At 39.0% G+C, this 144179-nt stretch overlaps 6 protein-coding genes across 7 annotated transcripts; 2 read left to right on the plus strand and 4 right to left on the minus strand.

The window, feature by feature from the left end:
* Positions 1-5852: 5852 nt before the first annotated feature.
* Positions 5853-17014, minus strand: LOC135783558 (uncharacterized). Its single transcript, XM_065294316.2, has 2 exons — positions 16877-17014; positions 5853-13004 (listed from the first exon to the last, which is right to left on the minus strand). The coding sequence occupies exon 2, from the start codon at positions 12256-12258 to the stop codon at positions 10357-10359; it is 1902 nt and encodes a 633-aa protein (XP_065150388.2). The 5' UTR covers positions 12259-13004; positions 16877-17014; the 3' UTR covers positions 5853-10356.
* On the minus strand, positions 12999-16870 carry LOC135783556 (uncharacterized). The gene has a single exon (XM_065294315.2). The coding sequence runs from the start codon at positions 16842-16844 to the stop codon at positions 14475-14477; it is 2370 nt and encodes a 789-aa protein (XP_065150387.1). The 5' UTR covers positions 16845-16870; the 3' UTR covers positions 12999-14474.
* A 282-nt stretch (positions 17015-17296) lies between the features above and the next one.
* Positions 17297-18371, minus strand: LOC141279831 (uncharacterized). The gene is made up of 2 exons (XM_073811894.1): positions 17535-18371; positions 17297-17431 (listed from the first exon to the last, which is right to left on the minus strand). Exons 1-2 carry the CDS (start codon positions 18369-18371, stop codon positions 17423-17425), a joined length of 846 nt encoding a protein of 281 aa, XP_073667995.1. The 3' UTR covers positions 17297-17422.
* Positions 18372-28376: 10005 nt separating this feature from the next.
* LOC135783561 (uncharacterized) lies at positions 28377-40337 on the plus strand. Of its 2 annotated transcripts, XM_065294319.2 has the most exons (11): positions 28377-28606; positions 28963-28989; positions 32652-33483; positions 33714-33785; positions 34988-35062; positions 35155-35238; positions 35354-35428; positions 35521-35604; positions 39432-39512; positions 39658-39735; positions 39968-40337. In XM_065294319.2, the coding sequence occupies exons 1-11, from the start codon at positions 28520-28522 to the stop codon at positions 40201-40203; spliced, it is 1731 nt and encodes a 576-aa protein (XP_065150391.1). In that variant the 5' UTR covers positions 28377-28519; the 3' UTR covers positions 40204-40337. The 2 variants fall into 2 exon arrangements, with proteins under 2 accessions (XP_065150391.1, XP_065150392.1); XM_065294320.1 differs by lacking the exons at positions 28377-28606; positions 28963-28989 and adding an exon at positions 29662-30076.
* A 4148-nt stretch (positions 40338-44485) lies between these two features.
* Positions 44486-59117, minus strand: LOC135783559 (uncharacterized). The gene is made up of 3 exons (XM_065294317.2): positions 58977-59117; positions 57021-57785; positions 44486-52801 (listed from the first exon to the last, which is right to left on the minus strand). Exons 1-3 carry the CDS (start codon positions 59008-59010, stop codon positions 47580-47582), a joined length of 6021 nt encoding a protein of 2006 aa, XP_065150389.1. The 5' UTR covers positions 59011-59117; the 3' UTR covers positions 44486-47579.
* A 4740-nt stretch (positions 59118-63857) lies between these two features.
* On the plus strand, positions 63858-86174 carry f13a1b (coagulation factor XIII, A1 polypeptide b). Its single transcript, XM_065294318.1, has 15 exons — positions 63858-64011; positions 67330-67534; positions 68251-68439; positions 69937-70185; positions 70375-70493; positions 73113-73220; positions 73516-73693; positions 73802-73940; positions 75994-76097; positions 76180-76268; positions 76351-76504; positions 80124-80399; positions 81701-81861; positions 82087-82223; positions 85501-86174. The coding sequence occupies exons 2-15, from the start codon at positions 67354-67356 to the stop codon at positions 85640-85642; spliced, it is 2226 nt and encodes a 741-aa protein (XP_065150390.1). The 5' UTR covers positions 63858-64011; positions 67330-67353; the 3' UTR covers positions 85643-86174.
* The last annotated feature ends 58005 nt before the right edge of the window (positions 86175-144179 follow it).

Below are 144179 nucleotides of genomic sequence, written 5' to 3' on the forward strand. Positions count from 1 at the left end.
ATGTTGAATTAATTTGCCTTTTATTCAAAGTGTATGAGCATACTTATAATGGAAAATGGCAGCGTCCTGCTCGGCTGTGGCCACACTGGCTCCCAATAGTATCGGACATTTAATAGGAAATAAGCCACTCAGACAAGTGAGTTCAGCAGCTTACATGCAGCATAGCAGAGCTAAACTAATATATGATCATTATCATCATTTTATGTTAGAATTACGTAAAGTAAGCAAGTCAAGAATTGTAGACACAATCACTCGGAACACTCTGAATAGCCTTCAACTGCTACGACAGCCAGACCCAGTGGCCTATGAAACAGCGGAGTCTCACATAGGCACCAGCCACTCCCGGAGACCACGGAGGCCGTGTGATAAGAAACTGAGGTGTGGCAGCCGGGGAGGATTCACAGCTAAGCCAAAGGCTAACCCACGTAGAACCCTGCTTCATCCCTTCTGCTTGCTAATGTCCGCTCTTTGGAGAAAAAATTTGACTATCTAAAGCTGGATCTTTCTACTAAACGGGAGATGAAAGAATGTTGTGTTACAATTCTGACGGAAACATGGCTAAACCCTTCTGTTTTGAATGATGCCATGAAAATCATGGGGGTGGTGGTGTGTGGATTTACACAAACAACTGCTGGTGAAATAGTGCCACAGTGGTCTCAAGTCATTGTTCTCTGTATGTAAAGTTTTGTCTATTAAATGCAGACCTTTTACCTGCCTAGGAAATTTAAAACTACCATTATCACAGCAGTGTATATCCCATCTAGTGCAAATACCAAGGAGACCCTAAATGTTCTCTACCATTCCATCAGTGATCTGCAAAACTGCAGAGGGTGTTTTTTATTTTAGCAGGGGACTTTAACAAGGCAACATGGGGACAGTTCTCCCTCATTTCCATCAGTATGTGCTTATTAGGAAAAAACATTCATGAAGCAGCCTGAGGGCGCCATGTCAGCATTGCAGGATGGCTTTGACCATACTGACTGGGATATGTTCAAGGGGGCTGCAACTGTTAATTAACATATTAATGTCGATGAATATGCTGCGTCTGTGTCTGAAAATTGTCAGAAGTGCACGGAGGATGTAGGTGTAACTAAGAATATAATTTTTCGAGCAACTCTTAAGCCCTGGATGACTGGTGAGGTACTTGCAATGCTATAGACACAAAATGCTGTATTTAAATCTGGTGATATGGCCGTGCTCAGAACAGCAAGAGCCAACTTGAATAAGGCCACTGGGGCAGCAAAACATGCCTATGGCCAGAAAATACAGGGGTTCTTCTCTGATCCTACAAATCCCAAGCGCATGTGGCAGGGCATAAAGTGTGTTACAGACTACAAAGCTGCTCCACTACCCTGCGAGGACAATATATATTTTCTTAATGAACTTAACACATATTTTGGATGGTTTGAAGCACTGAATAACACTCAACGATTATTGTTTGGTTGCACTTACACCTATAATGATGAAGTGCTTTAAGAAGCTGGTGAAGGACCACATAATTTCAAGACTCCCTCCTAAGTTTGATCCTTTCCAGTTTGCTTACCAACCCAACCGCTCCACAGAGGACACTGTATCCTCTGTAATCCACCTGAGCCTGGCCCATCTAGAGGAGAAGAACACTCACGTGTGAGTGTTATTTGTGGATTTTAATTTGGCAATTCAATATGATTATCCCCCAGTATTTGGTAAGCAAACTGGGATCTTTGGTACCCCCTTGTGTAACTGGCTACTGGACTTTTTAACAGACATACCTTAGTTTGTGAGCGTTGGATATCGCACCTCCAGTACCATCTTTCTGAGCACTGGCTCCCGTCAGGGCTGCGTCCTGAGTCCAATACTATTCACCATGATGATCCATGACTGCCGTGCCATGTTCAGTACAAACCATGTTGTAAAGTAACGCTGTCTGACTCGTGCTCAAAACCTTGCAAAAGACCCCCCATACCCTCATTATTGACTGTTTACACTGTTGCCCTCTGGAAAAAGGCTTTGCAGCATTCGGTGTAGATGTTCGGTGTAGAACATTAATGTTCGGTGTAGAACATTAAGGTTCTGTAATAGCTTTTTTCACAAGCTATTAGACTTCTTACCTTAAAAATAACCTTATAACCATTTTATTTAACTTAATCTTTTTGTAGTGAGTATAGATGTGAACATTGAAAAAATGCTACTATGTGCAACTACTATGTGCATTATTTTAATATTTATGTGATGGTGTCATTCTTTTTTTGGTTATATTCTGTTAAATGAACACTGCTACAGTTTTTTTATTATATCTATATTTTTATACTGATTTTGTGGTATGGTGTTTAGTTTAGTGCAGTATTTATGAGCCAGTGGAACGGAATTTCGTATGTGCACTCTTTAAAGGGGTGTCATTATTCTCCAAGACCTGCACTGACATTTGTTCTTTTTTCAGTTGCTTAAAAACATAATAATGGCAAAAGTCTCATAACACTGTGTTCAGCGCAAATTGGGCTACAATATTATACGAGAAACATGCACGTACATTAGAGATGTCCCAATCCAATCACGTGATCGGAAATCAGGCCCGATCACGTGGTTTCAGACTCGATCGGAATCTGACGTTACCTCCCAATCAGGACTCGGATACATGTTGTCACGGGGTGAAGAATGACTCGACACGTAAATGCTGTGAACACAAAGCCCCGGAAGGTTGGATTTATTTACATAAAGTGACAACAGAAAAGTGAGACGATCCGGTGAGTGCAGGCTGGTGCTCAAAGTGTCCTTCAATGCTGAATTCCAGTGAAAGTGGGTGTCCAAACGTGCTTCCAAACCGTGAGGCTGTCGGTCACTCGCTGCTTTCTGGGGGAATAAAGAGAACACAGTTAGTCTAGTATTTGTGTATGGCTCAAGACCAGAGTCTCCCTGTCTACTCAGCTCATGCGGCTTAAATGCACCGTGGATGATTACAAGCAGCTGTGACCGATCAGCCGGTGATGAGGATCTGCAGGTGTTTTGCATTTGTTACCAGGGCGACGCTGATTCCTCCAAGGACGCTCGTCACAATGTGTTTAAATTGGGCCAGGGCCATCCAGGGCTAAGTCCCGGCACATAATAATGACGTGTTTTAATTTATAGGCTTCACACTCGTGCGACGCATCGATCATTTTTGTCACCATGTGCTCAGTTAATCTACATCGGTACGCAGCTCCGTGTCTCACTCAGAACCTCAAGAACGCACATTCACGCCGCTCCTGATTTTGCCAAGTTGTTGATGTCCTCATGGCAACATTATGTTGACCCTGGGAGAACATTTCAATCAACCAATCAGATTTCAGAAATAAGTTTACAGTTTGTTTTAAGTTTAAGCTTACAACAAGGATTAGCTGTTTCTAGACCTTTGTTTTTCACTTATCATGTCCCTCTGATTTTAGGGTTTGGTTATGGTTAGGGTTGGGGTTTGGGGTGGGTTTAGGTTTTATTAAAAAAAATGTTGTCCTCATGGGTCAACACAATATGTTGCCCTGAGGACATTAACCACGTGGCAAAATCAGTTAGAGCGCACATTCACGCAGGATCATGACATTACACATTCATTGTAGAGATGAGAGATGGAGAGAGAGGTAAAAATGGTGCCCACATCGAAAAAACTTGATAGAAGTATAGAAACAAAGTATTGAAGTATGTATAGCCAAGTCACTTATCTCATTACAATATGTTAACTGGATAACTGGATACAACTTATTGTATTGTGGTAAATACTCACCACTCTGAATTATATTTTTATATTTTGTCTAGATCTGCTGCCAAGAATGTTTGGAGTTGGGGTTGCATCTAAAAATCAATAAATATTATTCTTTCTTATGATGTAATATACAGTCAAATATTTTATATACAAGTATATTTTATGTATTTATGTACACATATATATACTCACATTAGATACATATATTATGTATATATACACATTACTGGTATACACATTCTTTTCCTTTAAAAAAAAAAGAAATTAATACTTATTCAGCAAGAATGCATAACATTGATCAAAAGTGACAGTGAAGACATTTATACTGCAAAAGCTTTCGATTTCAGATAAATTGTGTTTTAATACTATTGGATACATCTATACTGATGGTGTCTAACTCAGTCACTGACTGTAGTGCATGACTATAGCTTTCAGCCAGGAGAAGATGTCATCAGGTGGAGTCCAACTTTCACGGGGTGTTTCGACCCTAAACCACAACACCCTCCAGTTGGCAGGTCTGCAGTGGTGGCCAGTCACTGCCCATCTCCTCCTGGCCCCCAGCTCAACTCCTCCCTCCTACTCCAGAGCCATCAAGATGCACTCTCTGCTGCCTCACCAACCTACGGACAGCTGCCTTCCTCTCCCTTCCTGCTATACCCAGAGCTGTGAGCCTCTTCCACACAGACTGTGCCAGGGAACCCCTACACCCGACCTCAATCAGAAATAGCCAAGTCTGCCACCCTTTGGCCCTGCACTGCTCAACAAGGTTCTGATACTTGGTGGCTTTCCGCTCATAGGCCTCCTCGCACTGTCTTCCCATGGGACCATCAGTTCAATCATAATTATCTTCCTTGCCTCTTCAGACCATAAGACCATGTCTGGCATCAGCAGTGTTTGCACAACCTGGGGGAAGACTAGTCCCCTTCCCAGGTCCACCCTCATCTCCCAGGATTGTGCTTTTTGGTCTTCTTGGGGGCTGGTGGTTTCTCCCCTTCTCTGATTAACTTAATGGTTCTCCCGGCATTGTACTGGGCTGGCGCTTTTTCTGTCTCTCCCGCTCCAAGATGTCAGCCAGTGCACTAAGAACCTTGTCATGGCGCCACCTGCATCTTTCTTGGCTAAGAGCTGTCTTGCATCCTACCAGTATGTGCGCCATTGTTCCCCTCCCTTTGGATAACCTACACAAGAGGTCCTCCCTCATTCCCCATCTGTGGAGGTTTGTTGGTGATGGAAGAGTGTCGTACACTGAACGGAGCAGGAAAGAAATGCGAAAGGGCTCCAGTCTCCAGATCTCAGGCCACGTGATCTTCGGCAGGTCTCACTTTGTCCAGGCACCTTGTGCTCCAAGTTCGACGGCCCTAGACTTGCGTCTTTCTTCCTCCAGGTGTCGGACATCGGCTTGGATCATGTCCCTCCTCTGCCTTGGGTCTGCTTTTCCTCACTGCTGGAAGTGGGTGGATCAGAGTCCTTGCCCCCTACGCATGGGTTCCCGATGATGTCCTTCAGCTTCAATGCACTTTCAGCTTGCGTCACTGAGTGCGTTTACATGCACAGTCTTACGCCGATTATGCTTAATATACTGATAACACGTGGGGTCATGTAAACGCGTAAAACTGTTTTCTTTAATCGGGGAAAGCCCATAAATGTTGTAAGCAAAAACCGATCGGCACAGGTAGTTTTTACGCCATTTTCGCATGGCATGTTAACACCTTAACCGGCTTTCTCACGGTTTTTTCCATGTGCGGATGTCTCCGCGTATGAAAGATAAACGTCACATGTAAACGCAGTTGACTCCATAGTTTATTGATTTGCATGTAAACGCATGAAAACAGTTTTCTATAATAAGCAGATTTTTGATAGTTATCTGCTTATTCTGTGCATTTAAACATACTCATTGATGTGTCAGCTGCCCATTTGCGTCCTGATCTTGTAGTGAGTCTTGGTACATCATCACAACCCAGCACTTTGCCACCTTGAACTCTTCAACCACTGATGATATTCAAATATAAAAAAGTTATTTTAAATTGTTAAAATATTTTAGAGTTGTAATGTTCGTGCTGTATTTTGGATCAAATAAATGAAGGCTTGTTGAACAGAACACAATTCTTTATAAAATGTGTGTGGTGTGTGTGTGTGTGTGTGTGTGTGTGTGTGTGTGTTTGTTTGGCTATCTTTGTGAGGACCAGCGTGAGTTTTTAACCTTTGGAGTGAGGACCTTTTTACAAAGTGAGGACATTTAGGCCGGTCCTCACTATGTTTTCACTGTAATGGCCTCCAATGGCTGTAATATAGGCTTTTCTCTAAGTTTTAAAGAGGTCCTCAGATTGATGGAAAAATGAGAGGGACCGATATTTTTTTTTACCTTGGATACACACACGGTTTGCTCTCTATCGCCCCCTATGAATTTACAACATATTGCGCCTATAAATAGTCCTTGCGATAGCTCTAAAAAGACAGCTTTTAGGGAATTTCTTCAAATTTGTCATAAATGTTTAGGGTGCAAATTATTTGAGGAGCAGAGTTCAAAGGTGAAGGTCACTGTGACTTCACAAATCAAAATGTTGGCCATAATTGAACTTGTGAATTCAATATCTCACGAATGCCTGAATTTCTTTAAGTCTGACACAAATGTTAAAGCTGATTAGATCTCTATATATTGATATCAAAAACAGAGGAAGGGGGTTTCATTACATCTGGATACATGTCTAGTGATATTTTGAAGTTTGTTGAACAATTTTTGGCTATATCTCAGGTCAAAGGTCAACTTCCATGTGACATCTCAATGTCTTACCAAAACCCTACATATTTTATGCATTTTTATAACCCTCTGCAAGAATAACCATATATATTATTTAAATTATATTTTATGAGTGTATTTATTAAAGTCCAGTTACCTGTGTTACTACAGTAATGATTTATTAAAAATGTAAAACCATGGTGAATTTAGGTATTGCACTTTTTTATCAAGGATTGCATGATCAGTATCTGAAATTTAAATGGACCTTAAAATATTACATTTATTACGTTATGTTACTGTATTTACACAATATGTGTAAAAATTGCACAATTCACAAACAGTACAGGTTAAAGACTACTGTACAAGTACTGTAATGACAAACACACAATAGAGAAGCATTTCTGTGAAATTATCTCTTAACAGTTAGTCTTCATGTCGATGTACAGTCAATATTAAAGTACAGACAATATTAAATAAACCGACAGTTTCGAATTCACTATGCAAAAAAGTTAACTAAACTCAGAGCATCTGCCAAAATGGTCTGATGGCATCGACAGTGTAAAATAAGAAGCACTTACATTTGAAGATACAGCGAATCACACGTCAATCATCGACGGATTTTCTTCAGTCTGTGCTGTTACAGTATTTATGGAGTGCGCGCGTTTGTCTGACGACGAACAGGTCGCGCGCTTATACTGCCGGGGCTTTCATCAATAGTACACGTGTGAAGTTTGCTTTTAGTAAATAGATGTAGTAGTAGATTCATATCCATGATATCCAACACTCTTTGTGTTCTCCGTGTTTTTATATGACTGAAAAAAACCGCAACAGACGGTTCAGTTTGCGCAGCGTACTGAACAATTCATTCAAACTGAATCGCGATCCAGTTCAAAACATTGTTCAATACATTCGTGATGAAGAATCGACTCAAATGACTCATTTATTTGCAATACACTAAGGAATCGACTCAAATGAGTAATTAATGAGCAAATGGCCAAGAAACAATAATGAATTAAAATACAGTAACGCAGTAAAAGTACAAATTGTCCATTAAATTTACTCCAGTAAGAGTTAAAGTGAACCCTGAAAAAACGGCTAAAATTAGCATAAGCTGGTGAGCTGGTTTTAGCTCTTTGAGTTGAAACAAAAAACAAAACATGGTTACTGTAGTAAAACCATGGTAACAACAAAATAAGTTTTGACAACCATGGATTTCAAAAACCATAGTTAAACTTACTACACTTTTACCACAATAAATCCATGGTTAATTTACGTAGGCCTAATGGTTAGCTGGTTTTGCTAATGAACCATCTGGTTTACCTGTGTTTTGGTCATTTTTTAAGCTGTTAAGCTGTACAGCTGGTTAAGCTGTACAGCTGGTCAGGTTGGAAGACCCCACCAGCTTGACCAGCTTTGCCAGGCTGGATGGGCCAACTTAAACCAGCTACTGACACCTTAAACCAGCTAAAACCAGCTACCAGCTTATGCTAGTTTTAGCTGTTTTTTAGTAGGGCATTTTAAATGTACTAATAGTAAATATTTTCCGAAATCTCACTCAAATACATGTAACGAAGTTAATGTTCCGTTCCTACTCACCTCTGGTTGCATGTATACTTATTACTTAAACGCAGCTTTATGTATTAAGACATATATAGTACAGTTACAGTGGGTTAATGACTTTATATCCATATTTGTGTTGTTTCTACTACTGTGGCACACGCTGACAGTCGTGTAGTCTCTCTTGACTAAACAATGTTGTATTAGATGACTTCAAACTGAACTGTAGGTTAAATAAATCACAACCTTCATCTAAACATTTGACAGAATGACAGTATAGCCTATTTAATGTCTAAATATAAGGCATCACGTGTGAAGGACATGGGCAATTCAGCAAATTCAGATAGGAAACAAAAAGGATGTGGAAATAAACTTTAAGTCTGCCTGGTTTTTGTTATTGTAATTAAAGTTTATATTAATTATTTCATTGAGTCTCCAGTCTTCTTCCTCCAAGCAATTGTTTCTCAGTTTTATGGTTGATACACTTTAGCTCTGATTTGAGTAATTTTGTGGTTATTTATTTTGCTTGTTATCAGAAATAATCTGTACTTTAGATGGACTTCTGTTCTATGCAGACGTTTACTGGAAGTTAATGCTGCGTTCCAGGCAGGTTTTTAAACCCGTGAGTTACGACTTCAAAACCACGACTCACGACCCTATGCGTTCCAGGCAGACTGTAACTCGTGTTTTTACAACCTTCTACCGGTGAAAGTGCACTGGAACGGCAGTCAAACCCGTGACTTCCCACCCGTGAACTCGTACTAGATCGATGTACTCCCAGTTCAGAGTCGTGAGTCATGGTTTTGAAGTCGTGAGTTACGGGTTACAGGTTGCCTGGAACGCAGCATTAGTTTGGGCCACAAAATCCGTTTGTTTGTGTTATTGCAGCTGAAAGGTCTATAAGCGACGCTTCAGGTGTGCTTACATTGTGCATGTATTGATAAACGTCTGTAAACAGTGTGAGAGGTAAACACGTCCGTATCTGTGTCATGCATGCTCATTACACATAACACTGCACAAGTAAGTTACTGTTATCTTTGTTATAAACCCTGCTTTTTACCATAGGTTAAGAAGCATTTCACACTTGTAATTTAGAAGCGGGGTTTTCCCTAAAATTAACCCAGGGTAAAATGCTCAGGAGCAGGGTTAGAATGTTATGAGCCCAATTAAACACAGCTGAAGCAGCTAATCAAGGTGTTCAGGGTTGCTTGATAATTACATGACCTAGGGTTTAGGAATGCACAGTGTGAAACGTGAAACAGATATGTCAGGATTCAGTTAACCCGGGGTTTAGAATAACCTGAGGTTAACTATTTCCTTTTAATTTGCTGTGTCATTAATATATTGTTCTAGACAGATCTGACCAGCCCCAAACTTCACATGGTGGTTTTGCAACATCCCCTGGTGTCATACAAAGATGTACAAAGTCTCTAAAATAAGGAGTTTTCTAGTTTTTATGCAGGAATACGGCCTTTATATGCATCTGTGTCTAATATAGCCACAGAGATGCTCTTAAATGAACAATGTCAAGTCAAATGAGGGTTAGGCTCGTGGTCTGGTGCTACTATGATACCAAATTTCAACTTTATGTGATCTTTGACCCTTACATGTAGTCACCTTCATAAATATTGGAACAGAAGCACATTTTGTGTTACATAGTTAATAGTGCACTGTCGTGGAATTTTAGCCGCATCAAATAATACTCACTAAGAGTCAAAGTCAAGGATCACACAGACACACTGTCGACAGAATTTTCTTTGTCTGAATTTTATATATTCTGCAGAATAGGCTCTCACCCCCGTGGTGCAAGAAGTTTAAAAACCTAAGAGCCCCGATCACAAGGCTGAACACACATTTATAGTAGATGCTGAAACACGTATAATCATCAGTTACCACGTCATTTAGAGAAACAACCTTCAATTTGTCACTGATTAAGACATAAACAGTTAAACATGAATTTAATGACATCATAAAACATAAGTCTTGTTCTCAGTAAACTTTACCGTTTACTGGGTTTCTAGCTTAATGATTCATTCGTTATCTTATCATATAGGACTGCACCTAATGTTTAAGTCCTTGGACATTTGTACTTGCTGAAAAGACAGAAAGAGCATAATTCTGTACGTAAGCAGAAAAACATGATTCTTATGTAAAGCACATTCAATGAGCTTTGGTAATTAAAAAATGAAAAATAGGATGAAAAATAAAGCATAATAATATAAAAAGAAAACATAATAAAATCCTCCACTACACTCCTCCCTTTTTATGATTTATTCATAACTCCAGTTACTGTCTTCATTACGTAGCTCTGGTTTTTACCTTTTCCCTACGTAAGTCATTTTTCATGGAATTACTCATAAATTGCCGGTTCGTCATCATCATCATCTTCCTCATCATCACTCAATCTGTTGTTTAAAGCCACTATTTCTATAAGCGCGGTGTCAATCCTTGCCAGTGTGTGAGAAAAATCTCCTACTGACCTAACGGTGTTATTTACGGTTCCCCCTACACACTTAATCAGACATGGGACCAACATTAAGATTAGAAGTATTCCTACACCAACAGGCAATACAGTAGAAACTAGCCATTGCCACATGTCGTTTAATCCCGAATACCATTCTGTAAAGGGGTCACTCATGTATCCAGGTGTCTTTACTGCGCTCTTCATGTGTTCAATGATGTTAGATATGTTCTGGCTCACATCTGGCAAGCTAAAACAACAAGAAGTTTTCAATAATTTGCAGACACCTCCTTTCTCCGCAGTTAACATATCCAAAGCCAATCTATTCTGTAACACCATCTCTCTAATTGCCTTTAATTCTTTATTCACCAATGCCAATGCATCCTGAGTTTCATTTGCTAAACGTAGCACTTCCCAAGCCAGACCATTAATTTTCATAAGTGCAGCACCCGTTCCTCCACTTGGAAACAGTGCCCACCCAAACGTTGCAGGCTTGGAAGTCCATGGACTCCATAATTTTGCTCCCTGGTATGTATAAGGCATCCCTTCACCAAGCTCTCGTTTCTGTCTGCGGTGTTCCATCGGACTTGTCTCATCCTCGACATAAATCGTTGTTCCTACATCAAGAATGGCTGGATAACAACAACCTCTCCAATCTGCGGGCAAAACATGATACGCTACTGATCCACACACCCATACTGTGGCAGCTGTTGTCGTGTGTAGTGTGGTTACGTCAACAGGGCATGCTATCTCCCTGTCACCCTGCCAACACACGCTTTCTGTGTCATCAAACTCGACCTCGGTATTACAATGGGAATGACCCACATTTACGGTGCTATCGTTCTGCTCAAGTCTACACACACATACCTCCCCCCTCCGGGGCTTTACTAACCACCCCTTGGTGCTTCCTTCTGCTCTGTATTGTGTAGGATGTATGCACGTAGCGTTGGAACCTGTAACTTCCTCACTTACTTGGATATTTATAAGGTCTGTCATATCGCATGGAATTTCACCTTCCAGGGCCTTTGTAAGCTGTTTTGTCAAGGGGGTTACTTGCCATACTCTGCTCATTTGTAGACACCACCAACATTGCTTGGTCACATTCAGCGTCTGTCGTTGCAACAATGCTAACATGCATGCTTTGTTCCCTTCGCAAGCCACCTCTGCTTTATGAATATCTTCAGGCTTCCTTCCTGCTCTTACTCGGTCAGAGAACCACTTTCTCTCTTCCTCCTGCTCATTGTCCTCTATAACTGAAGTTAAAAGATTAGGCAATGGTTCTATAATTTGGATCTCAAAAGGTTCAGTAAAAATGTCTTTCCCAGTTATTTCCCAAGCACAATAAAATGTCCCTTTCCAATCTATAGCTGCATTCCAGTATTTGTTCCACCCCCCTTTAATAGTCAACTTCAGTTTTGTTCTTCCCTCTTCAACTATGTCATAAGCATTAACAAATGGACCAAACATTTTATGTGGATATAACGGTTCCCTGCCATCCCAGCTTTTTACATGTTCGTATTCACTACCTTCCTGGTAGTCTTCGTTACCCGTGATGACATGTGTATAGTCTCTACATGGTGCTATGCAAAAATACATTCGTTTTCCCCACTTAGGGATACCTTCAGGATTGTATTCTGGCCCCGCAGCTGATATTGGGTCGCATACGACGTCTATGAAAGAATTATTACCCTTAAGCATTGTGTATACAGGATGTTGTGCAGTTGCGAAAGCAAAAATGCACATGCATAACATTAAAATGAACCTCATTGTCGGAAAAGGAAAACAGTTCATATCTTTGAAGAGAATTTGAGCACAGTTAGTGTTGGGGTCGTGAGCCCTTGATGACTTTCGATTGAGCACAGTTAGAGTTGGGGTCGTGAGCCCTGAGCACAGTTAGAGTTGGGGTCGTGAGCCCTGAGCACAGTTAGAGTTGGGGTCGTGAGCCCTTGTTGATCAATTTGCTGTGTAGGTTCGGGTTTGGTATGACCACACGGTGCAATCGTTCCAAGCTATCCTGCTTTCTTGTTCGAATGAAATTAGCTTAGTGTCTAAGTTGATTTTTGGTCTCAGAGCCGGTGTTGTTATTACATGTATCAAACTGCATACGTCGTGCACCTCCAAGAAATTAAAGATGTCGTGTGTGTCGGTGAATACCAAACCCAGAATACTCGGGTCGTCCTCCAATACTTTGTGAGCTGTCGCAGTTTTCTCGTGACGTTCTCCGTACAGCCCTGCAGGTCGTAGGGCTCTGGTGTTCCCTCTAATACGAAAACGCGGTCCGTAGCAGTCGACTAGTCGTCCTCCCTTTGGTTCGCACTTGAGAATCCAAGACCAACCCTCCGGCAATGGGCAACGTGCACCCAGGTGGCACGCTCCGCGACCTTCACGGCAGTGTGAGTTGTCAGCAAGACCTGATACGGACCTTCCCACCGTCTGGCCTTCCAGGATTTCCTCCTCAGGTTTTTCACCAACACGAAATCGCCTGGTTTGATGTTATGCAACGGTCCCTCAGCGGGCCGTGGTAGGGCTGCTTTGACCTGTTTTGAGATATTTTGAAAAATGGAAGACATAGAAATACAATATTCCAACATAACATTTTCATTTTGAAGGGTATCACCTGTCGCCCTGTGTGGCTCCCACCCCATGTGTGGTGGTCTTCCAAAAAGTATTTCAAATGGGGACAATTTTGTTCGGTCTCTAACTCTCATTCTCATGTACATCAGTACTAGTGGTAAGCACTGAACCCAATTTAGTTTCGTCTCTTCACACATTTTGCTCAATTTTGCCTTGATCGTGCCATTTTCTTTTTCCACTGCACCTCCACTTTGAGGGTGGTAGGCACAGTGATTGGTCAAATTGATTTGCAAGAATTTCCCCACATCTTTCACTACCTGAGCAGTGAAGTGTGCTCCATTGTCACTGGAAATTTTGTTTGGGATTCCCCATCTGGGAATAATGTCTTTCAACAGCATTTTTGTCCTTCTGCTGGGGTCAATTCAATGTAATCCATCATTACATGAGTGAATGGCCCCTCAGGAATGGGATGCCCCACAGGTGCAGTTTTTACCCCTCTTGCAACATTATTACCCAAACATATATGACAATTTTCACAATGTCTCTGTGCTACAGGGGAAAAACCCTTTGTGAACCAATTTTGTGCCATGGCTGTCAGCATTCCTCCTTTGGACACGTGGTCTAAGCCATGTGTTAACCTAGCAAAATGGGAATAAAAGTGTTTAGGTAAACAAGGTTTTTGATTTGGACCCATCCAAATCCCTTCAGGAGTTTTAGTAGCTCCACACGATTTCCATAGAGCTATTTCTGTTGGGAGAGAAAATGTTTGCATGCTTATTAGAGACTCCTGTGGTGTTTCAGCTTCCTGTTGCTGGGAAATCTGTGTAAGAGAAAAGTCTATGTTAGTAGAAATGAGTGAGGCTTCTTTTGCAGCCGCGTCTGCGCGTGCATTGCCTCTGGATACCACGTCCTGTTCCTTGGTGTGTGCCTTGCATTTGCACACAGCGATCTGAGAAGGGAGTAAAATTGCTTCTAAAAGAGCGGCAACCTCATCCCCATTGCGGATAAGCTTGCCATCCGCCCTTAAAAAGTTCCTGTGTTTCCACAGTGCCCCAAAATCTTGGCAGACCCCAAAAGCGTAGGCAGAGTCTGTGTAGATTGTCACAGACTGGTTAGTAGCTAAAATACAAGCTTGTGTTAGTGCATGCAATTCAGCCACCTGCGCAGATTTATGAGGAGGCAAGCTTCCGGATTTCACTACTTCAAAGTCAGACACAACTGCCCACCCCATCCTATTTATGCCTCTGTCATCTCTGGAAGAGGAACCATCCACATTATATGTGAGGGTGCATTTAGGTATGGGTGTGTCAGCAAGGTCAGGCCTTGGTGTACATACTTCCCGTAGGGCAGACAAACAACAATGTGGTGTACCTTCACCAGGTGTAGGTAACAATGTCGCCGGGTTTAGCACTGTACATCTTTCAACTGTGACATTAGACATCTGTAACAATGCACAGGAATAACGCAGCCATCTTGCTGCAGACAAGTGAGATGTGCGCTGTCCAAACAGTATATGAGACACAGAGTGAGGAAACCAACAGACGCAGCTGTGCGTATCCCACAAACTCACTGCTGGCTTGTACAGCTTTTTCCGCAGCTGCCACTGCCCTGAGACATCCTGGTAGGCCCCTGGCCACCGCATCAAGGCGTCCTGAAAAATATGCAACTGGTCTCAACTTGTCACCATGTTCTTGTAACAAAACAGAGGTCATACAGCCATTCCTTTCATCCACTGTTTGAATAAAAGGCTTTTTTTTTTTTTTTTGATCTGGCAACCCCAAAGTGGGTGCCTGCTGTAATGTCTGTTTTAGTTCCACAAATGCCCTTTCAGCCTTCTCTGTCCATTCTACCTTCTCTGATGGTGCCAAAGGTTTCTCATAAATCATATCATGCAATGGTTGTTGCATCTCAGAATAGTTAGCAATAAAAGTCCTGCAATAAGATGTCATACCCAAAAATGACATCACCTGTTTCTTTGTAATGGGTTTTGGTATATTAGCTATTGCCTCTATTCTCTTTGGAGAGAGAGACTTACCCATTGGTGTAATTTCGTGTCCTAAAAAGGTTACTTTCTGGACAGAGCACTGTACTTTTTTGGGGTTGACCTTGTGGCCCTCCTCAGCTAGATGAGTGAGCAGCCGTATGGTGTTGTCTGTGCACGACTGTCGGGTCGGTGCTGCCACCAAGAGGTCATCCACGTACTGCAATAAAGCAACATCATCATCCAACACAAGTGTCTGTAATGAACAATGCAATGCCGAGTTATAAATTGTGGGGCTCTCGGCGTACCCCTGACACAATCTTGTAAAAGTATAATTCTTTCCTTCAAATGTAAAGGCAAACCAAAACTGGCTATCAGGATGGACAGGAACACTGAAAAATGCATTTGAAATGTCTACTACAGAAAACCACTGGCTGTCAGCTGGTATCTGTGAGAGAATTGTGTAAGGGTTGGGCACGTTAGGTGCCCTTACCTGTACCGCGGCATTTACTGCTTGGAGATCTTGAACAAACCTCCACTCTGTGGGCTGACCTGCATCTCTGACCTTTTGCACAGGAAATATGGGTGTTCTCACAGGTGAGTTTGGGCAGGGAACAATTATCCCTTTCTCCAACAAGGCCTCAAATACTGGCCTTATCCCCTCAAGCGCCTCCCTTTTCAGAGGGTATTGAGGTTTACATGGTCTGTAATCACTTTTTGGGGTGATAATTACTGGTTCACACCCTTTAATCAAACCCACATCGTACTTATCTTTTGCCCACAGGTGGTCAGGTACATTGTCAAAAACCTCTTGTGGTAAATCAATGCTAGCACACGTCATGCGCGCTGGCAAACTGTTTTGTGGATTTGAGTCTACAGAGACAGCTTCCTGAATTACAACTCTCTCTCTCTCAGCAATGAAAAAAGAAACACAACTTCTCCTGTGTGCCCTTATCTGCTCTGAGAACTGCACGTTATCTGACAACATTTCCCAATCAACAGCCTCGCTGCAGGCTTTTGCAAATTCACCTGCTTTTTCCCATGGCTGACTGGTATTCTTTGCAATAGAAACATGGGGTACCGAATTTTCAACATCAAAAATTTGTCCTTGCTTTTCTGTCAATTTTACGAGTGCCACACACCATGAGTCATTCCAGCATATGTGGGTTATTGTCAAGCCCTCGGTTTTTATAGAGAACCATTTTTCTTCCCACTCTCGCTCTGTTGTCTCAACAACATGAGCTGTACAATGCATGTTATCAGCTGGAATGACCTCGCTGGTCTGTGGCAGTCTTATCTTTCCTTCAGCAAACAATTCTTCACTTCGAAAGGCCCATTCATACACATGTAACAGAGACAAACATATAGACAACATTCTGGGATCCCAACAAGAAATACTCAGGCCTTGGTTGTTACATAAGATGCTAGCATTCATTTTACACATCAAATCCCTCCCCATGAGGTTTACCGGACACGCGTCAGATAATAGGAACATATGCATGAACTCATTACCGTCATGCATACAACAGAGTGGAGCAGTAAATTCTTCCCTCACTATATGCCCCGAAGCACTCATAGATGAGTTAAACTGCCCACTCAAGGTGACAAATGGGAATTCATCTTTGCGTATGACAGAGTTAGTCGCACCAGAGTCCACCATAAACAACATAGCCTGTCCCTCAACCAGTATTTCTTCGAGAGGCAGTTTAGTGTATGCCTCTCGTTCAACATTAAGCAAAGCAAGTTCTTCATTGCATAGAGCGTTTCTTTCCCTTTCACACACATCAGAAAAAACAGAATTAGCAAGCAGATAATATGGCATTTGAACCGCAGAAAAAACAAGATTGGACTTACCCGCCTCCGTACGATGCTCCCCTTCCCCCTCCTGGCTTCAGTCCCCCTTTTCCTTACACGCCGGCAAGTTGCCCGCGCCCGCTTGGGATTCCTCTGTCCCTTGAGTTTTCAAGAAATGGTAACATTGGGGTTTTAAATGTCCTTTCTTCCCGCAATACCAGCAAACTTTTTCTTTTAGGTCTTCTGGCCACTGTTTCCCTTTTTTCTTCTCCCGTTCTCTCTGCTGCCCGTTGTCTCGAAAACGCTGTCCTTGTGAAAAGAAATTGCGCTGGTTGTGTTGTGGCTGTGCCCATTCTCCTATCTTGGCAAAAGCTGAAGATAACTGTTGGTCCGCCTTCCTCTGCTTTTTTCGTTTGTCTTCATCTAGTAAGCGTTCGGCGTGCAGAGAATGTGTGACAACCTCGCCCAGTTTTCCCGACTCCCACCCGATACAGGTTTGTTTTACCTTTGCTGAAATGTCTGGTTGAAGTCCTCCAAGGAACATCTGTTTGAGATAGGATTCCCATGATGTTACCTCTCCCGAGTTGATGTTTACTCCCTCTGGTTTCAACATTCCTGAGCATTGTTCAAACACGGTGGTTAAACGATTTAGATATTCTTCAACTGGTTCATCGGGTTTTTGTTTCGTTTGAGTCAGTCTCTGAGTGTTCACTGTTACCGGGTAGATGTCCTTGAGGGCCTTTGCAATTTGTTCCACAGCATTTCGATAAGGCAGGTTGTTTCCGTGATCCCAGTCAGGATGTGTGGGTGCGCTGTCTTCGGGCCATTTTCCCGTCATTTTCGTTCCCAGCCGGAAACCGTGTCTCTTTTCCAGGATTTTTCTCACTTCCTGGATTCTGGGTGAATAAGTTCGACAAAACTGAGTTAATTCTTCGGCCATTACTGTTCCTCCTACCTCAACAGGGGAAAAGTGTCCTCCCATCTCCTGTATTTCCTGCCATCCATAGGGCCTGTAGACCAGCATCGGTTGCCCTTCCGGCCCTGCGACTTGAACCATGGGTAATTGAAGGTCGTTTTTATCTTTGCTTCTGAGACTTCTTCCCGGTTCGTTTTTCATCTTAGGCTTGGCCCCTTTTTCTATCTTTATCGTAGGTCCCCCTTCATCCTCTTCTACCGTGGTGTCGAGGTCGATGATCTCTGATTCTGCTCCATGTGGCTGTTCTTGCATCGGCGGTGGCGGGGGTGCAGAAGGTGGTGCTTGTCGTGCTGGCTGTTGTATCTGTGCGGCTTGTTGAGCTGGTTGTTGTATCTGTGCGATTTGTTGAGCAGGTGGTGGTGGAGGGCGACGTTGTGGAGGGGGTTGGAGGTCATCGTCCAGAAGCGGTACCCTTGTGAATTGGAAATGTACCCCAGGTGCATAGGGAGGAGGGGAAAAAAAGAAAGTTAGGTTCATCATGTAATGAATCTGATGTAGGAAAAACATTTGCTTAATGTTTAGCTCTGACTTAGTCTGAGTCAGTTCGTCCTTGGTTCTTATCTTACTCTGTGCTCTCATTTCTCTGCCATCCGCAATGATCTTTTCCCTTAATAAAGTGAGTGCTTTTACACTCAGTGTTCCTTTAGGAGGAAAATCATACCTTTTCTCCCAGATTTTACGCTTTCCAACGCCCCCGTGCCCTTTGATTTGATCACTCGAGCATACACGCCATTTTCCAGATCCATTGACTTTGTACTCCCTTTCGAATTACCCTGACCCATGGTCACGAACGAAATAACGCTTACCGTATTATCTATTCAGATGCCACCACAACGGTTCTTTTCCAGATTCCGTCAGCTTTGACTTCAGAAATGGTTGAGACTCTCCCTTCCCTTAGGCCTGGGGTACGGAGCCCGAGACCTCTTGTCTCAGGGGTGATCAGTCAGTCTCTCCCAAACCTGGAGTCTACAGCTGTGGAATCCGCATCCTCGTCGCCATTATTGTCGTGGAATTTTAGCCGCATCAAATAATACTCACTAAGAGTCAAAGTCAAGGATCACACAGACACACTGTCGACAGAATTTTCTTTGTCTGAATTTTATATATTCTGCAGAATAGGCTCTCACCCCCGTGGTGCAAGAAGTTTAAAAACCTAAGAGCCCCGATCACAAGGCTGAACACACATTTATAGTAGATGCTGAAACACGTATAATCATCAGTTACCACGTCATTTAGAGAAACAACCTTCAATTTGTCACTGATTAAGACATAAACAGTTAAACATGAATTTAATGACATCATAAAACATAAGTCTTGTTCTCAGTAAACTTTACCGTTTACTGGGTTTCTAGCTTAATGATTCATTCGTTATCTTATCATATAGGACTGCACCTAATGTTTAAGTCCTTGGACATTTGTACTTGCTGAAAAGACAGAAAGAGCATAATTCTGTACGTAAGCAGAAAAACATGATTCTTATGTAAAGCACATTCAATGAGCTTTGGTAATTAAAAAATGAAAAATAGGATGAAAAATAAAGCATAATAATATAAAAAGAAAACATAATAAAATCCTCCACTACAGCACACTCTCAGCTTTACTCAGAGGGCATCTGATTGTCTGATCCAGATTGTCTAAATAGTTTAGGACCCTGCTAAAAAAAACAGCATACCAGCAAGACCAGCATATGTTGTGTTTTGGTGTTTATTTGCTAGTGCAGTGGTTCTTAACGTTATTCCTGGAGGCCCACTGCCCTGCACATTTTATGTCTCCCTTATTTAACACACCTGATTCAAATCATCAGCTCATTAGAAGAGATCTCCATGAACTGAACTGAGTCTGTCAGACAAAAGAGACATACAAAATGTGCAGGGCAGTGAGTGGGCCTCCAGGAATAACATTAAGAACCACTGTGCTAGTGAACACCAGCTAAACCAGCAAAGACCCGCATAATTCCCATGCTGGTCCATGCTGGTTTGATGCTTTTTTTCAGCAGGGGAATAACAGCCATTTAATGTAACTGCCCCTTTTAGATATATATCAAAACACAACAAATCCATCAGAGAGATGGCAGGAACCTTAAGAGTGAACAGATCAACATTCTAACTAAAAAACACAATGATGAGCTTAGCAACATAAAAATCCTGTACACCTATATAGGATAACAGTGGTGGATGATCTTATTTTACTCTCACATTTTAAACTGCCTAAACCATTCATCCAAACTGGATGTGTGCACTTTAAGCCTATATTTACTATATGACTTTAACTGGAATAAATTTTGGTAAACAGCTTAAATAACACAAAACCTGCTTCTGTTTCAATAGTTATGGAGGGGACTGTACATTTTCCATGTATACTTTATTATTTTTCATATAATTTATTCTATTGTCATCACTAGTGTTATGCTGTCTATTTTGGAGGTTGATGGAGTTTTACTGAAGTCAGATGTTGTATAACCTGGCCACACAGACTTGGTCACTTGGAGGGAGACAGCTATTTGGTTAAAGGCAGGGTATCTGATTTGATCCAGAAACACTTTTGGTTATGCTGATTAAAAGTTTCCTCACATCCTGATAGCAATCAATATGTTAAGTTGTTTGAATGTATCTGTTGAAATTTATGTCATCTGTGAAAGGCGTAGGACCAAAAATTTTTAAACCAATCATAGATCTCGGTTTGAACGGACGTTGCCTTTTTTTGTCCCTCATCCGTAAGCATAATTTGAATGTCACGACGCAGCTTGTTCACGCAGACACCATACATCATCGGTGCGTTCACGTGCGCTCATCTCCTGTCTGTAAACAGAGGGATAATGATAAACTTTTCTGCTGAATTGACAACCTGCACAGGAGCCACAAAACGAAAGACATCTTTTATAACAACAACAGCAAAAACCGCCTGGATCAGCAAAGAGCAAAAACACAAATGAACATCGGCAACTTTACTGCTTTACCACGAGATGCAAACAGCTGCAGGAGGCAAAGGGTCTAAAAGTTTATTTTGCTAAGGTAGGTACGCGATATGTTTGTATTGAGATGGATTCAGATATTCTACTTTGATGAAACATTGTGTTGCTTATGAAATTTGTGTTCGTTTACGGATTAGCATAACGATATAGTTATGTTACTACGTCTACACAGCCGAAAGTGTGCTTTAACTAATTCTGATGTAAAACAGTTGTTTATGTTGGTTATTTTGGTAATGTTATTCACTTTGTACTGCAAAGTTTTCTCACTGGTGAACGAGACATGAGATGTGACCGTCTGATCTGTGCATGTTCATGTGTTTTGAAAGAGGTGTGACTTTGAATGGCGATTTGAATGGAGAGTGGCATCGTGATTTCATTGCTATTCGGCTACCGTTAGCATTTTTTTTTAATTAGATACCCTATCTTATAGTGCTGATAGCACAATGCTATCTTCCAGTCACTCACACAGTATGTCCTGTGGTCGACTGCACAAACTGTTTAGACTAGTCATACAAGTTAGTAATCTATTTTCTTCAAAACTGTTTATAACTGTTTTAAAGCAACATTATGTAGTTTCCATGTAAAAATGACTTACAGCTCCCCCATGTGGTTGAAAAGCACAACAGTGCCTGGTATCAGACACTCTTCTGCAGGCAGGGGGAGGGGCGGGGCTGTGTTTCCTACCCTCCACCGCCACTTTCAGAGTGTGCTTGTAGCAGCTAGGAGGCTGCTCAGGTTGCAGCAACAGTACAATTTGTCCAGTTAAAAGTTGTTTTATCACTGAAATAATTTTAGAGACATTATTTAAAGGTAAAAAAACTACATAGTGTTGCTTTAAGTCAGTTACGTTTGAATACGTACATACAAAATGTACTGATTAGCCCTAGTTGATCAGACTAGTTCTTAAGACACAGTACATAGTGGCAAAACTAAGGTTGAATGCCCTGTGTTATAAACAGTGACATGTTTGATTAGTCTTGCATATTTGGTTAACTCCAAAATGGAATCAGTATTGTCGCTTAACTACAGCTGCTTGACTTCTCAGCGTAAGGATCATTATGAAATTAATATTATTCATTAATATTTGGAATTTAAAAGTGGGTTTACCCCATGCCATCTAATAAAGTGGGTATATTCTGTATACCTTGCACTACACAACTGTTTGTAGCCACACATTAAAGTAAATGTACATCCATATAACTTCAGCTCACAAACTAATAACTCTGTACCTCTGTGAGCCAGTTAATTACATTACATACAGTGTAGACATACTAATTTAATAGAAGTTTAGTTTAGTCTTAATTTTCTCATATAATTCCAATTTAAAGAATTGTTTAATCAATGCATCATTTACATACTGGATTATAATCACTAAATTTTTGCATATAATGCTTAATGGTACTGCTTTTGTAAATTTACTTTAATAAAAGTTTTAATGCAGGCCTTTAACAAAATGAATACAGTGTTAAAATATCATATATTCTTATTAATGCTGAAAAAGTCAAGATTCTTCCATGTGAAACGAGAGTTACGTATGTAACTACGGTTCTATGAATCCCGGATGACCGCCAGAGGCGGTGCTTAAGCACTGAATGATCCATCTCGCGCATGCGCAGGTCGAGTGTTTATACCAACAAAGTCACCCGTGACCCCTGATGCCTACGGAGAGTCTATAACTTCCGGTGACATCAGAGGATCTGTTCCTACAGAATCTTCTCGCGAGTACACAGTGATTCTGAGTGACAGAACGCTCTGGCGGTCATCCGGGATTCATAGAACCGTAGTTACATACGTAACTCTCGTTCTATTTCATCCCTACTGACCGCCAGAGGCGGTGCTTAAGCACTGGATGACATATACCAAAAAAGTCACGAGGAATTTAGCACATACCTTATTGAGAGGAGAGCACAGAGTCCGGCAACAGGACCACCTCCAGTGGATGGGGGGTGGCGACATTCACCCGGTAGAACCTGGAGAAGGTACTTGGGGATGCCCATGATGCCGCCTCACAGATGCGCTCCAGGGGCACGCCGCGCAGGGCCGCCCATGAAGTTGAGACCGCCCTGGTAGAGTGGCACCTCACCCCGGATGGCAGGGGGTGACCACCTCGTTTATATGCCTGGGTGATTACATCCACCACCCAATGAGACAACCGCTGTTTGGAGAGAGCACAGCCCCTTCTAGGACCACCATAGCAGAGGAAGAGCTGGTCTGACTGCCTTATACTCGCAGTCGCGACCACGTAGGTTTTGAGAGCCCGTACGGGACACAGCCGCTGTAATCTATCCTCCCCTTCTGGGGGAGTAAATTGCGCCAGGTGGATAGGTTGGTTAAGGTTGGATGAAGACAAAACCTTCGGAAGAAAAGCTGTATTCGGCCACAGGGTAACCCCTGAGCCATCGGAGTTCCACCGCAAACATGAGTTACTCACAGAGAGCGCATGAAGTTCCCCAACACGCTTCGCTGACGTGATAGCAAGGAGAAAGGCAGTCTTAATAGAGACCCACTTCAGCTCTGTCTGAGCCAGGGGTTCAAAGGGAGGTGAGCATAGAGAATCGAGCACCAGGTGCAGATCCCAGGCTGGGGCGCGCTGTGCTCGTGGGGGGCGTAACCGCCATGCACCCTTCAGAAAAAGAGACACCAATCTGTGACACCCCACAGTGTCGTTGTCCACCCGAGCATGTCGAGAGGAAATAGCTGCCACATATACCCTCAAGGTAGCCGGGGACCGGCCGCCATCCAAGAGTGACTGGAGGAACTCTAGAATCTTTGGAACTGAACAGTGCACAGGGTCCACATCCCTGTCTGAGCACCATGTAGTAAACAGCTGCCACCTGTTCTCATACTGCGCCCGGGTAGAAGGCGCCCTTGCATTCAATATGGTATTGCAGACGCCATCTGAACACTCAGTCAGCAGCGGGTCGGGCCCTGCAGTGACCAGACCCACAGCTGCAGGCGATGAGGATCGGGATGCCAGATTCGGCCCTGTAACTGAGACAGGAGATCCCTCCTGTCTGGGAGGCGCCACGGTGAACCTTTGCAGAGACTGTACAACAGTGGAAACCATGTTCTTCCCGGCCAGAAGGGGGCTACCAACAGTAGCCTGTGACCCTGCTGGAGGACTCTCTGCAGTGTTGGAAGAATCAGAGGGATTGGTGGAAAAGCATAGAGGAGACCCTCTGGCCAATCGTGTGCGAGAGCATCCTGGCCCAGAGGGCTGCTCTTCTCCGTCCAGGAGAACCAGAGGGGGCAATGGGTCGATTCCTCTGAGGCAAAGAGATCCACCCCTGCCCTGCCGAAGATGTCCCAGATGCTGAGGACCACATCCGGATGAAGCCGCCACTCTCCCGGCGGAGGCTTGCAACGGGAGAGTAAGTCTGCCGCCTGATTCTGCTCCCCAGGCAAATACATCGCCCTCAGGCTGGCCAGGTGTGGCCCTGCCCACAGCAGGAGGTCCTGGGACGCCTGCAGCAGCGGTGCAGACCTGGTGCCTCCTTGGTGGTTTATGTGAGACACAGTTGAGACATTGTCTGATCGCACAAGCACATGCCGGCCTCCCAGGAAGGGAAGAAAGGCCTGCAATGCCCTGTGCACAGCCCGCAGTTCCAGAACATTGATGTGCTTTGAGCGCTCCCGGACAGACCACAGCCCCTGAGTTGTTCGATTCTGCCACACAGCACCCCACCCCGAGAGAGAAGCATCTGTTGTGAGGATTTCCCGACGAGATGCAATGGAACCCAAGGGCATGCCCTGCAGGAGAAATGACCTTACTCTCCATGGGGCCAGAGCAAGAAGGCAACGACGTGACACCTTGAGTTTCCTGTGTCGGTGCCACTGGACATCTAGATGAAAGCCGTGCAACCACCTCTGGAGGGGACGCAGCGACAGCAGTCCTAGAGGAATCACGGTAGCGGCAGCCGTCAGCTTCCCTAGGAGGCGCAAAAACTCCACATAGCGTAACTGCCTGCCCTCCCGAAACAGGAGGAGGAGGTGGAGGATGTCGTCCACCCGCTGTGGTGATGGGCGAGCCTTCATGGTGATTGCATCTAGAGTCATACCGAGAAAAAGCGTGCCCTGCGATGGAACCAGGCAACTCTTTGTAAAATTCACCCGGAGGCCCAGGCGGGCCACATGGGAGAGAAGACACGACGTGTCCAGTGCCACTTGAGACTGGGATGGCGCACAGATGAGCCAGTCGTCCAGATATGGGAGAATCTTCATGCCCCGCGACTGCAAGTGCGAAAGGGCTGCGGTCACACACCTGGTGAACACCCGAGGGGAGAGGGAGAGACCGAATGGGAGCACTCGGAACTGGAAATGGCGCCCTTGAAAGGCAAACCGCAGAAACTGCCGATGGTGTGGAGCTATAGGGATGTGGAAGTAGGCATCCTTCAGGTCTACTGACGTAAACCACTCTCCTTTGGCAATTGTACGTAGAACCTCTGCAGTGGTCAGCATGTGGAACCTCAGAACCTTCAGGAACCTGTTGAGACCCCTCAGGTCGAGGATAGGACGGAGTCCGCCATCTTTCTTTGCTACCAGAAAGTAAGTTGAGTAGAACCCCCCGGGGTGCAATAGGGGATCTACTGGCTCAATGGCACCCTTGTCCAGGAGGGCGGACAACTCCTGGGTGAGGGCTTGGGCTTTTGCCGGGTCGTTTATGATGGTCATCTTGACCCGGCCATGGGCTGGGGGCCGGCGTCGGAACTGAAGTTTGTACCCGTGGGTTAAGGTTGAGAGCACCCATGGGTCCCTGGTGGAGGCAGCCCAATAGCTGAGCTGCTGCTGGGAAAAACAGCCGACGGCCGACCCCCGGGCTTCAGCGCCGGGGTCCCCGGCCTCTAAAGGTTCCAGAGGCACGACGGGTCGGAAAGGACTGAGGTTGTCCTGAGGGCAGCCGGTCAGGCACCCGAAAGGTCGGTGCCTGCTGCTGAGCAGGCTGTGGACGTGGGCGCAGAGACCTTAGGTAGCCCCTGGGGTGAGCCTGTGGACGAGAGCTGCGCTGTGGGACAGCTGGAGGACCTCTAGGCCTGCTAGGAGGCGGAACGCTTCTCTGAAGCCCGGACAGCTGCTGTCGAGTCCGTCCGGCTTGGACCGTGCGCTCAAGCGCTTCCAGAGCTGCGGAACCAAACAGCTCCCCTGGTTCCACCGGAACACTGCGGAGGGTTCTCCTACAGGCCTCAGTGAGAGGAGATTGTGCCAACCATACCTGGCGGCGAGCCTGCACAAGAGTAGACATCAACCGCCCCAATTCCCTAGACATCAATGCGAATGCTTGTAGTGAAGCATCGCTAAAGCTGTGGACAGAGGCATCCAACTCAGTCTCCTGCAGGGAAGTTGACAAAGCGAGCATCAGGTGGGACATGGAGTTACCGATGCGTCCCATGCGAGCCGCTGCATCATAGGCCTTACAGAGCAGGTCATCTGTAATCCGGCACTGGGGGCGAGGGCACCTAGCATCCGGCCTCAAAGCCTCATCAGGTGAGATGATAAGAGCCGCTATTGTCGGCTCAACTGCTGGCATGCGGTCCAATCCGAACTTCTGTGCGTCCTGCATGGCTGCCAGGGTCCGGCCATCGGACGTTGCATGAGAGAGGGCCTTAGAATCCCTCCAACATGCCTGCAACTCCCTCAAATACTCCTCCGATGGGGGCGCAGTAAAGCTGACGGAGGCTGGGACACGCCTGAAAAAAGCACTGGCCGGAGCCGGCTGAGTTTGCGGGACGTCCAACTGGAGACGAGCAAGAGCCATACGAATGATGGCTCCCATAGAGCAGTCCTCAACACCACCAGTAGAGCTATGGGTTGAAGACCGGGAGCCGGCCGCAGAAGGTTGGGAGGCTCCCATCTGTGGAAGTACCTCTGGCTCATATTCATTAAACTGGCCAGCTGAAGCTGCCATGGAAAGCACATCGTCCTCCGACTCCAAGGAGGCTGCCGAAGGGACAAAATCATCTGGCGGCTCTGCTCCAGTCCCAGACTGGAAAGCCAGGAAGAGGGACTTCATAGTATTGAGCTCCGCTGTTAGTTGGTCCACTTTAGAGGCAAGCCGGGGTCCCTTGGCCTTTTTTGCAGGAGTGGGGCCTGCGGCCTCAGCAGCCTGACGTTTAGACTGCCCAGTCTGATCTGGAACCAGTCGCTGGGCTGGGGTCAAATGTCCAATCGACGAAGTAAAGCCCGACAGTTGCTCCACCTCAGCCAGTCTAGCTGCCCTCACTGCCCGAGGCATGATACCACAGTTCATGCAGGGGTCGTCAGAAAGACCCTCCTTTAAATGTTCAAAGCCAAGACATGAGGGACATAAATCATGGCCATCCTCAAGCTGCAGAGGAGCCATACAGGCCGAGCAGGAGTGGTTGCCAACCATGCTGGCAACTGAGAAAAAAAGGTAGCCTCGGCGGAAACGCTGCCACCAATTAGTCACAGGGGCACACCTATGCTGGGAGCGGGAGCGAAAACACTGCCTTCACCAGCTAAGGGTAAACTATCCCAACGAAAAAATAGACACAGAATGCAGTACAGATGCCGGGAGAGGGAGCGAAAGCACAACCTTCACCAACAAATGTAGCAAAAAAGAAAAAAGATTAGCTTCAGCGGGAACACTGCCACCAATCTAGTCCCTGAGGCACAAATATGCTGGGAACGGGAGCGAAAGCACTGCCTCCACCAGCTTAGGGCAACGAAAAAATAAGACACTAAACGCAGTACCGGTGCCGGGAGCGAAAGCACAACCGTCACCGCAAACGTTGTGAAGCCAGTTAAGGGTAAGCGCTATTAACAAAAACCGGCACAACCGAGTTGGCACGAATACACAAAGCGCAGTTAAGCGCCGAAACGATTAACAAAAAACTGGCACAACCGAGTTGTTGCAAAATACACAAAGCGCAGTTAAGCGCCGAACGATTAACAAAAAACTGGCACAACCGAGTTGGCACGAATACACAAGCGCAGTTAAGCGCCGAACGTTTAAACGAAAAACCGACACAACCGAGTTGGTACTAAATACACAAAGCGCAGTTAAGGCGCAAAAAGACGTTTAACAAAATAAACCGGCACAACCGAGTTGGCACGAAGTAACTACACGAGCGCAGCTGAACAATCAACCAAAAACGCGTCCGTGTTACAACAATAAATCGCAGATGAATCAATAATATAAAGGTAACTGTTAACGTTAGATTACAAATGTCGGGAGAGGGAGCGAAAACACAGCCGTCACCAACAAATGCACCAAACGAGCAGTTATGTAAAAAGTTTGTAACTCACCTGTCGGTGGATTCCGTTGCGGCCTTTGGAGGGCGAGCAACTCGCTGCTCCGACAATACAATGCCACAAGGCCACCAGCAACGAATGAAACACAATATCCTAGTCTTTTGCTAGCGCGGAAAAAACAACCTGCGAAGCGAGAAGATGAAAAGGAACAGATCCTCTGATGTCACCGGAAGTTATAGACTCTCCGTAGGCATCAGGGGTCACGGGTGACTTTGTTGGTATAAACACTCGACCTGCGCATGCGCGAGATGGATCATTCAGTGCTTAAGCACCGCCTCTGGCGGTCAGTAGCGATTAAATAGAACACTGTGACTATATTGTTATACAAAGTAAACGCCCATCCCCCAATGCCCCAGACCAGTGCTACACTGCACGTGTTTGCGTCGCCCAACCCCCACTCCCCAGACCAGCGCTACACTGCTACACTGTTTCCCCATCCCCCATTTCACTTCACTGCTCATCAGCGTTTGTTTATAACTCATGGTTGATGGAGCGATTTCAGAGAAGATTGGAGAGACTTAGACAGCATCACAATAAATGCGCAAGCCGTTATGAACAAACTTTTCTTCGTCAGGTAAGTGTTCCTAACATTATTATTTTTCTTCATATTTATTTAAATGCATGTTTTTGTTTTAATTGTCTTAATTGTCCAGAAAGCATAATGCATATCAATTCACAGACTAACATTACACTGTGTCGTTTTTGTAAAACATAATGTTTTAACCCTTGTTTAATGTTTTAAAATTGAATCAAAACTTAAGACCATAGATTGTAACATCAGTACAGCCTGTAGGCCTCACTTTAAGAGTCATGTGATCAAAGATTAAGATAAATTAGGATGCATTCATTTGGTTGTATTTGTGCAGTCTGTACATTTTGATATGTTAAATATGTGTTATGCTGATATACATTTTCAATCTTGGTGTCCAGGAAACAATGGGAGAGCGTTCAACACAGGTATGTGCTTTTTCAAAATCTTTTAAAAAGTTGCATTTGTCATTTAATTTAAGGAGGAAATGTGTATTTCGTAATGTTACATTACAGCGTTCCGTGGCCGTTCGCGTGTCACGTTTTAAAACACGTGCTAAACGCGGATCAAAGCGCTTCTTTCTTCCAAAGCGCGCTCCCGTGGCGTGTTTCTTAGCAACCACGAGCTGCGCTCGGCGAGGATAACGTAATGCTTGATCGGATTTAAATCGCTCCTCTGTACCTCGCGTCAAATTGCGTTATTTGTTTCGATGAATCTGGTTGTGACTTTAAAGTGTTTGCACAGGGAGCTGTCAGTCACTCAAAAGTACGAGAAGGAGTTGCGGGGGTCGCTCATGTCACTGCTTCCAATGATGACACCATATATATATATATATATATATATATATAATTGTTATTTATATGCATACATATAAATGCATACATATAAATGAAGAGTTTGGTTCCAAAACGCAATAAACGCAATTTTTGAAAAAAAATTAGTTACTGCCAGAACCAGTATTATATCAGGTCAGTATTAAAAAGTAAATTCTTAATTTTACGCAAAATCCAATATCCGCCGTGTTATTCTGTCATCTTTTTTCCCAAACGCAATAAACGCCACTCCTCCTTTTTTACAGAATGCCATAAATCCACTCCACAGATTACAGCGCACCATTCACGCAATGTAAACAAACAATGGCGGCTCGCTGAGTACACGGAGTCCTAGTTTTCCTCATCTACTTTGTACTTCATGATCAACAAACAAACAAAAACAAAATAATACTTTAATAGCATTGATAAACCTGTGATGGAAACGTAAGTCATCAACATCTAATAATTCACGCAAGAGGCACTTTGGGAGACGATCGCTTGTTTGCCCGGACCGACAGCATCAAGTTTCTGTCATGATAACACATTGACCCCAGGGGATCTTATGAAAAACTTTCCATAATTTTACTCAAAGTCAACGAAAATCGAGCAGGACCAAAACATTTTACAGCTGATCGCTGTGAAAAACGTTAAGCGAAGACGTCAAGTATAACCGCAGCAATGACAGTGTTCTTAATATCACAAAGTAAGTGTTTTGATTAATGACATTAATGTTTATTTTTTAAATCAGTGTGTACAACTAGTCAACTAAATGAATATAACATGGCGAAGATGAATGCACATTTATATAGGCGATTGATTCAATAGATTTATAGCATTTTGAATAAAAACTTGTCATGGATTTATTGCATTTTGTGGAAAAAATAATCCGTTTTTATAATAAGTCTTTGAAAATCAAGTTATGGATTTGAATTTTTTATGTTTTTATAACCTAAAGATGCTATGTGAAAGTTTGTAACAGAAAATAGTGGTTTTCATCTTGACACTTTCAATTGGTCAAAATGGATTTATTGCGTTTTGGAACCAAACTCTTCAAAAATATAGATAATTTTTATTTATATGCATACATATAAATGCATACATATAAAAACATATATATATTTTCATATAATTTCATGTCCACCTAGCTTTCATTAGTGTCCAGAGTTTAGTGGAAGCACACGGAATGATTGAAAGTGTCACACATTTTCAAACAGTTGCTTTGAACTAAAAACAAACACCTCTGGGTTGAAAGTTCAAATTATCAAACGCTTTTGGTGGTCAGACTTGACGTATTTATTGTTGTATTTAGTAAAAACATACAACAACCATGCGGCGAGGGGTGGATATTGGATGAGATGCATTGTAAAAGTCCCGTGTGGCGGAAACAGATTTTATGCCTCAATTTTGACACACGTGCCCGCAATGTCAGCATTGCTATTTATAGAGACTGTGGTTCAGTCTAATTGTGTTTTTAGGTATGTTCCACATATTAAACATCAAGTATCTGGACACTTCCATTGGCTCTATGCTATAGCACAGGGTTTTTTTAACAGTGGCGGCTGATGACTTCTCTTCTGAGGTGCGTAATTCATAATGTGTTCGCAGTGTCGTGTGTTGCTCGTCATGTCAAAATATTTGTTTGTGTGAACCATGTGCATCATGCCTCTTTTTAAAATACGTGCCTGGTGCACACGCATCGAATGATAAAAGAGACGCTCATGTTCACAAAATACTCGTACGACACCAACTTAACCCTAACTTTGATTACACATAAGATTAAGCGAGTATCTGGCAAATGTGAGCGTCTCTCTTATCATAAACCCCTTTGAAGCATCTGCAGCAGGCTCATATTCTGACATGACGTGATGCACAGTTTACATGACGTGCCGAACACATATTTTTAAAATGATGAACCACACACATAACAGGTTACATACATGTTGTGACGAGCTTTATATCATTTGGCCTCGAAAAATAAGTCACCAGCCACCACTGGTTTTCAGACTTTTTTGCAGCTGAACACCTTTGACCTAAATTATTTACTTGAGAATTTCCCTGTGATTTTCCAGTAAATATTTTAATATCTCATTTGCACGTTTTAAAAACATTAATTTTTCTTCCGTATTTAAGTTTATTCAGCCCTTTTTTACACAGACATTACAGAAAATGCATCCTGGTTTTGTCTGGAATAGTTTGATCTTCATTCACACTGTCAATGACTTCTCGGAATCTGTGCTTGCATTCACACAGATACAGCAAAGATCCCGTAAAGACACATGACGTTTTTAAAGGAACACGCCCACATTTTGGGAATTTAGCTTATTCACCGTATCCCCCAGAGTTAAATAAGTCCATACATATTTTTTTCATCTCCGTGCATGCTGTAACTCTGTCTGACGCATGCCCCTGCTAGCTAAGTTTAGCACAAAGACTGGAATTGAATGGCTCCAGCTAGCATACTGCTCCAAATAAGTGACAAAATAACGCCAACATTTTCCTATTTATGTGTTTTGACTATACAAATCACACAGGTATATGTGTGATGTGAAATAACAAGGTCATATAAGCCATCTTTTAACAGTATACATACTGGGAACTATATTCTCAGAAGGTGAAGCACTGCTTCTTGGGCGAAGTGATGTCTGTCGCATGAATTCTCGGTTTTATGATGTACTGTAGTATTGCATAATGGTTACATGACATTCAAATTATACAAATCTTAGTAAGTTTTTCGTAACACTTTACAATAAGGTTGTATTAGTAAACATTAGTAAATGCAGTAACTAACATCAACAAACAATGAACAATATAGTTTTTCAAGATGTATTAAGTCTTGTTAATGTTAATTATTCATGTTAGTTCATGGTGCATTAATTAATGTTAAAAGTTATAACGCTTGATTTTATAAATGCATTAACAAATGCTGAAATTAACATGAACAAAGATTAATATATGCTGTAGAAATATTGTTCATTGTTAGTTCATGCTATCTAATGCATTAACTAATTGTTAAGAAATATATTCTTATTATAAAGTGTTGCCAGTTTTTTTCCTCTTTTTTTAAACGTACTTTAAATTCATTTTACGATTAAATTGTAAGCATTTGCTATTAACTCATGAACCCTGCGATTTCAATTTGACATTCTGATCATAAGGATTATACCATTAAAAGTTCTTTATGTATTAATGTGAAAGATTTTAAATGATTTAATAGATATAACTAGGAGCCAACTCTCTGCTTTTTTTCTGATAATAATAATAATACTTTTAATTTGTAGCTGGATGCTATTTCTGAGGAGAAAAACTGGAGAAACAGTGGTTCTGTCACAGCTCACCAAACCATACAGGAAAAAAGATGGAATAAAGATGATGACATCCCCCTCACAAAAAATGTGATTGCTTTAAGAGACCATCTCAGGATGGTAGAAGATGAAGCAAGAAAGGAATTGACAGAACAAATGGATTTAGATGCATACAAAACATTAAACGAGTCCGTTCTAGCACAGGTCATTATCTTCAACAAGCGGCGTGAAGGGGAAGCATCACGCCTTACTCTTGACGTTTACATGAAAGCAAGCACAAGTGCCATAAACGAGGACATTTATAAAACCTTGTCACCATTGGAAAAGCAGCTCAGCAAGTTATTAACTCGCATAGAAATCAGAGGAAAACGAGGAAAGAAAGTTCCAGTTTTCTTGACAAAGAGAATGAAGGCATCAATTGATTTGTTGGTTCAAAAGCGAGTGGAAGCTGGTGTACCTGCTGAAAATCCCTATCTCTTTGCAAGACCCGGTGTGATGACAAACATACGCGGATGTGACTGTCTGCGGAAATATGCAAAAAAAAGCAAAGCAGAAAACCCTGAACTCTTGAGGTCAACTAAATTAAGAAAACAAGTTGCCACACTCTGCCAACTCTTGGACCTTAGTGAACAAGAACTGGAGCAAGTTGCAAGGTTCATGGGACATGATATCAGAGTTCACGGTGACTTTTATAGGCAAACGGACAAAACATTTCAAATTGCCAAAATAAGTAAGCTTCTGTTTGCAATGGAGCAAGGCACTCAGACTTTAAGGGGGAAGAACCTTAATACACTTGCACTGGCCTGTGGTACGTTTGCAGTTTTATCTCCAATGCATTTTTATTGTGTAGCCACACATCTTTTAACTGCCTGTGGTTTACCCACTAGGGTAATTTTTAAGAGCTAATCATTGACTTTATTGGACAACTGATAGCAGATTTATCATTTACTGTATACTACCAATGTAATTATTTTAATTTAGAAGTAGTCCATGTAAAAGTATATTTCTATAAAATTTTAATGTTGTTATCTGTTTCAGGTGAAGGTCCCACACTGAATTCTGTGGGTGTCTCACCGAGAACAAAGAAAAAGAGAGTAAAGCTGGCTGAGGGTAAGTTTTTAAATTTCAAATTTTTTGGCACTAACACTAGGGGACCATACGTGCCATTTTCCCGGGAAGTGTCTTGGCCAGGATTTCGGGTGCATCTTCTGGAAGTATAATTTGTCGACCGCATACGTCATCGAGAACACATCCTGGGAAAATGGCACATATGGTCACCCTAACTAAGACCGTGTCCTAACTACATGCGAAGCGATATGATTCCAGCGACAGGCAGTTTGTCTGTCCATACTGAATAGGACTAAAGGGCTCGTTATAGTCGTGCGTAGGTCCTATGGCATAGCCGCGACGGCGTAGGTTCCGCGTCGGTTTTCATTTATACTTTTGCATCGTCATGCAAACACACGCACAGACCGCTGGTAGGCAGTAACCATGCGTGTCACCACAGCAGCAGCGCAAACGTCAAAGAAGGAGAAGCTTAGCAAGTTAACCCACAAACGAAGAAGAAACAGCAACTTGTTGTGTATAATTTGAGAATTCCAGCAATGATGGAAGTAAATAAACAGCGACTTTTGATGCAGTTTGAGTTAAATCACTCCTTAACTTGGCTCATCTTATTTTCACCATCACAAACGGAAATACCTATGACGCAGTTTTTTTACCTGACAAGAGGGGTTCTGGTGGACCAATCACAGCGCTTGTGGTCCGCGTAGATCTGACGCGCTGTTAAAATTTTTGTGAGGTGCGTGTCAGGCTACGCAGAGCTACACTCGTAGAATCTACGCACGACCATAAATCGGGCTTAAACAGGGGCGTGCCACATCATAACAGTTTGCTCTGTTTGTGCGCTGCCCTATCACACTGCAGCTGAAGAGCATGCACACATACACAGACACATTCCTACGCTTCTTGGTGCTTTCCCCTGTGCAACTTTAGGGATTTGTTATTTATTTCTGCTTTTGAATCAAACCTCTACAAACATGAAAGAGGAGAGACATAATATTCATAATGCGCATAGCTTTCATCAAATAAGATCTCTGAGCTGTCAGCCATGACATGTCAGACCGTTTCTAAAATAGAGTAATTGTGGTGTCACGTTGTGGTTGGTTAGGACAAAACTCTGATTATCATGGAAAACATACCTTTTATCGGATGTCGCCGTGGTGCATGTAGTTAGGACATGGTGTTAGAAGCACCTGAAACGTAATTATCTCAGTAAAGAGTTTATAGGCAAAGGACTTTTTGTTTTTTAGATGGAGGTTCTGATCTCTCCTCCGCTGAAAAGACACGTCAATCATGCCGTGAAGCTGATGGTTCAGATGTAGATGGTAAGTAATGTTTGAATCTTGAAGACATGTACCACGAGAGTTAACAATACCTAATGTTTTTACTAATAGCTTCTCATGCGTTTCTGCTACAGATGATTGTTCAGGAGCAAACCTGAAGAAAAAACCCACACCAAATAAGAAAAGACGACGACAGACCAAGAGTGAGAAAACAAAGTGTAAGTTGTTTTTTATGACATGATTCAAATCTCTGTTTTGTGTCAAGCTCAGTTAATAAAACACCTGATCCTGTTATAACGTATGAAGCTCACAGTTACACTTTTTGTTTTTTAGATGGAGGTTCTGATCTCTCCTCCGCTGAAAAGACACGTCAATCATGCCGTGAAGCTGATGGTTCAGATGTAGATGGTAAGTAATGTTTGAATCTTGAAGACATGTACCACGAGAGTTAACAATACCTAATGTTTTTACTAATAGCTTCTCATGCGTTTCTGCTACAGATGATTGTTCAGGAGCAAACCTGAAGAAAAAACCCACACCAAATAAGAACAGACGGCGACAGACCAAGAGTGGGGAAGCAAAGGGTAAGTTGATTATTTTTTAAGTAAACACAATACAACAGACATTTTAAATCTGTAACAAACTGCTCAGAGACACGAAGGGTTGAGCATCCAAAATGCAGTTTAATATCAGGGCAATCCACAAACATAAGTCCAAGTAAACAGGCAGAAGGTCATACACGGGTAAACAATCCAATAATCAGGGCAACAAGGCAGACAGGGGTATAACACATTGAGATATGTGACCAGCAGAAAAGCGTTATGTTATGGAGTGACCTTTCTCTTTACTAAAAAGCATAAATGAATGAAGCCAAAGATCTTTATAATGAACTGGTCTCCAGTGTGACCGCAGCTTAAATCTTTGTATTTCTGCTTTGCATAAGTTCTTCAAATACAGTTGCAAGAATAATACATTTTAGTTGTTGTGGATCAATTGATGTTAGCAGGTAAATTTATATGTGTCACATTGAGCGTGCTTTCCTTTCCAGAACGTGAAAAAAATATATAAATCACATAATAAATAGTATTTATATACAATATAAAAAGAGTATCCCACATTAAAAGAACATTAGGGTTTAGGGATGTTTGATTGAAAGTTTGTTAATTTTTTTTCATGGTAAATTATTTGTTTAGAATAATCGATAGATTAGTCGTTATAAAAATAGTCGTTAGTGGCATCCCTAGATCATGTAGATGGTTTCAGCAGTAACAACATAAACAAACGGCTTTTGTGGAACACATGTAACTTCTGGTAAACCCTGCTAAGAATAAATAACAACAAAGTCCTTTTTAAAGTAGTTTATTTATATAACAAGCAAATTAAACAACACGTAGATTACCTAGGAAACCAAAACATTTGTTATTTTCGACAAGGTATTTGTTCAATGGTTCAATTTAGCAACTAATCAGACCATTAAACAAACAGAGACTGAAAGTAAAAGACATTCACAAAACGTGCTCTAATAAACATGTCAAACATGTCTAATAAACTACAAAATTAACAATTACCGTGAACTTCATTGCACTGGCTTTGCTGAGACAGGATGCATATCTTCTGACCTTCAAAAACAATTTACATCACAATAACATAAACATACTTGTTACCGTACCAAGGTACGTTTGAGCCCAAAGTACAGTTCGTTTTGCTAGTGTGATTGCTTCGAATTGTACCAGAGTGTGGTACGCTTAAGCGTAAGGTGGTGCACTTTGCAGAGGTTGTCTCGGGTAGGGTTTACTTTGATTCGGGGGTGAGGCACTCGCTTCTGAATGCCAAGCTTCGTGTCATGGTAAGGGGCTGTTTACATCTGGTATTAAGATGCGTTTTGGTGGACGAGAGAGACACATCAAGTTCACACCTGGTATTTTAATTGATCTCTTCTGTCCACATTCGACCGCTTCTGTCCTGATTGCTTTGAGGGGATGGTCTGTGGAGACTGTGGGCGAGTCCCTCTGCTTTCGTTTAAACGCGAGTAAGAGAAATGACAGGTTTAAATTGATGTGAACTAATATTATGTTAGAGTCTGCCGCTTATATTATTAGTAAACATGCTGCACAGTGTTTTGTACATGTAGAGCTTTCTCTGATATTTCAGAAAAATTTATGAAATAAGCTCACACAACTTTCACATGTTGGGAATTTAAAACAAATGAAAGAGGCGGACAGCAGCCACTTCATTTTCATCAATGAAAGCCTTAAGATAGCGTTGTATATTGTGTGTTCGCTCTAGAAGTCAGATCCTATGTAAAAACATTGTGCTCAATACATTACACATTAGATCAATAGGCGGAGAGTCAAAAGTCTTTTGTGGCTGCTCAAGCACATTTAACCACATGAGCATCTACACCACAAAGCAATCAGGTCGAATGTGTTTTCAACAACTTAATGTGGTCAAAAGTTGACGAGGTTAAAAAGTTTTAGACCTCATTTACACTTGTCTATAGCGTTGTTCACTTGTGATCTGAACAGGCAAAATGCATCTTAATACCAGGGGTAAACAGCCTCAATAACAATTGGACATGTGCAGCACAAATGCATACAGTTGCGCGTCATCGCATCCTAAATGACCCCAGGTAACAGAGGTGTGTTTGACATCATGCACGCTGCACGGACCGATAGTGAGTGATTGGAGAGCAGACTGCTCACACACATAATTATATACACATTTATTATACACAGTTATTTACCATCTATGTATTAAACTCGCATATTTTTTTACTCAGACTGCAGGCACAACGTCCACTTCTTTAGTGTCAACACTGTGGTACATGATTTCTGTAAACACAAATGTAGATAAACTTTATATTTAAAAAAATAAGGTTAAGGTACACACAGAAAAAGACTTTATTGCAGAGGCATCTGGAATCCATGAAGTGAAGTAAAATGTTTTTTAAAGGGATAGTTCGGCCAAAAACGATATTAAACCCATTATTTACTCACCCCCAAGCTGTCCGAGTTGCATATGTCCATCGTTTTTCAGACAAACACATTTTCGGATATTTTAAAAAATATTTTATATCTTTCTGTTGATTAAATGTAATGTTACGGGGTCCAGCAATAGTCCACGACCTTCAAGTCCAAAAAAGTGCGTCCATCCTTCACAAATTAAATCCAAACGGCTCCAGGATGATAAACAAAGGTCTTCTGAGGGTAATCCGTGCGGTGTTGTTGTAGAAATATCCATATTTAAAATGGTATTAACGTTATAAACTACCTTCTGGTAGCGCCGCCATCTTAGAGTGATGCGCATTCAGGATGAGAGCTTACGCAGCATACAGCGGTTTCTCTGCTGCTGCTGTCCCCCCGCCCTCCGAATTTGTCATACGTCACTAAGAAAAGTGCGTACACTACGCTAATACTCTCTCCTGAGTCTAAGATGGCGGCGCTACCAGAAGGTAGTTTATAACGTTAATACCATTTTAAATATGGATATTTCTACAACAACACCGCACGGATTACCCACAGAAGACCTTTGTTTATCATCCTGGAGCCGTTTGGATTTAATTTGTGAAGGATGGACGCACTTTTTTTGGACTTGAAGGTCGTGGACTATTGCTGGACCCCGTAACATTACATTTAATCAACAGAAAGATCTAAAATATTTTCTAAAATATCCGAAAATGTGTTTGTCTGAAAACGATGGACATATGCAACTCGGACAGCTTGGGGGTGAGTAAATCATGGGTTTAATATCGTTTTTGGCCGAACTATCCCTTTAAATGCCACAATCTTGTACCTGATCTAAAGAGATACTTTAAACAACAAGCATGTCTTGAAAGGCAGGTTTTCATGAGTTAAATATACAAAACAATATATAAAATTTGTTAGCTGTTAACCCACACATACTGATTTGTGGTTTTGATCAAAGATCATCTCATCTTGGCCCTTTTTTCGCAGACTGAGAATTTATCTACACACATTCACAGTTATTTATTTTAAATGGCAACTATAACAATTCGAACACTTCTAGTATAAAGACAAAAATCAATTACATAAAACAATTATGAAATGGGATGAAATTGAACTTTACCTTGCTGTAAAAACGTTTCAAAAGAAACCGACGGTCGTGTGGGTAGCTGTTTGATTTCGCATCATACAGGTCCTCTGGTGGGTGGGTGCTTAGTTATTGGTAAGTCCTTTTCCATAGGTGGATTTTACACTGTTGATGTAAACCGACTCTTACAATTTCCATGTAGATTGCAAAAAATGTTATAATTCCAGCAGAGACCGTACAGTATTCAACCACCCTTAAACTATATACTGTCTAAACGTTTGTGGCTCAACAAATCTTGTAATGCATGACCGTACAAAACTCCTGTTACAGGCACAGGTTTATGTGTGACTTTGTTTTTTAGATGGAGGTGCTGATCTCTCCTTCCTTGAAAAGCGACTTAAGTCATGCCGTGAAGATGGTAGTTCGGAATCAGATGTAGATGGTTAGTAATGTTTTAATCTTGTTTGTAGTAGTGTGATAGTGTTTCATGAAGGCTTGATGTCACATTTTACTGTTTACACTTTAGTACACAGGGTTAACAATACCTAATGTATTTACTAAGAGCTTCTCATGCGTTTCTGCTACAGATGATTGTTCAGGAGCAAACCTGCTGAAAAAACCCACACCAAATAAAAACATAGGACGACAGACCAAAAGTGCCAAAGGTATGGCCTGTGAGCAAGCAGTTGCAGTTTAAAAAAAAACTTTATTTAATTGATACTTTTAGTTGTTCATGTAACTTAGCAACACTAAAGATTGTGGGTTTGATTACCAGGGAATGCAAATAATGTATATGTTAAATGCAGTGCAAGTTACTTTGGATAAAAGCTTTTGCCAAAAGTATAAATGTAAATGGTTTATGATTTAATGTTACAAAATCTACATTGCCATTTGTAGTGTCGGCCAAGGTAAATGTGAAGAGACCATGGAGTGAGGCAGAGAGGAGTGCAGTACACAAACACTTGGCCAAGTTTATAGCCGAGCGCAGAGTTCCTGGAAAACTGCCATGCATGAAGTGCATAGAGGAAGAAGAAGCCCTAAATGAACGATCTTGGAAGGATGTGAAGAATTTTGTGTACAACACAATTGTAACTCTAAATCGGAGATCTGCTTCAAGAAAACTAAAATTTTAAAGGCAAAATGTGGTGTTCATCTCAATCTCTCTTTCTCTGTTTCTCACTTTTCCTTTTTTTTTGGTTTTAACATTTTGTTGTAACGTTTACTGTTTTCTGAAATTGTTAAAATAAATGTTCATCTGGTTACTGCAGATGGTACCTCTCTTGCAGCTTTTTGGGAATTGCGGGATGGTGGGTATATATATTGCTAAATTTGGTTCCTTTAGTATAATTAATAATTGCACAGGAAACTCTTTGCATTTTAGTACTGTAGTCAGATTATAATAACAACAATATTTAGTTTTTTAAAAACCCCAGTTTGTGGCTTGCATGATGAAACATTAAATGGCAAAGATGGTTGAAAGCTAAATCAATGTAGTTCAAACAATACATTGACAAATTAACTCAATAGCGCCCCCATGAAAATGTCCTCGCTCTGCTGGTAAAAAACTTTTTCTTTCCCTTTGTTTTATTAAGAATCTGAGGTGATAACTAGGCTCATGGGCACCCCTAGTGTTAGAATATAACATTTGTTTATCTCAAATTAAAGCAGAAATGGTGGTCCTCATACTGCAGGTTAATTTACCCGGTCCTCATTTTGGTAGTTGTACAGGAGTGTGTGTGTGTGTGTGTGTGTGTGTGTGTGTGTGTGTGTGTGTGTGTGTGTGTGTGTGTGTGTGTGTGTGTGTGTGTGTGTGTGTGTGTGTGTGTGTGTGTGTGTGTGTGTATATATTTACTCCTTACTCAGAAGCATAAACCACGTTTCTGAAAAAACATCACCTTGGCAGGGGTTTTCAAAAATGTTCGGCTTCAGTGACGTGATACCGGGTTTCTGTTTGGACGAACGGTCGAACCGCGCAAAAAAAATCACGGTTATGGAAAAATACCTCAAACCAATCCTGTAATCTTGACTTTGTTCAACTGCCATTCTGGTACAGGCCCAGGTCTCCTTATAATATATTCTTAATTTTTAAGTCTACCAAAACAAAATGTTGGGTGTCAGGAACTTGGGAAATAAAAATAATCATGCAGTCATGCACTAACTCATGCAGTCGCATTAAAACAATGGATTTAAAACCATTCAGCATAATTAGAATTTGCAATATGAATAGAACAAGTAAGCTTACACACAACACCATCACCTGATCTGACCAAGAGGGAATTAAAGAGAAATAGGCAAATTTGGGTGCAGTAATTGTAGTAAATTTAGGGTACTAAGAATTGTGAAGAGGTTTTATCATCCATTAGACACCGCCCCATGTAAATGCAAAAAAAATGCATATATGTTTAATGAAATAGTAGTCTGTAATTTGACATTTAACTGGTGGGATGCTAGTAAAATGATGTTAGGACAGCTGTACATGATCATTAACTTAAAAGTCTATAGTGCAGATAATAACCAGAAAATCTAAACTAATAATGAATGATGAATGGACAAATCAAAAAGGAGTAATGGACTGAGACACTCTTCCTGACATATTATTATCTCTGAATTAAAGTGTTTATTCTCTAAATTGTGTCAATGTGGTCTGGGAAAACTTTTATGTCATAAAAGAAAATATATGAATTATTTTAAAAGAACTAGAAAGAGACCCCCTGCTGACAGTTTAAATTTGACTATAGGGACTGTTTTTCAACAATTTATATGAGTGCTCTTTTTGCATAATGGTGATGTGTAGGAATATCAGACTCATTTGGGGCTCAGATTATATTTAAGCATTGCTTTCTCTGTGTGGGGACCATAAACATGCCTGTTTTTATACAATGGAAAGGGTTTCCTTTTCAAAAGAAGCCTTCAGGCCACCTATTTCAAAGATGATAATTTACCTGTCAGAATCACAGTGAAAGCTCAGCGGGATGCCACTCTGTGGCACTAATGGAAAATCTCATGTTTATGTTACACAGAATCTACAGATAAGCCTTAATCAGTGTTACATTTAAATAATAGAATGTTTTTATATCTTGTCTATTCACCTTATTTTTCACGACAACAAGGGCGGCGCCATTTCGCTCATTTTGTCAACGTTCTTCCGGCCGCATAGACGATGAGCAGCTGAGGCAGTGACTGAAGGCGACGTGTTAAGCTTAAAAAGCTCACTCGAGCGCCTTTATGTTTCTTTCTTACCAATTTTAAGCCAACTGAGGAACACCCTTATCCCAAATAATGGTTCGACTACGATGTTCCGGTAACTTTAAACCACGCCTGGTGTTGAAAAGGTGGCCAGTTTCAGGTAAGCTATCTTAGCTAACTTTGTGCTCGTTCGCCTAAAGTTAGATTTGTGATGTCCGTTCTACAAATACACTTAAGATCAGTAATGTTAGTTTATAAAATGCAACTATTTGAATGGTTTTAATTGTCCACCTATATTTTTATATTTACGATAGTACAACGAGATATTATAGTACATTGCATTCTTACAGTAGACCACGTGATTCCTACAAGTTACTGAGATTTCAGATGCTAGAATGTCAGTTCATTTCTCATTCAGATATTGATAATGACATATTAAACAACTTATTATTTAACACTGTAGTTAAAGGTTGTGTGTATAATGTTTTTGTCTCTTTTTAATGCATCTCTCTTACACACTGTTCTGTTTAAGTATGGGTGCCATTTATATATTAATTCTAATGATGCAAGTTTCTTTTAAATACTAACATAAAAATATTTATGGTTATATTGTTTTCACAGATGCATTGATGTTTAGTGATGCAGTGGACAACTGTGAGGATGATACAATCAACATGTTCCTAAACTGTGATGCAGAAACACAATGGGAGCATCTATCCGTCTCTGACCACAACTACACTTTAAAATCACAACTCAACCTGAAGCATACATCTGATATGGGAAAACAATGGTGCGGTTTCCCGGACAGGGCTTATCCTGGTCCCAGGCTAAAATGCATATTTGAGCTACAATAATTTAAAAACACCTTTTACTGACATACCTCAACATATATTAGTGCCATTGTTTTGTCACAAGATGCGCACCATTTTTGTTTTTTTGTAGGATTTGTTTGTAAAAACTAAAATGTCCTAATATAATTAAGGCCTAGTCCTGTAAACCCTGTCCGAGAAACTGCTTCAATGCTTCTGCTTCATGTGTTGAGCTGGCACAAATGTACATATCTCTGCTGAGAAACAACCATCTTTGGTTCAGCTTTACACAGGGTTGATATTGCATCCATTACACAGTCGCCAAGCACTTTACCAGTACATACACCAACAGCTTCCAGATATACGCTTGGGATCAGCTCTTGATGACTCCGATAAAGCTGTGTCTTAATTTATTGCAGGGTGGTCTTGCTTTACCGGTTGTAAAGTTACATTAAACCTTCATATGTGATCAGATGTCATGCAGTGATATTTAACATTTACAGTGTGATCAGATGTTGTGCATTTATATTAAACATTTACAATGTGATCAGATGTTGTGCATTTATATTAAATCTTTACAATGTGATCAGATGTTGTGCATTTATATTAAATCTTTACAATGTGATCATGTTGTGCATTTATATTAAATCTTTACAATGTGATCATGTTGTGCATTTATATTAAATCTTTACAATGTGATCAGCTGTTACCTGTCATGCAGTTATATTAAACATTTACTATGTGATCAGATGTATCCTGCCATGCAGTTATATAAACCTTTACAGTGTGATCAGTTATTATCTGTAAGGAATTTCTTAAACCATATGTGAGCTTTAGAGATTCCACTTAAAAGGATTTTAGTCTCATGATTTGAAGGAATAAGTGTTGGCAAGTTTGCAAATGAATTCTATCATGGTACCACATAAAAACGAAATAGTTATTGGACTGGCTAAGGTGCACATTTGCTATAAAAAAGACGAAATCACTGTGTAAATATTGGTAGACATACTTTTAATAATTTTCAATGCTGCTCCATCAACTCCTGACAGGACGAGGTAATTAAATATGCCAGGTTACTTGCCGCGGCCGCTTCATATCGTCTAACCACGAGACGATTGATGGGACAATATAAGACTATCCAATCGTCGTATGAAGTTTTAACCGTGCTCCTAATGTAAAACATTTACAGCAGTAGCGATATTTGTCATTTCACTAAAGTTATAGTGAACTACAAACAATCTTCTAACCACCAAACTAACCACCGAATGCACTGTGCCATATTAGCAGCGGAAGTCGGTTGACAAAATGCGGAAGAGCGAAGAATTAAAAAGGGGCGTGGCGGAATAAGGTGAATATCAAAACACACTATTTTTAAATTTCTTGGATTTATATTTCAGTTTATTTTATACATCTGATTCATATGAACACTGTGTCACAGATTAAAACGAAGGCAATGAGAACCTTTTTCCTCATATTTGATGATCAATAACTAAATTGTCTCAGAAGAAAAGAACTCCATGAAAAGAAAATTTATCAAGCAACTAAGCAAACAGCTTATACAAGGGCACCACCATGTGGTAAGTGTCTGCATTACACCACAATTTATACATTTTCTGTAGGGGTAGTAAAATTTATTTATCCATGTAGGGAAAGTATTTTTGCAGCACACACATTTAAAAAAATTAACACTCTTCCTTTATATATACACATATATACTCTTCTGGGCCTTGGAGAAGTTGCCATACCAACATATCACACAAAATGTCATAACTCTCAATAAAAGACCTATAAAACTCTAAGGGGTGGTTTCCTGGATTGGGATTATTTTAAACCAGGACTAGGCCTTAGTTTAATTAGGAAATATAACTAATTTTAACAAACATGCCTTACTAAAAACATTACTTGTGTGCATTTTGAGGCAAAACAAAGAGCACTGATGTAAGTGCAAATTGTTTTCAGTTTGGACATGTCTTTTATTTATTTTAGTCTAGGACTAGTCTAATCCCTGTCCGGGAAACCACCACTAAGAGTAGCCTGCTATTGACCTTAAAAGACAGTTATTTCTTTAAGATGATGATTGATGATTTTTATTTAAGTGTAATGCACTCATAGGTGCCCAGCCCACATGGGCTTATATTACACTATCCAGTCATTGGGAAAGATGACCATCAAGGAATAAAAAGAAAACAAACAATATAATACACCACAACATCCTGGCATAATCACAACTAAATCACCTCATCCCAGGATACAAAGTCTTTTGTCTTAATGTCCATGCCTTCTCAACAAAGGTTGCCATAATAAAAATTTCATTTTCAAATAACCAAGACATAGTTTCACCTTCAGGCATCCAAATCAAATCCGGGTTTTTCTGTTGCATCCTGGTATACAAATCTTCTCTTAAATTACTATACAGTGGACAATAAAACATAAAATGAAATTCATCCTATACCGAACATAAATCACATACAGAACATAACCTGTCCTCCTCTGGGACTCCTTTAAAGCGCCCCACTTCCACCTCTAGGGCAGCACTCCAGCTCTAAGCTGAGCACATAAGTACCTCTGTCTTCTTTTCAAATTAATTTGACATAAGATTCAGTAAAGAAATTTTCCTTAAACTGCACATAACAACTTAATTTAGGCTTCAGTAACATCTCTAATTTCCACTGTTCTTTATAAGTCTCAAATAATGATTGAAAGAAATACGTTCTATGTTGGAGCTGCTTGCTTACTTGGTCAGTCCATACGTCCAACTTAAGTTTACTATCTATTTGTTACCAATTGTATCTGTTCTCCATTAATTAATATAGGGTGTATATCGTTTGATCTTTCTCTCTAAAATAAATTACCATCTCTTTAGTTTTTTAAATATTAATTTAAAATATTTTTTAAATATTAAGCAAACATCTAGTACAAGGGCACCACCGTGTGGCAAGTGTCTGCATTACACCACAATTCATAAATTTTCTGTAACCATTAAAGTTACTGTAATGAATGTCATGACACCATTAATCAACTTGTTTTAAATAAAAATCCTTTTGTAACGTATAGATTTTGCATGTATAGATTTTTTTTTCTTTTTTGTTAACTCGTAATATAAAATATTGTTTACAAGATGAGCCGTAACAAAATACATTATAAGTAATATTGAAAAGTGGCCCATCTATACTCTTAAAAAATATATACAAAACTGTCACTGGGACAGTGCCTTTAAAAAAGTTCATAAAATGCACCATTTAGGCACTCTCTTTAAGTTGTACACTGTAAAAAACTTCTTTGCTGCCTTAAAATTTTTTGTTAAATCAACTCAGATTTACAAGTAATGTCAACAGAGATGAGTTAGCACAACTTATAAAATATAGTTGAGAAAAGTCAACTTGATTATAACAACTCACCTGTAGTTTGAACAACTCATCTCTAGTCAAGATTAATAATAGTAAGTTGAAATAACTTGTAAATCCGAGTTAATTCAACAAAAATTTTTAAGGCATTTCGAAAGGGAACTGCCCCTACCCTTGTCCCTTTCTGAGTAAAATGGGCCCCCACAAAAAAATCCACTTTACTTATGCATTAAATAAAGTTTAATTTATGTAAATTAAACATTATATTTAATAAAAGATACTAGACACATAAAATGACTCACACATAAAGTTATGACCATGAGTATTATCTATGATCTATTGCAGTGGTCTCCAACATGGTGCCCGTGGGATGCCCAAAGCACATTCTATTAATAGCCTCAATTTTAATATTTATTAAAAAAAGTTTTTGTATTAGTTTGGCTTCTTTTATGTTTGTTATCTTTTTAAACCGTGTTAAAACATATCAACAAGTAAAATAAAAAAAATAAAAAGTAGACTATATCAAAAAATAGCCCTCCAGATTTTTTTATCTATTGTGGTAGCCCTTGCTCACAAAAAAGTTTGAGACCTTTGAAGTCCTGCTCTACCCACCTTAGCAGATGTACTGTATATCAATGAAATCACTTTAAAGCACAGGTTAATCATAGTTGTGGCAACAGATTGCAACTATATATATTTTCAGGGGCAAACATTGCAGAGCAATCAGGTTGTAAACTTAAACAGCCCTTTTACCCAATGGCCCACTTTAGCTGATATCAGACTATTATTATTTTATATTCTAGGTCTACTTTGTGTAGCACCACTGTTATCAACCAGTTCATGGTATTATTTATTTGTTGTAACACATGGAAATATCTGGACAATTTGAACTAAAATGAGGCTAAACTATAAAGCCACTTTCAAGATCTACCATACAATAAAAAAATTATAGTTAACTTTATTTTATAAAGCGCCTTTAAAAGCAGCTTCTACACAATATAGGTAATACAAAAAATTCAAACAAAAACAAACATTTACAAAACATGCTTGTTTTAAAAAGCATTTATAAGCTTTAAAAATATCATAGGTCTGAGCTTCCCTGCAATAAGACCATATCAGAAATTAAATATTCACAGACAGATCGGCTCAGATAAAATTCTTCAAACTCTTTTAGTCCATTTTGTAGTATTGTCCATTTTTTCCTGCCAACATCTCCTCAACTTTCTCCAGCAACTTTACAATGTGAGACTCTTGGTGTCTGTTATCAAGCAGGTGGCATCTGTTACCACACTTTCTTACCAGCCACTCCAGGTCCCCATTTCTCTTTACATGCTGCTGACAACTTTCACCTAATGTCTCGCCCCAAGTGAACAGAACAATAGTATGTCCCCATGCCCCCTCTCCTAATACTGACATGGTACGTTCCACTGCACGCCTGTACTGACCAGTAAAGGATACATAAGCAGGTATTAACAAGATAAAGGCATGTGGTCCTGGCTGACACAGGGGCACACTTTCAGAGATATGTTTTTGAAACGTGCCTTGACGATCAGTTCCAGATCGCCATTTCAGTCCTTGTGGAGCCACCATAGTAGTTTTCCTGCCGGATATCTCTCCTCTCCAAGAGTCACCTCTATCTGTTTCAGGCCCAAGTAAGATGTGTATCGCTGTGTGATGTGAAGACCATGTGTCTCCTAAGAGCATTAGTCTTAGCTCAGACACAGGACATTTAATGCCTTTGGTTAGTTGATACATGGTGCTTGAAGATTCAAAGTCGTCTTCACCAGAACTGTCACCAAGCTCTTTCACTTTATTTTTTTGCTTGTCCTTCAGTGTTCCATTGCCATTCCAGCTCTTAACCAATATGTTGTTAGCATTTTCCAAGTGGATTTGCCGTTCGCCCTCTCCTTGTGTTCTAATGGCTTCTCTACTTGTGTCTTTTGCATCTCCATCAACATCCTGGTGTAATCTATAAATATGATCTTCCTTTTCCTGTTTCCCATTAAATTCAGTGCAGTTTGTCCATCTTTGATTCCCAGAGAAAGGCTTTTTGTGCATCAGTTTGAGCTCTGTGTTGTATAAATATTTCTCCCACTTTTCAAGTTCCTCTCGCTGCTTTTTCAGATGGTCTGCCTCATTACTTAAGTCCCTTGTTTTGAGCTCCAGTTGGTTTTTACTTTCCTCTACTTCTTTTTCTTTTAGCTCTAGTGTTTTTTGTAGGACTTCTAGCGTTTGTGTTTTTCTTTCAAAATCACTTGCATTTTCCTTTAGATCTAATTCTCGGTTCTGCAGGAATTGCTCTTTTTCAGTTATTTGATCATGTCTGATAGTGAGCTCAGTTTCCAGGTGGCGTAATTTTGTTTCTTTGGTATCCAGAAAGTGTTGTGTGTCTTTTAAACCATCCTGCTGTTCCTTGAGACTCTGTAGCATGTTTTTATTCTGTTGTCTCTCGCTTTGCAGCTGTTCTTCCTTGTTTTGCACAACTTCCTGTATTTTGTCCAAATGGATTTCTTTAGTTTTCAGTTTGTGCTCTCTTTGGCAAAGTGCTTCTTCACCTTTTATCAGCTCTTGCTCCCTACTTCCTAATTCCTCATTAATGCTCTTAAGTAACTTCTCTCGCTGTTCCACATCTTGATTTTGCTCTGTAAGCATTTTGTGTTTAAGTGCAACGTCCTTCTCCCTTTGAACAAGCTCTTGCTCTTTTTTTTGCAATCCATAAATTTTTTGCAGCAACTCATGTTCCTTATTAGTCAGCTCAGCTTGCAATTTCTCAATGTCATGTTTGTTGTTTTCAACTTCCTGTGAGCTGTTTGAGAACTCCCGGATCTTTACTTCCCACAGCTGGTTTGCATCGATTAGCTGACGCTCTTGTTTTTTAAGTTCATTTTCTTTCATCTCCAAATTTACTTTGAGCAACCCCAAAGATTTTTCTTCTTCTTTAAGCCTTTGTTGTTCTTTTATAAAAATCCTCTCGGTTTCCAGCAGTTCACGTTCTCTCATTTCCAGCTGTTGCCTCAGGTTTTCCAAATGTTTCTCGTGTTTTTCAGTCTGATCTTTCATTTCCTTTTGCTTGGTCTCTATTTTTTTCCAGGCTGTTTCTAGCTCTTCTTTTTCACATTTTATCTTTTGCTCTTTTACTTTTAACTTTTCCTCCCTGTCTGTAAGCTCATAGTGTCTTTTTTCAACCTCCCTTTTAATTTCTTCCAGATCTGCTGCCATATGTTTGTAGCTCTGACACTCGTTTTCCAGTTTTTCCTCCTTGTCCCTAATTATGTACATTCTTTTGTCCAACTCCTGCTTTTCGTCCATAAGTTCATTTTCTTTCCTATTAATTGCATCCTTTCTTTTGACCAACTCTTGTTTGTTTTGTTCTAGTTCCTTCAAATGGTCCTCCAAATTGTCTTCTCTTTTTTTGACCTCCTGCTCTCTTCTTTGAAGTTCCTCTTCTCTCCCCAGTGTTTGAATGTCTTGTTCTTTTTGTTCCATCGATTTATTCTCATAATATACTTTCATCTCATTTAATTCCTCCTCTTTCTGCTTTTCCTTCTTATGAAGTTCTTCCAGCACCTGTTTTAACTGATCCATTTCTTGTTCTAGATCTTTCATTTGTTTGAGAGACAGGTCATCTTTTGTCTTCTGTGTCTCATACTGACTAAGCATCTCTTTGATCTCATCTTCTCTTCTATTCTCTGCCTCTCTCTGAGCTTGCAAAGCGTTCTCATAGCTCTCACACTTAAACGTCAGCTCTTGACATTTTTTCTCCAGTTCAGTGATGGTGTTTTGTAGAATGTTGTTTCTTTCTTTGTCTTCTTTGTTCTGATGTTTTAGCTCCTCCATATTTCTTTCAGTGTCTGTGTTTTGTTGTTTTAACTGGTTGTTCTCGGTCTTCTCAGTTGCCAGTCTGTCATTTTCCTCAATCTGATTCTTGATTCTTTCCAGTTCCTCTTCCATCAATTTGTAGGCCTCAGTCTTTACTTCAGACTCTTCCTCTAAATGTTGTAATTTAGCAGCATACTTTTCGGCATTCATTTTTAACTGGTCAATAGCTTTCTGTTTTTCTTGAATATTTTCATTCAGTGTGTTCATCTCTTTGTCCTTCTCCAGATCTCTGTGTCTTAATTTGTCTATTTCATCATCTCTTACTTTAATTTCATTCTGTAGATGTTTTAATTTAGCTGCACTTTCTTCCGTATTTGCCCTGAGAATGTCTTTTACTGCTTCTATGTCTCTTTGTTTTTCATTGATGTTTTGTCTCATTTTGTCAACTTCCTTCTTTTTCTCCAGATCTGTTTGTCCTAATTTGGTAATTTCCTGTTCTTTTGTTATCACTTGTTCTTCTAAATGCTTTAGTTGACTTGCACTTTCTTCAATATTTTTCTGAATTATGTCTTTCAAGTTTTCTATGTCACTCTGTTTGTCGAACATGTTTTGCCTAAGTGTATCAATTTCTCTGTCCTTTTCCATTTGACTTTGAATTAATTTGTGTATTTCAGCTTCTTTAGCCCTAAATTCTTCATGTAAATGTTTGAGTTTAGATGCATATTCTTCATTATTATCCTGGACAATTTCTTTAAGTTTTTCTATGTCTTTTTGTTTCTCATCAATGTTTTGCCTCAATGTCTCTATTTCTTTGTCTTTTTCCAGATGTCTTTGTTTCAGTGTGTTTATTTCCTCTTCTTTTTTGTGTAGTTTCTCTTGTGTTGCAACATTTCGGTGCAGCTCCTCTTCTTTTTCTTTTTTAATTTGCTCTTGCGCCTGCCGTATGGCAGCTATTTCTTCGTCTTTTCCTATAAGTTTATTTTTCAGTGTGTTGTATTTCTCAATGACGTTTTCGTGCATTTCTCTCTCTGCTTCTGTCATTTTTATTTGCTCTTGGCATGACGTCTGTAGCTGTTCCATCTCTTTTGTCATCGTCTTTATCACTTCTCTTAGTTTGTCCATGTTTTTCTCTCTTTTTTTATCTGTTTCCCTCCATATTTCACTTTGTTCTCTTTCCCTGCTCTCGGTCTTTAATGTCACCTTCTGAATTTCTATGAGAATACTTTCTATTTTTTTGTCCTTTTCTTTCAGTTTGCTCTCAATCTCTTGCTGTTTTTGTGTGGACTCTTCCTCATACCTATGGTAGGCATCTATTTCCTTTTGAGTCTCTTCAGCTTTTCTCCTCAACATATCGTTCCTGTTTTCTGCATCTACCAGTTTATTTCTTAATTCATTTACCTCAGTCTGGTAAACACGTTGAAATTCTGACTCCTTCTCCTTTCTTTCTTGCTCTTTCACAACACACATGCGCTCTAGTTCTAGCAGTTTCATTTGAAGATCATCCACCTTCTCTTTAAGTTCTTCCCTCTCTAAATCTCTTTCTTCTAAACTCATTTCTAGTCTCTCTTTTTCTTTATGTTTTTGATTGAGAGCCGCCATGACTCTGCTTATTTCTGTGGTGAGCTCTTGTATCTCTCTCTCCCTGTCTTCTGTTAACCATGCCATCTTCTCCTCAAGTTCACCCATTATGCTTTTTTTGTCATCCTCGCCCCTATATGGCATCTCTTCCCTCTCTGTCTTTCCAGGGGACTGTACTTTGTCTTTTTTGCGTCTATCGAAAAACCAGCGAATACTTCTGACTTCTCTCTCCTTCATCTTTTTCAGTTCTTCCTCCTGCCGTTGAAGCTTCTCTGTAAACTCTTTAACCTTCAGCTGGAATTTCTCATTCTTTTGTCTTCCTAACTCTTGAATCTCATGTACTAGTGGCAAGAAGGCCTCGCACCGATTCCCTGCTACCATTTTTTCAATCTTCTCAAGAAGTCCAGTTATCTGTGTTGTGGGATTTTGACTTTGCAAACAAGAAGTGCTGCTGATGACATGGAACCTGTTTGAACATCTTTCCATCAACCAGTGAAGATCCTTGCCTCCTCCTTGGATGTGCTGCTCAATAGTTACTCCCTGACGTAGTTGGTCACCTCTTGTGAAAAGAAGAATTGTATGTCTCCAAACAGTCTCTCCCAGAAGCTCAAGGTGCTCCCGGACTGCTGGAGCTTGGACGATAGCATCCACTCTCAATGCCAGAAGAAAGGCATGAGGTCCTGGAGGACAAAGCGTCACACTCAATCCAATCTCACGCTTTACTCTCTCTGGAGTTGTTCCCTCTGGTCCGCCCTCCCATCCAGGCACATCCACCACAGTAACCAGTCTATGAGAGACCTCTGCCTGCTGTCTTGAGCATTCCTCTGTGGCTTCTCCACTTTGAAAGTATCTCGGACCACCGAGGATGGCATTCCCAGCCGAGCTTTTTCCTGTCTCCCTCTCTCCCACCAAAATCAGTCTCAGCTCAGGAAAACGCCGTGAACCCCTGGAGAAAAGATTCTTCTCATCCAGATCTTCAACTTGAGGACTGTCATCTGACAAAGAAACAATGCAAAGCTATATTAAGGTGTTATTTATAAATTCAGATTCTGTAGCAAATCAGGATTATCATTGTTAGATTATTATTTATATTAAAATCTTTAAAAATAATTTTTATATTTGGGCAATATGTAATAAAGGCGGAGTGCCGACATCGTTGCCTGGGTTGCGTATGTATAGGACGGGGTGCTTTCAAATGTCAACACTGGCTTTCGGAGATCGTTCACCCCACCTTTAAAACCAACAAACGACAGTATGTATTGAAACCAACAAACAAATCAGGGCTGCGTTTCCCGATTAACGTTGTCTCTTAGCGCGCTACGAAGACTCTTAAGTTAAACCTTAACTACAGGTATACCTTTTCTAGTCGTGTTTCCCGAACTGTACCTTAGCGGGTTTCTTAAGGTATACTTTCTTACGTACGACGTTACCAGGTGCTGTCCATGGCGATGGTGCTGAATAGGTTGATATCGATTGCTCGACAATCAATTGTTCACTTTATGTAACAGGTACTTCGCTGCGTTATGAGAGAGCGGTGTTATTTATTAAAGAAACATTTCAGAAATAAGTTATTAGGAATATCTGGTAAAAATATTTCAAATTGCAAACTAAAATAAATATAAACCTTGTATATTTTATTTTACATCAAACCCATGCAAAACCCGCAACTTAATGTCCAAAAGTATCATGCATAAACTGCTCCAATGCATCCATTATTCCTTCACTTTAAAGGATAATTTATATTAGGGGTTCCCAATAAATGCGTTGCACAGGGGAATAAGGTGGGTCGTGCAAGTCACCTGGCTTGGCTGTGCATTACACTTAAAATATATAAAAACAAATTGTTGTTCAGTAGTTCACCCGTTTATTGTGCTTGGACACTGGATGCGCAAGCTGTCACGGTTAATCCGTGTCATGTCTTGTCTCTGTTCTGATTGTTGTCACCTGGACATTCATTGATTAATTACCTGCCTCATCACACCTGTTTGTCATTTTGTCTGTGTGTATATATACTCCTGTTTTCTGTTTGCTCACCGCTGGATCATTGTCATTGTCGCTACTTTCATGTCTGTTCCTGTTTCTTGTATTGGATGTTCCTGTGTTACCTGCCCGTTGTTTTATTCTCGTGTTTTGTTTCTCGTTCTGTTAATAAATGTTATTTATTTCATTGTGAACTCTGCACTTGCATCCTAACTTCCTCACTCCTGCATCCCAGTCGTGACACAAGCGCGTTTACAATGCGGATAACGCTTAATGGACGCATTTCTGGAGCCACGCCTGTCTGTTTACCTTAAATATAACATAAAATATATATTATATGATATATAAATATATATTATGATTTCTTTAGATTTTAGCTTTGATTAGTTTAATTGTGGAAAATTTGTTGACCTTATACAAGCAGTAATCAAGTGGAGCAGTTTCTTTTAAGTGTTTATAAAGAATATGGCATGCAGCTGCCTCAAAGTTAGAAAACATTAAAAAACTTCGATGCAAAGTCGACTTAACATCAATAATAATATTTAGGAAAATCAACAATTATGATTTCGTGATGAATGTGCTCCTGTGGCATGCAATTTTTACTTGATTTGTTTTATTGCAGATAAAATAGCCGGTAAACTAAAGATTTAACGGATTTAAAATGCACAAATGAAATAGTAAGATTTGCTGTATAGCTAGCTGCCTGCCATAGTTTCACCAACTCCTCCACCCAAACTCGTTTATTTTTTTATAGTTTCTTAAGCCTGTAATTATAGTTCTAAGCTGATGTTCCTTTGGAAAAAAATATAAAAAATCTAATAACCATCAGTGTAATGATGTCTTATTATTTGAATGTTTTATTCTTCCAATAAAAAATGCCTAATTTATGCCAACTTTTTTTTACAGATATTTAGTTATATAGACTGCAATCTACACAAGCTTTTATCACACTCATGTCCCCTAGGGGAGTCAAGTGGGATAAGGTATAGCTAAGAGTGCTCCAGACCAACCTTCCAAATGAACGACTTACAGAAGTGATGCGTAACTAAGAACGTTTCGGGAAACACGTATTAACGATAAGGTACAGCTTAAGGTACAACTTAAGAACGACGTAGAGCGAAGAAGGTTTTAGGGGAACGCAGCCCAGGTCAGTTAAGTAATGCAACTAACTTGCTTTATTTGTATTAATAAAGAAACTGTTTATGATAATGTTTTTGTAACAAAAAACTTTTTTACACTGTTACTGTAGAAACATTTTTCAAAATATGTACTCCAGCTGTCAGTAGGGCTCTACCCTTTAAAAGGTCCCTAATATGTACCATTTAGGCGCAGGTATGTATACATTTGGTACCAATATGTACATATAAGACCCAACAAATTCATCATACAGTGGTCTACCAGTAAAATTGATAAAAATTTAGGACCACAAATTATTCAGACACTCTGAATGACCATGTTTTGCTTAAGTGTTTTTTCTTATGTATGTATGTCCATTTTTTTGTAAAGACAAGAAAATGGTCAGTAACAGAAAACCAATAATAAATTATACAAAAAATTATGAGCAATTCTCCAAGTAATTATAATATAACAAGCATACAAATAAACAGTGCTTTTTATGTTTTTCAGGTTGGTCTGTAGAAACGTAATCAAATTAAAAATAATACTGCATATGTAGTCTTAGTCTGTATAGTTTAAATTAAGTATAGATTGAGTCTTTTTGCAGTCACTTGCAAATCTAAGTAACAAATAAAAATACATGGGCGGGAATGGTGGTGGGGAGTTGAAAAGTGCAGAGGACATGCCCCCAAGTAATCTATGCCCATAATAATATAATCTTTAGGAGCAAATATAAACTCTTTAGGAGCAAAGCTGTAATTTTGGCTGGGCGCATTTAGCTTACGAACAAACAATTCGATGCCAGTCTCATTAATATGAAGATAAGCATTCAGCAGGGATTTGCATTGACTATTTATGGTTAAAAATGGGAATGTACAGGGCGGGATAGGAGGCAGTTTCACATACGCACAATTTTAGGTGATCTGTGATTTAATAAAAGGAGCATTGCTTGCTGGTCTGCGTACGAATGGTTTTATAAATCTGAATATTTTTTGCCGTACGCTATTTTTGGCTTTTGTGTGTACGTAGACTTTTAGTAAGGATCCTTTGCACAGTTTTATAAATGAGGCCGCTGAACACTACTGAACACAAAAAATATTTTGAATGGCTAACATCATCAGAGAAGACATTCAACATTTGCATGTTTTGTCCGGTTTAAAACAGTCATTGGACAAAGATATGCAACAAGGTGCTAAACCCTAATGTTTAGGACAAAGCATAAATATGCAAATTAGTCAACAAACATATTCATTCATTCATTTATTTTATAAGCACATTTAAAAATAACTCCGGGTTGACCAAAGTGCTGTACAAACTAAAATGATCAAATAAAAAATACACATTACAAACATTACAGATAGAGCAAAAAGATAATAGATTAAAGGAATAGTCTACTCATTTTCAATATTAAACTATGTTATTACCTTAACTAAGAATTGTTGATACATCCCTCTATCATCTGTGTGCGTGCACGTAAGCGCTGGAGCCTGCTGCGACACTTCGATAGCATTTAGCTTAGCCCCATTCATTCAATGGTATCAAACAGAGATAAAGTTAGAAGTGACCAAACACATCAACGTTTTTCCTATTTAAGACGAGTAGTTATACGAGCAAGTTTGGTGGTACAAAATAATACGTAGCGCTTTTCTAAGCGGATTTAAAAGAGGAACTATATTTTATGGCGTAATAGCACTTTTGAGAGTAATTTTTGATAAAATTTTTACTTCATGAAAACACGATAACAGGGCCTTCAAGGAGCTAGAATCACTGTGTTTAAAGGGGAGATATAGTTGGTTGTGGTCGCCATTTAAATGAAATGATATTCCATATCTAGAAAAAATGGGGCCCAGTGGCATAAATATAGGGAGAACAATGTTGGAGCCAAGATGGATCCCTGTGGAACACCACAGGAGAGACATGCAGTAAAGGAAGTATGTTTAACAATTCGGACAGACAACAACCTTTTAGTTAAAAAATACATATTTGTGCTTTGTTCAAACTTTTTTATGGTGCATTGAGTGTTTTTACATATTAAAACTAAAATTACTGAAAATACCCTATAATAAAACCTGGAAAGGAACTTAAAGCTGTGATGTACAGGACAATAAAAAAACCTACTGGTCAACACTGATCTGATGGTTCCTCTCTGAGTCTGCGCCTCCATCATTCTCTGTTTCTTCCTTCTCTCTCGTGCCCTCCTTTTGCTATCACCCTCCAGTTCCAGATGAAGAAGGTCTATCTCAAAATATCTCCCACCTCTCTCTTCAACTAGTTTGTCCATTTTCCTCATTAGTTCCTTCACCTGAGTTCCATCATCAATACGCCTTTTATTTTCCAGAACATGGAATCTGTTTCCACACCTTTGCAGTAGAGTTTGGAAGGCCTTGCCTCCATTTTTAATTCTCTCTTCAATGGGAACTGAGCCCAGTTCATCCCCTCGTGTGAACAACACCAATGTGTGATCCCACACTGTCTTGCCCAAAAGTTCCAGGTACTCTTCAATTTGTTTATGATAGTCCGCTGTCACTGAGGTACAAGATCGGACCACTAAAAGGATTGCGTGAGGTCCAGGTGGACACAAAGATATACTTCGCATTGTTTCTCTTCTTACCCATCCAGGAGTACCGTTCACTGGATAATACCATTCCCAGCCAGGCGTGTCCACAACTGTAACACGTTTTCCAGCTACTTCGGCACGTCTCTTTACACACTCCTCAGTTGGTTTTCCTGTCTCAAACCCTCCTGGCAGGCCTAAAATAGTATTGCCTGCAGAGCTCTTTCCAGCACCTTTGCGGCCTAGCAAAACCAATCGTAGTTCAGGAAGAGATGCAGGCTGGGGACTAAGACTTTGTCCAGTGGCTACAACCATCTGCTGTCTTCCATCTGTAACAGAAACTTGTTTTAATGTATAATGTCAATTTATATAAAATAGAAAAAAGTTGTCTTTATCGTTTTATCATCCCCAAACATACGTTAAAATATTTCATAAGAGAAAAGGACAATTTGTTGGGTTTGCATGCAGCATTCATCATATGTGAAATTTTAATCTAACTATGAGATTTGGAGCATCAAAGTTTGATTTAACATTAAAGATATCAAGGTTCGATTTTCACTGAATCTTCTTTATAATATGTAGGATGACTTTTTTTTTCCGAAAACTATAAGTAATAAAAAAGGACTTTAGAAGGCATTTCACAGGCGGAGTAACAAATACTCTCTAGTGAGACATTTCCTGATGTTGTTTTAATAAAAAAAAGTATAATACAGTGACGCTCTCAAAATTATTTGGAAACCTATGCCACACTTACAAATGTATAAATGTGATTGAATTGTGTATAAAATATAAAAGAAAAATTGCTGTTTGGTTTAAAATGATAATAATATAAAAAAAATCCTTATCTTACTTCCTTCTCAGCAAGCAATAGCTGTCATTTCATCATCTAGGTTAACTATAGACTCAAGACAGATATTGTATGATATTCCATCATGTAAACAATGTCAACAGTGATTACAAGGTTCATTTATTTATTTAACTAATTTCTGCCTTATGGCTAAACGTCTTAAATTTTCAATGAAAGACGTCTGGACTGTGTTTGGATGACTATTAGATGTCTTTAAAATGCAAAATTGCTTGCTGGGTTGTTCCCTGTTTTGTGATTGTGAATTCAGTTTTCAAATAGTATGAATATGAACATTGTCAACAGCATGATGCATAGCTGCACACATCTGGGAAATATGTGTATCACACACACCAGCTGTTCACATTTTTTTCATATCCAATCATATTCACTCCATTTCATGTCCATGCATTAATTTTTTTTTAATTTGTTAGCAATGTAATAAGCTGGGTATTTTGTATTATTGACTGATTATCTTTTACATAAACACTTTTTGCATCAGTTGGCAAAGACTCGTCATGAGGCTCAGAAAAATGAAGTTTGTTCTTAGAAAAGCCATATCATACACTATTGCCACTTTTGTTAACAAATGCATTTAAATGCATACATTTTTAAGTGGTCACTCCAAGTTTGCTATCATCAATCTGCTTTAAGATTTATAATGATGTTTGCTTACCGGAGAAGAAAGGACTTCCTCTTTGTGTTTCCATCTTTGCCACTTAATTTTCGGTACTACTTTATCCTTTCGTTATATATTTTATAAACATAATTTAACCCCACAGTAACTTCCACATGTATCTGTTCACTTCCTCCTATTGCACGGAACAACGGTAGAGCAGAAAGCAATTCTGAAGGTGGAAGTTTGGTCACGTGACTAACCTGTGGTTTTCTGTAACTCACACAGGAAACACCATGTACTCTTGTGCATGGGTATAGCGGAAATTTAGAAGGAAGCTCTGTGGTCAAAATGTTGTTCATTTTATATAGGCACCAACATACGTACCATCATATTGTTTCACTTTGTATAATTACAGTTCAATTGTCAAACAAAAACTTTTCTTTCTGTCAGATTAAATGTCTTGATCTTAGTCAAATTGATGACTTGTTAATTTCATTCCTGCTTCAGGTCAACATAGCCTGTAATTTACATTCTAATTCACTTTCATAATGCCATGTAGTTCAGAACATAAATAATTCAGTGTAAAAATAACATTCTTCATTTTATAAAAGGTATAAAGCGTCATTAAAGGCATCATTAAAGCATCAATACATTCACACCTTTATGTGAGTTTGTAGTTGATCATGGAAAAACCTTTTAAAGCAGGACTCCTTAAGGGGGTCGTACACCGGAAACCCAGCTCAGCGCCGCGCCATTCTAAAAGAATGAAACACATTGTTTTCTATGAGTATGCGCACACCGGCGCCGACAGGTGGCACCTGTCCGCTTCACCCAGCTTCGATTCAGGAAGTTGCTCTAATCGCTGTCACGCCACAGAGCGCCACTCACATAGTTTAACATTAAGTAACATCATATATGTCCCAAATCATTAACGATTAACATTGGCTGCTAACGTATATTTTGCATTTTGAAGTAGGCGCTATCTGACTAAGCTCGGGCTATTTAATGTGCACTTCCGGTTTTACGATACCTCCGAGTTGTCCTAGACGTGACTCGACGCTGCGCTTCCGGTGGGCGACCCCCTTTAAAGGTGCCAAAGAATACATTGAAATACTGTGTTAAATTGTTCCCTGATATCTACATAGGAGGTATGTGGCTCTATTAAGTGCAAAATTTATTCAGAGATGGTTTTACATGTCCATTTACAACTCTAGAATTGCCCTTTAGGATGAAATTGTCTACTATTACCTTATTTGAAAGGGTCATGAATAATAATGATGAGCTCTGAAATGTTTGGCTGTTTCTCAGAGCAGTTAATTTCAGTAGCTCTGTGTGTGTGCAAACAAATGTTATGTTTGAGCCTGTATCAGGCGAAGATAGGGAATTTGAAGAATAATCAATTGTTTGGAGATTGTTAATGGACATTTCTATGTGGCAAGTTTGTGTTTTTTATTATAGTATTGACCTGCAAAACGTAGCTGTAACATCACATGAAACACAGGGCGAGCATACACTAAATAAGGGTCTAGTATCAATGTTCAAAGCACACGCGTGCACAAGCAGCAATCCAGGGCGAGCGTGCAGCAGTCACATAAAGTAGTTGATAAAATGTTCAAAGCACGCACAATAATCCAAAATCAGCGTACAGCAACCGAATAAAGTGGCTAGTAAAATTACCAAAGGATGCACGTTGACACAACCAGTCATTCAGGACAGACGTACAACCATCGAATAAAACAGCTAGCGCTATAACAATCAACGTATGCACGTTACATGAACAATAATCCAGGCAAAACAGCAGCTAGTGAATGAATGCTCTGCAGCTGAAGTCAGTCTCCAGTTGAACCAGCCCGGTCTCTGTTATTTATAACAAAAAAATAATTAACCCCAATTCAACCATAAATGAAGCTGGCACCAAGTGCCTATCCAGGAGAAGGCAGCTCAAGGGGTACAAACAGTACAGGTAGCCTTCAGTAACATCCGCTTTTGAATGCGTTGAGCGACTGTGCAGAAGATTAGCCAACCAACGGGAGATCTACGAACGTACAGTACATAGTAAACATAACGATAGCTGGTAACAGCGAGATACACAGAGACACAGCAGCAAAACAACACGGAGCGAGTGACCCGGAAGTATGAAGCACTTCCTTCACTAGTGAGCAAGAGAGCAGTCCAAAGGACTACGATGGGTATTTATGGAGGGAGCCAGGGACAGCGATTGGCCAAAAGAATGCAAAGTAATTACGAGTTTAACTTGTACTGCCACAGCTGCAAAGGGTGGGCCAACTTCATATTAAACCCTAAGAAATAAGAATAGGATGTCATTCAGGTTCATGTGCATATAAAGGCAGGTGTCCAAAAAAAGGCGTTTTGGCAATATAGTGTAGCAGTCAAAGCTTTGTTTTAAGCATTGTAACAACATTGTACTTAATGTTGCGGGCGTACATCTCGACTGTTACCTCAAAGTTGGTGTAATGTTGAGATTGACCTGTTTCCAGCGGTCTTTTGCATTCATACGGTTTACATAAGTAGAAACAATCATGATTAAGGCTCATGGTATGTCATTAGCATGCACAGAACTCTTAGTATTTATCTATGCCTAGGTAAATACAGTTTTACATTCAATGGCACCTTTTACTATTAGGGAGTCTGTTAGGCCAGACATTGAGGTTCAAGGTCCAAATAACCCTTTAGACCATTTTCATGAAAATAAATCCATATTTAGAAAATTGGAATAGGATTAGAAAAGCTTTCACTATAACAGTTCAAGATGATAACAAACCAGCTCTTTGCTATTGGTTAGCATTAATCAATAATTTGTTTCCATATGTGGTGATGTCAGTGATAGTAGAAAAGAGACCGCACTCAAAGACTGAATAAAGTACAAGAACTGTATTAAAGTACCGAATAATACTAACAGGCCAAAACAAACATAAGACAAACGTTTCGGGCTTAGCCCATCATCAGTGTCACAACTTTGAACCCTCAAAGTTGTGACACTGATGATGGGAAAAGCCTAAAACGATGTGCTAAGCCACTTTTCTCACGTGATGTCAGTGATAAAAGGAAAGTTAATCAAAGGTTGAGAAAGATATTCCTACGCAATAACATGCATTGACAACACTGATGATAATAATGTGCACAAAAATCCAACAACAGGCATTAATAAAACTAATACAGCCACTTTGGCTAAAAGAAGCTGCTAACATTTGTTCACTTTTTGTTTACTTGCAGTGTAAATATTTTGGTGTTCTGGCACAGCAAACCATGTTTTGGCAAACCTGTCACACATTTATGTCAAGTTTCCTGATGACCACAGATGTTTCATAAAAAGCCCATTTATGAGTTGTGGACTGCATACACCCTCTTTTCTAAAAAAAAATGCAGTGTGACAAGAACTTGTTTTATACCATGGCATTACATGTTCTGCATCAAAATTCATGGTGACAGAAAGTCTCCTATGTTTTCCAGAGCTGCTGTGCAATCTAAAGGTGAGCTCATGACTGTGACTCACATTCTCCCAAAGCACCTCTGAACAGCATTTTCCTCTTTAAAAATCCTATATAGGATCTCTTTAGCGATGACTTAAACTGCCCAGAAGACCCATACCAAAGTACAAAAAAAAATCACAGCTACCAAATAATACATTTAATGAAGTTTATACTTAAAGATTACTTGCTTAAAAATGTACCAATTCAATAAGCCAATATACATGTCAGATACAATATCATGACAGGTTTGCATCTCATGCTGATTTATTTTGTTTCAATGGGGTTGTGGATTCAATCCCAGGGAACACACTTAATGAAAAAATGTCTACCTTGAATGCACTGTAAGTCACTCTGGATAAATTTGTCTGCCAAATCCATAAATGTAGACGTATAAACTTTTAGTGCAATACACAGAGACTTATGAAGAATGGGATGTGTTTGCAATGATGGAGGTCAAAAGGTTGCAGGTTTTATATAAAAAACACACAAACTTTGCCAATAATTTTTAACATGTTTGTTTTGAGTGAGTATATCGTTTTAGTAACACTTTACTTGAAGGGGTGTTCATAAGACTGACATGACACCTTGATAATCATGACATGTATACAAGTATTTGACAGAGTCACTTAATGACATTTAAATACCAAATGAATGTAATGTTAACCCCTAAAACTAGGTAGTTTCTTAAGTTTGATAACTATTCTGTTATGTCATGTTTATGACAGATTTATGACAAGTTATGTTTTATTGGTTTATGTCAAGTTGTCATAACAAAGACATCTCAAACAATGTCATCATTGCATTACAAATTACAAAACTGAACAAATGCCACTTAATGACAGTTGTCATAAACATGCATAAAATCTCCTACATGTTCTTGATGTTTTTCATGTCATGATTAAGATGTGTCTTATGAACACCCCTTTAAGTAAAGTGTTACCAAGGTTTTTAGTAATTGCATTTTTTTCTTTTTAGTGAATGCATTGTTGAGCTGATGAATAGTTTTAGATAAATATTTCCTGGTTTTCTCACCTGGCATCTAAAGTAGCATAACTAACAATACTTGCATAGACAATAGTGGGTAAACCAGTACCAAAACAATTCAAACCACCACAAATCAGCATGGACTAACATGAATATTAACACTGGCCTTTTCAGTCTTTTTAGCACTTGCTTATTCAGACAGAAAAGATGGACATGGTACATTCCACACTTGTCTCTTTTTTTAACCAGATTATCAGATTTTTAAAACCTTTAAGCCTCCGGTTTTATTTAAGACACATACTATCTTTGCACAAACACATGAGTATTTGGCACTTCCACTCTAATCTCACACATACACGCCTAAGTGTAAACTGATGACAGATGCTTTTGGTGGACACGCCTACCAACTTTTACAATGTCTTTGTAATTTGCATACACAGACACTCCAACCATTAGGCTTCACATGTGTGATGTTACACACACACACACACACACCAGGTTTTCTTTCCCCATATATATGTAAACCCAGTAGGCAGTAGTCCTGAAGTGCTTTCAAACACCACATTCCAGTTTCTGCCTCTGCAGGCGTGTGACGAGTCTTTCTAACTGCAAATAAGGTTAGTACACCATGACATAAATATAAAACATTTATAAATAAAACGCATTCATAAAGCAATATATTATTATGATTATAAAAACGTATTTGAAAAACATTAAATGCTAAACATTGTCTCTTTGCAATGCATGTCATTGTTAGTTTTCATGTTCAGTACGTATAATGTTGCTCTTTATTAGTCTTTCTGTTTACTTATTATTAAGATATTGTGAAGTCTTTAGTGGGTTTTATTGAAGATTAGTTTGTTTTAGCAAATGCAATTGTGTGTGTGTGTATATGTTTAAGAAGAAAGTCTGTGATTGTTTTGCATGCAAAATCAATTTTGTATTATGTGACAAGTCTTGTTTTTCTCTACGTCCACAATCCCCCAACAAACGTCTTTAACTCTTTCACCGCCAACGTTTTAAAAAAAAGTTGCCAGCCAGCGCCAGCGTTTTTCATGATTTTCACCAAAGTTTAATGCCTTCCAGAAAATGTTCTTCTTTAGATATATAAACATACAATATACCAAATGAAAGAACAGACCCTCTGCTTTCAAACAAAAAAAACCGTTTCATCCTACCTTTAGTGGTTCTTTTGCAATCAGCTTTTGAATATGGGTAGGTTTTTGCAAAAACACCATATTTTGAGCAAAAAGCAGAGATAATTCCATTTTTATGACGGACTTTTCATAGAGATCCCATTCAGAGCGATCTTTAAAACAGACACGGACATGCAGCAGCTTGCCATAGGGCAATACTTCCGGTTTTAAAAAGTTGCCACCTGGTGGATAATAGCGGTATTGCGGAAAGACGGAAAATCTCGTCAATGGCGGGGAAAGAGTTAAGAAAAAAACATCTGCATTAAATTGTTTCCATCTAGTGTATGCTCACATTACCAGGGTTATGTGTGAAAAATGTATAAACATCGGTGGGTAGGTGCCGAACCCCTTCACCAAAATTATTTATTTCAAGTATCCCCTGAGATTTTAAATAAAAGTGCATGTTTAACCTCAAAAACATTTATTTTTTAATCGGTTTTATATTTTTTATCTGCAGTATTTTACATAGTTACAGTTATTATTACCTATTATTACACGGCTCTCTGGAATGCTTGATTCTGATTGGTCAGTTGAGACATTTGCAGGTTCGTTCTTTTCAAATAATAACCGCTCCAAAATAATAACGCATAGCCGGACTACTTGCACGAGTAAAATCGCTCCGCGCCAATAAAGATCAATAAAGATTACTGTCTGTTTGGCGCCATCTTGTGACAAACACTCGACAACCACGACAAGACACAGACAGCTTACTGAGACTGAACTTGACAAAAGAGAGCATGACAGCTACGAAGCCAACACACAAAAAAATACAGAATGGGCATTAAAACTTCTCAAAGACTGGTTAAAGAGAAAAAAATGGAGACAGACAAGTATGAAGCAGAGGATCTTAATAAGGTATTACGATCATTTTATGCATCTGTGCAAAGTTTCGCGGAAGGATAAAAATGTTCATTTAAAACAAATATGCCAATAAAATGTTTCAAATTCATATTCATGTCCAGTTTTTTTCTTATGTGGCAAGTAGCCGTGTAATAAGCGGGATAATGTAGAGGCAGCCGGTAGTAATTGGGAAATAAGCCCCTTCAGTGTGATACAAGACCCTCCGCTTCGCGTCGGGTCCTGATCACACTGTCGGGGCTTATTTCCCAATTACTACCGGCTGCCTCTACATTATCCCTTACTTATTGGACCTTCATCTGGCAATTTTTTTAATGGTACATAAAAAGTATCTTTTTTGCATGAGTTCCCAGTTTTTGACATATTGTAATGATAACATGACATGCAAATTAAACAAATAAAATATATAGTTTTCTTAGTACGTGTTTTATTTGTATTTTACAATTAATTATTTACATTTTATGATTTAATTATATATTTTTTCATTAACTCACGAACCCCCTGCCAACCACTAGAGGTTTGCGAACTGCAGTTAGAGAAGCCTGGTCTAAAGGAAAACAGAAGCTTCATTGTGTTAGTATTATTACTCACAAGTCCAGTGTGGTTTACATGTCCTCAAACATTAACCTTATTTTGGTAGATGGCTGTTATGTAATCCATCAATTAGATGTTGATGTAACTGTGGTGACATATTTTCCAAATTTAAATGCCAAGAAACAGGAATATGAAACTGGTTGTGATTTAAAATGCATTAAAGAGGGAACAAGTTTTGCTTAAATGTCATTAAGTTTCATGTTTATGTAGTCTATAATAAAAACAACCCTCTTGTTTTTCTTTGGATTTGTTGACTTATATTTAAATTTATGCAGAGTTATGCACAGTATACATTTTCCAGGTTAGCTCTTGGGTGTGCTCCAGTGGAGAGAGACCAAATATAGGTGTACAAGTTACTGTACAAAGAGAGAGAGAGAGAAATGTAAAAAAAATTTAAGCTATGCATGAAATATAATTTCCGTATTACATTATATTAACAATGAAAACAGTGTGCAATAAAGTACCACTGTTTTCAAACAAATGAAGAGATAACATAAGACAACTCTTTGTTCTGAATTGTTCTGAAGTTCTGAATAAAGGTTTGGGAGGAGCATGATCATGTCAATAATTTTCCAAGCATATTTAAAGGGGCCATTGCATGAAAATGTTAGCATTGCCACTTTGTAGGTGTGAGCAAAAATAGGTCATTGAAATTTGGCTTTCATTATGATGTCATAAGGATATCTTATTAGAATAATACCGCCCCCTTAATCTGCACTATCCAACCACTGCACTCCCATTTAGTGCAGAGAGAAAGAGAGAGAAAATAAGGACTTGACAGCACAATTGAGTTTGAATTACAACAAACCACCATCATTGTGATCAGTGTTTGCACTTCATCCGCTCATTTGCATTTTAAAAAACACACCCAAAACCACACATTTTTGCTCAAACCTACAAAGTGGCAATGCTAACATTTTCATGCTATGACCCCTTTAAGCAGCTGCCAACCAGCTGTTCACCATTCTTATGACAGTTCTTCCAGCATCCCTCTACCATCCTGACTGCTCCATGATCCAAATAAATGTTTTATCCAATTTAGTAGACCAGCAGACTAGCTCAAGACAACATTTGGGGTCAAGTTTCTCCTAAGACAACAAGCCAAATTAGTTTGAGGATTATTAATATTATTTTCTATGTTAAGATTAACATTTATTTACCATTATTTCATTAAGATGGAAAGGTGGACCCTATGAAATCATTGTCATGATAAGCTAAGAATACTTTAAATGTTTACACAAGCCTCCAATGTGCCACTTTTTTCTGTATTTTGACTTGTTTATCTAGAAGCTGAAGTGACCAGTACCTGCCATGGCAGATCAAGAGGCTCACGATAACCCTACCCCTGCTGCCACACCAGCAGTACGTCCTAAGAGGGTCTCCCACCGTGGACGCAGTGCAGGACCCAAAGCCACCTCAAATAAAGAAGAGGGGGAAGTACAAGAATTCGAGCCCTTCATGTTTCTTCCCAGAGGACCCCCTCCACTCAAAGGTTAAATGTTTGTTTGTGTATAGGATTGTGTGTGATTAAATAATAGATAGAAAAGAAACACTCTAGACAGATGGCGAGTCAATTACAAAGCTCAATTTACAAACATGCATACACCTAAAGGTAATATACTAACCCCTACTAACTTGTTACCCACTGGACCACCATGCACCTCACGCAAACAGATATTTAATTTTATATGAAGAATTATTATAAAATAAAGAGTGGGAGAGTTAATACAAACAAAAGTGTTATAAGGCAACATCATAACAAACCTGAAAAAGCAGAAAAATTACAAAAGACAATTTCCTTTGAATTAGCAGTTTCCACCAGATGGCCAAGACCTCCATTCTGAAAAGAGTGATAGCATTTATTGCAGGAAAACTGCATTTTCTCTTGTAGTGACACTACTTCTTAAATTAGCCTTCTTTTTCAAACCTTCAGAGATAACCGGATGATACAGAAGGGCACAGTTTTTGTAGATTATTTAGCTGTGAGAGTTGTTTTACTAGCAAGGGGTTTATTTCCAAAAATGCAGACACTTTGATCTAAAGCAATTTACTGTTTAACACATTCAAGGTGAACATTTTATATGTGAAACCCATGACCTTTATCCAGCTAACACACTGCTCCATCTAGTTAAGATCACATCTTGTAAAACGGATGCTATAATATTTCAAGTGAATTACCATTTTGACAAAAAATGTTTTGTTCCTTAGACTTTCTTGATATCTGGGATGTTGATATGCTCAAACATCCTCAAGAGATAAACAAACAGGGACATCACACCCACTTGTATGGCAGTGACTTCCTCATTGTACGTCGGGCTCAGGAGTTTCAGATAAAGATCACCTTTGATCGGCCCTACAGACCAGCCGACGACAAGTTTGCTGTTGAGTTTGCCATCGGTAAGCAAGATTGAAACTGAATTTTTTTTTTGTCTGGTACAACAATGTGATCTGCTTCTATAGACAAACACACACTTCTAACTCATTAAATATCAAGTAAAACTTGATGAAACACTAGTTGTTGAACTCTAGTTAAAGAAGAGTCAGTTTCATTTTATTTGGTTAGTTATAAATCTTCAATTTAGACCTCTTGGTCTCGAATTACGTCAGGTTTTTTCCAATATGTCGAAAAGACTCTGCCTTAATGTTTTCAAAGAATGTTTGTGGGAAGCTTTGTTCTATTTAAATACTCAACTACCCTTTTTTGGAATATACGAGAATAATTTTGGAGCTAAATTGCCTAGCACAGCAATAAAAGTAATTCAGTGTGCATTTTAGTGTATACTTGACACTACAATTTCACAAGAGAAGCTAGTCTTATGCAATAGAATGGCACCATCATCACTTTCCCTTCTCTTTGACATACTTCCCTTTATTGCCAAAACTTCTCAATCAGCTCCCAAGGTCGTGAATCAGTATATCCTGTACACAGGTTCAGGCACACATTGGGACACTGTTCACTTATTTCAATGACGTGACTGCTTAAGCGCGTTGTGATAATTCCACTATTCCATTATTTAAGAACAATCAGCAGAACAAACATCCCTCCGACTTAATTTTATAAACCCTTGTTACTGTGCGTTCACACCATGAAAGACGCGGCAAACATGCACTATTCACACGTTGTTGGACGCTTATATAGCTCAAATTGAGTAAATTTACCAGATTGTTTGCCCTCCTAACTCACTTTCTTCCAAACAAGATCCTTTAAATTCTTGTAAAAGTACAAGAGGTCTTGTATAGCAATGATAAATGTCCTCAATTGTTGTTTTGTTATTCTGCCTCCGCTCGCTTTCTGTAATCACATCACTGCTAGAGCAAGCTCCTGATTGGTTAACGCGGTGCGAAAATCCTCCAAAGTTTAGATTTTTCAACTCGCGATTACCGCGTCGCAAGATGCCCATTCGCGTCTTTGCATTGTATGTATGTATTGTATGCGTGTGATGTGGATGCACTATTAAAGTCCATATATTATGAAAAACACTTTCATGAGTTTCTCACATATACATGCATAAATTTGGAGAAATGTTACATTTAAATATTAAGTAGGTGGTCCCTTCCTGTCTTGCAATGTGTGATTATATTAAAACTAATGTTTTTCTTTTTAAAAGTTCTAACGCATTTCATGATGTTTATTGGGTTGGCTCATGCGATTTCAGTTGGAGAGCATTAGAAAAGGTCATGTGATTTCCGGTAAGGGAACATAGGGACTATCGAAGGTCACTGGTTTTTGCTTTGTATTGTGTGAATTTTTAGGGAATGAACATTCCAGTGAACTGGAAAATTAAATTGTTTAAATTTCACACAGTCATTCCAGCAACTGTACCGCTATGCACGCTAGGTGTACACCCTAAGCTTTTAATGTTACATGTTAAACTTTTTTATTTTGTCCACAAGGGCCCAGCCCTCAATACAGCAAGGGTACCTATATTCCTGTCTTCCCCACTGCTGAACAAAAGAGTGTTTGGCAAGGTCGGATTGTGGAGAGCAATGACAACATCGTCACCATGGGCATCACATCCTCGCCAGAGTGCATTGTGGGAAAGTACATGATATTCATCGGAGTGGTTACCCCCTATGGTATCCGCAGAACCAGGAGGGACACCAGCACAGATGTCTATATTCTCTTTAACCCATGGTCACCAGGTCTGAAATTCAATATTTTTAAGCTAATAGTGGCTTTATATGTAAAGTATATGACCTCCTTTGCTGTAATCAAACTATCAAAGCTCAGTTATTCAGTTTGTGAAGATAGAGAACACTAGTTGACCTATGCAAATTGTGTGCATGCTAGAAACTATTTGATTTAATGCCAAATTTATATTTCTGTCAAAGCTGATCCCGTGTTCTTGGATGATGAGGAGGAGCGGGAGGAGTGTGTTATAAATGAGCTGGGGATCATCTACCATGGAGCATATGATGATATATCTGAACGTGCTTGGAACTTCGGACAGGTATGAAGATCCAGACTGCTTTTTGGTAAAAGAACAAAAACAACATACATTTAGACAATGACCCATAGACACGCTTGTTAACCTGTAAAGTTGTTTCCTTGGATTACATTTTTTTTTTTCATATACTTTTCACATCAAACATGTTTATTATGTACATTATTACTCACGGCATATCAGGCAGTTTGGGAAAAATGGGGGAATATGTAGCAGCGGCTACTGTAACGTGTTGGAAAACAGGCAGGCAGTGGCAATGGATCCAAACGTAGTGTTATATATATATATATATATATATATATATATATATATATATATATATATATATATATATATATATATATATATATATATATATATATATAAACCTAAACAAAATAAACAAGGTAAACTTTAAACAGAAACAGCCAGTATTACAAAAACATACATGAAGACAAACACAAGCACCAACATCTCCATGAATGACTAACAAAAGACAACTCAAACATTAGGGCAATATACTGTATATACATGGATAACAAGATACACTTAGGGAGAGAATCAATAGGGAACCAATGAACAGATGAACTACAAAGTACATCAAAACTGGAAAGAGGAACCCAAAGTACAAACTAAAAGTTCAATGAACATGTGACACCTATAACTAAATAACCTTTCCAGTCAAAGGTTTAATATGGTTTTGTATGCGTTCAAAATCTTTTGTATGCGTTCAAAATCTTTTGATTATTTCTAGAATTTTATATCCTAAAACTAAAATTTTTACATAATCAGTTTAAATGATTGTAAGAATTAATCCACACTGGCATACATTTTGGCAAGGGCCAACTGAATAATGAAGCTAGACATTGGGTCTCATTCATTAAGCATGCGTACACACAAATTTGTGCATGATATGTGTGTACGGATGTTTTCACAAAGAAATCGTGATTCAACAAAAAACTTTCATATCAAAATTTCTTCTAAATGTAAGCAAAAATTTAAGAAAAAAAAAAACCAATATCAAATTATTATAAACATTATATTTATAGCCTAGTATTTGATTATAGGGTACGTCATTATTGTAAATTCCAAAAAGCGTTGATGGGAGTGATAATATCTGCACGTTATTTACTAAAAATGCATTTTTAAAATTAAATGACACAGGTACAACAGCAGATTTCCATAATGACCAACTACTAAGAGGATCGCAAATAATCAGAGCTGATCCTTAGGTGGATGATCTACTAAGGCCACACGTGTTTGAGTTCAGCACTACGGACATGGCAGATGAAAATTTGTGGTGTTATCCCAACAAATAATAAAATATTTATTCCTCCAGCAAATAAAAATAACATGGCTTGGCAAACAATATATTTCATTAATATGTTATTCAGTAATTACTTTTAAAAAAAAGTTGCCAGCCAGTGCCAGCATTTTTCATGAGAATGGAAATTCTAATTCTCGTCATTGGCAGGGAAGGGCTTTCTCTTAATTGACGAGTTATCTTGTCAATGGCGGCGAAACAATTAATATCTTGCCTGTGGAAAAAATCCTCTGCCTTGTACTGTATCTGCCAAGCCTCCTCTTATCAACTACAATGGCAGCCATTTCAAGCGCAAAATAATTTAAGACATGCTTTTATCTGCGTTAAATTATGGCATAAATATCAGTCATAACACATGTGCAAACATTAGTAAATCGCATTAGGTGAATCATTTGAATAATCTCCTCTCATAAATTTTGTGTCTGAAAAGTAAACTACTAGAAATGAATAAGGTCATTCGCAAAATAACTAGAACACACATTTTCAGCGATAATTATACACTGCACGTCTTTAGTAAATCCTGACAGTTGTTTAACGCCAAAATTATGGTTTGCGCTGGCACAAGCTGTAAGTAAATCTGACCCATAATATTTTATTTAAACCGGCAATCAATATAAAAAAAACATCAGTTAAGTACCTAAAAAGTGATCTGTATTGTCTCCTTACCTTACCGCGACTCACAACATTATTCTTATAATTATTTATAACTTCATCCACTGCGTATGATTTTGTGGGTTATAAAATGGATATAAAATCACCCTGAAAAAACTTGCAATTATGTGTGTAATTTAGGTTTTAACTGAAAAATGCTTCTGTAATTCTGTGAAATAAATTGAAATTTCTTATAACAATTTGTTATAATAGAACAGACAGCATTTTTTGGGAACTATGCCTGAGCATACAAGGAATTTGTTGCCAGTTTACTTGGTTACAATTACACATACAGGCTCTGTACAGCATTACATTAAATAATAACATACCATAATTTAAAAGACTAATAAACATGATTCTAGTTACAGAACTAAGCACACAGAACATGCAAAGACACACACAAATGCACAGACAAACACGCACACACACATGTTATGTAAATACATACATCTTAAATTGTGGCTTAATTGTTTATAGCAGTTTTACTAAATGAAAATGTTTAATAGCATTAACGTGATGGCATAACTCCCTGAACAGTCATTGGTCTTGTACATTTAAAAAAATATATAAACAAATATACCTATATACTATTTAAACAGATATAGCAAATTCTTATGTTTATGAATAAAAAGCTATTTCATACTTTAACAAACTATTTTTGTCACTTTCAGTTTGAATTTGGGGTACTGGATGCCTGTTTGTTCATTATGGATAAAGCAGAAATGCCGCTGTCTAACCGTGGAGATGTAATCAAAGTTACCCGCGTAGCTTCTGCCATGGTGAGATAATGAAATACTGAATACACAATAACACACAAACATGTCTTTCATGCTTATTTGAGTTTTTATCGTAGCCAGCCGGTCACAGTGTATAAAACACACAAGTCCAGGTGTGCATTTTATTAGCATGCGTATTGCATTAGTAACCGTAGCAACAGCAACACTACAGATGCTTAAATCTTGTTTTGACATACTTGAGTAGGACATGGTTGGTTTAGAAATGAAAGCATCTATGCTGTTTATGCATCATAACTACGTGATTTTTGTTCTGTAATCCACCTCTCCTCTGAACCAGATAAACTCTCGCGATGATGATGGTGTGTTGGTGGGAAACTGGAGTGGAGAATACACATATGGTGTTCCACCAACCTCCTGGACTGGAAGTGTAGAGATCCTCCTGGATTATGCCAATAGCAGAGGCACACCTGTCTGCTACGCTCAGTGCTGGGTCTACGCTGCTGTCTTTAACACTTGTAAGACCTTATTGTTGCCTCTTTACATGCTTTTTTCAAACAACTGATAATTAAGTAATTGATCATTATATGTATGTTAATGATCGTTTACTCTTTTTCGCTCCTCAGTCTTGCGTTGTCTTGGGATCCCCAGCAGGGTTGTGACAAACTTTTTCTCTGCTCATGACAATGACGGCAACTTGAAGATGGATATTATTCTGGATGAAAATGGAAAAGTAGACCGAGAACGCACCAAAGATTCCATCTGGTTTGTGCCTTCTCTTACTAATGTCTTACTATATTATAAGGGTTGTTTACACAAGAACTATATTTATAAGTCAGTTTGATAGCACTTTATTTCACAGTATATGTACTTACTTGGCTCAAAATTATTCATACCCAGGGCAAATGTTTAATTATGGTGATTTTTTTTATTTAGTATATGAGAAACTTCTGACTGAAAATGACACAAGAAAGTGGACAAAGACTGTTAAGACATTTTGTTAATGATATTAATAAAAATATTAGCTTTGTTTTCTTTTTTTTCATTTTGACAAAATGTCCCATATCCAAAATTATTTATACCCTAGATCGTATTGCTAAATTCTCAGGAAAAGCAATCTTCGGCATCACTTTAAATGTAGTCTACTTTTAGTATGATAACTTTTAGAATGTTCTCAAGGATTCAAAACAACTATAAATTCAGAACAGCTGATACACCTGTGTGCTAGTCAGTTTCTGGTCATTTTGCAAGTTATGGGTAAAATCAAGCAGCTTAGTGTGGACCTTTGGTTGCACATGGATGCTCTTTTGTTTTAAAAAAGTGCAAAGCATTCAATCGTAAGGTAGCGTGCACACCAAAGCATTTACGCTGGCGGACGTTTTCCATTTCATTTTCAATGGAAGCATGGCACTCTTGAGGTTTTACCGCGTTCAGCCCTGAGTGCCGAAAGTTGAAAAATGTTCAACTTTGGGTGAAACGCTCAGCTCGTCAGTTTCACTTCTCACTTGACCCTCCAATCACAGTGGAGGAGGGGCGGAACAATTAACGCTTAGGGGGTGTTGTCCAGTCAATGGGCTAGGCAACCTTGTAACAGTAAATAGCATCATGAAAAAAGACTACATTAAGATTTCTGAGGCAAAACATCAGACAGTATGCAGAAAAACTTGACCTGGGCACGCAGTAGATCTTGCAACAAGATAACAATCTAAAGCACATAGCAAAAGTGGTCAAGAAATGGTTGGCAGAGAACAATATCAACATTTTGGAGTGGCCAAGCCAGAGTTCAGACCCAAGTTCAATTAATAATTTGTGGAGATAACTGAAGACCAAAGTAATAAATTCAAGGACCTGGGGCCATATGTACAAAGGCTTGCGTTAAATTCATAATAAGACTGTAAAAGCTGTAAATGTGTGTAGGTACCAAACAATCTGATGTAAAAATCTCTGCATACGCAGGATCCCACATATATTCCCTTTGTACCTCCTAGTTAACGTGAAATTGAGCGCACATGCTAGAGCACAACACCAATTAAATTAAAAATTAATTTAAATATTGTAATAAGTCCACTTTGGTAGAAGAAAACTGCAAGAAAATGGCTGAAGCAAGCAAGAAACAAAGAAAGTTTGACTGAAAATGACAAAAGAAAAAAGATTGTGAGAGTTTGTCTGATGCCATCAACGCAGTGGGATCTAAGAGTTGTACTGCAAATGAACTTAAGAAGAAATGGTCTTATATAAAGGTGGAAGTTAAGCAGAAAACTGCTATGCACCTACAAGCTTTGGGCAGACGGCCGGGCCGATGAACTTACACTCTTTGATCAGAGAGTTGCCTCTATTGTAGGAGACACGTTAATCTCTGGTATTAATCGTATCTGTGTACTGTACAGTATAAGAAAGAGGTACCCTGGTATTTTAATATTTAAAATATACTTTTTTGTTAACTGCTCCAGAGACCTTTCATATAAAGAGCACTTTTAATGGTTCATTTAATTAACAAAATAATAAAATCAAGTTCAAGTTCTTTTTAAAGTTAAATATATCACATTACATAACTAAAATTAGTTCAGAAAAAGCATGGCCTACCCAGTTATGAGCTTTGCTCACCCTGGCAAATATTCAGTATCCACACTAATAACATCTTAGAGCTGGATCTAGTCTGTTGCGATTACAATTTAAGGACCCTTCATGGGAATTTCCTCCTTTAAAGTGGATACATTTTCATAATATAGGTATTATAAGCTTTATTAAATCTTAGTTGATTATGGTTTCTAAGTATTACAGTATATTACATAATAACTTGCTGTTTCTTCATCTAAAGGAATTATCATTGCTGGAATGAGTGTTACATGAGCAGGCCTGACCTGCCTCCCGGCTTTGGAGGATGGCAGGCTGTAGATGCTACCCCACAGGAGACAAGTGATGGTAATTTGTGCCCAAAAAACTAAAAAATCTTATGGTGGTCATGGTGTCTGCTTTGTGTTTAATGAAAATTATCCTCTGTAAGGTATGTACAGGTGTGGACCTGCATCCGTTGCTGCTGTTAAACATGGACAGATCTGCTACCCGTTTGATGCCTCTTTTGTATTTGCTGAGGTAAGGCAACAGTGTAAAATATGTCTATTTAAATATATTTCAAATTATAGAAATCCTGAAATATTATTATTTATCGCCCCAGGTCAACAGTGATGTAGTCTTCTATCGTAGACAGAAAGATGGCACCCTGGTGCCAGTGAGGGTTAATCCCAACCATGTAGGTCGCATGGTGTTGACTAAAGCCGTGCTGCATGATGGACGCAGAGACATCACAAATCAGTACAAATTCCCTGAAGGTAAGAGAGATATGTGACCAGTCACGGAAAGTAGGGACACAAGTCGGATCTGGGCATTTTGAGTTATTCACAGATTCTGAAAGTGCAGTTTCTAAGCTTTCCAACGATGTGTAACACATGGAAATCTGATAAGATTTGGAGAAGTTGTGGCCATTTGAATATAGGAACTCAGAAATACTCAAACCGAGAAAATCGAGACGAAAGGGACTCTTCTTTTCAGCTGGGGGAGACAATAGGGCTCATTTACATCTCATTTAGCTAAGCCATGCCCCCTGTAAAACCCTTTTTGAGATGTTCTAGCATCATATGTAGTATTTTATGACCAAATGACAACCCGTAAAAATAAACATGACTCTTTTACCTTTGTGGGGATTACAAGTCGAATCCAGTCTGTTTCAGATTATCCAATGACCATATTTGTCTACAAATGCGTATAATCCGTGAAATATAGATTGTTTACATCAGATTTCGCATGAATGTCTGGTAATACAATATAATATATAATCTGAAGACTATTTAAATCGTAACATGTAAGGGTATATGAGCTTACACTCCGTTAAACACATGAACCCGCCTTCAAAGTTTGTATTTAAAATAGGGAAGTAGTATAATAGATCATCCAAACAGCGCCGTCGAAAACGTGACATCCTTTAGAGAGGTTACCAATGGCTCGCTCGTTTCTCCATCAGCCAATGACTTCATGGAAAATATTGATAGACAAAACATGTAGCCAATTATATGAAGAATTCAACGATATCTGTGTAACTTCTGTGTGTTTGGACTCATGCTGCGCTGCAAGAACTGACATACAGATGACGTCAAAGTACCGCAAGAGCGAGTCGAAATTAAACTACTCCGTAAGATTTCTTGAAGAGCTCTCGCGGTACTTTGACGTCATCCGACTGCGGCGCCCCATAAAGTCAGTGACGCGGCTGACGTACGATGCGGCTGACTGTTATTTGTTCCGCCCCAGCTTCTTTTATTTTTCTTTTGTTTTGTGCGCCCGAGCTTTACAGTCTGGGGAGACGCAGGCTATAAGTTTGAAAAAAAACAAAAACTTAGCAAACATGTCTGAGGAACAAGGCAGCGCGTCACTACAGTCACGTGACTTCACGCTCGAGCCGGAAGAGAAGACAATGCTGAATAAAGTCGTAATTCTGCTATTTTTGGACTGTATTTTCGATGCATCAACACAATCTTACTGACCCACTGATGTCACATGGACTACTTTGATGATGTTTTTATTAACTTTCTGGACATGGAAACCATACATAGATTTTCAATGAAGGGGAAAGCTCTCGGACTAAATCTAACGATAAAACATCTAAAACTGTGTTCCGAAGATGAACGGAGGTCTTCCGAGTTTAGAACGACATAAGGGTGAGTCATTACTTACATTATTTTCATTTTTGGGCGAACTATCCTTATTTAGTAGTCACGCTGTTCCCTTTGGGGGCGGAGGCGAAAACACAAGCTTATACAGTATGTAAATATACACACAGACAATGACGCCCCCCGCTGCACGCTAGAATCTCCGGAAAAACAAGCCTATTTTAACCGCAAAATGTACGCTTTTAAATATACAAAAACTGCTATCTCAAACATGGAGAGGCTTCTTCGTGATCTCAACTAACAGATTCTGCAATAAAACGAAAATCACAAATTTCGAAAAAAAAAACTTTGTTTCTCATTTTCTCGAAACTTGTGCTGCCGACTTGAGTCCCTGGTTTCCGTGACGGGTCACATATTTGTAGGTCGGCTTATCACCTGTGATTAATTGTTTTCTGGTGGTTTTAATATTTAACTTTTAAAAAGTGCAAAGGAATAGAAACACAAAACAGGTTTTTCCTCATGTGAAGGGAACAGAAATAACAAGCTTTTCACTGTTCTGATCTTAATTAAGAAAGAAAAATCTAAATTCTTTCTCTATAAAAAATCCCACAAAAAAGTAAATAATTGAACATATGTTTTCCACCCTATTAAAAACATATGGTGAGGTACTGCCAAGCTCCAACAAAAATTGCACTGCCTCATGGCAGTGCAATAAAACGCACCCGTCCAGTGAGATTTAAGCAGTAGATAAGCCGCTGTTACCCAAAATGATAAGACGGTGGCGCTAAAACACAGAGTGGCACTAAACATAATTCCAGCAGTAAACCTATTGCAGTAAACAATATTGTAAATTTAGGCCTAAGATGGCCTAAGACTTTTGCACAGTACCGTAGCTTATTAGCAATTATCTTTATTTAACTAAATTATTAATTTGTTTCATTAAAATACATGTATTTTGTAAATTGGTATGCTGTGGTTTGTGTTACAGTGGACCTGTGTATATTGTAGGACCTAATATTATAGACCAATTTTGTGTTTGCAAACAGAATTGACGTTTTTTTTGTGGGCGGAGCCAAACTGGTTGCAGAAAGTGACTGCTCTGCAGTAGGGTTGTGAAGTGTTTTAGCATTAAACCGTGATTTTTATGGATCCGGTGTTCTGTCGAAGTCTGATTCCCCTATGTTTCCCTTTAGTGCAATGTTTCTTATAGCGTTTTAATCACGTTACGTTTATTTTTTAGATAGATAAAAGTTTAAATGGCTTGGCTACTGATATGCATGTATGTAATGTATATGTATTGTTCTTTTTTGCTAAATCAATTATTTTTACAGTCTGAATCGCTAAAGTACATATAAAAGCAATACTATCATGTATTATATATAATAGCGTTTATTAAATATTTCATAATTTTCCTGTTTTCTATTATTTCTTCCTTATATTTATCTTACGTGTTTGTTCTAAAACTATTATAAAAGTATTATGTTTAAACATACATTAAAAAGGCCTGTTTATATATTAATAACACTTTACATCATGTGTGTTTGTGTTATATTTATATATTTATTAAGTATGTAAACATAATAATTTTAGAACAAACAGGAAGAAGACATAAGCTAAGATATAAGGAAATAAAAATAAATAATAGAAAACGAAAAAAGTATGAAATATTTTTAAAAAATTGTGATATTATTGCTTTTTCAGTATAAAAAACATTTATTCTGAATAAATTATAATTGTAACGTGATAAAAACGCTATAAGAAACACATGGAGGGAACAGACTTCGACAGAACACCGGACATCTTCTCTACTTATTTTCTATTCTAATTATTAAAAGATTTCCAGATGATTTCCTCGCTCCATTCTGTCCGTTTAAGGACTTATTGTAATCATAAACACCTACGTTTATCTTCAAATGATGTCTTTGACGATGGTTTTCTATAAAAATGAAAGCCATTTTTTTGGCATTCTTATTCTGACACTTAACAGCACAACAGGACATTTCCAGTGAGTTATCTTGCTCTTTTCACTCGTGTCTAATTCATTTCCACTGTTTTTCTGCAACCGCATTGCGCTCGCAGCTTGCAGTGACGTAACTGTGACGTCTACTCGAAATTGGTCTATAGAGTGGATTTCAAATCATAAACTGAGGGTGACTTTGACATTTTTAATCAGACCCAACTTTATGTGGACTCGGTCTTGACTCAGACTCAAATGAGCTGGTCTCGAATACAACACCGGTTACAGTACTTCTTCAAAACTTTATTCTCTCATGCACCTTTCTTTTAGGAAGCCCAGAGGAGCGCCAGGTGCTGGAGAAAGCTGAGACATTTGGATGTCAAAGGGAGAAAGCCTCTATTCCCCAGGCTGACGTGGATGTGGAGATCCCAAGTCTGGAAGTTCGGGTGGGGGACGGATTCGATCTCATTTTGCAGTTTACCAATCGCAGTAATCAGCGTCGCACTGCAGATGTGTATGTCAGCGGGACTGTTGTGTATTACACTGGAGTCCCAAGTGGCGAGGTTGTGTTTACAACTCTCAAAGTCAAATTAGAGCCACTGCAGAGTGAGTAAATGTATTGGACAGTTTATGAATGTGTAAAATATTATGATGATGTATTGCAGTCCCATCTAACAGAGAAAAGTTCTAAGAACGTTCCTTGAACATTTCCAGCATTCCCAAATACCTGACAACCTGAAATGTTTCCAGTATTTGAATGCTTCTTGGTTGTCTGAAAGTAGAAAAATGTTGCATTCTATCATTTTTAAGTGTCATGACAATGTTATGTTTTAATGATCACACAATGTTCAAAACAACTGTTTTCAATATTTACATTTTACTTGTTATGTAAATGATACAGATACATTGCCTTTTTATTATTTTAAAACTGTTCAGTTTTTTATGTGCTTAGTGTTTCAAAATCCCTAAGATACTGTAGTATCACATTATTGATGGAAAAAAAATCTTTAGAAGGGTAAGCAATAAATTAATAACTCGCATCACTAGATGTTACTATCAGTTATTAACCACAACAACCATCCTAAATTACCAGCTTCTTTTTTGCTATGACAAGTGTGATTTTAACACATAAAGTTATAGCAGCCAGGGAAAAACTAGCAAGTTATAATTCAAGAATCAACTAAAGTCCAACTAAAACAAACACTGATCACCGTAATGGTTACTTTAAATTAAACAAAGCATCACCATCTAAACCTAAGAAGTGAATCATTCAGAAATAATGTTTTATAAAAAATTTTAAATAACAAAATGCAATGTTTCTTTATTATTTACATAACAAGCAAAAAAGTAAGTATAGACAACAGTTGTTTTAAACATTGTGTGAACATTAAAACATGACAGTGTCATAACATTTGAAAATGATAATGTAACATTTAGCGTGTTCAGACAACCCAGAAACGTTCCTAAAAGGGATAGTTCACCCAAAAATGAAAATTCTGTCATCATTTACTCACCCTCATGTTGTTACAAACCTGCATAAATTTCTACGCTCTGATGAGCACAAAGGAAGATATTTTGAGAAATGTTTGTAATCAAACCATTGGTAAATGTAAATGGGGTCCACGAATGGTTTGGTTACAAACATTCCTCAAAATATCTTCCTTTGTGTTCATCAGAACAAATAAATGTATACGGGTTTGTAACAACATGAGGGTGAGTAAATGATGACAAAATTGTCATTTTTGGGTGAACTATCCCTTTAAAACATTAAAATACTGGACACTTTTCATGTTGGCAGGAAGTTTTTTTGGATCATTCTTAGAACTTTTCGCTGTTAAATGGGTTGTTTGAATAGGTCTGTGTCTGTCCGACTGTCTTGTGGTTAAATTCTTCCCTTTTGGTGTTAGGCAAGGAAGAGAAGGTGTCAGTACGTAGTGAGGACTACATGCAAAAACTGGTGGAACAGGGAAACATACACATTATCACCACTGGGAAGGTGAAAGAGACGGGACAGATCATCACCTCAATGAAGTTAATCAACATGCACAAGCCCAAACTTATTGTGAAGGTCTGGCATGATTCATTACCATTACATTTCTTAGTAGAAAAAACATATTTTTAAAAAGTGGTCATAGAACATAATAAAGCTAGTTGACCCTGAAAAAGTAATGCTAATATTAGCTGCATTAGATTGTTTTAGTTGTTGGACTTTGAATACATTAATCTAAAATAAGCTTATATAAACAATATGCAATCTATTCGTGTCTCTATCGCTCTGGGTTTTTCTCTTTAGGTGACAGGTTCTCCAAGAGTGAGTGAGGAGATGTATGTGACTGTTGAATTCACAAACCCATTTAAGTTCAATTTGGAGAATGTAGATGTGCGTATGGAGGGTCCTGGAATTTTGCCATTCAAACACAAACATTACAGGTAAATATGCTTACAACCACATTTTAAAACTTATTATAGGCCTTTTCCCCCGAATTAAATAAGTCGTTCTCTTCAAAAAATAAAGTTTTACTTTACCTAAAAACATTTTGTACCTTAAAAAGAACCATGGACTGTCACTGAGACAGGTGTGATTTATCATGACACTGATTTCAGTGAAATCTATGGGGTAGCTAGCATGAACACTGTGTATTATTTGAGGTATTTATGTGTAAAACATCTCTTAGCATATTTAAGAATTGCATTAAAGAGCTTGTCTAAAGAGTTCCATTTCAACCGGTGTTGAAATATTTCCTAGTCCAACAAGATGTATGGCCAAGTTTTAACAAGGCTAGTCCCTTTTATAACTAGCCAGTAGGGGGGCTGACATAACATAACATATAAGTGATATTTTTTGTAAAATGTTCTCCCAAAAAGAAAGACAAGTTACTTTCAAATGCATCTGTGGTTTTGAGAGCCAGTTTTTGTCTATTCAAATAATTCTGTGTATGGCCATTAAATGGCATTCTAACCTCAAAAAGCATGACTGTAGAAGAATAGGCTTGAGAGATCGAGGCTACGTTTACACGTGGGCGGCTATTTTCATAAACGGACACAGGGTTCCCACAGAAAATTTGGTAGTTAAAGTGGTAGGGTTGGGCGAGTGGGCGGGGCAGAGGGTGTGGCAATCAAAGGTGCGGGGCTTATGCGTCATGATGAAATTAAAATATTTTTATTTAAAACACTTGAATAAAACTTTATTTTAAAGAAACTATGACAGAAAATAAACACATACTAGATTATTAATGAATTAAATGTTTTTAACAGATACCTCTTATGGGAATAGCTGCGTCATGAAGTGAAACTAAAGGGTTAATAAACACAAACTAAAGCAGATGTTGTAGAACGTCAGGCGAACGATGATAGATGGCTCAAAAATGGTAAAAACTAATTATTTCCCAGTATTAATTACATTATCTTAAAGGACTGTAACTACTGTTGCATGTAAATAATGCATGTAAATAAAGTGAGCAAGAGCGCTCAACAATTATATCTAATCAACAGGCACGTGAAACCTAGCTAGCCGGTTGCTCAAACAACAAAATCACCAGCTAACTTACTTTAAATTTGAAAGAACTATAGACAAATACAATAACAGGCTTAAATAATCCAAACCATAAATCCACTTACAGTTCTCTGGGACACGAGTTTTATCAACGGGCTATCCACCAGACATGACGGACCACGTCTTTATCTCATTTCTGCCGCGTGGCGCGGTGTGAAGCGCGTCTGTGCTATTCTCCGAGATGTTTTATCAACTGGCTAGTTATCCAAGATACATTTGACGGCCTTTTGTGCAGCAAATTTTTTTTTTGACGACCTAGTTAAGGCAGTAGGGTTTTCAAGCTTAGGCGGGGCGCCTGAACTGAAATGTGCTGTGGGAAACCCTGGGACATTTCAACCTCTCCGGTTTCAAAAATAATGTCTTGCACACATGTCAGTTTTCAGAAAAGTGTTCATTCACACGTACCCGTGCATATATGCCGTCAAGAGAAGCTTAAGCCCACGTAAGCCAATCACTGGCGACGCAGTTAGTAATGCGGACTAGTTTTTCGTGTTGGAGGGAGGAGTTGTTGCAGTAGGTGTTCGAAGATGTCAAAGTACCGCGAGAGCGATTCGAAATTAGACATCTACGTGTGCTGTCGGTTCTTTCAGCGCAGCAAGAAGTCGAACACGCGTAAAATTGCTGACCTCCGAGCACTCGTCTTGGCTCCTCGACATAATGAAGCAGCTGTATTTGCAAATACAAACACACGAAACGAGTTTGCACGAACATAATTGTGATCATGGAAGCGTTCAGAGTAACAGTCACATGTAAACATAGGTCGCACCTTTGACGTAGGTGCGAGCTCTGGTGGATACTGTGACGTTGGCCGCCTAAACATCCGTTTGTCTCAGTTTACATGCAAGCGTGCAAACGAAGGTTTTCAAAATATCCACTTTGGCCGGAGTTTTTAGAAAGAATTGTTTTCGGAGGCGAAATCTACGTTCACGTGTAAACAAAGGGCTATGATTGAAGCAGCACATGCATGAACTAAAAATAGCTGCCCTGAAGCATTCTGCATATAGAAGCAGAGTGGACTGTGTAGCGAAGAGCTACCTTAACTCTTTCTGTTGATGAGTTATCTCTCATCCAATTTATGAAAAAACTGAAGCCAAAATTTTATTTACTCATTTTAAACTCTGTGTATGTTTTGATAATCGTTCTGAATCTGTTCTCTAACAACATTCCTTCACAAAAATGCACTTATTTCAGCTTTTTGCTAAAATTAAAAAAATATATATTTATAAGCTTATAAGCAGAGTTTATAAGCAGATAAAAAATTGCCATTTTTTGTTTGTTTATTGTTTGTTTGAAAGCAGAGGGTCTGTTCTTTCATTTGATATATTTATATATATTTTTAGAAGAACATTTTCCTGGAAGGCATTTTGTAAAACTTTTGTGAAAATCACAAAAAAATGCTGGCGGGCAACTTTTCAAAAAATGGCTGGTGGGGAATGAGTTAAGAGACTATAAAGGGCTGATGCTGTATGTAAATAGCAGAAAAACAGTTGTTTTGGTAAGAACACCAAAGAAAGCAGGGAGTAACTTAAATAATTTATTGATAAATGGAAATAAAGAGAGCCATTGGAGAGCCAGCGTGTAATATGTACAATTAGGCATTATCTACATAAAATAATAAGGAAAATCTGATAAGATAATGAATCACAAATTGGATTGCCGTAAGGGGTGAAATAGGCCCAAATTCAACCAAATTATCTTTTGGTTGAACCAAAATAATGATCTTTTGGTTGCTTAGGATAATATTTGTTCTCTTCCAGTGATTTGTGTTCTCGGCACAATGCTCTCTTTCATAACAAAAGTCCTTATTCTACAAAAACGTTGCAGTGCTCTAACTTCCTCTTATATCTTGCAAGTGGGGCTTTTGCACAGACTGTCTTGCTTTAATAGGACTTCAGTATTCTACTGTTCTCCTAAATCCAAGATAAATCACTTCACATTGCATTTCAGTAGTCTACCACATACTACTAAAATATGTTTAAAATGATCCTTTAAGATTTAGGAGAACAGTAGAATATTGATAGTCTCAAAGCTAACAGACATGGACACAGACATGGGCTCAAACTCTTTTTAAAGCATGTATTGATCAGACCTAAAACGAGACAACCTTTTAGTGTACTGTCAGATGTTCATGTGTGTATTTTGTGTGCTTCTCAGTCTGATTCCTCCAGGTACCTCTATAACCTGGACAGAGACGTTCAGCCCCCGGCGGGCTGGCTCTACTAAACTGATGGCCAGTCTGGACTGTGCTGCTCAAAGACATGTGTACGGAGAAGCAGAGTTGACCATACAACACTGAATATTACTGAAAGTGATATAAGGAGAGAGGAAAATATGAAAAGAAAGTTAAGAATCAGTCTTTGTTTTATTTGACTAAAAATATAAAATATAGACACATCATATACTCTTAAAAGTTAGAAACTTGTTTTCCTTTGTATTAGAGTGCACTAATATACAAAGTTGGCATTATTTATCTAGTGATAATATTTACCATTGATAGTAAAATGCAAACAATCTTTATTCAAACTCAATTAGACAATGTTATAACGGCTGTCTACTTTTTTTTAAATGAAAGGAAAACTGTAGCCTAAGTCTAATATGCCTTATCAATGTCTTAAATACGATTTTGCTTGTCACCAGTATTTACAATTTCAAATAATATTTTTTTGTTGTATGTATTGTTGTTTGAGGTCTTCACAAATCTAAAACAGGTTCTGAAGCAATATTTCAAAGCTTTGGGTTTGCTAAGTGTAGTCAGGTAAAAATATATTTTCCTTGTATTTTCAATTTATTCCATATCTGTTTTTAAATAAACATAAACTTATACACAATGTGGACTATAATGTGGAGTATATTCTAAAAGTTATTAATTTTTTTTTTTTATTTTAAAAATCCCATAAACACAAAGTGGTAAAAGTTTGTTTTGTGGATGTACCATGTGTAAATACAATATAAATGCAATATGCTATGTTTTATGTTTAGCAGTGTTGCCAACTTGGCGACTTTGTCGCTAGATTTAGTGACTTTTCAGACCCCTTTAGCGACTTATTTTCAAAAAAGCGACTAGCGACAAATCTAGCCACTTTTTCTGGCTTTGTTGGAGACTTTTGGAGACTTTTAACGTGACATTCACTCTTCTCTACGAGCAGCTACCGCTGCTTCCGTGGGCTCCACCCCCATCCCAAAGCACTGGTGGTCTAGTCCTCGTGCAGCAGAGCAGAGTCTCTTCCAGTTGCAGTCAGGGCAGGAGAAGTGGTTAATCTATCCGCGTCCAGACAGCATAATCGTGCATGCGGGAAGCCGGAGCTGGCTGGCCAGCGATGGCTTAAATTTATGGTGGGATGTAAATGTTAAATGGTCTTTGAATAAAATAAATCACTGTACACAAATAAATGTATTTGAGTGAGCTGAGCAGCAGCACATTCAGAACAGACAAACGTAAAAAACAGCCAATGTAGTAAGAATGCAAATGCAACGTGATGACGTCACTGTTATGCAAATGACGTAATCTAGCGACATTTAGCCACTTTCCAAGCAAGCTTTAAGTGGTTTTAATGCTGGTAAGCAATCAGTTATATTATGGCGCTTTGTATCTGTGTTGATCAGTTAAATTAAAGTAATTTTAATCTTTAAAACTGCAGATGCAGACGACGCAGTTATTCTGTCATCTTTAGTTTCACTTCTTTCACACATTCACTGTATGATTTAACGAAATATGAATAGCATAGTATTACATTTTGAAATGAAATTTACTAAAAACAAGTTACTCTCTTAACTCTTGACAATCTATTTTGCCTTTATTATACATGTATGATGTGAAAAACAAGAAGGGCATAGCTATATATGAATTTAATATAAAAAAGCGCGGTTGTCGCGGTTAAGCTTCTCAGCAGTGCGGTAATACAGGATTGCGGTTACCGCTACAGCCCTATGTGGAACTTGGTCCATTGTTACACCAAACAGCACATATAGGCTAACATATAGGAGAGGAAAAAACCCTGGATAAGCAAATCACAGGGAGAGATTCAGAGCACCCACTGACCCTCGGGCCCGGACAAAGTCACACGGTGAAAGATGCAAGAGTCACAACACTGGCGCGGACAACCCGAATAGTAGTCTCTGAGGAGCATAAAGGAACACAATGGCTGGAACAAACAGAGACTCCAAACAAACGATCTGACAAAGACAAGACAAGAGACAGGGTGTTAAATATCAGGTGGAATGAGCAGCAGCTTACATCTCCTAAAACTGACCTTAGAAGAGTCATTTTACATTCATAAGGTTTATTTTCAGGGTTTTTCCTGGCACAAAATGAGGCGGAGGTGGTGTCATCCTGATCTTAACTTGTACACACACGTAGGCCTACCGTACCTTTTAAGAGGGTTACCCAAAGTGACTTCAACTTATTATTTCTAATAAAATTTGATGAAAATGACAATTATTAAGTAAAAAGTTATATTAAATATTACTTATTTTACCAAACAGTAATGTTTTTAATAAAATAACGCTTTTTAACACCTTTAACTAACTTTTTAGCGCACAATGGGCAACTGAATTAACCAGTTTTACTAAATGATCAAAGCTCGTTCACATCTTGCATTCTCTGTGGTTCATTTTAAGTGATTCAATCAGGGTATATTCAGGAATCATAGAGATGAATTTACTACCTTTTTTACCACCTTCACAAGATTTTTTACTACCAACACGACATATGACTGAAAAGTTCAATAGCTTAAATGAAGCGGTTCAAATGAGTCATTCGTGTGCGAGAACATCATACTGGCGAACTCGCTATGTACAGTTACATTATAGCCTAAAACTTACCGATTCAACGATCCAACTGCACTGATAAAGACATAACAATGATGTTGCCTACGTCATATTAATTTCGCATACAACTTTAGTGGACAATTTTTTGAGTAACTTTTATTAGTACGAACAAAAACTGTAAAACTAACATCGCGACATTTCAACCATCGTAGACATTTCAAAAAACAATAGTTATCTGCTTAATGGATCTAACTCTATTAAATTACCTCAGAATCCTTCACAGTGACGTTACATTAACTGGAGGGAAATTTCAATTCACAAAAACAACAACATACTCATTGCAACGTCAAATATGTAATCAAAACACAATCTTCTAAGTTTTTAAAGTTACCAAATTATGGTTTATTTCATGAGATGTTTATTACTCACCTGATAAAAGCGCCAACCTTCTCGAGCTGCTTCGACTTCCCCTCAGGCTCACAGCGCCACTGTCTGGCCTGACGTGATGACATGTTTCAACGGTCAACGTCATAAATCTTCCAAATATTTTTTTTCTTTTATTTTTTTCCGTGTATACATGTGTAACATTGTCATACTAGGTTTGCATCAATTTACACACAAAAATAAATAAATTAATTGTTGTAGTCCATTCTTTAGCTGCAAAGAAACCCAAGAATGTCAAAAGGCTATGGCGCCATCTACAGGTGGTATTAGGAATAGAGAATATGAATGGGCATTGAAGGCCCTACATTTTTTATAATTAAAATTTTTAAAAAGTAAAATAAATATGATTATCTTTTAAAGAACCCTAGCATTGCATCTATCAGTTAAAGACAAGAAAATCGAAATAATTTTAAAATATGTAGCATGTTCACTATGAAAAATCTAACTAATGTAAATTTTCCATAAATTACCATGTATTTGTAATAGTGTATATGCTTATGTCACGGCCAAGGGGCTGGCGCTACTATGCTAAGCCACGCCCCTTCTCAACTTCCACCTCGAGGAGGTCCCCAAAGCCAACCCAATGACCAGACAACACGAGAAACAGGTAAGTATTAAAACAATCTTTATTAAATATTTAAAAGGTAGTAGGGAAATGGGGAAGGGAAATTAAAACTAATGTCTATCTCTGCCCTCCAGGTGGGCCACGGACAGGGAACAAGGGGGCAACGGAATGTCCAGGACACTGAAGACCGGGGGGGGGGGGGCGTAGGACTCAGGCTCCAACCTGGTCTAGACTACCCGTGGCGCGCTCCTTTGTCCTCCTGGAGGCAGAATCAAAACTGGATGTGTTGTAGATCTTTATTTAAGCTGCGTACCTGGGTCTCCCTGGTGAGGGCTCTTCCTTGCGTTTTCACAATGTTTCGTCGAGTCACTCAATGTTTCTCCTTTCTTCTTTACAGGTAACAACTTAGGCACAGAGCACAGTTAGTTGGCTTGGAATGGCGCTCACCTCTCAGCTGAACGCAGCGTACCGTAAGTACAGGTCTCGTTCCGTTACTCCTCAGAATCATCACGCTCTCTCTTCTCTCCACAGGTATCGACTTGGACACAAAGCACAGTTAGTTTGCTTCACAATGGCTCTCACCTCTTGGCTGGACTCAGCGTACCGTAAGTACAGGTCTCGTTCTGTTACTCCTCACTCAGAATAATCACTCTCTCTCCTCTTCTCTCCACAGGTATCGACTTGGACACTGAAACACAGTTATTTGACTTTGGATGATGCTCACCTCTCAGCTAGACACAGCACACCGTAAGTACAGGCTCCTTCGATCTCTCCCCAGGTTATTCACCTTCTCTGTCCTCCCCTCCACAGGTATCCGCCTAGCGAAACGCCTGATGGAGGAAGTCGTCCCTACGTGGCGTCGGGGGCGAACCCTCTCGACGGCTGTGCGGTGGCAGGGGGGTGGGAATACTCAACGTCTCACCGGGCCGAGCGCTTCACTTTCCTCGCTGCCGTCGCCGTTCGAACTCTGGACGGGGGCGCCCCTTTGTAGAGGCCACGGGACGATGGAAATCCCTTCACCTCGCTCTCTGCAATAATAAACTCGCACAGGATACAATGTTAGTTGTCACAAATCCTACTCACGATGCTGCTGCTTCTCCAGCTCTTCGTTGGTGCTCACACCACCCGCTCAATGTCTAGGCGGGACAAGATCGTCTCGGGGCGCCGTGCAAATCTTATAAACTCTGAAACACGCTCACAACATATGCAGGATTAGATTCAGCTAGGGCCAACAGCCTCTTGGTCTTCCTTTGGCGAAGTATGTGAAGCGGGGGTCTGTCAGACAAGACACACAGCAATCCACAGCAACCCACAGCAATATACAGCACCACGTCAAACTTAAAGGTTTTCACAGCACAAAAGACTCACCCACCACGCTCAGTGCACAAAAAGGACTCCCGTCTTTCTTTACTTCACTTCAGTCAGAGCGGCGATGGATAATGTGGCCCAGCTGATAATGTCGTCGTTGTGTCTGCTTCAGTAAAAGAAAACCTCCACTCGGCTCACCCACCACGCTCTAATAGGGGTAGGGCCGCTCTTTTTCTCCTGAAGAGAGTTCTAGCATACACCAGGTCAGTATAACAATCACTTGCATTTACTCTGGTACTCACAGCGTTTGTTGATTTAAATATCCCCTTTCACTTCGTCTCAATCGGTCATGCGTTCGTTCTTCTTGTCACCTTTAAGGTTTGTAATGTCCTCAACATTTACTGTTCAGCCTGTGAGAGAGAGAGAGTTTAACAGCCACAAAACATAACGTACCAGCGGGCACAACACAGTGCTTACACACACCCAAAGGGAACTCAAGGGATCAACGTTTCAAAAAAAACCCTCCGGTGCAGTGCTCCTTTAACTCACAGCCCCGTCCTTTTTCGCCTCTCCTGGCTGCCGCACTCTTTCCTCTCGCTATAAGCGCTCTTGTGGATCAACGGCGCCCTCCGGCTCTTCCAAGGACGGGGCGTGTGGTTCAGTCTGCCCTAGGCAATAAAAAAGGAGCTCATGCCCGAAACAACCCTTCTTCTTGTTCTTCTTCTTCTTTAGAGTTTAACTGGCGGTTGGCAACCAACTTATAGGAGCATTACCGCCACCGACTGGACTGGAGTGTGGATCAAGATATACATACTAAATAAAAAAAAAAAAAATAAATAAATAAAAAACACTCTATATTCTCTTATTTAATTCACATTCTTTAATAAACTTAATAACATAATCATATATATTGTTTGCTGTTTTCCCTAATATTCCTGATAATGTAAAATCAAAGTGTTTAACTTTCTGCAATGACTGAATAAGGCAATTCCTCTCCTCACTGTATTTTACACATTGAAATAAAACATGCTCAACTGTCTCTTGCTGGTTGCAGTGTATACATTCTCCAGTTGGGTGCTTTCCAATTCTATATAGTGTACCGTTGAGTCCAGAATGTCCAAGTCTAAGGCGAGTAATGATATTCCCCTCCCTTCGTTTCCTATTCTCCTCTCTCCCAGCATCAACTGTTTCTTGTATATTATATAAGTGTCTTCCTGTATCATGTTCATTCCAGTATCTCTGCCAAGCTGCTTGTGTATATATTCTAATGTATAATTTTGCTTCTGCTCTACTTAATGGAATATGAAGGTCTATTTGTTCTATTCTTAAAGTTTGTTTAGCCAGAATATCCACCATCTCATTTCCTTCCACACCAGAATGAGCAGGGACCCAAACAAATTGTGTAGACATGCCTTTAACTTTCATGTTATACAGCTTACAGAATATTTCGTAAACAATGTCCATCCTAATTGAGGACCTGCAAGATCTTATACTTTCAAGTGCTGAAAAACTATCAGATGCAATGACAGTACCATTTACGCCTTTCTCTTCTATCCACTGTATAGCCAATAAAATTGCCACTAGTTCTGTAGCATATACTGACACATGATTAGTTACTCTTTTCTTAATATAACACTCATACTTTGGAATATATACTGCTGCTCCTGCATAACCTGTGTTAGGATCTTTGGACCCGTCTGTAAATAAAATTAAAGACTGAGGGAAATTATTTTCAAAATATTTTTGTACTATGTACCATGTTGGAAGTTGGTTTAAATTATCTTTCAATTCCTGTTTGACATTGAGGTCAACATTTGGCACTGAAAACAACCAAGGAGGAATAGGGGAAACTGGGACTGTATTACTGTACTGTAATTGATGTAATCCTAAATTGTTTGCTTTTGCATTTCCTATCCACCCAAAACTTGTAAAGTTTGTCTTATTATGTTCCCAGCAATCTTTTAATATGTTTTTGGCAGGATGCTCTTCATTATGTCCTTGGAGATTGACCCAGTATGCCATCATCAATTTCTCTCTCCTAATTCTTAATGGCATCTCTCCCATTTCCACCTGAATTGCTGACACTGGAGAGGACTTAAATGCCCCACTACATATTCTCAGCGCCTGGGCTTGTAATACATCTAATTCCTTAAGATTGGATTCTGCTGCAGACATGTAAGCTATACATCCATAATCAAGAACTGATCTCATGAGAGCCCAGTATATGTTTTTCAAAGATGCTCTACTTGCTCCCCACTCCTGTCCTGATAAACATCTGAGTATGTTGATGACCTTTTTACCTTTATCCTTAATTTTATTCAAATGAACTTTCCATGTCAGTTTTTCATCAAACCATATCCCAAGAAATTTGACCACTTTAACTTGTTCTAATTGCTGCCCATACAATTTCAAAGAAATAGGTAATCTTTTATGCCCCCTTGTAAAACAAATAACTTGTGTTTTTGCAACGGATAACTTAAATCCCCATTTATTGGTCCACTTTTCAACTTCCTTAATTGCTTCTTGCATTTTCTTATTAACATATTTTACATTCCGGCCCCTAATCCATAAAGCCCCATCATCTGCATACATCGATCTCCCTATATTTTGCTCAACCTGAGAAAATATATCATTAATCATTATGTTGAATAATAATGGACTACACACACTACCTTGCGGAGTACCATTTTCTGCAGTATATATTTTGGAATATTCTTCACCTACCCTCACTTGTATTTTCCTATTATATAAAAAATCCCTAATCCAGTTATATGTTCTAGCATTAATTCCTAAAGATTTCAATTTAATCAGTAATCCTTCCTTCCAGAGCATATCATATGCTTTTTCCACATCAAAGAAGACTGCAATTACTACTTCTTTGTTGGTCTGAGCTTTCCTTATATCTGATTCTAGACACACTATGGAATCCATTGTATTTCGACCCTTCCGAAACCCACTCTGATATTTAGATAGAAGAGATTTACTTTCTAGGAAATATGTTATTCTCTCTGTGACCATTCGTTCCATGATTTTGCATAAATGTGAAGTCAATGCAATTGGTCTATAGCTAGTTGGATCTGATGGATCTTTACCTGGTTTAAGAATGGGGACTATTATTGCTTGTTTCCATACAGAAGGTAGTTTTCCTGTTTCCCAACTTAGGTTAAACAGATTTAATATTATTCCCAACGTATTCCCTTCTTCTTGTGTGCTCCTGTCTGGGGGGGTCCCGGACCTCCTATAAGCCTTAAGGGACCCCCCATAAAGCACAAAAATATAAATTAGGGGGGTCCCCTGGTTTTTATTAAAATTAAAATACTGTCATGACATCTGGGTGATCGATGGCTGTGTGTGGGATATGTGTGTGTGTGTTGTTTACCTGTGGTGCCGGTTCCTCCTGTGTTCACTAACTCCGCCCCCTTGTTTCAGTAATTGTTCACCGGTGGTGTCTCGTTTACCTTTTCCTTTATATTGCACGTAGTCTTGTCTTTCGTTGCGCGCTCATTTGTTTTATCACAGTCTTGCTGCTCTGCCTTGTCTGTCGGACACTTTCTGTCTCCTCCTCCTCCTCCTCCTCCTCCTCCTCCTCCTCTTGTTACCCCAGGTTTGGTTTTCGGCGTCCGGAGGCTCGTCTTCGGCCGGACCGCTCGCTTGTGGATTACTGGAACTAATTGACTTTATTTGTCTCTCGGAGCCGCTGGTTCGCTTCGTTTCTAGGCGGTACACCAGCTGTCTCTGTTTCTCATCGGCGTGTATCATCACCCGTGAGTGGAGTACACCATTTCACCATTGTGGATTACATTGACTGTTGTTTCTCGGAACCGCTGGTTCGCTTCGTTTTTAGGCGGTGACCATTGTTTCCGGGTGGCTTCATCTACATCAGGATTTCACAGTGGATCTACCAGTGACTTTGCTCTCCAGATCTCTCATTCTATTTTTCTCAATAAATATTGTTAACTTGCACTTGACTCCGAAGTTTTTCCTGACAAATACTACATAAATTTAAAATCCTCATTTTGCGTGTCACAAAGCGATACTGTCCATTATTTGTCCCAATTTCGCAATAAAATAATTCAAATGACTTCTGTCCGAAATAAAGAAACTCGCAAGTGCGCCTCATGCTGTTTTCTGGAGGAATTGACAGACGAGTTAATGTCTCTATCTGCGTGTGGAGTATTTTTTACCTCAGTTGCGGTAAGAATCTTAAGTAATCTTTTGGTTTAAGGTTTTTTTTTTTAAATCTTCTCAAACAATTATTTCATAACAGTGGCAAAAGCACTATTCGGACGGGATTAGATTTCCAAACAACGTTTGAGTTTCAACATGTCCCCCACGACGTCTGTGATTTTATGTACCGATTCGGACGGGATTAAAATTATGCAGGCTATTCCAGAGATGGGAGTGTCTGTTTCATGCATTTGGGCGTTGCAGAAGAGCACGTGCTCTGGATACGCGTGTTTGTAATGTTTAATATTTTGCTTTAAATGTAAAATTATGACAGAACATGTAATTTATTCATTTAATTTTAACAAATCAAAATAAAATATACAAATCCTACTAAAGTAATGTTAGCCTACGTGTTTTATAAAAATGTCTGCTTATAATAAACCCAAAGAAATGAAGAAATAATGATTAATAACAATTTATTATCTTTATTAATTAACATTACCATTTCGGAGTTGAACAACTTTGAACGGAGTTTCTTATAACGTTAATGATATTACAGTGGCCAGTCTTAACAGTGTTTGATATTCAGCTCGTCTTGATTTAATTATTTTATTTTGCCGAATGCGAAAAAAACATCCATATCTGAATGAATGGGACTCAGGAAATACAATATACGCACATTAGTAAGACCTTACGGCAGATCACATTGGCCAAAACACGAAATGAACCGCGTTTTCAAAAGATATTGCGGGCAAACACAGACATTTGCATCCAGACGGGATTAAATTTCTCAGAGGACCTCTGAGTTCGGCGAAAAACAGTAGGTAAATTGCTCTGGAATTCTTACGGAGGTCGTCAGAGAAAAACACAGACATGGCCGATTCGGACGGGATTAAAAACACAGAGGACCTCTGAGAAGCACGATTTTCTCAGAGGTCCCCCTGTAAAACTAATCCCGTCAGAATAGGGCTAAAGCTATCCACTTTTTTTTAAACCTTGGAAAAATGCAACATGCAGGGCCGAAGTGGGACTCATTTTCAGCCCTGGAGTTTCATGTCTTAGACCGGCCCACTTTAGTTCACCACTGACTATATTAAAATAATATAATTAAATCCTCAGTGCACTATTCTTTGCAGCCTTGCAATTTATATATTTTCCAAAAATATCCTTTCCAATTCAATGCAAATAGTCTAAAAACAGTTATGATTTTGCCATAATCATGCAGCCTACCATAAGGTATTTTAATATTATTCAATTAAACTTATTCAAAAACTGCTAAAAAGGATCAAATGTTTTCCCCTATATTTTCCCCCCTAGCGTTTTGCATGAAATAGATGAAGAATAATTATTAATAGAATAATCATTGTTACATATATAACTTACCGGTAGATTTTTACCTTTTTTTTTACATTTACCTTTTATCAAGGTATCAAGTTGCGCTCAAGTTTATTTTAAATCTAAACGTGCAGCAAGTGCACTCAAATAGACGCGTCTAAAACAAAACCCGTGTTCACAGGCGACCGCTTTGAAAAGCAGAAGGCGGTGGCGCGTCATGCGTTGTCCATGCATTTTAAATGAATATGGACCCTAACTATGATTATAAACGCAAGAATTACTTCGTGGTCGGAAGTTGGGGCAAAATCAACTTGGTCATAAAGCGGTGGGGACGTATACCACCCGCAAATTACGCGAATGGGGCTGCTGTGAGTGCTGGGGACAGCAACCTTCAACCTGGTGGCATGATAACTAAATTATGCATCTTTAAAAAGCTTAATTATATGTAATTTATACAGTGAAGAAGACAGTGTTATTATTCATTTGATTCTATTTATGTACCTAAATACTACTGTTAGATCTTGCTTTATTTGTAACTTTGTTCTTTTCTATTTTTATATGCTCATAATTTCCAGTTTTGCTGATCCGAAAATTATTCAATCTATGACTCAAAAAACGCAATGTAATCATCCATTTAACCACTACTATATAGTAAAATTATGTTATTTAAGAATGAGTCCACCCTATTTCACCCCTATTCTGTTTAAAAGTTCTGCCCTTGCCAGTGTTTCACACTAATTTGAGGGGTAAACTTTTTTTAGAGTTTGAGTTAAGGGTAATTAGGGGTTTCTTTGATTAAAACCAGGATCAGATGATTGTTGATCAAGGATTGATCCCTTGTTGATCATCTTACGTTGTGAAATCACAGCGACCCTATAATGAGGGGGGTGGTGCTTGGCCGGGGGTGGGGCTTAGTTAGAGGACCCCCCATAAGCTTTGACATAATTCGAACACTGCTCTAGTGTGTATAATACTAATAGACAAAAAGCAGTAGACAATCTAAACATTTTAATAAAATAAATTGATTTAATTATTATTTGCATAAAATAACATAACAGATGAACATAACTCAAAAAATAATCTAAACATTTTAATAAAATAAATTGATTAATTTATAATAAAATAACAAATAATTAAAATAACAGATTACAACAAAAGCTTTCAAGTAAACTTAACTGCTATGCAAGTGAACATAATAAAAAATTTGAAAAATGTATTACTTTATTATTTACATTTGCATAAAATAACATAACAGATGAACACATAACATTACTGGCCCCACAACAACCACCCTCTTAAAAGTGAACTACACCCTAACTTCTAATGGTGTCCTTCAAAAGATTAACAACCTCCCCCATCCCTGTAAGTTCAAAATGTTTTTCTTGAAAATTTTCATCCCTGCATTTTGGGCAGTGAGTTGAATTGGTTGCCCACTGTTCCACGCAGACCCGGCACCCAACGAGGCTGCGGCAGCATGGTGCCACCACTGGGTTTTCCATCACATCTGCAAGATTCAGAATATTTTTTTTAACTATTTCAACGGTTGTCTAAAGCAATTCTCATCTGTGTCATTTCACTTGTTAGTGTTACAGTGTGTTAAAAGTTATGTATAGAGGGTATGCACATGACATCACCGTCGGCAAGAGGGACTGCGGTTACGCCCACTGAGTGGCAAAAGACAGAGCGGTAGCATTTTTAGTACAGCGTGACATCGGCGAAAACACACTGAAAACCCATAGAAATGGGAAAAAGATGATGTGCGATAGACCGTACTTACAGATTAACAAGAATTCAGAGCTATTGTTTTACAGACTGACAAAAAACACCGAAAGGAGAAGTAAATTGATCGTTCATTCCAGCGTCCACAGACCACAGGTGGGTTGACAAGTTGCTAGGGTCACTATCAAGCAGAGGTTTTACTTTCTACTTAAAAGTATTTTTTCAAGCATTTGTATTTTATCCGTGTTTTTCTTGGGAAAACACATTCCAAAGCATATATCATAATTTTTATTCTATTACATTTCCTAAATACACATTTTGTTTTACATTTAATATTTAAGTACATTAACTTACTTTTTCTCAAGTAAAAGTACACAATTTGAATGTAAATAATATTGCATATTAAAATGTATTTAATACCTAAAGAATACACAGTATGATTCTATGCTTTAGACCATAGTGAAGTAAAACTTATCCCAATACAAACATCCTAATAAAGCACAGATGCTTGGAAAACTAATGTAACTAAATATTGTCCACCTCTACTATGAAGTCCAACTAAATTTAATTTTAGCTGATAATAGTCAGTTTTGCTGGCACTTTCGCAGCAGCCCCTATGAAAACCAGCCATTTTGTTGTACGTTTTGCCACTCAACCGGGCGATAAAATGTTTTGGCACATTTCTCTGTAATTAAGCAGTGCATTTTTGTTTTCTTCTAAAACCCTGGGTTCTGTAGTAGAATCGAAAATAAATCTCTGAACAAAGTTTGGCAGCGCAGTTGTCACAGGTCGGGGCAGACCAAAGATGTAACAAGCCACGCCCCTTCCTAGTTTCCACCTCGAGGAAGTCCCAAAGCCACCCCAATGACCACACAACCAGAGCACAAGTATACTTAAAATAACCTTTATTTAAATTATTTAAAATGGGTTGTTGGGAAGGGGAAAAATGATCTCTCTTCTGCTCTTCCTTAGATCGTCCAGGAGGGGGGGGGGGCAAGGGGCCGAGGCTCCTTCAGTTTGGTTTCCTTGAACCCGTGGCGCCCTCCTTTTCTCCAGGAGGCAGAGTTTAAGAAGAAGAGATTTCGGTAAAAGGTAAGACTCAATCAACGTGGCTACCTGTTACCGTAGGTCACTGCGCTATCTGATAGCGAACTCAATCCACTGAGGTCTTGCTATGAACTCTTCGGTCCTGTAACTCAACACAACACACAAAGGTAAGTAGTAGGTGGGTAGCTAGGCCTTCCTCCGCTCTTTCTGCCGGCTTGTAGCTGTGAACACAGGATACACTTAACTGGTGACTAGGTTTTTCCCTCTTACAGGTAGCAGCTGGCATGGTAGGTACTTCTCAGGTGAACTGGACTCGTACCTTTCTCCCTTGGAGGATTCGTGGCTGTAACACAGAGTGACACTTTACAACTACTTGAGACTTTTTCTCTCTTACAGGTGGCTGGTAGCAGTGGATACGGTAGGTACTTCTCAGGTAACTGGGCTCGTAGTTTTCTCTCTTAGGGGATTCGTGGCTGTAACACCGAATGACACTTTACAGATAACTGTGATTTTTCTCTCTTACGGGTGGCTGGTAGCAGTGGATACGGTAGGTACTCCTCAGGTAACTGGGCTCGTAGTTTTCTCTCTTTAGGGATTCGTGGCTGTAACACAGAATGACACTTTACAGATGACTGTGACTTTTCTCTCTTACAGGTGGCTGGTAGCAGTGGATACGTTAGGTACTTCTCAGGTAACTGGGCTCGTAGTTTTTTCCTTTGGAGGATTCGTGGCTGTAACACAAAATGACACTTTCAGATAACTGTAACTTTTCTCTCTTACAGGTGGCTGGTAACAGTGGATACGGTAGGTACTTCTCAGGTAACTGGGCTCGTAGTTTTCTCCTTTGGAGGATTTGAGGCTGTAACACAGTGGTGAGTACAACACAGGTGACTGGAAACTTTTGCCCCTGGCTCTTCAGGTTCCCTATCCTCAGAAGTTTCTACCTCAAATGCTACTCGTGGGTGGTGGGCTTACGATGGACTAACAGGTATACAGTCGATAGATTTACTCACAGACCTTTCGTGGTAAATCCTTCACACAGGCCTTTTCTAGAGGCCTCTGATACACGGGGGAATTCAACACTGTCACAGTCGAGCCGTACGCTGCCCTCTCCTCTCTTCCACGTATGGTTCCAGAGATCTAGACAGGGGCGCACCTTTGAAGAGGCTCCGCAACAGACAAGTTAATCCACACCGGGCTGAGGCAACAATACAATTCCCTTCATATGTGTGAAAACAACCTTAAAGCTCTAGCAAGCAAGCAAGCAAACTTTATTTATAAAGCGCTTTAACATCCAGAGAAGACACAACTCTACTCACGTACAGTCTGAGCTCTCTGTACGATTTACCACCGCCTCCACAGAGTTGAGACAATTTCCAGGTCTGGAGAGGGACGTTACACCTCTCTTCACCCAGCGTCGCTAGACAGCATATGGTTAAAGAAGCGCTTCACCAGCCTCACGGCTGTTGGTTCTCCCACGGCTAGCTCCGTTTATAATGGCTTCTGACAACATAAACACAGCATCCCACTGCAATATGTCAAGTGCACACACACTCAGCAAAGTCAAGGACTCACCCACAGCACTCTACACACTTTAAGTGAAAAAGATAAGGCCAGGCCACGATCTTCTGGGAACTTGCCTGGGAACCTATTCGGTGTTGTAATGGTGAAGAACCAATAAATGGACGTAGCTGCCGCGACGGCCTTTCCTCCCAGAATTTATACGGTTCCCGGCTCACCCACCACTCTGCTCCGTGATAGGGCCGCTATTCAGTTCGCTGGGGACTCGTAACACACGTTGAATGGTGCACTTTCCACAATAATATCCAAATTTAGACTCCTTGTACTCACAGTGAATGATAACACTCTCTCCTTCGTTTCCTTCGCCTTCAAACTGGCTGGTTTCTCTTCACTCTACACGTGATCCAGTAAGTGTTCATCCAACTGTCATTGGCAACTTTAAAGAGGGTAATGCAATGACTTGATTTTACTGCAGAATATGACATGTTTGTAGATAATTTACAACTGACTAACCTCTGCATATAAGGCACTGAAAGGTTGACCTCACGGTTGCCACCTGGTCATTAGTCAGGGCCACAGTGCTGACCCTGTTTGCCCGAGCGTATTGCCCCAGGTCCCGCAGCGCTTCCGTAACAGCTGGCAGCTCTTCGGCTGCCAGCACCAGCTCCTCAACCCATCCCACAGTTTGGCCATCAATGCCACTGTGGGGTACAAAAAAAGTTAGTTTAAACAATTTAAGCAAGTCATGCTGAACAGCCAAGTTGATTATTTGCTGTTGTTTCATATCTATATTTTTGGTTTTCATGACCTAACCTAAATTTACATACTCGTAAATACATTTACGTATTTAAACAAACCAACACATTTTGTTTTCACACTCATCCCTTTTCTGTACAAATGGTTATAAAACCAGCTCCTTAACCACAATCACAAAAAAATATTACAAATTTGATCCAAAACCTGCTCAAGCTCATCCTCCAAAAAAATTCCTAGAACGCATCAAACTTACTAAATAAGTTTTATTTAGGTTTAATCAAAATGAAACCTACCAGAATTCAAAAACAGTTCATCTTCGGAACACAGGTTAAGATGTTTTAACTTTAGATTTAGTCCGAGAGCTTTCTGTCTACTCCATTGAAACTCTATGTACGGTTTCCATGTCCAGAAAGGTATTAAAAACATCATCAAAGTAGTCCATGGGACATCAGTGGGTCGATAAGATTGTGTTGAAGCATCGAAAATACAGTTTGGTCCAAAAATATCAAGAATTACGACTTTATTCAGCATTGTCTTCTCTTCCGGCTCGAGCGTGAAGTCACGTGACTGTAGTGACGCGGCTGCCATGTTCCTCAGACATGTTTGCTTAGTTTTATTTATTTTTTTCAAACTTATAGCTTGCGTCTCCCCAGACTGTAAATGAAGCTCGGGCGCACAAAACAAAAGAAAAATAAAAGAAGCTGGGGCGGAACAAATAACAGTCAGCCGCATCGTATGTCAGCCGCATCACTGACTTTATGGGGCGCCGCAGTCGGGTGACGTCAAAGCACCGCGAGAGCTCTTAAGAAATCTTACGGAGCAGTTTAATTTCGACTCGCTCTCGCTGTAGTTTGACGTCATCTGTGTGTCAGTTCTTGCAGCACAGCATGAAGTCAAACACATATAAGTTAAACAGAGATCGCTGAACTCTATATAATTGGCTACATGTTTTGTCTACCAATATTTTCCATGAAGTCATTGGCTGATGAAGGAACGAGCGAGCGATTGGTAACATCTCTAAAGGACGTCACGTTTTCGACGGTGCTGTTTTTGGATTATACTACCTCCCCAAATACAAAATTTGAAGACGGGTTCATGTGTTTAACGGAACGTAAATACCGGAGTGTAATCATGTTACGATATAAATAGTCCTCAGATTGTATATTATATTGTATTACCAGAAGTTCATGCGAAATCTGATGTAAACAATAGACTATATATCTATATTTCACGGATTATACGCATTTGTGGACAAAAATCATCTGAAACAGACTGGATTCGACTTGTGATCCCCACAAAGGTAAAAGTCCTGTTTATTTTTGCATGTTGTTCATTCGGACTTCTGTAATAAAAGACTACATATGATGGTAGAACATCTGTATCTCAAAACGGCTTTACAGGGGGTATGGCTTAGCTAAATGAGATGTAAATGAGCCCTATTATCTCTCCAGCCAGGGAAAAGGGAAAGGGTTAACTTTTTTCTTTCTCAAATTTCTCAGCATTCTCTTTCTTGAATGTGTTACATTCAAATGGCCACAACTTCTCCAAATCTTATCAGATTTCCATGTGTTACACATCATTAGAAAGCTTAGAAACTGCACTTTCAGAATATATGAATAACTCAAAATGACCCAGATCCGACTTGTGTCCCTACTTTCCGTGACTGGTCACATATAGGGTGGAACTAAATGATGGCGAAGATTGGTTCCGCCCGAAGATGGTTTGCGCCCAGACCTCATTTTTTCAAACACCATTGCATCCTGGTCTCCCACGACAAACCAAATCACGGCTGTATGAGCAACAGGTGCGAAAATTTAATGTGGCAATTGTGATTGGAGGACGTATTGAAGATGAGGCATATAAATAGACCCATAGAAACATAGCAGGAGGAAGTTGATTTCGGGGCGAGCTCCGCTCCGCCAAAGGCGGATCAAACACCCACTTCTTCTGACGAGTCTGAAGGCGCCGTTGATCCGGGGATCGCTTTAAAGCGAGTGGAAAGAGTGCGTGCCGAAGTAGGCGAAAGGAAGGAGTGGAGGCTGTTTGCTAAAGGAGCACCACGGAAAAAGTGCTTTTCTCTGCCATTGTTGTGTGGTGCGTGGTCACAGAAATCGATCCGGTGTGGAAAGAGCGGAGGCCTGGGTGAAGTCCTTATAAGAGGAAACAGAGGTTGTCATTTACTGGGTGAAGAAAGTATCAAGGATACAAGTCACTGGGCTGAGTATGTGAGGAATGTTTATCGTTATGATGCGGGTGTGCTTTCATGTTTTGACTTTGTTGGAACAGTAACATTGGAGAGTGCTTACTGGAGTTATCGTCAAGGACGATCCACAGCGGGGGACAAGCTGTAAACAGGGACAAGAACAGCAGAGCGTCATCAGTGGTGTGTGAGTAACAAGTTACGTTTATCATGAAGTATTAAGAAGAGCGCATTACCCGACGTGTGTTGTGAGTTTAATAACCAGTGTTCGGCCCCACCGTGGAGAGAAGCGTGGGCGAGCCGGGGAGTAGTACTGGAAGACAACAGTGTCGTGAAGTATTGCCAATTGCACGCGAGTAACAGCATATATTGTACTACGTAGTGTGAAACGGAGGATACATTACCTGACGTGTGTTGTGAGTCTAGCACCCAGAGTTGTGGCCCCACTGTGGAGAGAAGCATGGGTGAGCCGGAGAGTAATACTGGAAGACAACGTATGAAGCCAGCATTGAGAAGCACTGTCCTGTCACGTGAGTAACACCACCCACTGTATTATGTGGTATTGAAGAGGGTATATTGCCTGACGTGTATTGTGAGTTGGATAAACTATGGAGAGAAGCGTGGGTGAGCCGAGGAGTACATTCAGGAGTAAACGCAGGAGGTCCGGCGTCCACCCTTTAGGTGCTTTTCCCGCTCCATTAAGAGCAATGCCCAACCAGCCACGCGACGAGCCCGGGTCGAGTTTTGGCTCAGTCCTTAGTTCACTTAAAGTGTGTGGAGTGTCGTGGGTGAGTCCTTGTCTTCATTGTGTGTGTGTACACTTAAAGCTTGCAGTGTAGTGCTGTGCTTGTGTTGACAGAAGCCACTTCGAGGTCAGAGAAGTCGTGAGGAGATTACAGCACGTTGAGGCTAGAGGAGCGTGGGCTAAAAGCAGTTGCAAATAGGACTTCCTGTACAAAAGTGGACGGATCCTTTCTGGCTCTGAAAGAGGGCAGTGGTGAAGTACACCTGCAAACCAGTGTGAGTAAATCATCCTGTAGTTGTCGTTCTTGGACGAAGGATTACTGTCATAACGTCAGCGTGCAATAACCATCTTTGTGTGGAGCCTCTCCAAAGGTTCGCCCCTGCTCCGTATCTCTGGAACCGTAAGTGGAGGAGGAGCAAGGGAAGCGTTCGGCTCTGCATTACCATACCCGACGTCCTCTCGACACACAGGGAGCCCCAGGCAGGCCGCATGCTACCCCTGCCTTTTTGGAGGCCTGTAAGTTGATTGCACGCCGTATTTGTACATCGCCCTGTACGTCCACTGCCCCAGAGTGAAGGTTGTGGGAATAGACATTGTGGTTGAGTGAGAAGGAAAAGACCCCGTCACCTGTGTTATACCCACTCCTGTTTACGGTAGAAAACCTTAGGGAAGAGAAGTAAAAGTCCCAGTCATCTGTGTTATACTTACCTCTGTTTACAGTCACGAACCTGAGGAGGATAAGTAGAAGTCTCAGTCACCTGTGTAATACTTACCTCTGTTTACAGTCACGAACCTGAGGAGGAGAAGTAAAAGTCTCAGTCACCTGTGTAATACTTACCTCTGTGTACAGTCACGAACCTGAGGAGGAGAAGTAAAAGTCCCAGTCACCTGTGTAATACCTACCTCTGCTTACAGCCACGAACCTAAGGAGGAGAAGTAAAAGTCTCAGTCACCTGTGTCATACTTACCTCTGTTTACAGTCACGAACCTGAGGAGGAGAAGTAAAAGTTTCATTCACCTGTGTAATACTTACCTCTGCTTACAGCCACAAACCTAAGGAGGAGAAGTAAAAGTCTCAGTCACCTGTGTCATACTTACCTCTGTGTACAGTCACAAACCTGAGGAGGAGAAGTAAAAGTCCCAGTCACCTGTGTAATACCTACCTCTGCTTATAGCCACGAACCTGAGGAGGAGAAGTAAAAGTCCCAGACACCTGTGTTATACTTACCTCTGCTTACAGCCACGAACCTAAGGAGGAGAAGTAAAAGTCTCAGTCACCTGTGTCATACTTACCTCTGTTTACAGTCACGAACCTGAGGAGGAGAAGTAAAAGTTTCATTCACCTGTGTAATACTTACTTCTGTTTACAGCAAGGAACCCGCCACGTCGAACCATCCCGCCACGTCGAACCAGGAGGGTCATCCTGCAACTCAAAGGCAAGCACAAATGTTTTATATACTCTGATGCTACTTTATCAGCTAACCTGAGCTGGTACATAACTTAATATAACTTCCTATATAAGCCAAAATAAACCAGCGATGTCCTGTACTGATTGCGTGAGTAACTTAAGTATAAGATTGTAGGGCTGCAACAACGAATCGATTAAATCGATAAAAATCGATTACTAAAAGTGTTGGCAACGAATTTCATTATCGATTCGTTGTGTCGCGTGACGCAGAGACGTTTAATAAAAAAAAAAAAAAGGAAAAACTTCAGTTAAGCGCGAAGCGGAGTGAACACACTCGCACTGCGTTCCAAACCGCCTAATTCCTTACTATATAGTAGGCAAAGAGTACGAGAAGTAGTGCTTTTCGCCTACTATATAGTATGGAAGTATGCAGTTTGGGACGGAGCGTTGGTCTCTCTCGCGCACTGTTGCTTGCAGAGTTCGGCGCCTCATAGACAGGGCGGAGAAATTACAGGGCGGCGGGGAAAATATAAAAAAACCCCGCAAAGGTAGAGGAAAACCACATGTCAGTGTTTTACTCCTCCCAAACGTAAGCGCGTCACCTGGAAGTTATAGCCGGCAAAGAGGTAATCAAACAAAGACGACACGCTTATGCTTTATGGAGCGACGACAGCGGGTAAAAAAAGTTTCTAGAACGAATAAAAAACTCCAATGATATTAAACAAAGAAATAAAACGTTGAGAGAGAGTTGTATGGACGCTTTTCCCCGTCATAGACCTGTATGTTAAATCATCGCGCGTCACTCTCCTGCTGTTCTGTACTGCGCGCTTCAGCTCATGCAGAGCAAGGAGACGCGCGTGCCCGGACCAACATACAGTACATCATACAGTAAGTGCCGCCTGTTGTTGCATAAACATCCTCTTACATTTTTTAAGGCGAAGTAATGAATGGTGTATTTGCATTTTGCGCGGGAGTAGAAGACGCATTTTCCGTTTTCACAAGACGCATTTATGTGGCCAAATGTAATGGAACAGTTTTAACAAATGAGATAGCTATCCGATCAGAGAAAACACATAAAGTCAAATATAAGGTAAAAAGCTGTCACTGGGGCAGTACCCTTTATAAAAGGTCCTAATATGTACCATTTAGGTACAAATATTTATCTTTGAACTGCCAATATGTACTTTTGAAGTACTAATATGCACTTTTTGGGTACAAAGGTGTTCCTTTTTGAAAGGGTACTGTCCAGTGACAACTTTTGTACTTTTATTTCTGAGAGTGTACTCGTATACTATCTTTTTGATCCCACCAAGAGAGGCTTCTTGATGGGAAATGCATCATAAAAAGTCTATATATTTGGCAGATGTAAAGCATACATGTGTATTTTTTTGTGTTAGTCCATTTTTATTTTATTTTATTATTATTGTAACAGCTCAGGTGTGTTCAATGAGCAACAAGTTTGTGCACTTTCTAAAGATTTTAGTTCTGTTTTGAATAAGGGGTTGGAAATGAATGCATTTCTTGTTTTTTGTTTTTTATCCGATTCATCGATTAATCGAACAAATAATCGACAGATTAATCGATTATTAAAATAATCTTTAGTTGCAGCCCTATAAGATTGATAATAAATGTACAATTTCACTGTCCTCACATTTAATCAAGTATGCTGTAATGTATTTACTGTAAAGAGGGATGCATGACTGAAGAAATGTAGTGCACTTAATGTGAGATAGTGGTGTTACGTCTACTAGATGTGTTTTCTTCATGTAACTTCACGTTTTTTATATGCATTATCATATTTCTGTTACTGTATATTAACTGTAACAACCTACTGGACTGTAATACTGGAATTTTTGAAATATTAAGATTATAACTTTTTTAGGATAGGCCTATAAGAATAACAGTTAGGCTACATATTTGTCAGCATGGCACATTCAAGTACACAATGACACTAGACTAAAATTAAATGGGTTTAAATAAAATTTAATGTAAATCTCATGGCATGTAGTTGACTAAAACTAGACTAAAACCAAATAAATTCAGATGACTAAAATATGACTAAAACTAAATTAAATTTTAGTCAAAAGACTATGACTATGTATAATCTGTGTTTGTTCTCCATGTCGCAATATTGAGGTGTTTGATTTCTTTTCTATATTAGTAAGTAAAACCTCATAAATAAACTTTCTTGGTTTTCACTGACGTACAATATCTCTTTGTGTTGAGGACTAGTGCATCTTTGAGCCAACATTTAGTACGAGTACAATACTTAAGTACTTTTAAATTGGGTTACTTTAATACTTTTCCTCAAGTCGTATTTAAATTGGTGACTTGTAACTTGTAGTGGGGTAATTTTTACAGTAAGGTATCTGTACTTTTTCTCAAGTATGGCTTTTAGCTACTCTTTGCAACTCTGTTTATAGGTCTCTGTGAATTTGCTTGTGTTGAAAAGGGCTCATTGACTTGAAATTCAAAATTTAAATGTACATGTGGAGACTATGGAGTATTTACTCTGCAGTGCCATTTGTGTTGAAAGAAGTTAGTCTTGCATTCTGTAATAGGTGAAGGCTTATCTATAAACAGTATGCTTGTTACCTTGTCCTCCTTCTCTTCTTTCTCATCAGCTCCTGGTAGGCACTGTCACAGAGGGCAACAATCTTGCGAGCATTCTGCTTCCAGAACGACATTCCTAAAGAGAAGATGATGGGGATAAAATTAAATTTTCAATTTAAATTTAATATTTATGATATTAAACAGACTCCTTGGCAAGTTTAATGTGGTTCAGATGAAAGGCACAACTAACTCCCTATTGACCTTGCCTAATGAATGATGTAAGAAATCTTGGTAGATAACACAGAGAGAAACCATTGCTGGCAACCAGGAGTGCAACAGGTTGAGATCTTCTATCAAAAAACGTTACAAAGACTACAAAATTAAAAGTGAAATACATTCAATAAACAAGCTAATCAGACAATATTGAAAAAAGAAGAGATATCCAAGATATGTGATGTCAATTATTAATAATGAACTACTATTAAGTAGGAATTTTTTTTTTACAATAACATACCTGTTGTGCCAATGCCTTCGATGAGGCGGTTTCCCTGACCATCACAGAGGACAATCTCCTCCTCTGACCCCAGGTCATGTTTAACCTTTTCTGCAATTGTGGACACATTTGCCTCACGCTCCATAAACGTAACATACAGGGTGCCTCCGTCCAACCGAAGGACTCCACCCTCCACCCTTCCAATTGAAATGCTCCTTTTGACAGATACAAACAGAGATAGATAGAGATACATTTATGATGTTTTATCATTCAGCATTTTACCATACAATGGTTATTTGGTTTACATTACAACAAACCTTGAAAAGCTTCTTGTGGGTGGTGCAGGCGCTGGCCCTGGACGGACAGCAGAAGCCACAGGCCTGGTCCCGAATCGGAAAAGATTAGGTTGTGCTGGGTGAGGGTGGGTTGGCACTGGCGCAGTAGGGCCTTCCTCTCCACAAACCTCAGATCTCCCCGATATCTCTATCTCCCCGATGTACCCCGTTGAGCTGGGTAGCAGGACAACGCCAGTCTCTGATATTAAGTAGATGCTGGACGGCATCAGCTGCAAATACTAATATGACAAGTTGATTATATTTTTCTCTCTCTCTGTCCCACTCACACAGGTAGAGTAAAAAGACTTGCAGATTTTATTCTCACTACATCAAAACTTATCTATACCATGTTTCTCATTATTTAAAATCATTGTAAATAACAAACTGCTTTCAGCAAGAGAAACAGGGACCATGTCAACCCTTACCGGTGGCTCTCCAATTATTTTACTGTACATTTCAAGTAATGAAAATGACACCCCAAACAGTTAAAATAATTAAGTCGCCATTTGGTGGGTGAAGATTAAGAATTATTTACCAGTTTTGAAATTATTTGGAAACACAAAATACAATTTCCGCATAGTTTTGCAGCTGTGGTCTGTGTTGAATGGAAACGTGCGCAATTTTGCCAAAACCTAAAAGGCTCAAGACACTAAAACTGACTGATTTTACTGCTGGGCGTACTTGGAAAGCTAAGAGAGGATATGTTTTTTTGAGAATATACAGTGTATCTCCTAATTTATAACTTTATGCCTACAACATATCTTAGGTTTATTAATAGTTTGTTAATTTACAGCTTTATTACTTTTAACACAGTCCTTTAGTTGAACCATTAAATTTACTATATGTCTAAAACAAAACACTTGTGAGTCCTGCACTAAGGGTTAAATCCCCTTCATGTTAATCTACGTGTGACAAACTAAACATTGTTGTTGGCAGTTGGCAGTCAACATCATATACTTTAACAAAGAAGTTAATTAAAACACACGTACAGGCTGTGAATCATGCATGAGAATGTCCAAGCAAAGTTGGAAATGCTTTTGGGGCATATCAGATTGAGGCAAAACAGCTAAATAACCCACTTTAATCAAAAATCTAATATTTTTCTCCTCTGCGGTATAAAATAATTTAGGGGTGACCCCGAATAGTCGAAGATTCGATGCATCGATAGGAGAAGCCAGATTCGACTACCAATCTCATAGTCGAATCGTCGCAGATGTTTTATGAAATGAGGATCATTCAATTTTGGCCGTATATGGGTGCACACATTATCTGATTTCACATATAACAGCTTTCTCACAATATATTAATATACTGCATATTATGATAATGCTGCAAGTAGCAGCTTCCAATAAATATTTTTAAAATGCGTTAATAAACCGGGCTTCACGTGCATAAGGTCTCTACATTAATAAAGCCTTGCCTCTTTGTTTCGACATTTAAAAGACAAAGCTGGCAAATTAAACTATGACTTTCGTTCTTTTAATAATTTCTATATTTTATTTTATTTATAAATCACTTTGGGTTATCTGATTTAACTATTTGGCTTGTGTTTTGTTTCCGTGCACTTGAGGCATTTTGCATATTTGTTCTGCACTTTGTTACTTCTGACCTTATTTTATTAAAAAAAATTGTATTATTATATACGTAAATTCTGATCTAATTTAAGTATGTACATTTTGGATAGCTTTTCGCTGTATCGATGTTGCGCTATTGCGTGCTGGCCATGCTTGGGCGTGTAATTTAGCCGAACGGGTTAGGTGCTCTGCGTCTCATATTTAGGAGTTCATCAAACTAAACATTAAAAATCACGGAAAAACAGACATGGGGACTTGTGACTTGGTTACTTGGACTCGAGTCGCTATTTTTGTGACTTGTGACTTGACTTGACAAAAATTAAAATACTTGGGACTTGACTCGGACTTGGAAGTTAAAGACTCGGGACTTGACTTGACTTGAGACATGATGACTTGAATGACTTGAGTGTTAATCACATCATGTTTTCAGTTTAAATATAAATATATAAATTATTTAAAAAAATAAAGTCGACCCAGCTGGAGCACAGGCTGAGAATGGTGTTGTCATGACTGAATCACGACACTATCATTCGTCATGCCCTCTCGTACCTTACGCACACCACGCCCACTTAAATCAGATATCAACATGTCAGCCGGAGGGGTACCGAGGGTCATCGCTTTCGGCTTCAACAAGATGGCAAAAGACGAACAGTGCGTTGCAAGAAATGCAACATTAAAATTACGGGCAGCCAGACGACAACCTCCAATTTCGTTCGTCATTTAAAGAGCCATTATGCCCAGTAAGTGCTTGTCATTTTGTTAATATCTGGTTAGTTGGTAGTTAGCTAATGTAATAATAGCTAATGTAGCCCTCATCATACCGTGTTGGGGACAAATGTGGGCAAAATAATTTTGATTTATTTTTAAAAATACTTCAATTTTGCCACCTGAACACACACACAGAGAAAAATTACTTGATTCTACAATGTTAGGGGCGGTTCACATGTCACGTCTTTTGCGTGCTCAAGTTCGTTCAAATTTAGGCGCACGAACAGAAGAGGTGCGACGCGCTCGTTTTTTCTGGGCGCATGTTTGAGAGAGAGAGAGAGAGAGAGAGAGAGAGGACAAATTTAACAAAGTTTAATGTTGTACGTAAACTGTGTTTGAGAGAGAGGGAGGTGTTCAGAGAGGAGTCTGTTGGATGTTAAGCTGTTATTTGTTTTATGGACTCAATGTGGAAAATTTCAAACACGGTTGGCAGAAGTGAAAAAATAAAAAATTTATGAAGTTCAGTGTTTCCCACAGGATTTTGAGAGACTGTGGTGGTGATGACGCCACCCACTAATTAGCATATATGTGACGTCATCATGTCGTGTTTCATTTGATCTCGTGTTGGCACCTGAAATATGTTTCACTTCTACTCTTTGATCTGTATCTGTTTTTGATCTGTATTATATGTCAAATTATATTTTAAGCCGAATTAAGCTGTTTTAAATAGTGAAATAAAAATGTAAATGGGAATCATGAAAATTCTATTTGTGGGGGCCAGTGTTGATTCTGTGGTGGGCCACCACAAATAAATCAATGTATGGGAAACACTGAAGTTACAATTTTGTTTGATTCCATGATGTATTTTACTGAACATGTGTATTTACAATGCAAATCCAAATTATTGTAATTTACTGATAGTTACTTACTGTATATCTTGTCACTTTATTAAGATCAGATTCTGCAGGTAAAATTACAATAATAAGGTGACTTGACTTGACCTACTACAGGACTTGACTTGACTTGACATAGCCTGTGACTCGACTTGACTTAAAAAAATACTTGGGACTTACTTGAGACTTGAAGGTTCAGACTTGAGACTTACTTGAGACTTGCACATGTGTGACTTGGTCCCATCTCTGCGGAAAAACAAAAACAAGACAACACGCACATCAACAACAATTTGGGCATCAAGAATGAATACTGGCCCTGTGTCTCAATTAGTTCCCTAGGTCCCGAGGTCGTGAATCAGTATGTCGTGTACACAGGCTAGGGCACTGGTAAGGACCCTAGCTCACTTGACATTGGGACACTGTTCACTTACTTTTCTGTCACATGGCTGCTTAAGCGTGTTGTGATCATTCACAGCTGTTACTCATCAACAACCAGCAAAACCAACATTTCTCTGACTTAATTTAAAACAGTACATTGTGAAAAAGCTGTCATTATACCCTTACATATCCATGCATAAAATTGGGGAATCTAATTTAATTTTAAATATATATTTTTTACAATTTTAAATAAATATTATTATTTTAAATATTAACTCTTTCCCCGCCATTGACGAGATATCTCGTCAATTAAGAGAAAACGCTTCCCCGCCAATGACGAGATTTTCCGTCTTTCCGCAATACCGCTATTATCCACCAGGTGGCGCCCTTCCGCAACTTTTTAAAACCGGAAGTATTGCCCTATGGCAAGCTGCTGCATGTCCATGTCTGTTTTAAAGATCGCTCTGAATGAGATCTCTATGAAAAATCCGTCATAAAAATGGAATTATTAGCTTTTTGCTCAAAATGTGGTGTTTTTGCAAAAACCTACCCATATTCAAAAGCTGATTGCAAAAGAACCACTAAAGGTAGGATGAAACGGTTTTTTTTGTTTGAAAGCAGAGGGTCTGTTCTTTCATTTGGTATATTGTATGTTTATATATTTAAAGAAGAACATTTTCTGGAAGGCATTAAACTTTGGTGAAAATCATGAAAAACGCTGGCGCTGGCTGGCAACTTTTTTTAAAAATGCTGGCGGTGAAAGAGTTAAGTAGATTGTGGTCTGTGTAGAATGTGTGTTTATATTTAAAACTAAAACAAACGTTTGTCTTTTTAAAAGTTTTGTCACATTTCATAAAATTTATTGAGTTGGATCAAAAAGGTCACGTGATTTCCGGTAAGTGAACATAGGGACCATCGATGCTCAATGGTTTTTGCGTTGCATTGTGGGAATTTTTAGGGAACGATTGTCCAGTGCACTGGAAGGATTTAGCGATTGAGACAGCCCTTAAAGGTGCCCTTTCTCTGGCGTTTTTATTGTTTTAGACTGTTGTCTGAGGTCTACTCATGACGTTTGCATGGTTTTTACATCCAAAAACATCAAAAGCAATAAGTAATAGACTATTTTGTACCCTGATTTTGAGGCTGGTTAGAGAAGTGATCCGTTTTAATGGGCGGGCTGCATTGACGACTTGGAAGTAAACGCCCACTGCTATGATTGGATAACAGTTTTTCGTTCAAACTAACTTTCAATTTAATCTCATGTGTAATCAGTTTAATGTTAAGTGAGTGTCTTAAGACACAGTGTCTTTCTTACACACGCATATTTTATCATAAACCCTTTTGACACACACACGCCTGTCTTTTATCGTAAACCCACGCACAAAAACACACACACAAACACAAACGTACACGTGTCTTTTATCGTAAACCCTTTCGTTGTGCGTGTAGCAACACACACACACACACACACAAACCCTTTTACATAAACCCTTCGACGCGTGTGTAACGAATGCACAAACACACACATGTGTTTTTTTATCACATTTAATAACTCACACAAACACGAGTGTCTTTTATCATAAACCCTTTCAAAGAGTGTGCAGCATGAATTCGCGTCCCTCGGAAGAGAAAACACCGGCCACCACAGTGACACATAGTACTAAAGTGTTTTACTCCCACAAACACGCGTGTCTTTTATCATAAACCCTTTCAAAGCGTGTGCAGCATGAATTCGCGTCCCTCGGAAGAGAAAACACCGGCCGCCACAGTGACACATAGTACTAAAGTGTTTTACTCCCACAAACACGCGTGTCTTTTATCATAAACCCTTTCAAAGCGTGTGCAGCATGAATTCGCGTCCCTCGGAAGAGAAAACACCGGCCGCCACAGTGACACATAGTACTAAAGTGTTTTACTCCCACAAACACGCGTGTCTTTTATCATAAACCCTTTCAAAGAGTGTGCAGCATGAATTCGCGTCCCTCGGAAGAGAAAACACCGGCCACCACAGTGACACATAGTACTAAAGCGTTTTACTCACATAAGCTGCGCCACCATTACGTCCGGATCCAATATTGATAGAGGAGCATTGCTTTTTAATCGCAGTCTCTCTTCAAATCCAGCGTTCTTCTGAACATCCAAACATGTAGCAACTGGTCTGATTACCTCGTTTAATAGGAATGATGTCTCTTGACGAAAAACAATGGCCCGAATATGGTACGGTTAACGTTTAGCCATCCTTGCAGTAACTTGTTATGAAAACTAACTCAACTACACGTAATATGTGGGCGCGGTCTCAAGTTGAAGAGCTCATGAATATTAATGACCTCGATCAGTTCCACGTCACACTGATAAGCTTTTTAAACTGACCTGATTTCTCCGCTTATTTCTTTTCAGTGGCTAGAGCTGACAGAGGAGGTGGAAGTTAATTTTCACATTCACGACACAACACAAACACATATGAACCTAACACATATCAAAAAATACAAGTAAAAACGGTTTTATGTGGAAGGGCCTCTTTAAAATGACTGACTCCCTGATCAGTGCCCTGACTACTGAACAAGGGAGCTGATTGAGACATACCCTGTGTGATGATTATCAATCTCTTGTCTGCGTGTTGGTCAAAGTGCTTTGCTACACTGCTGAAAAAAAACAGCATACCAGCAAGACCAGCATATGTTGTGTTTTGGTGCTGGTTTGCTAGTGAACACCAGCTAAACCAGCATCAGCACCAGCATTAGCACCAGCAACAAACCAGCATTAGCACCAGCTAAACCAGCATTAGCACCAGCATCCCATGCTGGTCATACCAGCATATGTTGTGTTTTGGTGCTGGTTAGGGCTGTCAAAATGGCTGAACAAGTACATTCGAAATTCGTCCTTGAAAAATAATAAAATTCGAATTATATTCGAATTATAAAGAGCTACTTTATCTTGGAGAAAATACTCCTAAAAGCCCACAAGAGGGCGCAGCACCAATCCCCAATAATATTAACAAATCATGCACAGCATATTTTTGATTAAAACGAATGTTATAAACATTAATAAATTAAACATAATTTCTTAAATTCATATGCAAAGGAACAAATATGCACATAGATATCTGGAAGTGCAAAATGCCTCAACAGCCAGCGTGTGTAGGCTATTAACACAACAAACTATCCATGTATACATTTACAAATTATTTTATGAACCGTACATTAATTAAATTTAAAAAAAAATTAACCAGTATATCTGTGCACCTGTAAATGTACAAAACGAATGCCATACATAGACAATGCATATTAATATAGGGCATTTTATATAATATATAAGTAGATAAATGTACGTGTTTCTAATAAGGTATGAAAACGAATGAATCTTTATTTAAGCCAAAATAAGTGGGAAAGATCATTAGTTATTTAAATTTTGTCAAGCTTAAACGCTATTCACAACAACTTATATTATATTTTGTGTGTTCCTTGGTTGAAAATATGTAGAAATATAAGCCAGTAATAAAGTACAGAACAGAAATGTTTAACTTACGCGCAGAGCGAAGCCGTTAATAAAGCAGACTCTCCGTAATTAATACAGGTAGAGGACATGCTGAAACAGTTGAGTTGGCAGATGATCATCATGTTTATATTTCACGCAGATAATGTTGATGAAAAACTTGCATATCAAATGTCCAGGTGAAAGTCAAGTTTCCAGTCAGTTATAAAAATAAAGCCACCGCGGCGTTACATTGCAACTCTCTCATATGCGTTGTGGACTCTGTAGATGCACATATGGTTTTATTGTTGCTAAACAAGCAGCTGTATTATGGCACTTTCGTTTTTTTCAGTTATTTTAAACTTTAAAACTGCATTTAGAAGCAGACGACACTAATTCTGTCATCTCAGCTAGTTTCACTTTGCGGTTGAATTTCAGTTGATGCTCCAAAAACCAGAGAAGCCCTTTTAACTCTTTCCCCGCCATTGACGAGATATATATTCCGTCTTTCCGCAATACCGCTATTATCCACCAGGTGGCGCCCTTCCGCAACTTTTTAAAACCGGAAGTATTGCCCTATGGCAAGCTGCTGCATGTCCGTGTCTGTTTTAAAGGTCGCTCTGAATGGGATCTGTATGAAAAGTCCGTCACAAAAATGGAATTATCTCTGCTTTTTTGCTCAAAATATGGTGTTTTTGCAAAAACCTACCCATATTCAAAAGCTGATTGCAAAAGTACCACTAAAGGTAGGATGAAAGTTTTTTTTTTTGTTTGAAAGCAGAGGGTCTGTTCTTTCATTTGGTATATTGTATGTTTATATATTTAAAGGAAGATAATTTTCTGGAAGGCATTAAACTTTGGTGAAAATCATGAAAAACGCTGGCGCTGGCAACTTTTTTTAAAAACGCTGGCGGTGAAAGAGTTAATATTCTGTCCGACTCGTAATCCCCACTGTCTTTTCTTGCTATTTTTCAAATGAATAACGCTGGCTTGCTCCGCATAGTTGGCTGAGCCGCTAACGCTCTGTTTAACAATCCGCGTCAGTTACGTCATCATAACGTTGCGTGAGCTTCCTGACACAGGTAAAATTCGAATGCAAAGTTTTACGTTCGAATATGCATATTTTTTTTACATTCGACGAATATTCGAAATTCGAATTAAAATTTGACAGCCCTAGTGCTGGTATGCTGTGACCACCAGCTAAACCAGTACCAGCATAATTCCTATGCTGGTCCATGCTGGTTTGATGCTGGTTTTTTCAGCAGGGTAGCGGCATTAGCACACGGCTCTTTAGCAACGCTAGCATATTTGGCTTTAAGTAAATATTTGCTTCCTTCACGCACACTCGTCGTTTGAAAGAGAAAGCGAGAAGGCCAAAAAAAGTGTTAAAAAAATAACACGCTGCTCTTCTCGAACTATTGCCTCCGCAGCACATGAGTATTGTAATCGTTTTAAAATTTCGCTACCGATGAGTATCGAAATATCAATATTTTATACAACACATATTTTTTTACGGAGCTTATTGTATAACCTTTGTTTGTTGCTGGGTTTGGGCATTCCAGGCTACTTAACGTTACACCATTTCTTTCAAGAGTAAATTTATGCTAAACGAATTATGCCTAACCTATATTGTATACGTCTTTTCTGATAGGCCCATTTTTTTCTAACCTTAAATATTCTCGAAATATTTTCCAGGGTGAGGTCCACTTCCCGGATTTGTATGGTTCTGGGTCCACGCCAGAGGGTGGCTTTTTCATGCTGGTAATTCATCTTGCATTCACGGAGATGCTGCAGGTGGGAAATCAGCCGTGGTCTCTGCCGCCTGCACATGCGCACAATTCTGCACATGCGCAGAAGCTCAACGTGTTTTACCACCATACCTAATCAGTTTATATTAAAAAAAAAATAGATGTAAAAACCACAGTTTTACTACAGAAAGCATGGTTTTTGGGTTTTACCTCAGTAAAACCATTGTTAATCTTCGTAAGGGTAGCAATAAAGTGATTTCTTAAATGAGGGAGGGGCTTCAAATCCGTTAGTACTGTTTGAAAAACCGTGCGCACGGTTTATGAAACGCGGGGTACGGTTTACAAATATGAGAGCACGGATTTTTAACTCGTTCGTATGGTTTATAAGTCCGTGCGCATGATTTGTAAAACTGAGGGAACAGTTTAATAACCGATGAGTACAGTTTATAATCCGAGGGGGATGATACAAAACCGTGATCACAGATTTGCGGGTCTTCTTTTCTCCAGAAAAGTGTAGCCTACAAAAATTTGATGCTTGTGTAGCAGAGCGGTCAGGTTGAAATATAATTTCTCTATTGGAAGATTATAAAATAACAACAAGGCCCCAAAAGGGCACAGCTTTCGACTACGCCACCCCCAAATATACCGGGGGAACAGTCCAACACAAACCCCTGAGGTCAAACTGACAGTAAACTCACCTTTAGTAGCACTTACATAATCATCAAGCCCACTCTAATACACATGTGGAAATTATAGTTTACCAATAAGATAGACAAAAGCCTTATAGGGTAGTAATAGTTAGGCCCAGACTGATACACATGCAGGCATTAGAGGTTTACATAGAAACTGGGAAATAGCCTCAGATTATAATAGTTACAAAGCTGCCAACTCTCACGCATTCACCGTGAGACACCCGCAATTGACCCCATTCTCACCCTCTCACGCCACACATCCATTTTCTCACGCAGGCTCGTGCCCACCATTGAGATTCCCATTGAGTTTAATAAAAGTCATGAAATAATATACCTAATTGTACATACTGTAAAACGCCTATCTCTATCTGGCCTGCCTCAATCAGCATAAAGCGCTCGTCAAAGTCAAAATGATGTGAAGGCCAATCAAATCAAAGAAGGTGGAGTTAAAAAAAAATCTCACTCCAAGCTGAACTCAGAAGTTGGCAGCTCTGAGTTAGGCCCAGACTGATACACATGCAGGCATTAAAGGTTTACAATGGAACTGGGCAGTAACCTCAGATTATAATAGTTACCCAGCTAACAAAACTACGTAACTGTTACGTAACGTCGATGTAATATGATGACCAAACTTACGTCGTGGCGACGAACCGAGTTACGTCGTGGCGACCGGAAAAGTGAAATTCCTGGATTCGTCGCCTGCACGTAACTTCCCAACGTAATCTGCCTGTCGTGGGCACGTCGTGTAATAGATTGAAAGTTTTATGTTGGTAACCAGTTAGTAATTTAAATCTTTTATTTAATATTCTTTGGGCGGACATCTGCAGTAGGCTACAACTAATTTAACTTGTCCTTATTTGCCCATAACTAAAAGACTTACCATAACATATGAATGACAGACTCCGAGATGGAATAATTCATTTTATTGAACATGAACATTACATTACAAACATTTAAATAAACATATGTTAAAATAAACATTTAAATGGATTCTCCATATAATTTAAAATGTAATTTCTGAATTGTGCAGGCGTAGTTTTGTCAGACGGAGAAAGTGAGAGAGTGTCCTCTTCATGTTCCGGTTGCCAGGGTAACGCTGCTCTAACCTTCACTAGTCCAAAACACCAAACATGTCCCACAAAACTTTAAAATCAAGACAATAAAATAAATAAAGGTTAAATAACATCTACACGTTTTCATGAATATAATTTTATTTGTTGAATTTGTGAATTAGTGTCTTACCTGAAAAAACGAAATTTCCTGTCAGATGAACATCCTGTCAGTGCAGCATAAAACGCGGTTTATACTGTCGGGCGAGATTCTGTGAGCCTTAATAAGTATGTTAAAATGTTGTTTATAACTCTTAAGCAACTAAAATGTTCTTGTGAAATTCAAACGGGTCTCAGTTCAGAGAAACGACCGATCCTGACTCCTGTCACGCCGTTCTGCTGTGCACGTGCGGTCGCGCATTCTGGTCAAGTTCAGCTGGGCGGGAGGCGCGTGCTGTTTCATGTTTCCCATGTAAATGGCAGTTCGTGTGTGTTTAATCTATTTTGACTTATTTAAGGGAAACTTTGAGACTGAAAAGTTTTAATAAGCTAACCTAAATAGAAAAGGAAATGAATGTTTATATAATTGTAAAGGTAATGAAATTACCTCCCTGGGACGTAACAGTTACGTTGCCAGTAAGTTATGAAATTACCAAAAGAGTACGAATTTATTAAGTAACTGGGACGTACTTGGTTATCTTGCGACGTAAGGAGTCCATACTGGCGACGTGGTGATTTGGTACTGTAATGGTAATTAAATTACCTCCCTAAGACATAACAGTTACGTTGCCAGTAAGTTATGAAATTACCAAAATATTACCAATTTATTACTTAACTGGGACGTACTTGGTAATCTTGCGACGTAAGGGGTCCGTCCTGGCGACGTGGTGATTTGGTTCTGTAATGGTAATGAAATTACCTCCCTAGGACGTAACAGTTACATTGCCAGCTGGTAAGTCATGAAATTACCAAAAATTACCAATAAATTACGTAACTAGTACGTCGTGTGTTAGCTGGGTAGGCCCAGACTGATACACACGTAAATTCCCAAACAGGACCAAAGAAAAACCGTGGTATTAAACCACATACAAAATAAGAAAAACAAAACAAGTGATACAGGAAATCGCAATTACAAAGAAAACAAATAAGTGTAGTAAAACACTTAACCCACATTAACTAAGCGACAGGACATTGAACCACTGACAGGAGAAGTTTACGTGTATAAACACAAAGTCGCCGACACAAATACCGGCATACAGAGTGAAACCCGTTGCCTAAAATCGGGTTCAAAAATGACCCGAACAGTTTCAAAGGCAAAACAGCAGCGCAGTCAAACCCTTCGAACATAACCCTCTCATTCCCCAGAAAACTGGGTTTTTACCGCTCATTTAAACGACGCGTCGATCGTTTTTGTCACTATGTGCTCAGTTAATCTACATCAGTACGCAGCTCCGTGTTTCACTCAGAACCTCAAGAGCGCGCATTCGCGCAGGAGGATCACATTACACATTGTAGAGATGAGAGATAGAGAGAGAGAGGTAAGAATGGTGCACACGTCGAAAAAACTTAATAAAAGTCTAGAAACAAAGTATTAAAGTATGTATAGCCATGTCATTCATCTTATTACATGATAACTAGATAACTGGATACAACTTATTGTATAGTTTAATAAAATAATGTATTTTGATTATACAAATCAATTACGACCTAACTATAGTGATTGTTTAACTAACTGAGGTAACACTTTACAATAACAGTACATGAATAATCATGTACTAATACATAAATTAATAATTACTTTAATATGAAGTAATGATAAGTTAAGCCATGTACTAATCAATAACTAACCATAACTATGTCATGAGTCATATGAATTCATGCCTGAATTACAGCCACCTTAACTACACATTAATACATGTTTGTTAGTTAATGCATTAATTAACACTTTGGGTAACCGAAATCAAACATGCTCTAGAACAGTGGTTCCCAACGGTTTGCAGGATCTGATGCTTTGTTTGAGGTCAAATAAAGATGCATAAAATGTTCCACTTATAATTTTAGAAACAAAAGATATTTTTCAAATTCATGTGCTCACAATACCAAGATAGCAGGTAGTTAAAGTATTTTATTATGTAAGATAATTGTTCTCTATTTTTGTGTGCTTGTCAATGTAGATTGCAAAATCAAAAGGAAGGTGGATGTAAACGTTACGGCCTACAACAGGCTGTCCGCTCGTTACACTTGTGGTCTGCTGCTTTTGGCGCTGTCAAAATATTTCAGTTAAAATCATTCTGACTATTCCTCAGAAATGACAAACATGTTAACCAAAGTCACAATGCCAAATGTATAGTGTTCATATAAAGACCATCAAACCGTCAATCATACCAGTTTATTTGTGAAAGCTATTAAAATGTTATCTTGATGTTATTTTAATTATTGTTTAATTAATTTTTCGCATTGTATCACGATCAGCGTTCAGCCAGAGGCGGATCTACGGGTGGATTGACAGCTTGCCCACCCAATCAGATTTATGGAAATACATTGTTTTTTCATTCAAACCGTAATTCTTCAACCATTTGAACTATCAAAAAATTAGAATTGCTCCTAAAGAAAACAAATTGCGCTTTTTGGCAATATATGGTTTATTACGGTAATGTCTTGCTTTCCGTCCACCAATCGCTGCTGTCATCTAGAGCGGAAGAGGCGGGTTTGAAGAGAGCGCGGTAGGTTAGATTGCACTGAGTAGCAGATTCGTGTGTGAACGTGTGGATCACTGCGGTAAAGAAAAGACTTCTAAATAAAAACGGTGTACACCAGCAACACTTAAGTTAACTCGCTCTTGGTGGCTCGGGACTCGACGGCCCGACTGGACTGTTTAAGTTGATTTTCAATAAAGCAGTAGTGATATTTTTTGCTTCTGGGTCCTCTATGTTTCAGAACCAGTGCTTAGGTAAGCCACGGGCATTTAGCTAAATAAATGCTCAATGCTTAAATAGTTCATCGTAAATCGTTGTAATATGCTTATGACTTGCGAATGTTATGCTTATTTAATTAAAATAAACCAAGCTTAATGACGTATGCAGCCTGCATATCCGACCTTCGGAGGATGCAGCCTTCTGTTTGAGAGACGGTATACAGTTAGATTGAATAACGTAATTCCATCTAAAATGTACAAAACTGACGGAAAAAACACAGTCATTTTATCTTCCCAATTAACGCAAGTTAAAAAAAGTATGTGAATTTTTCTGTCCCGCAGATGTATATATGCCCACCTATCAAAAACACTTTCTGCCTCCGCCACTGGGTAACTTATATTTTTATTTGTTAATGTATGATAAGGTCATGACTTTACTAAGGAGGCACATCATTACTAACTCATCGTTAACTACTCATAAACTAACATAAATTCATGATTTGTTATGGTATCATTAGGTCATGACTTTACTTGAGGGGGCACATCATTACTAACTCATCGTTAACTACTCATAAACTAACATAAATTCATGATTTGTTAATGTTTGATTAGGTCATGACTTTACTTGAGGGGGCACATCATTACTAACTCATCGTTAACTACTCATAAACTAACAAAAATTCATGATTTGTTAATGTATGATTAGGTCATGACTTTACTTGAAGGGGCACATCATTATTAACTCATCGTTAACTACTCATAAACTTACATAAATTAATGACTTGTTAATGTATTATTGTGTAGGCCCTACACAATGACTTTTATTGGAGGGGTACACTGTTAAAAAGTTATCAATTACACATTCTATACAAATTCAGCTCATCAAAATCCAAATTTTTGGTGGTTTTAAAGGAGAGGAGCAAATGTGAAAATTAGTCAGACATTTGGAAGGGGTAATAATGGCTTAAAAGAAGAACAAAACAAATACTGTATGTGCATTTTGATATTAAGACAAGCCAGTTCACACAATAACCATCGTCTGTAGGGTAACACTGATTTAAATTTAGAAAGAATAGCGTCTGTCACTCTTAATGGCAGCAGTGGAACTAATTTTAATTATTAATCCATAATTGCACATTTAATGATTAAAGTTAACTCTAAATGTTGCAAGAAATCCAGTGCCATTCAATGTTTTTAGCTCAGCTGGAGCAAATATATAAACAGTTTTGCATTACAAACCTAAACATTTTGCATTAACAAAAGTTATTTTCGTTCTTCTAGAGAGCTTGTTTGATATGGAGTACGCAAAGTTATAAGTGGAACATTTTATGCATCTTTATTTGACCTCAAACAAAGCATCAGATCCTGCAAACCGTTGGGAACCACTGTTCTAGAGCATGTTTGATTTCGGTTACCCAAAGTGTTAATTAATGCATTAACTAACAAACATGTATTAATGTGTAGTTAAGGTGGGTGTAATTCATGCATGAATTCATATGACTCATAACATAGTTACGATTAGTTATTGATTAGTAAATAGCTTAACTCATCATTAGTTCATATTAAACTGATTATTAATTTATGTATTAGTACATGATTATTCATGTACTGTTATTGTAAAGTGTTACCATGACGGGTGCAACAAATGCATATGGGGTGTCAGACTCATAGATTTGCATAATTTAAAGTTCAGGTTTTAAAGTTTGGGTCAACCTATGGCACAGCTTTAAATCTGAAACTTATAAAATCTTATCAGAGGTCTAAAATGTTATTGAAACACACCAATGGCTTTGCTGTCATCAGGATTAAACATGTTACCCCTCGAACCCTCCCTCCTAACAGAGAATCCCCACAAAACAATCCCCAATTTAACCCCTGAACATATATTCTATATTATTTTTTTAACACATCTATAGTTATGCGCTGGCACAGAGTTAGACCCTTTTGACTTCACACAGAAACAGCAATGCGTGCGGCATGACATAAGGAACATCCTGGATCTGTTTTTCCCTCTTTTTACTCGTCTTAAAAAGGAAAAACGTTGATGTGTTTGGTCACTTCTAACTTTATCTCTGAGTGGTACCATTGAATGAATGTGGCTAAGCTAAATGCTATCGAAGTGTCGCAGCGCACCCCAGCCCTTACGTGCACGCACTAAGATGATAGAGGGATGTATCAACTCTTCTTAGTTAAGGTAATAACATATTTTAATATTGAAAATGAGTTGACTATTCCTTTAAGACTTGTATGGATTATCTTCACTTGCGTGACACAATGGGGGTGTAGTATGTTATACACACTGGAATGTGTATAAAGAAGAAAGATTCACACAGTATATAGCACACTGGTAAATCATTGTTTTTGCCAGATGGCCCACATTAGGACATTTCTGATGTTAGTTTGATCTGAGCTGCTAAGAAGCTGATAGGAGTGTTAGAATCAGGTTAAAACAGAACGGCATGCAGGTTTAACTCTGGACTGGGGGTGAATAAAATAAAAATAAAATAAAAAAATGAAATGAACAACAATAAACACATCTGTATCAGTAATCTTGATTTAAAACACAGTTACCAAAGACACAATACAGTCAGTCGTTTAAAAACTGCCACCTGCTGGTAGAAAGGGGGAACAGTTTGGTCCATTACGGTGGAAACCAGATTAAATATTAATTTAATTATATAATACAGCGCTAACAGTAACAACTCTGCACACACAATAAGTTCTTAGTACTTTATTGAACTGTATTAAACGTGAATAGTGATGTGTAGTGGATAGGCACGATTTTAAATCACTGTAATAAACTACTGTTGCTAACATATTTCTTTCGGTTCAGGTTTATATAAGCCTATTTATTTATTGATTTTTTTTCTTCTAACGTTACTCTGGTGTAACGTTAGTGCTGCATATTATCAAAGATTATGTGCTTCAATACTCTTTGATATTATTATGACCGGCTTTTATTTTGATAGGCTGTATAGACCCCTTCACGGTTCACGTCACAGGCGGTTCCCACTGCGCATGTCGGGGTCAGAAAAGTCATTACAGCAGATTGAGTTGCGTATTATTCGGTATGGTCAAAAATGCTTACTTGCGTCGTGGGCTTTGAAAATCGCATCAGGTCTTCCATTACGTTTTCGCGATTCATGCAGAATCTCAAAAACAAAAAAATACAACATCTGCGGCTGCAAGCAATTAACGTGCAGACTGGGACAATGCAAATATCAAAGAGGCTTGTGTTTGTAGTGCTCACTTCATTTGAGGTAAGTCATAATTTTTTAGCCCAGTTAGGTTAAATTATAAAGCCAGGATAGTATAACAGTTTGACCCCATGCTGCGCGCGCACCCGATAATCATTCAATGTTTACAAACCTTGAAGGGGTCTATTTAATATAACTTCCGCGTCACGGGGCCAATCTGTCTTTCTTTTAATGTAGATCTTCAAATGGAGAAATGAAAAAAGGAATTTCTAAAAACCAAAATCGGACCGTTATTTGAATTTGGTTTAGTCGTTTTTCGTTTTTGGATTCAGAAACCAAAAACTGAAGAACGGCTCTTTTTTTAGCGGTTTTTGTTTTTTTGTTTGAAACGACAAACGAAAAACGTGTGGTTTCTCGTTATTTTGTTTTTTGGTTTAAACGAAAAAACAAACTATCAAAACGTACACGGACCATACACACTTGTTCACTGACATTTTTTGTTTAAAAAGTACAGTCAGTTTAATTGGTATTCTTAACCACACAACTTCAGTTTGCAACGAGGAAGAGATGGAGCTGTCACAATACTAGTAAAGTCATAAGGAGCTTCTGGTTCAAGCTAATTATAACTCTATAGGCACTGATTTCCAGCCTGACTCTCTGTAGTAAAAAAAGAAAAATCCATAAGATGTCCTTTAAAAAGAGTAAAAACTAAACTAGTGTATCACTGCCTCATATTTACCCCAACATCTACTAACTGACTTTATCACTGTCTGCTCTTCACCAATAAGCTGGTTTGTGGTGCTTTTCTGGCACACTGTGAGTAACATCCGTCAGGTGTAGTGCCCACAGGCTCCACCAGAGAGCACTCCCTATTAGACATTCCATGGCATCCTCACTACATTTCCCATAGCCCCATGGACTCGTTTCTCCCTGTTGATTACATTCACCTTTGTCTTGTTAGCACCTGTCTCTCATTATCCTGATTAACTTGGTCATATAAACCCAGTCATTGTATTATTCACTTTGGGGGCTTTAATGAAGTCAACTATAGATTATGGATGCTTTGTGGGCAGAGCTAAAACACATTTAATGAAAATGGATAGTTACTTATAAACCTTTTAGGATAAAATGCTACATTATTTAGATAATTATACAGATTGATCCAAATATAATGAAAACAGGGTATGCATAGGAATATACCTGGAAGATTACCTGATCAGTTGTCAGTTTTCACTGCAGAGATGATTGCATTTATTGTAGAGTTGCAGTAGATGGAGGCAGTAAACCAGAGAGAGTGCTTTATTGTGCTGACTCTGTAGCAGCTCTTCACAGTATTCAAAATATAAGATCTAATAAAGAAGATCTAATGCTAAAAATCCGTCAAAGTTGATTAAGGAAGCTTCAGATTCTGCTGAGTACTGTAGCGGCAAAAAGTCTTTGGTTAAAGGGGACAGAGAATGAAAAACCATTTTTACCTTGTCTTTGTTGAATAATGGTAGTCTACCCACATTCACGAACATACAAAAAGTGCTAGACATGCTAAACATCTCAGTCTCATAAAAATTCCACTTTTAGAAAAGTCACCCAGAAAACAGCCAATTTAAAAAACTGATGCTTATGACATCACATGCATCTCACTGCCCCTCCATTTTAAAATAATTGGCTAAATTTTTTGAGTGGCAGTAAGGTCAGGCAATCAGTAATGAGATTGCAAGTTAAGCCAGTATGGGGAGCCAAATAGGTGCAGAACCACTTGTTAAAAATCCCCAACCCTAATAGAGCTATCTGAGAGAGGTTTTTAGGAAGCTTCTAAGTCATTACAGACCCAAACAAATTTTTTTTGTCTACATGTTGCATCACAGAACAAGGATAAAAAACCTTTAAAAGAAAAGTTCAGAAGCAAAGGTTCCAGTTGCCAAACAAAAATTAATTTATTTCAGCCAACAAAATTCAGACAATCAGAAAATATAACCACATGCATTCAAAGATCATCCGAGCCTCTCTACCCATCTTGGTTCTGGCTCCATCTCTTATGCAGTAACATTGGATACTTTTTATCTAAGATGACGTACAATCTGCTTGTAGCTTTTCTCAACCTTTAAGCCTACCAAAGTTCCCTTATTGTTCGCTGCAGCAAAGCACAGCTGGACTTTATTAGATGACACACACTCTGCTTATTATTTCGTTTGGGCTGTACACCTACAGTCACCACACACGGGTGAGAAATACAAAACAAAAATGTATCTAACTTTCTGCCTACCCAGGACTAATGATTAAAACTAAACTTGAAATAATAAAGAGAAAATACAATCTTAATCTGACTCCCTCCATGATAAAAAAAATTATAAAAATACAAAACCATCAAACTCTAATTCATGGTTTTATAAGCATTCATGCAGTGGTGTAGTATCAACTAATGGCTAGTGATGTGCAGATTGACGCTTCGGGAAGCAATGAAACATTTGAACCAAATGGGCCATATTGTTTCAAGGCTTCGAATCAATCTGACACTGTCTCAACGGTGACACCTAGTGGTCACTTGCAGGTGTTGATCTGAAACAACCTTGACGAGCCATTACATTTTTTAAGTTTTTTATTATTGTATTTTTCTTATATGTGAAGCTTGTAACTTATAGGCTCCTCACTATGCGTAATGTTATTTTGGTCAGGAAAAAATTAATATTAATAAAAGAAATCAAGCCACAATGTCTCACTTTTTTAGAGATTTGTATTAAAAAATATTAATTCTCTGCTGTGGAAGGTAGTGGTGGGTGATACTGCAAAATATGGTATCGATCCGATACCAAATACATATAGGGTCAGTATTGCTGATACCAATACGATACTTTTTACTTAAAAAACATATATATACTTTTGTGTAGGGAAGAGCAGTTTGGCATTATTTCTAAGGTAAATGAATGATCAGTTCTTTAGGCATTTAATTTTTTTATTATTGTATTGAAGTCCACAAAATTATTAGTTTTTAGGAACTGTAGAATTAATTCTTTAAAAAAAAAAATAACAAAAATCTATCCTTTTTTCTGGTTTTAAAAGCAAATGGAAAAAAAGTGAAATAAAGTGCACACAATTATTACTTTTAACACGTATCACAAGTTGCAGTATTATTATTTTACTATTATTTAGTGCCATAAAATAGCTCCACAAAACGCTTCTCTTCCTCTCGGCCATCCTGATCTCTCACTTAGTTCGCTGCTCCTCGGCGCGTTGTGTCAGTGAGTCACGTGACGACACAACAACGAATCACAGCAGAGAAGCAGGAGGGGGAGGAGTAGCAAAGTGGGCCAGGATGTGAAAGCAGTGTTTGCTTAGGATTGTAGAGGTAGGAGACACGAGCAAATATAATGAACATAGAGGAAAGAAATTTATATTAAAGTATCGATTCAATTACAATTGTATCGATCTGATACCAATACCAGCGTTGGCATTGATACTATCGATATTTAGATCGATCCGCCCACCCCTAGTGGAAGGACTTAGCCTACTTTTTTTTAAAGATAATTTCTCCAGCCTTTGAAAAAATCTTCTCATAAGGGACACTTGTTGCTGGCATACAAAGATATTTTTTAAGAAGGACATACAAATAAGGAAAGATTACTGCTATCTCTTTCCAGTAAGTTAGTGGATCATGAGTTCTGGGCAAATACGCATCGTTGATGTATTTTCTCACTTCCACTGTGGCATCAGCTGTAGCATTGTGTATCATCTGGGTTTGATCGATACGAGTATCAAAAAGTTCCCATAAACTGTCCTGTGTTTCTACTGATGTTGATGGTAATGATGGGTCTGATGTTGACATTTCTGGCTCTGAATAAAAATGAAAACCGCAATTAGTCACAAATCCTAAACTGATGGCATATATGAAGTGTATATATTACATGATTCAGATTACATAACACAAAACAGACTGAAACTGCTCACCAGTATTTGTGTTTAAACGCATCAGCGAAGCACACTCCATTGTGATGTGCTTTTCAGCATCCTGGACTTTGGCAGCATTTCCAAATGCCACATTTTTTAACCTTGGGTCCAGCAGTGTAGCCAGTGCCAAGGCTCTAAAACTCTCATAACCTCCACATCTGGAGTGCAGACCTTCTTGCAGATGTGAGCCTTTGAGCCAAAACAGGAGAAAAACATATTTATAATATGACAATAATATGACAGTTATGGCCAATTACATGGATAGTATGGGCATTGTGGCCTACTAAATTATATAGTTGATTCCTGCTTTGCATTTCCTTTTTTCTGTGCAAGCTTGTGCTGCAACATCCTGTACAGTGGTATAAGCTTTGAGGCAGACACTCTTTTCCTCTGACATCTCTGTTGTTGCGAGTTTGAATGGTTGTAGTACTTAAAATGATTGTTGAATAATGTCATAATCAAGACTTGTCAGGGGAGCAGTATCATTGTTTAAGTTGGAAAGTGCAGCAGCCACTGGTTCACGTTGGTCATAGAAGCACTGTAGCATGTCAAATGTTGTGCTGTTCCATCTCGTGTCAACCCCCTGTATCAGCTTCAGAGTTGTTCTTCCCATCAAGCCCTGCATCTCCACAAGCTGGTCCTTTGCTTTGCAGCTGGATCTGACCAATCCCACTATCTTTCTGGCCTTCTGGTGTATTTCATTGATGACTGGGCTTTGATCTAGGCCCTTTTTCACAATCAAATTTAAAGTATGAGCAAAACATGGGACATGGCGAAGGTGGAGTAGCTGGGCACTTAGGATCATGTTAGATGCATTGTCAGTCACCATGCACTGAACTTTGGAGGTTATTCCCCAGTCAGCCATTAGCAAGGCTTTAGCCTCCATGAAATGCTGGGCTGTGTGGGTTTGGTAAAACCTCCTATAATAGTATAATAGTTGCCATTTTTGCCTCTGGTGTTATATAATGGCAAGTCACACCAAGATATCCATCCATATTAATGGAGGACCACATGTCAGCCGTAAGGCTAACAAATTCGGCCTTAGGTCCTCCATTGTCTTCTCCTTGGCTTTGTCGTATTTTTCGCTGACCATTATTTTATGCACCTTCCGGGATGGGAAGACATAGCTTGGATCAAGCTTGTTCACAAATGCCCTGAATCCCTCATCCTCCTTGATGGTGAAGGGCTGCAGATCCTTCACCACCATGTTAAGAAGAGCCTCATCTAATTCCCTCTGTCTTTGAAAAGAGAAGAGAAAACATACTTTCAGACAAATACATTGGAAACACACAGCTTAAATTAGTGCACATCTATTTAAAGTATAGCCTACTGGTTCATTATTTGGAAACCTTTCTAAACAAAGTTATGTTATGTTATGTTATGAATGTTTATGCTCAGTGTGCAGAGAAAAATGTAATGAAATGTAGAACTACAACAAATAGGACCACCAAAATGATGTCGTCACTGGCAGTATATTGGGTACTCATATGTAGACCTATAAAATGTATATTCACACAATATTATATTATATTATATTCACATGGAAGCTATTTTTAACATGATTGGCAGTTGTGATTGGGACATTAGGTTGTACTGTAGGGCATAGGGCTATGGACTTTATTAACAGTGTCCCAAAAAGTTGTAATTATATTTCAATTATAATTATATTTCAAACAATGCATACCTTGCTTAGATGGCCCAGCAGTGTCAATAGCATGCCTAGGTACAGTGGGAATGCCATCCTGGCAGGATGAGGGCTCCTCAAATGGCGCGTCATGGATGATGTATTGTTGCAGTAGGCTAGAAACCGATGACAATACACACATCTCACTTTATTTGGGGTTTCTAAATGTAAATGCTCCCACATCACAGATGTACGGCATCTCTTCTGGGGACAGCCTCCATTTTATCTATCTATCCAAATCTTTCTATCTATATGAATCTATGTATCTATATCTATGTATTTATATATGTATCTATAATCTATCTATATATGTATATATCTATTAATCTATATATATGTGTGAGTGTGCGTGTGCGTGTGTGTGTGTGTGTGTGTATATATATATAATATATTAATGTGTCAGTATATGTATACTCAGGCTAGAGACAGACAATCAGTCAATGTCTTGTGTAAATTTAAATGTAAGCCTAAATTGCCTTTAACTAATCAAATCGCACTGTCACTATATCACCAAAAATCCGCTATCTTTAAGTCAAACTCCTCTCACAAAAACCCAAGAGGTCAATATGTGACCAGTCACGGAAAGTAGGGACACAAGTCGGATCCGGGGCATTTTGAGTTATTCACAGATTCTGAAAGTGCAGTTTCTAAGCTTTCCAACGATGTGTAACACATGGAAATCTGATAAGATTTGGAGAAGTTGTGGCCATTTGAATGTAACGCATTCAAGAAAGAGAATGCTGAGAAATTTGAGGTTGTATATGATGAACAAGCAGTTACTCTTCAGGTGCTTTGAGGCTAGCAAGTGCAAAGGTAGAAACTAGATCACTACTCACTAAATAAGGAGTGAATCAAAACATTCATTTGGAATTTGCAAGTTTACCTATAGCATGATGGCTAATTAGCGATTAGCAAGCTAATAATATAATACACATTCATTCATGAATAAGAGTACCATTTCATTTTTTAATGTTTAATCTTCAGTGCTGTGAACTTGCTCAGCCAGCTATCCATCGAGTTGTGTGTCATCATCTTACTCAAACATTAGAGTGTCCGTGCTCATCTAAAAGCAGAGAAGGCATCTATCTAGGTGAACCGGACAACGGTGTAATGATTCAGTTCGATTTCCAGGATAAGACGATGCTTACCCGACTGGCCAATAGGAACGTGGCCCCGCCCATGACACAATTTTCACAGAGAAAGCAAAATCCTGACACGAGAGCAAGAAATTGCATCGAGAGCAAAGAAAAGCGTTTTGATAGAAACACTTTTTTTTTTTAGAGAAAATGTTTTCACACTAATAGCAAAAAACATATTCTTGAGAGATTTTTTTTCTCAGAAATAATTTTAAAAATTTCAAATTTATATTTTTTATGTTCTATCATGATAGACTTTCTCTCAAAACTTTTTTTTGTCTCAAATATTATTATTTTTTGCTATTGGTATGAAAACTTTTTCTCTCAAATATTCTTTTTTTTTCTCATGAAATGCTTCTTTGCTATCAGTGTGATAACTTTCTTTCAAATAGTTTTATTTCTCTCAGATCATTTAATTTATCGCATTTAATAAAGACGCATATCTCGCTCCATAATCTTCTAGCATTATATGTAGTATTTTATTACAGAAGTCCGAATGAACAACATGCAAAAATAAACAGGACTTTTACCTTTGTGGGGATCACAAGTCGAATCCAGTCTGTTTCAGATGTTTGAATCATCCAATGATTTTTTTCCACAAATGCGTATAATCCGTGAAATATAGATATATAGTCTATTGTTTACATCAGATTTCGCATGAACTTCTGGTAATACAATATAATATACAATCTGAGGACTATTTACATCGTAACATGTAAGGGTATATCAGATTACACTCCGGTATTTACGTTCCGTCAAACACATGAACCCGCCTTCAAATTTAGTATTTAAAATAGGGACGTAGTATAATAGATGATCCAAAAACAGCACCGTCGAAAACGTGAAGTCCTTAAGGGATGTTACCAATCGCTCGCTCGTTGCTCCATCAGCCAATGACTTCATGGAAAATATTGATAGACAAAACATGTAGCCAATTATATAAAGAATTGTACGATCTCTGTGTAACTTATGTATTTGACTTCATGCTGCGCCGCAAGACGTCAAAGTACCGCGAGAGCGAGTCGAAATTAAACTACTCCGTAAGATTTCAAGAGCTCTCGCGGTACTTTGACGTCATCCGACTGCGGCGCCCCATAAAGTCAGTGACGCGGCTGACGTACGATGCGGCTGACTGTTATTTGTTCCGCCACAGCTTCTTTAATTTTTCTTTTGTTTTGTGCGCCCGAGCTTCATTTACAGTCTGTGGAGAAGCACGCTATAAGTAAAAAAAAAAAAAAACTAACCAAACATGTCTGAGGAACAGGGCAGCCGCGTCACTACAGTCACATGACTTCACGCTCGAGCAGGAAGAGGAAACAATGCTGAATAAAGTCGTAAATCTTGCTATTTTTGGACCAAACTGTATTTTCGATGCTCTTACACAATCTTACTGACCCACTGATGTCACATGGACTACTTTGATGATGTTTTTATTACCTTTCTGGACATGGAAACCGTACATAGATTTTCAATGGAGTAGACAGAAAGCTCTCGGACTAAATCTAAAGTTAAAACATCTTAAACTGTGTTCCGAAGATGAACGGAGGTCTTCCGAGTTTAGAACGACATAAGGGTAAGTCATTAATGACATTATTTTCAGTTTTGGGTGAACTATCCTTATTCAGTAGTCACGCTGTTCCCTTTGGGGGCGGAGGCGAAAACACAAGCTTATACAGTATGTAAATATACACACAGACAATGACGCCCCCCGCTGCACGCTAGAATCTCCGGAAAAACAAGCCTATTTCAACCGCAAAATGTACGCTTTAAAATATACATAAACTGCTATCTCAAACATGTAGAGGCTTCTTCGTGATCTCAACGAACAGATTTTGCAATAAAACGAAAATCACAAATTTTGAAAAAAAAAACTTTGATTCTCATTTTCTCGAAACTTGTGCTGCCGACTTGTGTCCCTGGTTTCCGTGACGGGTCACATATGCGTTTATTTCTCTTTTATACAGATGTGCGATTGTGTGGTATGTTCCTGACCGTGCCAATCAAACACTGATTCGGCAGACCACACCTGATGAAACGCTTAGTGAAACACTTCGAGGCTTCGTTTGGTCATAGTCACTGACATGGGTGTTTTGAATCACGCTTCGGATCAGTGTTTCGACAAATCTGCGTTTCGGGATCTTGCAAACCTTCGGAACGACTGGGATCAGCCATCCCTACTAATGGCACAGTTTGTATGTAACATAAGGCCAAGGTACATACCCCAAACTAAACAATGACGCGAGTTATCGTCTTCCACATAAATCTCTTTTCTTGAACCACAACAAACACACAGATTGTAGGCAGATTGTAGAACAGTTTACCTCCTGGGCTTGTTGACGTATAAATGACCGACATTATGATAATTCCTCCGGCTTCTGACTCAGCCTGTCTCTCTAAAACCTTTACACCTGATCATTCCCTTCGTGGAGATTACATTCAATGGCTTACATTAAGATTCCACCCAGTACAGTAGCGGCCATTAACTCTTTCACCGCCATTGACGAGATATCTCGTCAATTAAGAGAAAACGCTTCCCCGCCAATGACGAGATTTTCTGTCTTTCCGCAATACCGCTATTATCCACCAGGTGGTGCCCTTCCGCAACTTTTTAAACCCGGAAGTATTGTCCTATGGCAAGCTGCTGCATGTCCGTGTCTGTTTTAAAGATCGCTCTGAATGGGATCTCTATGAAAAGTCCGTCACAAAAATGGAATTATCTCTGCTTTTTCCTCAAAATGTCGTGTTTTTGCAGAAACCTACCCATATTCAAAAGCTGATTACAAAAGAACCACTAAAGGTAGGATGAAACGTTTTTTTTTTTTTTGTTTGAAAGCAGAGGGTCTGTTCTTTCATTTGGTATATTGTATGTTTATATATTTAAAGAGCATTTTCTGGAAGGCATTAAACTTTGGTGAAAATCATGAAAAACGCTGGCGCTGGCTGGCAACTTTTTTTTAAAAACGCTGGCGGTATAAGAGTTAAAAAGTACAGTATTCAGTCTTTTTGCTGCTCCTTCACAATGTATCCAATATTTCCCAAAATTGGCTCAGATGATCTTTGGACTGAGCACAGAATTGACTGAACAGAAGTTTTGTTATTGATCTTAGTTCAAAAGTTATGATGTTGTGAACTTAACAAGGTCGACAAAATTCTGTTCAGAGGCTGTATCTCGGCCAAACTTTGATCAGTCAAAACCAAACTTGAAATACTTGATCAACACCATGATCTGAGGGTCCATGCCAAAGTTGGGAACAGTTCCACCTATGGTGATTTGTAAATGTAAATTTTGTCTTATAACTTAAGAATAATCAGTCAGAAAATTATGATCTTGGTGATCTTATGATCTTTGGCAGGATTGACCACATGTCCGCCATTTTGAAACTTGAAAATAAATTGCTATTATATCTTTTGAACTATTGGACATATCTGCCCAAAAATTGGTAGGCTTCTTCAACACCATGTCCCAGAGGTACACCGGAAGAATTCAGAAAAAAACTCAGCTTTTTGCTACAAATTTAAGAGGTGATAAATCATTTGATATATTGTATGTTTATATATTTACAGTGTTTGGGAAAGTTACTTTTAAAAGTAATTCATTACAATATTAAGTTACTCCCCAAAAAGGTAACTAATTGCATTACTAAGTTACTTTTCATGGAAAGTAATGCTTACATTAGGCAAGGCAAGTTTATTTGTATAGCACATTTCATACACAGAGGCCATTCAAAGTGCTTTACAAACAATATATAACAGAGAAGGAAGAAAAAAGAAATTTTCGTTACTTTTTCTTTCTTGACTGAGGCTTGATCTCTTTCAGGCCTTGCAGGTGGCTTTTATGTGCATCGAAAGGCATATTGCATTTCATTAAATTGGGCTTTTGGAAACGAGGCATAACCTGAGTAAAACGCCTTTTTGAAAGTATGCTCATTGTCTAGTTCAGATGTGGTCGTTCTCAGATGCCATGTATATCTTTGCTGCCTCTGGAACCCCTTCTAAGTGGATGGCACATTTCATTTACTCAATACCCATGGAGTTCCGCTGACAAACCACGAAGTTTAGTTTGCTAAATAAAAATGGAAAAAGGACCCTGATTCTCTAAATGCCTCACAGCATAAGTATTAATATATGTACCTTTTTTGCTTCATTTGTCAAATGCAATGGTCAAAGATGCTCTCAGACATCCCAACCTGCAAAAAGTCATTTCAGGGAGGTATCCCGAAGCCCCCCCCCCCCCCGAAAAAATACAAAATAAAGGAGGAAAAGGATATGACATTTCAAGATATAAAAGCATAATATTAATTTCTAGAGGCCTATGCAATTATTGGTAACACATTACTAGGTCTCATTTGTTAACATTAGTTAATGTATTAACTAACATGAACTAACCATGAGCAGTACATTTGTTACTGTATTTGCTAATCTTTGTTAACGTTAGTTAATAAAAATACAGCTGTTCATGGTTTGTTCGTGTTAGTTCACAGTGCATTAACTAATGTTGACAAGATTTGAATAATGTATTAGTAAATGTTTAAATTAACATTAACAAAGATAAAAAATGCTTTATAAATGCAGTTCATTATTATATGTTAACTAATGTAGTAAACTAATGTTAGCTAATGAACCTTATTTTAAAGTGTTACCCAATTATTTGTTAATTATTTTACAATATGTAGATTACTTTTACTGCTTATAATATTTATATAAACTGTTTTATTTATATTCTATTGCAACTTTAAACAGGTCTAAGGAGTTTGCTGTTTTCATGTAGCCTTGACAACTAGTAGCCAGCCTGAAAAATATGCACATGATATTAAACTTGTTGAACTCACCTCAATGTCAGTTCGGGAGAAGAGATAAAAGCCCGCCCACATTGACAATTGATTGGTTGATTTACCGGAGCAGGCCAATCAGGATGCTCCCTGTCTTATATGCGCTTAATGAGGCACACTAGCACACACACGCAAGGCCCCCCCCTTCCTCTCTGCCGTGCGCAGGCTACTCTTTCTTGCTCGCTCTAGATTCCGGGAGATTTTAACTCATTTGCGGGCATCAGGGAGCCGCTATCAAAATGCGGCAGACTCCCGGAACTTCCGGGAGACTTGGGATGTCTGTGCTCTTCAATCACATTTTCACAAGTGTCAAACCTAAATTCAAGTTAAAGTGATTGTTGCAAGCTTCACTTATGAGAAGTCAAACCCAGATCTCAAACAGTCTTTACTAAACAAGTATTTAAAGCATAGATAACACTGATCTACAAAGGTTCAATAATAAAAAAGAAGTCCAAAAATAAAACAAGGCCACAAAAATATTAAAAGCCCCCTAAAGGACATGTCACATGTCAGAAATAAAGTTAAGGGGGGTTAGCTAAGAAAATGAAAAAGCCTAGTGCAAAAACTAAAAAAAAACACCACGCTTAAATCAAACATCACAATTCAGCAAGATAACTTAACGAAATTCTTGGTCTTCTGAGAAAATAAAATCAAGCCCTTTTTGATTCTGCTTGATCAGACACCGGTTTTGCCATGGTTGCATTAATTGAACCAGGAAAGGCACTGCTATGTTCACTGGCCTAAACAAACTCTGCATTTAAAACTACACGGTTCATCATTTGAACTCTTAGATTGTCGTGACTTAAAATTTGGGATGACAGGTCGTCAGTATTATCTTTGAAATTTTGGGACAAGTCTAAGAGCTCATGGAGATGGCCATCATCTGTCATAATTACTTTTCAGCTAGGTAAATTTAAATGTAGTCCCTCACAAATTGCTACTGGTGTTCCGCAGGGCTCAGTTTTGGGTCCTTTAATTATTTATCTGTTGAAGCTCTGCATTATTTTTCGGAAACACGGAATCAACTTCCATTGTTATGCTGATGACACCCAGCTCTATCTATCCTCTAAACCTGCTGCCAATCTTCCTCCACGAAGTTAACTTAATTGCTTATCTGATGTCAAGCTTGATTTTCAAATAATTTTCTTAAACTTAACAGTAGTAAAACTGAAATCTTGTTGGTACAAAAACAATTTTACTAAGGGTGGTGTTTTTTTCATGTGTATTGATGGCTCCACAATTGTCCCTTTAGATCATGTTACGAGCTTGGGGGTCATCTTCGATAACACACTATCCATCAAAGTCCATATAAACAAGATCACTTGGATGGCTTGCACTCGGATGGCTATTTTGGTCCATGCTCTTGTCACCTCTCGCTTGGACTACTGCAGTGCTCTTTTATTTTATGGTCTCCCGCATAAATCACCGAACCGGCTGCAACCTGTACAAAACTCAGCAGCTAGAATTATTACATGAACTCCTATAAGCGACTACATATTTCCCGTTCTTCAAAATCTGCACTAGCTTCCTGTCAAGGAGTGTATTGAGTTTAATATCTTACTCCTGGCATTTAAGGCACTTCATAACCTGGCCCGACTTGCATTGCTGGTCTTTTTGAAAGATATACACTCTCACTCTCGTTCAATAAGATCTGAATTTTCTCGGGCTCTAGCAGTACTGGAACAAGCTTCCACAGGATGTTCAAAATAGTGACACTGCCCATTTTCAAATCTTGGTTAAAAACTCATATTTTTAAGCAGGCCTATTATAAATGTTGTTTCCTGTTTGCCCTGAATAATGTAATTTGATTGTTTTGTATTTTATTATTGTTTCTTATATTTATTTGTTGCAAGTGTCCTTGAGTGCCATGAAAGGCGCCTTTAAAAAAATATTATTATTATTATTATTATTATTATTCGTGTTCTTGATTATTGTAATCTGAACTTCTGTTAGATTTTGAACTTGTGATGTCATTCTTATACCTTAACCTCTTTCTCACATCTTAATCTCTCTTATGCAGCATGCTGGGTGTGCGATGACATAGTGGTGGTGCACTCAACTAAGCCACTGGTCATGGGTTCAAATCCAGGGTGGTTAATGTTGCTTCTGTTCCATTGGAATTTTTTTGTTTTGTTTGTATTGAATCAGAAACATGTTTTTGTTCATTCTTATCTGAACTTCTTTTCGATTTCAAATTCCTCTACTTTTGAACCAATTTGTTTTCCTAATGTACAATGAATTTTTGCTATTATTATTATTATTATTATGTCCAAGATTTTTTTTCCTACAAAAAAAGGAGGATATTCACCTAGAAATTCACATCATGGGAGGGGCTTCTGCGACTCCGCTTGCTTTCTGTTATCATGTCACTACTAGAGCAAGCTCCTGATTGGGTAACGCAGCGCGAATATCCAGCAAAGTTCAGATTTTTCAACTTGCGTGTTTCCTGCAGCAACGTGCAATTTGCATGTTCCAAACCAATCGAATGTTCCACACCAATTGCGCTGCACCATTCGCACTTATAGCGCTGCAGGATGCCATTTCGTGTCTTTGCATTGACTTGACTTGTAAATCACTCACGCTTTCCAGGTCTGGTGTTAATGCACACAGTTAAGGCTGATTGTTACTCCTCTCTTTTCTTCAGAACAGCTTGTGCTTTTTCCTTAGTTTTGCTTACAAGGTCATCCTAAGGTAACTGCCCCACCCTCTTCTGCATCTCTCTCTCTCTCTCTCTCTCTCTCTCTCTCTCTCTCTCTCTCTCTCTCTCTCTCTCGTATTTTCGCTTTGAGTTCAGTCTTTCTGTATTCGTCACCGAACTCTTTGAGGCTGTTTACACTTGGCATTAACATGCGTTTTCGTCGATCGGATCACAAGTGGACGACGTTAATGCCAGGTGTAAACGGTGTTCAAAACGTTTTGAACGCGTCCACTTTCGACCACTTTCAACCACATTCAGAGGTAGTCGAAACCACTTTCGATCGGATCGCTTTGGAGTTGCGGAACGCAATGTGGTTGAATGCGTTCGAGCAGCCACACGCGACCGCCTTCTCTCCGCCCATTTATCTAATCTGAGGTATTAAACACTAATTTTACGTCTTTTTTGACTTCTGCTGTGAACATACAGTGAACAGCGCTATTTTTAGCCTTTCATTGATAAAACTACTGCGGGGTGTTCTCCGTAGTTTCGTTTTGAAAGCGTGAAAGTTGCGCGATCCTATTTCATCAATTGCGCTGAAAATTCAGAGAAAGCTCCAACAAATAAACGTACAAAACACTGTGCAGCATGTATACTTGCTAAACAAGCAGCGGGGTCCGACATAATATAAGTTTGCGTCCATATAAACTCATAATTACTCCCGCTCGCGTTTGAATGACAGCAGAGAGACTCGCCCACCGTCTCACAGACCACCCCCTCACAGTATTCAGGACAGATGCGGTCGAAAGTGGACAAAAGAGACGGATTTAAATACCAGGTGTAAACGCAATGTGTCTCTCTCGTCCACTTGTGATCCGATCGATGAAAACACATCTTAATACCAAGTGTAAACAGCCCCTTTGTGTGTTGTGGAGTTCAATGTGACCACATCCTTGAGCTTTAAATCTCTGGGGTCGCCTGCGGCACAGGCACCACAAACTCTTAATTTTTCAATCACTCCGCAAAGAGACTTAGATTACTCTGATTTTGATGTCTACATAATGCTAGGAATGTCTACTTTAAATCATGTTATTCGAAATCGAAAACGAATATTCTATTTCAGTGTTAACTTTATAAGAAGAGGGAGACATACTGGCCGTCATTTATCAAAGTGCGTACACCAAAATTCCAGCGTACACCTGGCGTACACCCAAAACCACGGTGACTTTGAGATTTATCAATATGGACGTTGGCGTACGGCACGCTCAAATCCTACGCCTGCTCAGGAGGTGGTGTACGCACATTTTGAGTTAGTGCAGAAATGCGCAAACACTTCCTAACACCACAAAACGCACTGACAAACTAAAATATATGATATATTATGACCCACTGTAAAAAAAACATAATAATTACAAACTTCAGTGTTTATTTTTATGCAACATGGACTTCAATGTTTAATTTGAGAGACTTTACGAATGCATTTGATTTGTATGCATATGTATTCCTTCAGTTGAGAGCCTGGGCGCTTTACCTGACGTTTCAGGGCAAAGCATGTGAGCGGAGCGGAGCCTTGAGCGGTGCGGTAATATTACCATCAAAGCGCCTTTCTAAAAAGTCAGCTCGCTCAGCACCGCTCGTTGAACCCAGAACGCCCTTTGATAATTTGGTAGTTCGAGAATCTGTAAAAACGTCTAGCAATTAGTTGTGGAATTCAAGCCTTATACATAAATGTAAAGTAAAAATCAAAGTTAAGATTGGACAGGAAGAAAACATTAAAAGGAAGTGCGGAGAGACTGTAAAAGTAAGCAAATATTCATCCTGGAATCTGAAGCGGCACATTGCAAGAAAGCACAAGGATGTGCTACGAAAACATGGTAAAAATGCATCAAAATGTAAGCTAGTTACATACCATTCGATGATAAATAAATAGCTACACATGAATAGGTAAAGTAAAATGTTTGTGTTGAATGGAGCCATAAATCCGATCATGATGACATGCGGACAAAATCATGGCCACGAACTATCTTTTATGCTACATTATGGACACTTCTTTTTCTTATTTAGTCTAAAGTATGGCCATAAATATAAAATTCGTTCCCAATATTCAACAGTTTGTTCCTTGGGATTAATTATTATAATATTTCGTCATTACTATTACAATTATTATTACTTCAAATTATGAATTAGCCTAGTAAAACATGTGGATGTCTTGGAAACAAATTGTTAATTTGAATTATATCCGGAGCTCCGTATGAAACTGGATCTTAGCTAACAAACAACTGTATGTAAATACAGAAGAACACACTATAAAAGTTACTACATCATTTTAAAATATTATTTAAAAAAAACTTAACCGAACCATTAAGCAGACATTTAGATGTAGGCAACAGTAAATAATAATAATAATAATAATAATAATAATAAATAATTATTATTCTAAATATCAATTAAGCGTCATTAATAATAAAAATAATAATACAAATATTACAAAATGTCATGCAATTATTAATGTGTCTTTAATCCCGCTCTTTAAACTCCCAAATAAAACAATTTTGTTTCTTTCCACTTCCCCGGTTTGTCTTCTTTGCCGTCTTCCATGTGTCAATGTCGTAAAATGAGGGCGTGGGGGAGGTGGAGACTTGAATTTATATGGGCGTGTTATTCTTATGACGATCGTTTTCAGCCGCGGCATTTATGAAGGGCAGATATTGCGTACACCTGAATATCAACGGTACGCACAGTTTCATAAATCAGGCTGTGAGAGGAGTGTAAGTATAATCTTACGCCAACATATACGCCCGTTTCTACGCAAGTATGATAAATGAGGGCCACTGTCTTTCTCCTGTTACCTCATTATCTGTAATGAGCTGAGATCACCACACCATCGCACCATTGAAGTAAAGGGCAGAAACGATCCATATGCACAGCTTTCGCCTCCTGTAGTCAATGGACACGCAATCCCCAATCCAGTTTCTCCATTCATCTCAATCCTTATTTACTTGCGTACTGTATGTGTGTCACAAAGTTCTCTCCAGATGCAAGAAATTTCTTTGTGCGTCCGTCCGTACATGCATGTACATACATGTTGCTTTTACAATATTGTAGCCCACTTTGTGCTGAACAGTGTTGAGACTTTTGCCATATGTTTTTAAGAAACTGAAAAAAGCACAAATGTCAGTGCAAGTCAAAACTTCCCCAGGGCACTTAAAACCCCTTAGACTTCAGAGGAATAATAGTTGGTGGCATGGCTTCCACTTTTGCATTTCTGACCAATGCAGCTAGAACAAAGTCTTTGTCAAGATCTTTTTTTTTTCTTCAGTTTTTCATGCCATGATTTCAGCTGTTTCTGTATGTATGCTGTTGGATTCTCTGTTTCGCCTCTTAACATTGCTGGGTCAACCTGCATGGGGTATTCCTTGTGTAGTGCGTTCCACCTTTCCATTCTGTAGTGGTCAAAGGCTACTCCGTCTCTTGCAGTATTGTCAATTGTGAGTCTCAGATGTGTGGAAAAAATTTGGGTTCGCTGTGACAAGAAACAAGAAAGGACAAAATGTAATGGACATACAAAAAAACCGAGTTGGAAGGCTGCAGCCTTCTTAGGTTGCATATGCAGGCTGCATACGTCATTTAACTCTTTCCCCGCCATTGACGAGATATCTCGTCAATTAAGAGAAAACGCTTCCCCGCCAATGACGAGATTTTCCGTCTTTCCGCAATACCGCTATTATCCACCAGGTGGCGCCCTTCCGCAACTTTTTAAAACCGGAAGTATTGCCCTATGGCAAGCTGCTGCATGTCCGTGTCTGTTTTAAAGATCGCTCTGAATGGGATCTCTATGAAAAGTCCGTCATAAAAATTGAATTATCTCTGCTTTTTGCTCAAAATATGGTGTTTTTGCAAAAACCTACCCATATTTAAAAGCTGATTGCAAAAGAACCACTAAAGGTAGGATGAAACGGTTTTTTTTGTTTGAAAGCAGAGGGTCTGTTCTTTCATTTGGTATATTGTATGTTTATATATTTAAAGAAGAACATTTTCTGGAAGGCATTAAACTTTGGTGAAAATCATGAAAAACGCTGGCGCTGGCTGGCAACTTTTTTTTAAAACGCTGGCGGTGAAAGAGTTAAGGGACACTTCACCCATTTGCATTACGTTTTGTATAGTTAGAACCCCAGTCATGTTTTTGAATGGTCATGCATCATTTCCTCACTTGCCACTGAGACCGGAGAAATACAGATTTCAGTGTTACACTTCCTCCTTTTAATTATGTAAAAATCATCATCTTGCATCATTGAAAGCAGGAAGTCCAATATCTTTGTTGAGGGGGTGTTTGTAGACTACAAATACCCCTTTTCTCGGTCAAATAGGCACCAAATTCTAAACACATGTTACATTTCGACTACAAACAAGATGCACTTTCAATAAAGATTAATGTTTCTACAGGGGATATGCTCCTTTAAGCCTGGTTTAAGTTAACGGAGTATTACATTCGCCAGTCATGAGCATATTAAAACAATATACGATGAAATAAGAATAATAGTCAACTTAATGTTAATATTATGAAATAAGACAAATGCGACCAATGGAGCCTAGCATTAACATTAATAATAATAATAAAAAACT

This window comes from Paramisgurnus dabryanus, chromosome 2 (assembly GCF_030506205.2).
Source record: "Paramisgurnus dabryanus chromosome 2, PD_genome_1.1, whole genome shotgun sequence".
Classification (NCBI taxonomy): Eukaryota; Metazoa; Chordata; class Actinopteri; order Cypriniformes; family Cobitidae; genus Paramisgurnus; species Paramisgurnus dabryanus.

Excerpts from the sequence above, each read along its gene's own strand:
- LOC135783558 (XM_065294316.2), bottom strand. The coding sequence starts at position 12,258 with ATGAACTGTTTTCCTTTTCCGACAATGAGGTTCATTTTAATGTTATGC.
- LOC135783556 (XM_065294315.2), bottom strand. The coding sequence starts at position 16,844 with ATGCCATATTATCTGCTTGCTAATTCTGTTTTTTCTGATGTGTGTGAA.
- LOC141279831 (XM_073811894.1), bottom strand. The coding sequence starts at position 18,371 with ATGAGAGCACAGAGTAAGATAAGAACCAAGGACGAACTGACTCAGACT.
- LOC135783561 (XM_065294319.2), top strand. The coding sequence starts at position 28,520 with ATGGAGCGATTTCAGAGAAGATTGGAGAGACTTAGACAGCATCACAAT. Across the intron at positions 33,786-34,987 it reads GAGAGTAAAGCTGGCTGAGG|ATGGAGGTTCTGATCTCTCC; the intron begins GTAAGTTTTTAA and ends TTTGTTTTTTAG. Across the intron at positions 39,736-39,967 it reads ACAGACCAAAAGTGCCAAAG|TGTCGGCCAAGGTAAATGTG; the intron begins GTATGGCCTGTG and ends TGCCATTTGTAG.
- LOC135783559 (XM_065294317.2), bottom strand. The coding sequence starts at position 59,010 with ATGGAAACACAAAGAGGAAGTCCTTTCTTCTCCG. Across the intron at positions 57,786-58,976 it reads AGGAAGTCCTTTCTTCTCCG|ATGGAAGACAGCAGATGGTT; the intron begins GTAAGCAAACAT and ends TTTCTGTTACAG. Across the intron at positions 52,802-57,020 it reads CATCAGATCAGTGTTGACCA|ATGACAGTCCTCAAGTTGAA; the intron begins GTAGGTTTTTTT and ends TTTCTTTGTCAG.
- f13a1b (XM_065294318.1), top strand. The coding sequence starts at position 67,354 with ATGGCAGATCAAGAGGCTCACGATAACCCTACCCCTGCTGCCACACCA. Across the intron at positions 73,221-73,515 it reads CCCGCGTAGCTTCTGCCATG|ATAAACTCTCGCGATGATGA; the intron begins GTGAGATAATGA and ends CCTCTGAACCAG. Across the intron at positions 76,269-76,350 it reads CCTCTTTTGTATTTGCTGAG|GTCAACAGTGATGTAGTCTT; the intron begins GTAAGGCAACAG and ends TTATCGCCCCAG.